Here is a 123,132-nt window from a genome sequence, read left to right as displayed (position 1 = left end):
TTATGCTAATATTTGGACATGTGTGCTTCTAATAATTGTAAAGTACCAAGTCTTACTCCTATCATATAGAATTAAAAAAAACTCCTTATATATTATTCATAAAAATTAGATATTTTCGGCAAAATAGTACTCACAAGTCAACAATTAAAAGTTTGGTCGATTTAGGTCGGTTATATATTATTTAAAATTAAAATCAAATTAATTTAATTGATTATTAAATTATTTAAAATTAAATTAAATTAAATAAATTTGAATTTGATTCGACTCAATTATTCGATTATTCACCATAATACATTTAGTCTCTCATTTTTCAAAAATATATGTAATTAATTTTTGATTGGGTTAGGTTATTTCTTTGAATTCTTTTTTAGATAAAATTAAAATCAAATAAAATATCATCAATTTTTATAAATGTAAAACCAAATTAAATAAAAATCGATTTGGTTTATCTTTGAATCGATTTTTTTACCAAATAATGAGCTCCCCTACTCACGAGTCACGACCAGGGGTTATCACTTATCACCCCATTTGAGTAAAAATAGATCCAAATCAAAAAAAATCAAATAGCATATGAACTGAAGGAATATTGATTGTATTGAAGTGTTAACCTAATAAGGGAATACATGGGAGATATATATAAGAGATATAGGAAGGAGTACTAATCCTAATAGGACTAGGATTAAGGAGTACTAATCCTAATAGGACTTGGATTAGTACACAGTAAATACTAATATTATTTAATACTATTTATTTAATACTATCTATTATTATCCTCCCTCAAGCTGAGCTGAGCGGAAGCGAACGGATGTTTGGAACTGAGGTAATCGTGCTGTCGGCTCGGGAGAGGCTTGGTGAGAATATCAGCCGGTTGTTCTTCAGTGGGTACATACTGCACAGTCATGGTGCCGGCCTGAACTTCATCGCGAACAAAGAGACAATCAGTATCAACATACTTCATTCTGGTGTAGGGCGGAATTCTTGGCCACACAGATGGTTGATTTGTTGTCACAATAGAGAGCAGGAACAGTGTGAGTGGCGCGGAGTTTGCAAAGAATATATGTGACCCACATGGTCTCAGCAGCAAGAAGAGCAAGGGCGCGGTATTCAGCTTAAGTCGAGGACCGAGAGACCTTGGATTGTTTTTTTGTACACCAGGAGATTAGGTTCGGCCCCAAAAAAATGAAAAACCCCGATGTAGATTTTTTGTCATTTTTATCATTCGCTCAATCTGAATCTGAGAAACCCCGAAGCTCCAAGTCCCCGGGTCGAATGAGTAAACCACGACCAAGAGTGCCAAAAATGTACCTGAGAATGCGTTTTAGACAATGGTAATCATGCTCACTTGGTTGATGCATGCGCTGAGCAACTCGGTTGACAGCAAACTGGATGTCAGGACGGGTAATGGCCAGATACTGTAGAGCCCCAATGAGGCTGCGAAAGTGGGTGATATCAGCAAAAGGGGTGTCGGCTCCATTCGTAGACGAAGAGACTGCCATCGTTGTTGGTTGACTGGTGCATTTTTTCAGTCCAGCTTTCTGCAACAGATCTCGAGCATATTTTGACTGATGAAGAAACAAGCCGCTGCCTGTCCGAGAAACCTCCATTCCCAGAAAATAATATAACGGGCCAAGGTCCTTTATTTTGAAGGTAGTATGCATAGCTCGAGTGACATCCTGAATGAGAGCTGCAGTAGAGCCTGTAATAATGATATCATCTACATAGACAAGAAGAATGACTGTACCGTGTGCTGAATGTCGAGTAAACAGACTCGTATCGTGTACATAACACGTGAAGCCGAGTCCCTGGAGGAACGTTTTCAAACGTGTGTACCAAGCACGGGGGGCTTGCTTAAGCCCATACAGAGACTTCTGGAGTTTGCAAACATGTTGAGGGAAGCGAGGATCAACATAGCCCGGTGGTTGCGTCATGTAGATAGTTTCATCAAACATGCCATGAAGAAAAGCATTGGAAACATCCAACTGATTGATGAGCCAATTGTTGGGCACGGCGAGTGACAGTACCAGGCGAATGGTTTCCTTCCGAATAACAGGACTGAATGTCTCGGAGTAATCAAGCTCATACTTCTGATTGTAGCCTTTAGCAACCAAACGAGCCTTGTACCTAGAAATACTGCCATCTGCATTGTGTTTAATTTTGTACACCCATTTACATTCCACTGGGTGCCGCCCATGGGGCTTAGGTACAACAACCCAAGTTTTCTGATCAGTCAAAGCCTTAAACTCGTCATCCATAGCATGACGCCAATAAGCATTTTTTGAGGCAACAGAGTAGGTTGTTGGTTCACTATCGAAAGGGGGTGTATTTGGTAGTATGGTAGCCTGAAAGGTTTTTGGGTTTAAAGATATCGGCTTTGCCATGGGTTAACATGAGATGAGTATTGGGGAGTGGCACGGGCGGTGGTGATTTGGGGGTGGCCGGGAAGGATCCAAAACGGATCAGGCTGGAGATGTTATGGGTATGGAGTGGTTCGGGTTGGTTGTGAGTGTGGGTGGTGGTTGCGGGTGTATTGTGGGTGACGGTCGAAGGGGTGATGAAGGGTGGTTGGGTAGTGGGTGGAAGTGTGGGGGATGGTGGTGAGGGACCCTGTGAGTATGTTGGAAAAAGAGGAAGGACGCCAATGAATGATGTATTTGTGGAGGAGGAAATAGACTCGTAGGGAAACTCATTTTCGACAAATTTGACATGACGAGATATGTAGACTTTATGAGTTTGTGGGTCAAGACAGCGATAACCTTTGGAGGTAGGATGATAGCCCAAAAAAATACAAGGACGGGATCGGGGTTGTAATTTGTGAGTAATATGAGGGCGTAGCCAAGGGTAGGCAAGACACTCAAAGACGCGGAGGTTGGTATAATTGGGAAGTTCTTGGTAAAGGAGTTGATAGGGTGATTTGTTGGAGAGGGTGTGACTGGGCATTCTGTTAATGAGGTAGTTTGCGGTGGCTAGAGCTTCTACCCAAAAGGAGACAGGGAGATGAGATTGATGTAGAAGAGTAACCACCGTTTCAATGAGATGGCTATGCTTACGCTCAGCCACCCCATTCTGTTCGGGAGTGTATGGACAGGAGGTTTGATGTATAATTCCCAGGAATTGCAGAAACTGGCCAAAGATGTTATTTACATATTCCTTTCCATTGTCACTTCGAAAAAGTTTAACATGAGAATTGAATTGTGTTTTGGCTATTTTTTCAAAAGTAAAGGTGGTGTATGCCTGTGATTTGTGTTTTAGTGGGTACAACCAAGTGTATTTTGTAAAATCATCCACAAAACAAATATAATAGCGAAAACCAGTAAATGAAGGAACAACAGTAGGACCCCATAGGTCAGAATGAATAAGTTGAAAAGGTGCAGTTGTACGCTTCTCAGATAAAGTAAAAGGTAATTTATGAGATTTAACAATTGAACAGGAGTCACAATTGTTTACATAAATGGAAGAAAAACCTAATTGAGACATTAAAGAATTTATTATTTGAGTAGACGGGTGACCCAGACGACTGTGCCACAACAGACTGTGGCCATCAGCCGAAAGAGCCACCGGAGCCACAGGAACGCTTTCTGAAACTGGGTGGACAGACGAACTTGTGCCAGGAAGAACGTACAGACCATGCTCACAGGGGCCCTGAGAAATCACCCTCTTGGTAGTATTGTCTAGGATCTGAAAATCATTAGAGGTGAACAAAAGTGAGCAATTATTGTCTTTTGTGAATTGGTGAACTGAAAGGAGATTGGTTTTAATAGAAGGGATGTGGGTAAGGTTACCTAGGTGAAAGATAGCGGTGGGGGTTTTAATGGTACCCGTGCCAGTGTGAGAAATATTAAGGGACTCACCGTTGCCAACAGTAATACCATTGGAGCCATGATATAGATTTGGAGCGTTAAGCTTGGATAGATCAGAAGTAACGTGCATGTTGGCCCCAGTATCCAACAGTCATTCAGAGGAAGGGCCGGCTTGAGATGCATAATTGGCACGGTTATCACTATTTCGGCTTTCCTCATACCGAAACCAGCAACGAACATTGGTGTGTCCTGTTTTCTGACAGATTTGACAAGTTGGACGATCCCGCTCGTAAGTGCCCTGCCCGCCGCTGGAAGATGACTGCCCGCCGCTGTCGAAGGAGTATAGGCTGTTGTTCCTGCCGTGCTGCTGACCGTCGTACGGCGGACGACTGCCCTGCCGACCGCCGCGTCCGCGGCCTCCGCTGTTTCTGCCGTAGCCGCCGCGGCTCCCCTGCCGGCCGCCACCACGCCCCTCGCGATAGTTCTGGCTTGCGGTGAGGGCGGTGGCCGGCTCCATAACAGCGGCTTCTCGGAGAAGAAGTTTGCTCTCCAGATCCACGTTGATTTCTTCTTAGCCATGAGGAGAGAGTAGCCAGGTCAACGGGCGTTAGACTGATGCGAACCGCCTGTTTAATGGAGGAGTAAGCTGATGGAAGCCCTCGAACGACGCACATGATGAGATCTTTTTCAGGAATGATTTCGTTCACGGTGTCGAGGGCTGTGATGATGGTGGAGACCTCGTCTAAATATTCCGCCATAATTTTTGTGCCTTTGGTAATTGTGTGGAGACGATCACGCAATTGAAAAATATGAGAGTGGAAAATTGATGTATAGCTTTGCGAGGGTCGTCCACAGGGCTGAAGCAGTTGTGTAGGATCGAACGTGTTTCTGAACCGTGGGAGAGATGACCACAATCAAACATGATCGGATCTGGCCATCCACGGCTTTCCAGGCGGCATGGGCCGGATTGGTTTTTTCTGATTTGTCCGTGGCGGTGATGACTGCCGGCGGCGGTTCTGTGCTTCCATCGACGTATTTGAGAAGGTAATTGGCCTCAAGGGCTGTAAGAACGGTGATTTTCCATGTAGGGTAATTTATATCTGATAATTTTTTGGGAATAAGGGCATGAAGATGCCTGAGAAGGAGTTTAACGCCAGAAGGAAGTAAATCGAGAGGATCCACCTCGGTTGTCATGGCTGCCGCCGCCCAAGAGAAGAGAGGGAACGATCGGTGCCCTAAAGAAAAAAAAACCTAGAGAAAAGAAGATCTAGGTTTTCTGGCTCTTGATACCATGAAGGAATATTGATTGTATTGAAGTGTTAACCTAATAAGGGAATACATGGGAGATATATATGGAGATATAAGAAGGAGTATTAATTCTAATAGGACTAGGATTAAGGAGTATTAATCCTAATAGGACTTGAATTAGTACACAGTAAATACTAATATTATTTAATACTATCTGTTATTATAAACAACAAATATCCAATTCAAACACTACAAAATGCAATTCAAATTCAATCAAAACTTCAATCTATACCCCAAACATCGAATATAAAATCAAAACATAAGTAGGTACCGACTCGATGAGTAAACGCGTGGGCCAAGAACAATTGAAGAAAAATTTCATTAGTTCCATTACCGTCACACATGTTGACTAATCAACGAATGACGTGTGGATATAATTTGAAGGAGAAAAAATATAGGTCAAGAAATTATAATATTTTTTTCATTCCCAACTTATAAATATAATTTAATTAATATCGAATTATCCTTATAAAATGCATATTCTTATAAATTTTCTGTCCAAATAAGTGAAAGTATTGACAGTGTCATTAAATATTAAAAAATATCATTTTTTTTAATCGATTAAAAAAAACCGTATTGCATAAATTTAAATAAAAAGTATATTATATAAAACATTTGAGCTGCAAGGTGTCACACGGTTTCATGAATTATCACACCCTTCAAAATGTTCTTTTAGCCGACATTCCACAAAAATTTATATTTTTATAATATACTTTTCTATGTCTCCTTGAAATTTCTTCCAATCTAATTTTTTTTATTGATAAATTTTTAAATTTATTATTTTTGAGTAGCAGCAAAATGATTGAAAGAACTTTTTAAATGTATAGTTCATATATTTAAACATTTGATTTTTTTTAAAAAAAATGACAGAAATTTCATATTTAAAATTTTTAATTACTATTATTTTTTATTAGTTTTATATACTTTTAAAATTTTTATTTTTGCGCATTAGATTAATGTACGCGTATCAAATTTCGCATTTATCAATGCTTATATTATTGTATTACTTTAAGAAATTTATGTAATTATAAACTTATAAAGGACAAATAATAATTTTACCGTAAGAATATGTGATTTTTTCCTTTTTACCATTTTTGTCTTGTTAGTAGTACATGATACTATTAAAAGATTTCAAACTTATATCAATATAAATATATGCGAAAAATGTTGTCTTGTCAAAAATATTTATAATTAAAAATTTTTAAGAACGAGCTAATTTCAATATAAACATACCAATTTCAGTAAGATAAAAAGAAGTCATCTCCTTAAATTTGATTATGTAGGGAAAAAAACAATAAAAATTAGAATAAAATAAAAAATTGATAATTAAAATTATAAGTTTGTAACGTAGTGATTTGGCTTATTATAAGTCCTATTAAAAAGTAAGAAAAGTCTAACCGTTGTATTGATTGATTAATTAGCAGCTTTTGATGTTAATGATAAGCTTAATTACTATTAATACAACGAATATAAAATTCCTTTATGGAGTTTACTATATTGTATACGGTGCATTTGTTGCAGTATGTAATGATTAATTATAGTTAAATAGTGACCTATATCATAATGCTGATCACAAGTCATAATAATTATTAATTAATAAAATTTTTAGTATATGGTGCTTTTAATGTCGTAGGTAGAATTAAAGTAAAATAAAGTAGTGGCACTTTATCATAGTGCTCGAAATTAAACACAAATACTAAAATATTTTACCCATTAATTGTAACAACTTCATCAGGTTAACGTTAGATAATAAACGTATATAATTGATCTTCGTTTATTGTAAATAATAGAAATATAAATGGTAATTAAACCATGTATAATTGTTTTTAATTATTCATTTTTCAACCTCTTCTTTTATTTTAATAGTAATCATGATGTAGTGTGTATTTGTCGTATAATACAATTTTTGATAAATATATTATTTGAATATGTTAGTATTATTTTTTATCGTTACGATGTGTACGTAATTTATGTTATACATTAACAATAACAATTTGAATAATAAATCTACAAAAATATAAAGTATTAGAGCTACTATAAAACGTAAAGTACAGAATAAGTAAGATTATTAAATAATAAGTAAGAAAAAAATATTAAGATAACAACGCGATCACACGAAATCAATAGTTACACTTAAAACTTTTTTCATCGCATAACAATGAATTTAAAAGATACGATACAGTATAATAAAATTTAAGTAACAGTCAAAATAAATATGATATTTAAATTAACAATAAAATATTATAGAACGGAGAAAAACCATCCAAACAATGTGTTAAACAATTGTGATTAATTAGTTATAATTCAGTTGATAACTTGCTAACGATAGCATATTATTAGTGGAACGTTTATAAGTAACTATATTAACCAAATAAAGCAACAAAAAAACGTCTTAACCATATCATTAATTCTATGCTTTGGTGATGTTTTTGTACGTTTGGAGTGGTAATGTTTAATAATCTAAATTTGATTTTTTTACCAAAAATGCTTTTAGATTTTATCTCAAAATGTCATTTTCCCTCCCAATAATTATTAGTATAATGCAACATTCGAAGAGTCTTTTTTCAATATTATTATAAATAGATGTTTACCCTTTTTATCTTTGATTCATTTGTATTTCGTAAACGCAAAATAGGGAATTAAAGAGATACTAGAATATATTTTTACCATTTAAAGGTTATAATCACTAAAAAGTATACGCAAGTGAGAAGAATTATTGCCTCAATATTTACCCTATGGAAATATATATAAAATATGATGAAACAGAAATTTTATGATAAATATTCGTGAGAACAATTTATTTTTTTTAATTTTTCTCACATAATATTTTTTCGTAATTCAAAGATCATTAGTAGCGTATAATACTTAAATATAATATGATATTTGATGAAGAGGCATATTTCGAAAGAGAACAGTGTGGTATTATGAAAAATAAATGTTATCAAGTTAAATTTAAAGAGTTATTTTCAAAAATTGTAACTTTACTATAGAGAAACGAATTCTTACTTTCCGAACATTTTGAGAAATATTTTTCAATATAGTTAGATTTTTAGATTTTTTTTTATCAAATATACTATAAATAATTGGATTAATTTATGAGTGCAAAACTAAAGTTCCTTAGTCAAATATGTATTATTGGTCATTATTTATGTGTGAAATCAAATAAGTGTTCACTTTTCGTGTATCCAACGATGTGTCATAAGTTCTATATTTCTTTATGTAGCCATAAATTGCTCCATAATTTAATTTTTAAAAAAAATGCAAACTTACTCATTCATTTTCCTTAATTTGGAGATCATATGAGTGATATAATTCATGTGATTTTCCATAATACGTTAACTAAATTTAAAATTTTAGTTATTATTAAAGTAATTTATTTTCTTAGCTTCTCCGTAAAGTATTTTAGTGCGAATCGGAGAAAAATGTGTACATTCAATCTTACTCTTGTTCAATGAACGAAAAACAAAAAGAAAGAGACACTACTAAAAGGTCATTATTTTCCTTTTCAATAGCTATTTTCATCGAGATTTTAATTAAATCTATTGGCGAAAGAAAAATTATACTCCTCATATGAAAATTTTCAACTATTTTAGAGAGATTTTATTTTTCATAAATAGAAAAATCACATTTCATAACATAAATTTATCTTTGATCACGCTAAAAATAATTTTTATTTCTAATAATGAAAATAAACTTGAAAGTGATATATAGTTAACTTTATAAATTTCTTCTCCCAGCTCCAAAAATAAAAAAGGAATAAATAAACAATAATAACAATAATGTTATTATGTAGCAATTTATTTCTCCCTCCGTAAGACGTTTACAAAATATAATCATTATATGTATTTCTCTACTAATTGAAACAGTACAAAAAAATTTAGAGGACAAAAATATAACACTAATAAATACTATCTTTTAATTTTTAAAACGTTACATAGTCTACATTATTTACCTGTACTTTAATAAATATTTTCTTGGAGAAATTTTTTTATTAACTTATTTATGAGGAAAAAAAAAGTCACATCATTTTCTAAAAGAGACCAATTTCAGAAATACCTTTTTGTGAGGATTTTAGCATTGAATAAAGTCCGTTAACCGTACTAGAAATGATCTTCACTCCAATTTATATTTGACATGATATATTTAAATTAAATATAATGATAAATTTTACTATTTCTGTGGATTATTGTAACTTATTTAAATACTGAAAAATTGCTACTTTTCACTTTTTACTATAAAATAATTATTTAGTAACTATTGTATTATAAGTTAGTTTAAATATAATATTTATTTTTACTATTATTAAAATTTATTGTATTGCATCGTACTGTTAGATATTACGTACCAACAAAAACTCTCATTTTATGTAATGATCAATTTGGTGTGATTGCATTGCTAACATAACTTTTTCTTCTTATTTTATCTTTACTTATTATTTAATAATTATATCTTACCCTTTATCACCTTTTATTTTTTTGAGTTTCTCATCCGGCGTTCGAAGTCTACATTAAAATCCCGACTAAATCCGTTATTGTATAATAATCATATCTTACCCTTTACCACCCTTTTTTTTTCCATCCGGTATTAGGAGCCCACATTGGAGCCTCAACTAAATCTAGATGGCGCGTTGCAGAGCCTACTCGAGGGTGGCGCTTCCAATAGAATTTTCTCCATACACCAGGCTTGAACCCGAGACCTCTGATTAAGGGTGAAACACTTCCACTGGTGTATCACATTGTTTTCATAACAACTCTACTTCATTTTCTACGTTAGTTTTTGTATAGGTTTATCCTTCAAAGTGTTTGATTTGTGACATTACTTGATGACAAAGAGTGATAAAATCTCTAAATACTGAATCCATTAAAATAATATAGTATGATATCATACGAGATATTATGAAATAATACATAATAACTAGGCATAATACATAAATGTGTCATTTAACTTAATTTCATTGTACATTTATGTCCTTCAACATTGGGTATGAACAAGTCGACACTGAAACTTGTATAACCTTGAACAGATAGACACATGAGTCCTACGTGACATAATACACGTAGGACGAAAAATATCATATACAACATGTGCGTTTATTCCTTCAATCGTATATAAAATTAAGTGTCTACTTGTACACACCAAAATTGAAGATCATAAATGTAATCTGAAGACAAGTTAAAGGACATATTTATATATTATGGCTAATAACTAGCCAAACAGTATCATGAATTGCTCTAAATGATGAATTTCAAAAATATGTCAATCAAACAATGTCATATAAATTGAGACAAATATAATAATGTACAAATTTGTTCTTTTAAAACTCTATATATATCAATGAAATAAGGGGGGAAAAATACTATATAGTAAAAGTGTCCATCCCAAAAGGAACCAACCCATAATCTTCCAATTCCAATTCCATTATATATATATACACACACACCAAAATAAACCAACGGTTCACAAATTAGAATTTCTTCTTTATTCTCTCTTTCATAATTTTCTCACAAAAAAATAAATTAATTTAAATTTTTTTTTGAGTTTCTTTCAATTCTCTCTGATTACAAGTCATACCATTTTCTCCGTGAAATGTCAACCGGTGGCACCACCGTCGCCGCCAACTCCGATAGTGTTATCCCCATACCCACCACCACGACCCACCACCGGCGCCGTGTCGCTGACTCCGCCACCATGACAACGACGGACTCTGAGAAATTATCAAACTCCGATTACAATTTCTCCTCCGACGAGGATAATAGCAATAACCCAGAAATTAGCAATTGCGATCTTCATCATTATCACCATCATCATCATCCGTTAATTAAATACTTATTGGTACGGAAAAGGGTACCGGAAAGTATTGTTTTTAGAGTAGAAGAATGGGTTTTAAACGTTTCAACAATTATTCACTATTTGAGATTAAAGAAGAATATGGGTCGTACAGTTTTTGGGTTTCTGATGATTTTATTGATGCTTTCTGTCTTCCTCAAGTTTTCTTTCATGATGATAAATACAAATGTTGAAGATTTAAATGCCAATTTTTTGAGAAGGGAAAATGGTATTTTTGTTCTTCCTACTTTCAGAAATGGTTTGGGTAATCCCCAAAGGATCATTTCTGAAACAGAGTCTTCGTCTTCGGGTTCGGTTTCGGCTTCTGGAGATTTTATCAGAAAACGTCAGATGAAGGAGATACCGGTAAGTGTGGATTTCCATTTTTTTACCTTTTTTTTTTTCAAAACTAATTTTAGAATTGTTGTGACTTGATATTGGAAAAAAAAGTTTAAAAGATTGAATTTTTAATTACCAAAAATTTAGTTTGCTGTTTATAGGTTGAAGAATGAAAAGATGGAAACTTTGTTAATGGAATTTTATGAAAAGATAGAATTTTGATAACTTTGGGAATTTACTTTTTACGTCTCTGTTTACTTTTACTTGTTACGTTTTCGTTAAGAAAACTTTGTAGGTAAATATGAGAGGATGGTGGAATCTCTATTCATTGTTTGACTTGGTAAAAACCAAAGTAGTGGAAGGCAACAGAAAACAGTGTTGAATATTGTGAACCATTTGCCAGTTGGCTATTGGCAAATATTGACTATGATGGTGGCTTTCCATTTATTAGTTTTTTTTTCATTCGGTGTCTAGTAGCCGCATAGAAGTCCGATTATATTTAGATTCACGTCGAAAAGTTTTAAACTTGGGGTAAAATGCCGTCTAATAAAGGAGATTCCGTGCATAGGGACTTGAATCGAGATCTCTCTAGTTAAGCCTTTCCAATTATTAGTTGTGACTATTATGGAGCCTTCTATGTTCTTTTTTCCTTTTTTTTCAAGAAAAAAATTACGGTGGTGTTCGAGTTAACTTATTTGATTTTTTTTACACATGTTTGTCACTTAATCTTAACTTTTAAGTTTCTGTTAAGTTAAATTGTTCGATTCGACGTATAGTTCTGGTCATAGTTTATTGTGCTCCATATGTTGTTCCCTAAATTTACCTGAATGCAGACTTATTGTTGTGTTTTTGTTGACTATGATTAGGCAAATGAACAAAATGAAATGAAAATAGAAGTATCTAACTTGTATATTTGAATTGCTTTGACAGGTACCAGAAATATGGATGAAACCAAATAGTGATAATCATTATCAATGCATTTCTCGGCCTAGGAATCGTATAAGTATGTCGAGATTTTATATTTCTGATTTTATATGGTTTTTATTCGGAAGGTCATTTGTAACGTGTTCTGATATCTGGAGTTCCTTTTCTCCAGGAACTGGTTCATCGACGAATGGCTATATCTTAGTTCATGCGAATGGAGGATTAAACCAAATGAGAACAGGGGTGAGCAAAACTCGTTTATGCCACACTCGTTAAGTTTATTGTATGGATGTGTTTTATTGAATGGCGAAGATGTTATGTTGTTGGTAATTATTTTTAGTGGATTATTTCAGATATGTGATATGGTTGCTATTGCTAAAATAATGAATGCCACTCTGGTGCTTCCTTCTCTTGACCATGAATCGTTTTGGACCGATACTAGGTACTGTGCTTTAGTTCTTGTGATCACTCGACAATGACCCCCATCTTAGCTCCTCTTCATTTCCGTTCTAATAATTTGTCTCTTCTTGCAGTGATTTTAAAGATCTTTTCGAGTGGAGACACTTCATTGAAGTTCTCAAGGATGATATTGAGATTGTTGAGTCGTTGCCACCGGAATATGCAGCTGTGAAACCCCTTCAAAAGGCACCCGTGTCATGGTCAAAGGTTTGTAAACAGAACTACTATGTGCTATAGCTCTAGTTTTTAGTTCTCGTGGCGGAAACTAAAAGTATGATGCTTAATTTGCAGGCTAGTTACTATAGAGGAGAGATACTTACTTTACTAAAGAAGCACAAGGTGATACAATTCACCCACACGGATTCAAGGCTTGCTAACAATGGCTTAGCATCGTCCATTCAAAAGCTTCGCTGTAGAGCTAATTATCAGGCTCTGCGTTATACGAATGAGATAGAGGAGTTTGGAAAGAAGTTGGTTGATAGACTTAGAGATATTGGTGAACCATTTATCGCTCTCCATTTAAGGTAATCTATCTAAACACTTTTGTGTTTCTTCTTCTATTCTTTAACCAATTGATCTATGAGTAACTTGGTATATTGCTCAATTGTACAGATACGAGAAAGACATGCTAGCGTTTACTGGCTGCAGCAACAATTTGACTATTGAAGAGGCTGAAGAACTTCGTACGATGAGGTATGAAGTGAAACATTGGAAGGAGAAAGAGATAGACAGCAAGGAAAAGCGACTCCAGGGAGGCTGCCCCATGTCCCCTAGGGAGGCTGCTTTATTTCTCAAAGCGATGGGATATCTGTCCACGACCAGAATATACATTGTTGCAGGGGAAATTTATGGCAACAACAGCATGGATGAATTCCGTTCTCATTACCCGAATGTGTACTCTCACTCAACCCTTGCAACAAATGAAGAACTTGAGGCTTTCAAGAATTATCAAAACCGTCTTGCTGCAGTAGACTACATGGTAGCCCTTGAAAGCGATGTTTTTGCTTACACTTACGATGGCAATATGGCGAAGGCCGTGCAAGGTCATAGACGATTTGAAGGATTTCGGAAGACCATTAACCCGGACAGGTATGTTTTTATCATCGTCAATGCTTTACATCTTCCCTTTTCATCACTTGAATCAAAACCAACAATAATACTGATACATTTTCTTCATTTTTTCAGGTTCAACTTTGTAAGATTGATCGACTCGTTAGATAAAGGTGAAATCTCTTGGGAAGAGTTTGCTTCAAAAGTTAAGGCCTTACAATCCAACAGATTAGGAGCACCTTACCTAAGACAAGCCGGTGAATCACCACGATTAGAGGAGAACTTTTACGCAAATCCTTTACCAGGTTGCTTGTGTAATCGATCACACGAAGAAGCCAGTAAACAACTCAACAAGAGACCAAGACTGAGGGTTGCTTCACAAAGATAGGTACTTTCAATGATCATAATGTGGTAGATTAGTTCAATATCAATATACATGTTCTACAAATGGCCTATAAGGGGTTGCCAGAAGTCGGGTTTTTCATCGCCCTTCACACTGCGCAGCGAGCAGAAAGAAAGAGAGATTGTTGTAAGAAGCAAAGCAGTACTTGGAAGCAGAGATATGATGGTTTATAAGATGGACAAAAGAAAGCATATACACAAACCAGAGAGATGTACTCAAAAATCATTCTTTAGGGTGGAATATAAAAATTCATTTATTTTTTTTATTTTTTTTTTCTGAGTTAGTTTTATGATTTAGGTTCAACAAGGATTGATCATATATGTATTACCAATTCATGAAAAAGATATACAGATCTTTACACAGATGCAGAATTACTCTTATTTGTCATCTTTTATTAGACAAAGGTTCGTGTTTGCCTTTCATTTTTAGCTTTAAAAACTATCGTAACGTGTGAATTAGACGCATGTCAAGTGTTCAAATCCTAGTATTTGAAGTAGAGAATGGTAACAAGACGAGTCTAGTATTCATCGAGTTTTTACGTGTGTAACTGATTCAATAGATTTCTCGATTATTAAAAAAAAGGTACTTTATAGCACTTTGTCATTCAGTTTGAATTGCTTTGTAATATACTAGGAAAAATGACCTGATATACTCTTTATATTTCTTGTTACAATAAAAATGATTCACATATACCTTTTTTGATTAACTAATTTGTAAATATTTATTTTTAATTATTTTAAAAACATGTCATATAGGAATATAATTTATGCTTCTTTAAAAAAAAAAGGTCTTGCAATACCTTAGTAACTGCTCCACTAGACCACTACCATTTTTTTTTATTTTTTTTCTAGACCACTACCATTAGCATTCAAAGAGAGGTGATAACTTGTATGTAAAAACTCTTTAATTAATGGGTGGTTATTATTATTTTTTTTATTGCACTCATTTTTTTTTTAAGAAAAATATATTATATGTGTATATTCTTCATGTCAAAGCTCTAGCTAAGAATCATGAATTGTGGTCCTACCTGTTTTTGCATAGTATAAGCTAAGCACCTTGACAATAAAGTTGTTACTACTTTATTCAATTCCAAGCTATCTAGGGCAAACTATTTAATAGGATTCACTAGGGGTGTTCGTGATTTAATTTAAATCGGTTATTAGTTAAAAGTAAAATCAAATCAATCTAATTAATTTTTAAAATTTTTAAAATCAAATCAAATCGAATAAAAGAAAAATAATTGTTGCTTTAGTTATTGTCGATTTGGTTCGATTTTGTTCAGTTTTTCTAATTTTTTCGATTTGAAAGTAATAAGTTTTTTTTGAGGACGTATGTATGTCCATAGACACAATTACCTAGTACATGAACAATGCACAGAAAAGTTACTGTAGGTCCAATTAAGCAATACTAAAGTTATCATTATATGAACGTGGCTCAATTAAGAGAATGTGATTATCTTATGTGACATAGGGTAGGTAAAGACTAAATCAGTGGATTTTGATGAACTTGGACTTAGAATTGTAAAATTGTAATAGTTTGACTAAAGTTAAGTATTGACTTGAGAAAATGGTAAAATTAAAGACTTAAGTTAATTAAAATTTAACAAAATATTTATGTTTTATTTATGAATAATATGTAAATAATCATAAAAATTATATATCTAATTTATTAATTCGGGTTGGTTGTTTTTGCAATTTTTTTTTTTGTACAATCAAAATGAAATCAAATAGTATCAATTTTCAAAATTTAAAACCAAACTTAATCAAATCAAATCAAATATCAATTTTTTAATTGATTTGATTTGAATTATGGTTAGATATGATTTTTAAACCATGACCATTAAAGACCCTTGGATTCACATTGGAGATGCAAAATTAGGAGGGGTCATACTTTCTTGGCCATTTATAACATAAATAGAGGAAAATAAAATTTTCACATCTTTTACACGTAGAAATGAATTTCTTTATAAACAAAACGTGAAATTAAAAGAAAGTGTAATTGATACAAAATTAATTCTCCATTAATCTATAGTGTATCGGCTTGATATAAAGATTCGATACGGATAAGTTTTTCCTATTATGAACTAAGTTGAGGAATTCAGATAATGTTTCTACTATGTAGAAACTAGTAACAAAGGATATTAATGATACGATTGTGTCGATTATTTATATCATTTTAATTTTTTAGTTATTTATTTTGTACGATTAAAATAAAAAAAAATCAAGTCACTCCATTATCTTAGTTTCTCTTCTATATTGGTGTGATTTAGTTAATTTGTGATATTATTTGGCAATGTCATGTCGAATTATGTTATACTTTGACAAAAACTCTCAAGATGTTTTTATGATTTAAATGAATTAGAGAACATTAATAGAAATTCGATTCATTCCCTAGTCCCTACTGTAAAAATTAAGCAAAAAAACAAATTTAAATCAATGAAATAAATTAATCAAGATGAAATTTAAGAATTAAGTCAACTAAGATTAAGTATTCAATAATTGAAATTTAAATTATATGAGAAGAAAGATATTTAATACCTTGTAGCTTGCTATTAAAGATAATTGAAATACTAAGCTTACCATTCAAGATACCATAAATAATTTAATTTCAATAGGAGCAGCATAATAGGTACAATTTGATTTATTTTTTTTTTATGAAATTCAATACCTATCTAATAATTCAGTATAATTATAAGTTCATATAAAAACTACCGGTTTTATTTTAGAAAACCTAATTATTGATTTGGTTCGATACAAATTGATTATTTAAATTGATCATTAACACCCTTAACTGGCATATCGCCCTACTTAGTTGAAGAGGCCTAACCTGTAACTATAAGTGATAATTTGAGACGGATTTAAAATTTTAAGTCGATCAATTATATTATCAAAAGTAGTATTGTCTCCATAATTTCCATGTGACAAATCATTGACAACTGAATTAGCGAACAATCTTTAATACGTACTAAATAAGAAGAGCAATAAATTGAAATGTCAAATGAAAATTGCTTCTAAAAATTGTATCTTCGTAAAAAAACTACTTTTTATAGAATAAATTTAGTTTGATCATTGATGGAAAATGTACCAGAAAAGCATGAACATAAATAGGAAGGCTAGATCTCGAGTTCGAGTTTAGGGTATTGAGAAAATCATATTAGAACCGTTAAAGAGATTGTGCGAAATTCAAATTTTGTCTGGCTTTAATGTAAGTTTCAAACACTCGTGACGGAGATGTGAAACTAAATAAAGGGTTTAAAATCTGAAAAAGTAAATAAACAAACTAATTAAATATATATATATAAAAATAATAATTTTAATTATATATAAATAGTAATAGGATTCGTTTTAGCAAGGCCAAGGATTAAGAAAGTTTACCTGAGAACATGTGAAACTATAAATATGGGCCATGTGAGATAATTTAATGCTGAGAGAAATATCACGCCACAATGAAATGTAATTAGGCAAAGATTTGTCCATATACCATCATATTTCCACTTTTGTGCTATAATCATCCATTACGGATTCAGAATTTTCATTAAAAGGGTTCGAAAAATAAAAATATAGTTCACGAGATTTGAAATATCAAGATGAATTTCGTATACCCTTAAATCACTGAATCAACAGGTGAGACTTAAAAGGGCAAAATGTACGCAGAGCTTACCTCTATCTCTTAGAAAGATAGAGATGTTGTTCCTGATGAATCTTTAGCTTAAAAAAACAGCGCATTGTACACAACATGCAAAAGAAAGAACAACAACTATGAAATAATGCAATAACCGAAAGCACAAAAAATTGCAGGTGATAACCAAAATAGAAGAACAAGAAAAACTACCAGCTGATTCAACAATCATTTGACATTTTTTGACAGCAAAAAATGATAATATGAGCTGAGGAGCCACAAAATGATATAATAGTGAAAAGTGAAAACTGCCTACTCATTACAACAGTGAAGAATCTATATAACATCCTTTAACCATGAGATGCACAATCAAATTAACTGATTTTGAGTTACAAATGGGACTGGTTTACAAAGATCATGCACTTACAAAAACACTATGGATCTTTCCTCAAGAACCTATAATTTGTCGGATTAATTACAACGAAATCTACGTTTAAGTAGTAACTTCTGCAGAAAACAAGGTCCTGAGAATTGGCATTATGGCACTACTACCACATCGATGGTACATAAACCTGCTCTTTGAGATTCTGTGTGGCGCTTTCAGTAGGAAAACCTCTAACAGCACCTATTGTCCACTGGGATATTATGCCTGCTGCAATAGCAAAGCGAAGCTGTCTCTCTAGAACATCTTGATCGTGGTACATCTCTGGTTGTGTTGTCAACTTTCTCATTATTCCAGCGACAACAGCATCACCAGAACCAGTTCTATCACAAGTAAACGGTGTTATGAGCACATCTTCTGTACCAACAACCACCCCATCAAAAGAAGGGGAATAGTAATGAATCCTAAGTGTCCCATCTGTAACAAACAGAAGTTTCAGTCCGTCGTGCCACAAGGGAGCAATTTCCTCAGGAGTATAGTGATAATAATTTCTTCTTTGTTTGGTTTGTTCGTAATTCTCCGCAAAGTATTGAGGTCTATAATTCCTTTTCCTCTCGTAATGCTCTTCGTCAAGAAGAAATTCAAGCTCTTGCCTCGAAACCTCAATGATGTTAGCTTGCTGCCAGGCTTCCTTGATCAAATCCCTTGTTTCGTCACGTGATCTCCACAGAGGCAATGGCAGATTTAAGTCAAAAAATACAAGACCACCAAACTTCTTTGACAATGTAATTGCTTTAAAAAGAGTTGAACGCATAGATGAAGATGTCAAGACTTCAGAATTAAAGTGGAACATCCTAGCCTGCAAAACAGAAAGCAAAAGCATCCACGAAATTTGTTAATAATAGTTTCCCATCATCACCCTGACACAATTATTGAAGCAAGTAAATTCCGGAAAGGATAAAACTGATAGAAGATATATTCTTCTCCATAGTGGAGGTTCAAGCACTGTATGAAAAATATCCATCATGAATTTAACATCTTACTTCTGGTTCATACCAATCGAAAAAAACAATTTCCCTACCAAACAAGAGAATGAGAACTGATGATATATTGAATCATTTTTCAGCTTTCACGGTTTAAGGATCAACCAGTCTCAAGCTAAAAGACCGACAGTTTCAGGAAGATGAGTAACTAGTCAAGCATGAAACGACAAAGCAATTTGCTGCTCCAAATGATAACTAGTTGTCAGGACACTAGATTTTTTTAATGATAGGTAACTACACTTCCACTACCTCGCAACTAAAAGGAGTATATACGATTAGCACAAGTCAAACTCAAATAAATAAATTGACGAGAACTATGCATCTTTCGTCAATTGGTTTTACGAAACAAATGTGTCATTGCAAAGAAATGTCATCAGAGTGAAGAGATCAAGCAAACTTCAGAGCTGGAGAGAGCAATAAAACTGTTAACGACAGCACAATAGTGTCTACTGATAAATAGTGAGCTTCTCCAGCAGTCTGACTTCAATATACCTACTAATAAGCATTTATGGGGAATATTAGTGTTACTCTCTACATTCCTATGTGCGATGATGGAGATGGTAAAATAAGACTAGAAACCAAAAACAAGACGAAATAGTAGGTATAAAGTAGAGTACTTGGAATCAGCGGAATTCCAAAACTAACAACTACGAAATGAACTGGTTTCACAACGGGAGAACAAGATAAGAGCAACGACCCCAGCGGGTCAGACGATATCTTAAGAAAAGCAGCCATGGGGTTCTTTCATAAGCCATTTTGCGCAACATAGTTTAATACCAATCACATAGCAAATTAGATTCATGCATCCTCTATTAACATTTAAAGCCAAACATCACTACACAAATAGAAACAACAACATGCTTAATCTATCCATAAATAAAAATATATCTTTACTTTTAATAACAACACTTCCACATACCTCTTTCAGAACATCAAGATTCAATTCGGAGCTAAGCAGTGAATCCTCAGCAGAGTCTTGAACTTTCTCCACCCTCATTTTCCCATCTTTAAACTTAATTTCCATATAACTACATCCAGTCCTCATACTATCACTAAATTTGACAGCCCTTGTTTGCACTTTCTCTTTATTCATTAACAAAACCATTTCTTGTCCTAACTCATCACTCCCAACTTTCCCCATAAATGCAGCTCTACCACCAAGCCTAACATGAGATATAGCAACATTAGATGGAGGTCCACCAGGAGCTCTAACAAACTCAGGTGGATTCCACTGCAACATTTTCCACTCTGAATACTTATCTTTATCCATTTGCTCGGGTGATACTCTCACTGTTGGCACAAACTCCTTCTGCGCTGCACCAAAACAACAGACCAAAGGTGGGTTTGGGTATGGAAAATCAACCCCATCATCATAATCATCAATTTCTTCCATTTGGGTGTTGGATTCTGCAATGTTGATATCAAAGTTTGAATCTTTTGGGGTTCTTGATTTTTTTGAAGTTGTGGGGGTGGATGATTTTTTACGGCCACGGCGAGAGGGGGTAGGGGGTTCTTGGGTAGTGGTGGGGTGGTCATTGGTGGTGGACTTGGGTGGATTTGTTCTGTAAGGAAATTTGGAGGAGGAGAAGAAAATGGTGGGGTTTAGTGAATTGTGAGAATGATGATGAGGAAGAGATTGAGGAAGAAAATGTATTGTTGCCATGGTGTTTTTGCTATGTGCTAGGGTTTATCCATATCTTTTTCATGCCATTGTTGAAGAGAATTTGAGGTTTTGACTTCCATTCGGGTTTGGATAACTTGACCCGGTTGTTTTGACTGGTAGTGACAGTCGGGTCGGGGTTCTTACATTTTATTTTGGGCCTACTTGAAGTATTAGAACAACTTTCATGTTTAGCAAATATTAAAAAGATTAATCACGGAAATTTCACCTTTTAATTTACTTATTATCATTATCCCCTATAAGTTTTACAAATTTCCAAAATCTTTTATATTTGCGCATCACCTTAATATATCTCGGGCATCAAATTAATGTATCTCGTGCATCACATTAGTGTATCTCGCGCATGACATTAGTGTATCATGTATAAAATGTACCTCGTGAATCAGATTAGTGTATTTCATGCATCAAAGTAGTGTATCATGTATAAAATGTACCTCATGCATTAAATTAGTGAATCTCACGCATCAAAGTAGTGTATCATATATAAAATGTACATCAGATTAGTGTATCATGTATAAAATATAATGTATCTTACTTAACGATTAATATATCTCAAGCATTAGATTAATGTATCAACACTTATATTATTTTATCCGTTCGGAGGAATTTTTATAATTATAAAATTTTAAGGGACATATTGATTGTAATTTTACCTTAAAAGTATGTGATTTCTATAATTTGCCAATATAAATTAAGTAAGCAGTTGGAGGAAATCAAGGCGTATCCACTTTGTCAATCATATTTGTGTAAAAATCAGATTTGTATAAAATTGTTAGCAACTTCTCATTTGTATACATCGTTGGCAGCCTCTCATTTGTATAAATCGATGACAACCTTTCCATTCAATTTTATGTGTTCGTATATCTACATAAAATTTGTATTTGTATACAAATGAATCGAAATAAAACATTTGTATATCAAATCTCTCTCTCTCTCTCTCTCTCTCTCTCTCTCTCTCTCTCTCACTTTATGCAAACACAAATTATACATTGTATTATGTATATTTGTGTTTTGCATAAAGAGAGAAAGAGAGAAAGGCAAAGAGGACCGAGCAGGGGGGAGATTTGTATCATATAATTATAAGTGTATAGGACAAAGATATACATATTTACATGTGTATATACAATTTTCTCTCGCTTTATACAAACCAATTTATACATTTGTGTTTGTATATATTGAGAGAGGCGACGGAGAGATTAGCGAGCGAGAGGGAGAGTGGCGAGCGAGAATTTAGGGTGAGAGGCGAATGATAACAGTTTGCTATGGGTTATAATTAAATCAAGCTATGGTTATGACATTTAATTTGAATTAATAGATTGCTATTATATATAATTTTCTCAATGTATTTTAAGAAATCACCTAAATACACAGTATATTTTATCGTATCCTCTAAAATTTCCAACCATTTGAAAAAACTACAGAAACTCCTACTTTGTGCAATTTGCGGATACATTACTTTACGTGATATATCGATCAGATATATCACTTTACGCGATGTATAGGTCAGATAAATCACTATGTCCGATATATCGAAACGTAATACATCACTTTACATTATGTGTAGATCGACTATATCACTTTACGCGATAAATCAATAGGATACAGCACTATATATATGTGATGTATCGTGACAATATAATTTACATGATACACACCACTCTACGTGATGTATCGAAACATATGAGATGTATCAGGATGACTCATGTTTGAAAAAGAAATGTTACTTAAATTGGACAAAAAATAATAATTTCTGACTGTATTGTAAAATAGGTTTCAATAAATAAATAATATTTTATTATGACGTCCAATGTCACCATCATTAACAAATTACAATAATTTTAATTATATAATTTAATGTATAATGTCCGGTCAAATTACTTCATATGAATTTTAAAAAAATGTATGTAGTTCTAAATTAAATCATGTAACACTCTTACAATTTAAGAACTAATAATGTGATGAATTTTGATTTATCTCAAATAAAGATATTTGAGAAAAGTCTTTGATATATAAAATCTAACAACCAATTTACCAGTCAAAGGTCAATTAATTTCGTATTAGGATCAAGATAATATAATTAATTGTAAATGTACAATATTTACTTAATAAGACCCCTCAAATTTATAGTTTTTTTAATTTATTCAATATATTTCAAATTTATGATTCATGACATGTTCAATTTTTTTCTTATATAAAGGCTTGTGATTTGCCTCTAATGTATCTCACCTCATTCTTCACAATTTCTTCCATACTTCTAATCTATAAGATTTTGTTTGTTTATTTTGATTTTTAATCAAATTCGTAAACTCTTAATTCACCTCCGATGCTTACATATAATTATTGTTTTTCAATTGGTAACTTGAAATCTTCTATGCTTGAGGATGTTACCAACAATAATGGCATGTCAATCACCAAAAGGACACCTTTTTCACTTAGGTATACAACTTAAATTTTAATTTTTTGTTATTTTGAAACATATATATATATATATATATATATATATTCAACTATCGCTAATATTTTCACTCTAACATATTTCATGGATTCTAGCGCAGAGAAGAAATCAAAGGGTTGGAAAGAATCTTTCGAGAAAAAGGATGGGATAGATGAGAAGAAAAGAAGGCCAAGAAAAACATCTAAGTCTATAAGATTATGAACGATTATTTGACTTAGAAATTGTCTAGACATGGTTAAAATCACATACTTTTGCGAGGAAAAGAAGATAAATGAATTATTTAACGAAGGATGCAGATGAAAAATCTAATTATTTTGAATCAATTTTATTTTTTTTCATTAGTAGTAGAGGTTTTCATTATGCATTGTATGAAATGGATATGTAATATGGTATGTTCACCATTTTAAAATTTTTAACTATTTGTTGTATGAAACTGAGGCATACAAAATGGTCTTTTTTAATACAAACTGATATGCATAGCATTTTTTTTGTACCAGTTATATACACAAGTGATGTACATGTTTCAAAGAAATCGATCTTGAATTTAATCCAATTTCAAAAGTTAGTTCAAGAGGTAAGAATTATCTAATCGCTAACTTTGAATTTAGTAATCCAACATGTTTATAATATTGATGCAATTTTGATCCACCCTACTGAACATAACATTCCATACACTAAATTGTGGATAAAACCATACAGTAGAAAGAAAAAAAAATTGACAAGGGAAACCCATAGCTCCGCTACCTTTTGGGTGCGGACAGGGTAAAACTCCACTCCTATGGAATAGCTCGTAAATCACATAAGAGAGGTAACATACACTAGGCAAGTCTGGTGCAACGAGATCGACTTAGAAGGCAAACCCCTTGCTTTCGCTGGCAAAGAGTTTTGAACTTGAAATCTCTGGAAGTCCTAAACTCAAACAACTGGACCACTCCAAAGGGTAAAATACAGTAGAAATTTGATAACATCAAAATCAATAGACCTTGAAAATATTATGAACTACCAACACTTGTGTCTACCAATCTGAAGCTGTATTTTAATGACCATACTGAGCAATTAGTACACTTTGAATAGTAAATCATTAAATTACAGCTACACAACATAACAAGAACAAAAAGCACAAAACTTAACAAAGATGATTTTTACATAACCAACAAAACTAAATTCCCACTTCAATCAAGTTTTACCTAATTCTTAACCTTACCATCTTCCATAGCTTTATCTACAACTACTATGAACTTTTTATACTCGTCGAATTCCTTCTTATGAAGTTCCATTACTGCAGGATGATCCTCTGGTGCCACTGGCCTTCTACTCCCTAACACAGTCCACACAATCACAACAACTAATGCCCCTAATGCTCCACATCCCGTACCGAAAAGCAATGCACCAAGAATCCTCAAAGCACAATCACTTCTGCTATGAACTTTCATCTCTTCTTTTTTCTCAACAAATGCTTGTGGATCTAATGGTTCTGAGTGCATCCAATGAGGTGCAGTCCTTGTGTTAAAGCTCAATGAATAGATATTGCATTTCTGAGTGGAATTCCCACTTGAAGAACTTAACCCCACAAACAATTCATCCTCTTTCCACATTTGTGACATATCAATAGGGCAAGAAAGTAATGTATCAACTGGCTTTATGTCACCTAATTTGCTCAACCTGATTTCTAATCTCTTTGAACTTGCTTCATAATCAATCCAAGATTGCATCTTTTCACCACTATTCATTAGCCCCAATTTAACAGAACTAACATTACTCACTTTCACAGATATAAAGCTGCTTAAATCAACACCAACATGGTTATCATTCACATCACCATATTTCTCATCCATAAATGTATCAAATTCTACAGCAAGAAACTTCATTTTTCTATTACCCAATAGCCCAAATGAGCCACCATCAAACACATCAAAAGGATATCCAATAGGTACCATCACAAAAGCAAATCCATCCCCATTTTCTCTTGACAATGAAAACACAAAATGCAATGAAAAAGACACCATTTTTCTTGGATTTCCATCAATTAGCTTAAAGGGTTTCTTGTTCAAGATTCTTCCAGCACTAAAACCCATTGAACCACTCATTTGTATACCACCATTAACAACCTTAGCATCACCATAAAGTGCAATCTGAGACTCAAAGTTTGAATCTTTACCAAAATCTCCAAAACCAAATGACATTTTCTCCTCAGATTGGATAGTTCTGAAGTAAAAACAGAAGATAAACAACACCATAAGATACCTGGAAGCTGACAAAGTACCCATTCTTGATCTTGGCTCAACTTTAGCTATAGAAAGCTGTAAACTTTGTACTCTTTTTTCAACTGGGACTTATCAAGATTTCTTCTTAAATGAACCCATGTATAGAATTTCAAGAAAGATTAAATTTTTATATGATTTTGAGGTATTTTATCTCAAAGAATTTCTAGGGTTTGTGATGAGTATTGAGAAAGGAGTAGAGGGGAATTGCTTGGGGAAATGGGTAACAGAGGTTGGTGAGTGATGGGGGGGGTGGGGGGTGATGGGGAGTGGTGGATTTGGCTTTGAAGGTTGTGAAAATTGAATAAGATTTTACTCTTTTCTGCAACTAGACTGATACACTTCTCTTCAATTGGTTGCTTATTTGAGGGAATATAAAATGAGATTCTTTATGATAATAGTCCTCCTTTTTTATCATATTGTCATATCTAGTCCTCCTATATTGTAAAATTTTACTTTATTAATCACTATACAATACAATAACAGAACATATTCGGTATAATCTCATAAGTAGATTTCAAAAAAAGTAAAATACACTATAAGAAAATTTGTCGTTAAAATGCTTCTAGTTAAATTATTTTTCTTATAATTCGTAGCTAAATGAAATTAGTACGAAAGTTATGTTGTTCAACTATGAAATTTCTTTCTTATTTTTCTAGTATTTTTTTCTTTTTACGATAAGATTATATATATTATAGCTAGGGAATTACATGGTTTTCTAGTAATTTTTCTCATTTATTTAGTAATTGTATATGCAAACCTAACCTTATTTATTTTTATATATCCAAAAATTCTTTTATTTAATAATGTGCAATTGTTTGCCCCTTATGTAATTAATGGAAGAATTGGATGAATTAGTTATTTAAGCGTTATCAATTGTTTGTTTGGATTTCATTCTGCAATTGGAAGATCAATTTAGGATATTACGGTGCGATCGAATATAGAGCACTCTGTTTTCATAAAATTTAATCAGTTATTTACGTAGAATTTTAGAAAATAATTAAGGCAAATTTTGATTTTAAGGATCGAAATAAGTGAATAAAAACTATATAGGACTTGAATTTAAAGTTAAAGTAAGATGGTAAAAAGAAAACATATCCAAATATATTATAATTTAAGAGAATTAGATGACCCACATAAACACTAATTGGATTTAAGTAAATCAATTTATAATTATTAGCTTTTGACACAAGCATCTATTTTGTCCATAATCTTTTTGCTTCTAAGCATTATTTTTTTTCTTTTTATAAAATATCATAAACACAATGATTGCATATAAAGATATATAAAGGGCATGTTAAGTAGTGCAAACAAAAAAACAGAAAAAAGAGGTAGTAAAATTACAAAAATACAAAGTAGAAGGGCTATTTGAGTAAACATGGAGAAAGTATGTAATTGCTAAAAAGACCCACATACTTTACAGCCATACAATTAGAAACATAGCTGGCACTGAAATACAAAGAGGTCACAAGTTTTGTGTTTTAAGTAATATTTGTTGTATAAAGATTATTTTAGGTGTAATTTAATTTGTGATAAGAAATTTATTTTAAAATTTATATATAATTATCTTATTGTACGTTCACTCAGTTTATCTGATACGCTTTTTTAAAAAGTTAATTATATGAAAATATCATGCTTCTATATTAAGAATAATTTAATTTAACCTCGAATACTAGTTTATGATGTGATAATTGATAAATTAAGATGGTATTTGACAAATATTTTTACATCCACTAATTTATAATATTTCTTTTGTTTCAAAGATGTTTTTGGTTTTTCATTTTTGTTTTAAAATAATTGATATTTTTACAAAATTAATAAAATATTTTTGTTCTTTCAATTACACCCTAATTTTAATAAATAAAATTTTACATAACTTAGAAATCATTAAAGAAATAATTTTCTAAAGACATTTGGCTCAGGATAAATTAGTAAAATTATTCTTTACTTTTTATGGATGAATAATTTTTTTTTAAATAACAACAATATAACATACTGATGAAATTTGAAGAAGATAAAATGTATACACATATTATTACTATTTTGTGAAAATATTGTTTAAAACTAAGAATATCACTAATTATGAAACAAAGAGATTAGAACTTTTTTTTTTTTTAATTAATGAGTTGAAGCTTTTCAAGTAAATAATTTATTTTTTGAGGGGAAAAAAAGGGTTTTTGGGTTTGCTAAAAAGCAAGAGATTCTTTTCATTTTAATGTTGGCCAAAAGTATGAGAAGGGTGTGTTACTGTATTGTGGACTGTGCCAACTTTATATTATAAACCTTTTTCTTTTCTGACCCAAAAAATAAATACTATAGTATATGTGAGCATGCCTTGTCTTCTCCTTCATCTATAATATACACAACGGTCTATTTTCTATAAATATATATATATATATATATATATATATATATATATATATATATATATATATATATCTTTGGACTATATACCATGCAACTATATAAGTATAGTTTTAATATATTTATCATATAAAAACTTATTTTTATAACATCAAATTTACATAACTATTATAGAAAATGTATATACTTGTTCAATATTATAAAGTGTAAGTGTCTATTTATACATATAAAATTGAAACACACAAATATTGATTGAGATTTTAAGTCAAAATATACATTTATGTATCATATTTAATTTAAATCATAGGGAAAAGGGTGTGAAATTTTTTTCAATTTTGGTCGAAATTGTTATTACGATATCAAATTTTATTAAGAACTTTTTACTCCTGCACTATTTAATAGTGTATTTTAAAGGTATATATGTGTCCTCTTGGACACGTTACTATTTATAATTATGCAATATTTATGATGTCCGCTTGGGCATATATATACCTTTAAAATACATTATTGAATAGTGCAGGGGATAAAAAGTCCTTTCCAAAATTTGGTATTATTACAACAATTTCGATTAAAGTTCGAATATATTTCAGATGTTTTTCCCAAAATCATATATTTACTACTTAGGGGTCGTTTGGTACAAAAATGAATAATGCATGGATTAGTAATGCAGAGATTAGTAATGCAGGGTTTAGTTTTATCAAGTTGTTTGGTTCATTGTTTTCAATCCCAACTTGTGTTTGAAATCAAATTCTTTAAAAATCTCCTTTCCAATTATATCCTTAAATTATTATGTAATGGGTCAAGATAGATAATTATTGAAAAATATTTTTTTATGACATTTTAACTAGCTATGAGAAGAATAATTTTGTTGTCATGATTTCAATTTTCTACTTGAATTATTTGAGGATAAATAATTTTCATCTTAATAAATTGATCACTAATAAAATATCAATTTTAAATTTAAAAAAAAAAAATCAACTACTTTTAAAATTATAAAGACGGTCAACAATTGTAAAATTGAATAAACCATGTACATTTACACATTAAAATTACAAGTGATAATTTTAATATGTATGTAATTTTTTAAAATTGTTCAAAATACGAATAATTAGTGATATATTTGTCTTTTAATTAGTAAATATTAAATAACTCACATTTTAAATCTGTATTGATTTGAATTAGATATATTTAGTTACAAATAAGTCTCTCTAAATAATTTGTAAACTAATTTATTTAAATAATTTAACTAGTATATATATAAAACATAAAATCAAGAAATAAAAATAAAAATTAAAAAGATTTGAAGGATATATTTGGTAATCCATGAATTAGTTATACATAGGTTCACATTCCTACTAAATATAGTATTATATTATATATAATACATGAATTATTTCTTTTAATGCTGCCAAATGCCCCCTTAATAAATGAGTGAGAATGTTTAAGTATCAAAGCATGTAGTAGGTCTAACATGTATGCTCAGGTACTTCAGGGGCATTTTGGTAAAAAAAAATTATTATTATTTTACTATGTTAATTTATTCGTGTTTTTTTATATATTTTTTATAAAAAAATATGGCATAAAAAATAATATAAATTACTATAATTAACAACTTAAATATCTAAAACACATGTCAAAAATTTGGTTTAGTCTTGAAATTCTATCGACATCACATAAAATAGAACAGGAAAAATAACATATATTATTTCGAAATGACATCAAAATACTAATTGCTATAATTAACAACTTATAATTATAATACTTTTAAAGTAAAAAAAATTGAATTTATTCTCAAAATTTTATTAGTATCACATAAATTGGAACAGAAAAAGTAACATATAGTAACATTTAATAATTAAACAAAAAATATTAATAATGACTATTAACATACCTATAAATCATATTAAAATTTGATCAATTCTTAAAAATTTTATTTGTATCACATAAATTAATATAAAAATTTAATATATATCGAATCTGTGGCACGGTGACAGTGAGAGTAGACAGCTAAGCAAAGTGGACCTCTGCCGTGAAAGAGACGATTGACTTCGATTTGGCTTGAGCTCATTTTTGTGATTTTCGTCTTGTAACAACTCCTTGTCATTGTGGAAATTTTTAAATTTATTTATAATTTCTATCATTGTGAATATTTTATTTCATTTTTGGAAATGATGAAATTAAATTAAAAGAAGTTGTTCCTTAATGACTCGAATATAAGGAATATTGATTATTGTTCGAGCAATCTCGTTTTATCTAGGCATAAATATTACAAGTGTGAGTTGGATAAACTATATTGTTTTTCTAAACGCACAAGTACCCTCTCAACCTATGTCTGAAATCTCAGAAACACACTTATACTATACTAAGGTTCTATCACCTCTTGAACTTATTTTATAAGAAATTTTCTACCCCTTTTCGGCCTTCATAACACTAGTTTGAAGGAAAAAAAACAGTTGTGGGCCCACAAGATAGTGTCACGTAGGTCAAAAAAAGGTAAAAAATTATTAATAAAATAAATTTAAGGGTTAATAGGACCTTAGCATAGTATAAATTAAAGGATACTTATGCATTATTCCTTGAATATATATATATATATATATACATATATATATATTTCAAAACATATTAATTAATCGAAATAATTACTATACTCAATTTGTAGTAGGTTGACAAGTTTTTTTGTAGTACAATATAATTAATTACTTTTGTACGTACCATAATAAATTAGATTCTTTGTAATTATATAAGACTTACATTGTTCATGTGACATTATTTATTGACAAAACCATGAGAGACAATATCTAGTTATTTTGATGTGATAACTCAACCACCCAAACGATCAACTCTATTGCACCAAATTACACTATGCATTTAAAGTGCCTTACGTGTTACGATATGTAAATCCTACAATCCCTTTGACTAGGGGTGGATGTATATTGTATAGTATAAGTTTATAACGAACAAGTTTAATTTGAATTAATAGTTTTGATTTTGATTCTGTATATATGTAATAGCTATAATGGATAAGTATAACAAGATGTTTGGAATCAAAAGTATGAAATGTGTTATATGAGTTTAGGAACATTTAATATCATAAATTTAAATCTTAGGGTGTGTTTGGTATGGAGGAAAATGTTTTCCATGAAAAATATTTTCCTAAAAAATGTTTTCCTGGAAAACAAATAGATTTTGGATTTATTTTCTCATGTTTGGTTAGTGAGCAGAAAATATTTTTCAGAAATGATTTTTAGTGTTTGATTTATTAATGAAAAATGTTTTTGAGAGACACCTTTTATTTTTACTTAAGTAAAAAAATAATTTATGACATTGAAAATATTTTTTAAAATCAAAATTATTATTATTTTGGAGTGGGGTCGGGGGTAGTGGGTGGGGGGGGGGGGGGAGGAGGGGAGGGGGTAGGAGCGAAAAAATAAAAATTTAAAGTTGATAGTATTTTTAAAAAACAAAATTAATTTTTTTGCGGTTTGGGGTGGGTGGGGGCTGGTAGGGGGGCTGGCCGGGAGGGGGGGAGGGGAGGGGAGGGTAGGAGTTTAAAAATAAAAATTTGAAGTTGAAAATATTTTTAAAAAGTAAAATTAATTTTTTGGGGAGGGGATGGGGTTGGGGGGGGGGGGGGTTGGCCGGTGGGGGGAAGATCAAGGATCATGTGTAAAAATAAAAATTTTGAAATTGAAAATATTTTTTTAAATTGATGTTTTTCCAAAAAAAAAATGTAATTTGAAATTGGAGGAGAGCTATGGAAAATGTTTTTCTTGATTTTTGAAGGGAAGTCCTTTTCCTTAATTTTGAGGAAAATGAGTTGATTTGAAAAAAAATTTCCAAAACTTTTGTCCCAACCAAACATGGGAAAATTGGAAAACATTTTCCAAAAAATGTTTTCCTTCATACCAAACACACTCTTAATTATGACTTTGTTGTTAATATTTATTCCATGTGGTCCATTTGTATATGAGTTTTTTTTAAAGCTTGAGAATTGAAACAAAAGAAATATCCATATAATATGGTAATTTACAGAAATCAGGTACTTTTAAGGTAAAATTATAATTTATCTTTTACTTTCTTCGTCCGAAAATATTTGTCATGTTGTGCTTATCGAAAGTCAATTTGACTGATTTTCAAAGGTAAATTACATCACATTAATTCGATATTTTAAACAAATAAATTAGATATTCTAAAATTATATGAAAAGTAGTATAAATTACAATTTTTTACATATTAATATGATGAAAAAATGCATCTTAAAATGTTAGTCAAAGTTTTTATAATTTGACTTTAAAAATAGAAATCACGACAAACAATACCGGACGCAGGGAGTAAAAGTTTATAATTATAGAAAACCCTTAAACGAATACATTAATGGAGGATTCAGATACATTAATGGTCAAAAAATCAAAGCACTGATACATTAAAAAAAATAGGATCGGGTATATGCGATGATACATTAAAAAGAGGATCGTATACATTAATGGAAGGTTCGGATGCATTAATAGCAAAAAAATCAAAGCACTGATACATTAAAAAAATAGGATCGGGTATATGCGATGATACATTAAAAAGAGGATCGTATACATTAATGGAAGGTTCGGATGCATTAATAGCCAAAAAATCAAAGCACTGATACATTAAAAAGATGATTGAATACATGCGTTGCTATATTAAAAAGAGGGTTGGATACATTAATGATATTTTTGACTTAAGAGAAAAATGAAGGATTTTGAAAATTTGTGAAACTTATAAGGAATAATGATAATAAGTAAACTAAAAGGTGATTAAATTTGACAAATGAGAAAATCAAACTTATCCAAATAAATGTAAATTTGGATGAAAAACTAATACCTTCTTAATCATAGAAAATAATTATTTTTTTGAACTAAATATAATAGCTAAATCATCATCGTCATCATATATATATATATATCTATATATATATATATATATATCATATAATAAGCTAAACTTACCATTACTTTTTTAAAAAATAAATAAATTGTTGGTCGTATAATATTTAAATAACAATTTTTCAATAGCTAAAACTCATAACTAATGGACATTCTATTGATTAGATCATATGTTAAATATAAGAGCACATTTTTTTTTCATTTTTTAACATACACATCAAAATTCTTTAGTTATGATATTTTTACAATACTTCATCCACTCTAAATATTAGTGTAATCGTTTTGGGCGTTTTGACAAATTATGAATATTTTTTTAAAAAAAATTATGTTTTAGAAGAAAATAGAGTAATTTGATTAAATGCTCATAGCTTTAATAGAATTATATATATATATATATATACACCTCTTATTACAAATATTTATTCTATATATACTTGAAAAAGATAATTATAATATTATTTTTTTCAAAAATCTCAAATCAATTAATCAAATATTAATTAATACGTAATCGACTTATCAAGGTAGAAGAAAGTCAGAACCTACACTACAAATGTTTGGTAGGAAACGTTAAACGACAATTACAATTATTTTGTCTTCTTTTGGGTGCATGTAATAACACGTTAGTTAGATAGAAGAGGGGTCGCAAAATTTTTTATATTCATAACACAAATAGAAAGAAATTTTTTATAATTTTTCTTAAATTTTTTGCTCTGTCATTAATCATTTTCTCTCTCCTTATCTATTTGATTTTCGATGTAATAGGTAGTTTTTAAGAATGAGTTTAAAAATAAGCGATCTTAAATAATTTTTTATCCCATTTGTGTTATGGAAGTTCAAATTTAACAAATTTTATTTCGTAGACTACATTAACTTTTAATCTAAAAAATTAATCCATAAGACAAACAAAATCAAAGTTCAAATCATCATAACAAGAAGAAATATAGTAAAATCTGTAATATCTCACTAGAAAATATATATGGTGTGAACGCATCGATTTTAACCAATTAGTGTTTAACATTTATATATATATTACTTAGATTAATTTAAATTTACGTCTAATCCACTTGTTAAAGAGAGTAAAACTAAAAAACTTCCTCATGGAACCTTCTTTATTTTCAAGACTACGTGTTCATTTCACCTTGAATAATTTTTATTTTTTCTCAAAAAGAATATTTGAACATTAAATAGTTATTATTTTTTGATTGAATTTCGAAATTTTATAGTCAAACGTCTGCTCGGACACGTAGACAGTACTAGTTGTATTTACTTTCACTTTTAGCAATATATTTAACTTAAATTTTTTCTCTTTTTACAGAAAGCATCCAAAAATAAATTCCTTTTGTTGTCCAGTTGTCCTAATAACTTCCCATTGAAATTACATGAAAACATTATCTTAGGTTCACATGATTCACTATGTAATGTCACTTTCTTTATTTATGTCTACTGTTGTTGCCATTGCCCATATTATAATTATTGGAGGAAAAAAAAAAAACTTGGCTTATGGTTTTTTTCAACTCATAAGTTTTAACTTAGATATTGTTTTTTTGACTTCTCCAATATGGCCAATTCTTAATCATTTGTATATCATTGTGAATCAAATGTAAAAAATAAATAAATAAAAAGTCTTCAGACGAGATGGTTCACGCAATTCATAATAGCAGAGCAGACAGAGGTTCAAAATTTGAGTTTTGCGACTGCTAGTTAATAGTGGAGGTAGGAAGAGCAAGTTAAAATATCGTGTTGTTCAACTCTTCGAGGTTCTAGTTTACCAAGATTAGAGATTATATGAACACACTCATCGAATTAAAAAAAATGCATATCGTATTTCACGATCATGTGATGTGAATATCGAGTGTGATTGAATTTTCTCCATCCTTAGCTTTCTATAAACGGAATAAAAATCTATTGATTATGTATTTCAAGGTAAAAATTTATTGCACGATTTGAACCTTTTGACTAATCGTAATATTTCTTCCAAAAAGCTATTAGTAAAAAATACATAATGTATACTCCTATTTAAGATTTTAGTTCCAACCATTTTCCATTTTTCAAACACATTTAAATTCAGGATTGAAGTTTAAGATTTCTTACAGAGACCTCGGAAGCTAACAATTAGGTTCATCATCAAATATTTATAAAATTGAAGCAAAAACTAATGAATTCACGTGAACCACGAGCAAAAATATACAACTATAGCTTGGCATTAATTATGTCATAGCATAGAAAACTATAGTACTTTGTGCTTTTATTAATTTACCAAAACAAAATAAACAAAAGTGGGGATGGAAAAAGAAAGAATAAATTGTATGTATCAAATGGGATAACCTACTTTTTAGGCTAGCAGTGTGATTAGTTAAAACACATGAGCTAGCACTAGATAAATTGTCTCTTTCTCTTGCTAATCTTATAAAATACACTATTATAAACATGGAATTACCAACTAAATTTGTAGCTAATTCGTCGTTAAATAGATCTCAAACCAATTGTATTTTCTTATAATACATCGCTATCTATAGCTAAATGGATTTACATGAGATTTTTATTGTTTAGCTACTAAATTTTATCTGTCGCTAATACCTTATTTTCTAGTAGCGATACAACTACTTCTAGTACTACTACTATGTATTTGTTCTCTCTTTTTCTAATGACTAATTAACTATATAATGGATGAAAAATTAAAAAAGAATATTGAAAAGCAAAAACTTTTCTGTGAACTTTGAAATTTCATGATATGGACAAATCATAGGTGGCCTAATAATTGTTTTTTAAACAGATGGAGAGTGGACCAGCAGTAGCCTTTTTTGGTTATACTTCAATATAGGAAAAATTATCCAAATAAATAACTAATTTACTATATTTTTTATTAAAAAAAATATATTATTTAAAAAATATTATAAAAATTTATGTTTTCTCATGTTCTGGGATACATTACTTTACTCAATGTATAGATCAGATACATTAGTTAACGCGATATATCTAGACGTTAAGTGATGTATTCAGATTTAAGGAGAAGTATATCAAGACGTTAAGGCATATATTCGGAACCAAAATATAATGCATCAAAACTTTTTGAGATGTATTCGAATTTCACATAAAATTTTTTATAGTTTTCAAAAAATTAGAAATAAAATATAATAAACTCCAAACGCTATAGAATTTATGTAAAATTCTCAAGTAAAATACTACACTTCCCTAAAATTATAAAGTGGTGCCACTTCTTATCCATTCTTTTGCTTTTCCCATTGTTTTGGCCAATCACACAACTCCACTAACAAGGCAATGACACTAGCTTTGAGATGAAAAAGTGAATTACTTTTTACAAAACTTCAATCCAGTTTTACGATAACAATAATATACTCAATATAATTTCATAGGTAAAATCTTAGGAGGATAGTGGTGCATATACAATTTTGCCGCCATCTTATGAAGATAAAGATACTGTTTTCTATAGATCCTTTAGCTCAAGTGAAACATATAAGAAAAAAAAAAGACAATATATAATACACCAACTCAATAAATATAGCTAAACATAGCTAATTGATTCTTATTCTAACTTCAGTTTCATTGCTAACCATGGTAAAAAGAAAAGATATTACGATATAAACATCAAATGCGGATAAGTTATTCTGATTCAAAGTAAGTCAAATATTAGTTATCTGAAGTTTGATATTGTTCCTTTGTTCTTTATTGGAACTTAATTAAGCCAGAATTGACTGTGATATACCTTGAACATATATAAACTGAGATGAATTCCCCTACAATGATCAATCAGTAACCAAGAACATCTTCAGAGAGGTATGATTAAACCAACTTTTCCAGATTTTTATTGAATCTTGGAACACAATTACAATTGTGTCACACTTGAGATCAAAACAAACCTTGCTATATAAATCCTGCATAATAACTCCTTACTTCCAACTGGAGATCAGAACATACCTTGCAATTAGGAGCACTACACAACCGTAGACGGTTCTGATACCAATTGATATGAACTGAAGGATATATTGAGCTACGAGGGAAAAAGCTGTATAAACACGGTTCAAGTAGTCCAATACTTAGGATGATAGATTAAACTCCAAGAACTTGCAACTAATTTCATAACAGATTGACAGGCTTCGAATACAGCCTACAAAGAGAAAAAAACACGAGTATGTTCATCCACAAGGAAAAATAATACAAGACAACTTCCATTTATGAGAGCTGCATCCTCTTTTATTTGACACATTCATGCATATAACTTCAAGTAGCTTTACAGACATTTGATCTGCACCCGAATGTTCATTCTTCAGCAACAGTATACTCCATCAAAATTGCAGCAGTTCGATACCCAAGTTAACTGTGGAATAAAATCCCCTAGGCAAATTAGCTTAAAACATGCCTTAGCTTTAATCACTTGCAGACCTTTGCCCTAATATCCTGCTGCCTACTGTTGACTCATCATAAGATTTTGCTTGTCCCTGGAGTCAAATCCAAATGTCGCAATGCAATAGAAATCATCATGAAACAACAAAACATATATGATGGAAGATAAGTAAATATACTGCATCAAAGAACATCGATAGAGGAAATTGGGGTTGAGAAAGAAATATAGGCCCTTTGTATATGTTTTATGGCAAGATGGAGAAATCTTCAAAAGTTAGAGAGCTCTAAAGCAACATCTGAGGACTATTATAGTCTTATAAGTAGTTTTTTGGTAGGTATACTATATATTTTACCATTTGGAAGTTCAACCAGCTTGTACTGTCATTTTTCTATAGAGATTCATCTCTTTTTCTAAGAAAAACTGGTAAGTTGTACTTCTCAACATACAGATCTCCAAAAAGTTATCAACAGAGAGCTATGAACCAAGGGCTAATTATAGAGTCTAGAAGATTGTATCCTCTACACTTGCTTCTTTACACCAAAAATAAAAATTTACAATACAATTCCACTTAATTTTCTGCAAAGTATTAAATCTATCCTCAAAACACCTCCCATTTCTTTCATTCCACACTGTCCACCAAATACATGATGGAACTACTCTACACCATCTCTTCGGGGACATGCTACTTCCTCTCCTGATCCAGCAGCTTAGAAGATCTGATGTGCGTTCTGACATCGTCCAACTGTTACCGGCGAGGCTGAAGAAAAGGGACCATTTACAGTGCAGAAATAAATGACTGCTGGTCTCTGCAGCCTCATAACAGTGAAGCAGGCTCTTCTGTCACTAACCAAGTGAAGCACTTGATTTTGGATGGCACTAGACTTTTTTATACCTTTGTCCACGGACCTGTTCTGTCTCCTGGTTGCCCCAAAACTTCCAATTTATACACTCTGTTAAATAGAGAACCTCCCGTCATTGGTATGTTTCTACTTGATTGCATTTGGGGCTGGGAAGTGTCTCTCAACATATCAACTTCCTACAAAAGATCAACCACCCTATCAATTTTCCAGTCATTTAGGTTCCTTTTGAAGCATATATATATTAAACCCTTGAGGAGTCCAAGAGTCTGACACAGTGGCGAAGCGCTTCAGGGTTGCTGCATATGGAAAATAAAGCCGGGAAAATAGTCATCAAAGGCACTTGCCCGTTCCGGGATTCCTTTCTGAACATAGTTTTTGTGCCATCACCCACCTTATGACAACATGTTTGTTAAGACTATAAGTGTTGACCACTTCATCGGTGCATCATTCACTTGTCTGTCCATATTTCTTCATGATTACCTCCTTCCATAAATACTTCATCAATAGACAACTATTGTGTAATTTCAGATTTCTGATACCAAGACCCCCTGATTCTTATCAAGTCGAAATCATCCCATTTCACAAAATGAAAACCCTTATCCTCCTCATTTCCATTCCATAGAAAGTCCCTTCTGAGCTTGTCAAGTTTATCTACCAGCCCAACTGGAATAGGAAACATAGACATCACACAAGTATGTAAGGAATCTAATACTGCATTCATCAAAAACAATCTAATTCCTACTTCCACTTTGAGAATTCCATGTCTGTCTTCTCGATAATCTCATCTTAGATAACTAACTCGTAGTGCTTGTTGGCCAGAGGCATGCCTAAGTAGGTTGTGGGAAGCTATTCAATCTTCCACCCCAAAATCCCAGCCAGCTCCTCCATTTGGACCACTTCTTTAATAGGGAAAATATAAATCCTCCTCCAATTGACGCTTAACCCCAAAATAACTTCAAAAATGAGTAAGACCATCCTTATAAAGCTGACTTGTCCTGCTTCTGGATAACATAACATCAGTGTCATCATATGTGTGCTTAAGCCCTGAAGTGAGGCTCAAAACATGTTGAGCGATTTACCTCACTCAATGTGCGGTTTCAGTGTCGTCATCAAGTTTAATACATATTTTTCCTTGCCAATGAACCTAGACGACACTAAACAATTGATATTTCACTTTATCATAATTAGTTTTCTATTTTTCTTTGTTCATATATTTGACAGTCATGTTAATAAATTATTAGTCTTGGGCTTAACATATAATCTCCATCACGCATTTGCATTCTCTGGCCCAAAAAGACTGCCAGCCAATCTTTGTGCTACATGGCTATATTATCAAATGAGGAAGGATGCCACACATACGAAACATTAAAGCATACAGTGTAAAATATATCAGCATGGGGCCAAAAGAATGTTTGGAGAAGAATTAGAAAAGACGAAATCACGCGAACATTTGGATAACAACTACTTATTTTAAACTAGCCTGGTATTCCCTAGGTACACCATTATCCTGGTAAGACATCACATCTTATTTCAGTGAGCAGATGCATCTTCTACATACATACAATGTGAACCTTGAGTGAGGACACCAATATTTTTTAGAATAGTGATCACTCAGTGCAAGACTTACCATCTCAGACAAAAAAGTATCCACAGCCTAAACAGGTCAGCCAACCTCTGCTACAATTTCTTTGACATCTATATCAGCTAGAGTCTCCTTGCCAAACAGAGAAAATCCAACAGTTGCCTGCAAGAAAAATTCCACATTAAATGTCAAGAACAAACTTTGATTTTTCAGTTGGCTTGGGTGAAGTAACAGAAGAACAGTCTCATACAGAAAATGGAAGATACTGTGTAGCGAGAGCAATTAGCACCAATAAGCTTTCAAACTGTACAGGATAAAGGAGATAACCAAAGTATTATCTTTTTTGCATTGCAAGGGGGGAAGAGGCCCAAGAGGGCGGGGGAGCGTGATGTTAGGAAAAATTGAAGACATAAGCTGTTAATAACTCAAATTTTTCTCTTTTTTTGGCTGAGCTCCAGGACTTTTATAACTATGCTTTCCCTTGCCCACTCTCCCCTACCCCGAAATAACACAAGGATAGTGTTCTAGGCATACCAATCCTGCCTTGCTATCAACCTTCTTGAGAATCCCTGAAAATCCAGCAAAGGCTCCGGACACAACTTCAATAGTTGACCCTGGTATTAAAGATTTATCATCTGATCCTCTCAACGCATCAACTGCAAGCAGGTCTGAAGCTTTTTTAGATTGCCTTCCTCGTTTTTTGGGCACAGCTTTGTCGTCAAGGGTAGCTATACTAGAGTTTTTTGTCAGCTTGGAATCTAAACCTCCTTCTCCTTGTTCCTCTTCTTCAAAAGCTTGATCAGCTTTCTCTTGCTCTTCCTTCGCTTGTTTGAATATGGCCTCCAGGTCATCCTCATCAACAGGTCTGGGTTTGTTGATCTGCCGTTTTCTGCAAATGTTCTACACTTTTAGCAACTGAGAAAAATCAAAAATGACCTCAGGTATGTTGTAAGTTATCCCTTTAAATAATAAAATGGGTACGTAGACACAAGTAACAGAAAAGTCATATCAAGAGAGATCAAATGGTAGATATCAACTAAAGGCAGCTAGTAATTAGATATCCTTGCAAAATTCACTTGACCTATTAGCATAAATTTGATAAGTATTCTGAAATTTTGTCAAGCAGAAATAGCATTCATCACTAATCTCGCAGAAAGACCTTATAGTAGCTGACTGAATGAACATATTTACAAGCTACACATAATTAGATAGGGAGTGAATATTAAGTAAAAAAATTCGGAACTTAGGCCAACACATTTTATAAGCTATACACAATTAGAGTGCAAGTGATTTTAAAATGAAAAATTCCAATCTTAGGCCAAGTTAGCTTAGGATATTCCACTCATTTTATGTTAATATATTAATTGACATATGTTCCATCGGGTCAGACACATACACCATGGGTCTTTGTTCGTTTAAAAGACAGAGTTCCCAGAGGTCAAAGAAAATTGCATTGACATATCAAACAAATCAAAGACCTCCTCTTTCTTGACTGAGTAAAACTTGTAAACTTTCTTTATAACCATGTTATCCGAGCCAACTTGCACACACATCGACTATTTCCAAGGGTACCTGCTACCTCCTACCAACACATGTATTGGGTAACTCTGTCCACCACAGATGATAAGAAGTAATCTTCGTAAACTTGTTATTTGTGATAGGGACAACAATGAATGCTTACGTATTTCCAACCTTGGATCCAACAAAGCCTCCAATTCCAGTACATTCTCGAATGAAATCATGTATTTCCTTGTTCAGTACACATCTCAGAAACACACATCCTGGGAAAAGGGGTTTTGGCTTAATTGAAAGTGTTCCATTTTTTAATTTCCTTTTGACTTGTACGGATGGAATGTATACCTGCAGAAACTTTTACAGTGAGTCAAAACTCAAAAAATATTGAAAAATCAATTCCTAAATTAGTTAAATACTTTTCATACCCTTGCATTTCGAGGTAATCCAACCTCCAACTGTCCTAAAATTAACTAATAGGGAAGCCCACATTGGTTGGAGCAGAATCAATCATGATTGCAAGCAAACTGAACACTCCCCCTACCACCACAAACACAGACACACACAAACAATACAAAGACTATGATTTCAAGCAAAGGAAATCAATAGTGAAAACTGAGACGAGTATTGGAGGAAAAATTTTCTCTAAAGAAAATTTTTACAGCAATACAAAAACTGATAGACGGCTGTTTATACTTTATAATATGGTTATCTTCAGGTCCACGACTTCCATTCTGATACAACAGAAATGATCTGGAAGTTCCATGGTAACTGGAAATTATGCAAGCTCTGCAACTATATATATACTGCTATGAGGGCTTCACGAACTTCTCTTATGCTCTCGTCTACTTGTAAAAATGAATACTGTAATGGGGGGGAAATGGTAGGTCATACCAGTATCTGTGTTGGTTGGAAGTTATAGGTAATGGTGGGTGGCTTAACTGAGGTGCTTACAAGCTGGCTCGGGCACCAAAATTATCCAAAGAAAAAATGAATACTGTTTCTAAGGCCTATAGTTCACTCGCCTTGCTAGTTCCTACTCTCTTCCTCCAAACTATATTTTTCCACAACTATCCTCTAAACGCACCGTATAATGAAGCATGAGTTAAAGCTTAAATGGAGAAACATGTTCAGTGAGCAATCATATGCGGAGCCAACTTGTTTGGGACAGAGGCGTAGTTGTTGTATACTCTAAACGCATTCTTGCTGGATTACTATGACATCCCTATTTTCATGAACATCCATAACTCATCATACTTGAACATTTTACATTCTTCATATTCATGTTAATGGAATGAATGTTTTTCATGATTGAACTAAGCTAGTTTGCTAGTTGGAGCTAAATTATGTGCAAACTAAATTCTAATGGTCCCTATCAAATGGTGGAAACTAAATAGACAGCTTGACCTTTTCGATATTGACATCAAACTCGAATGCATTCAGGAGTTGATTTTCTAATTTCAGGAGTAATGCACAAGAGTAATTACAAAACCACCAAATTAAGAACTTCACCATCAAACCAAACAATAAAGCACAAATCTTTATTACCTGAAAATCAATATCAGGAAAGTTCCTAGCAAGAGCACGAGCCATCCGTTCAGCAGTTTCATGACCATTAACTCTAGAAACTCTAACAACCCACCATTGAGGACCCAATTTAGCAAGGTTATCAAGATTAAGCTCTTCAGTCCAGGACTTGTATTGCTTCTTAGGTTTCTTAATAAGCTTTTCCTCTACTTCTTCTCTCCAATTGTAACCTGTTTTACTCTCTCTTCTCTCATTTCTCATTTGCCTTCTCTCTTTAGCTGTTAGCAAATTCTCTTCAGGTGACTCCACAGTTGCATAAACCCTTAAAAGGGTTTTTTGGGTTTTGGGTAAAATGGAGATTGGTGATAATTTGGGAAGAAATGGAGGACAATGACTCCATGAGAGTACAGCTTGCTTCATCTTCTTCAAGAAAAAGTAAGAAAATTTTCTTGTGGTGGTTATATGGTAACATATCCAGTTTTATTTCATGGGCCGGGTTAATGGGCTAAAAGGATGACAGCCCAATTCCCACTATTGAATCCTAAAAGGAAAATTGTATGAAATAACAAAATTAAATGTTATAATTATAGTTTATTTTAATTAAAATTTGCAACAAATATTTTATTTTTTTTGTTATTTGATTCGATATATAATTAGTCATTTTCGATATACAATTTACTATTCTATACATTTCGGTATAAAATGTATAAAATACGTTTATGTTTATATAAAACGAGAGAAAAGTGAATATACAAATACATACACATATATTATTGTCCTATACACTTATAACTATACAAATACGTATCTCATTATACAAATTACAATGTATAAATAAATTTATACAAAACTGAACAGTTTGTATAAAAATGGATGTTCCTTGCGAATTATACAAATCATAAGCTCTATATCAAATAGAAAATTTGTTATGGAGCGCAATTATGTAAACTATAGTTGTATCATACAAATTTAATTTTTAATTAATTCAAATATTGATAGCATACATAATGATTTGAATACAGATTGAGAAAAAAATATCAAATTCTAAAAAAGAACTACAAATGCAAAACAAACTAATAGAAAATTGTTCTTTTCAACTTGGTCTTCAATAAGTTTTTGAAATCTTCTACACCCAATTTTTCTTTCTTTTATTAATAGTGATACAAAAATATGCAAACACCAACTCTTTGATCGTCTTTCTATAGTTATTTTAGCAGTGGATCCTACATTATCCGTTATTTCTTGAGTAATATATAAATAGGATGAAAAATCGCTAGAAAATTGTTGATTAAGTTGCATACCTCTTGTAATCCTCTTAGATTCGATCATTAGAGAGTGATTTTATGATTTTCAAACCCTAAATGAAAGTTGATCGATTTAATACTCAACTACAAATAATTTTTTTGATTTTTTTTTAAATAGTAAGCAAATCTAAAAATCAGATGAAGATGCATACATTAATCAAAAGGATTGTTGTGAATGTCTTTAGACATATATTTCTCAATTTTTGAAGAAAAAAATCGAAAAGAACGGAAAAGAGTAGTGAAGTTGAAAGATGAAGAAGAATTGGAAAAGAGAAATCAGTGAGAGAGAAAATGAGTTGGAAAATGTATAATTAAGGTGAGATAAAATAGGTATAAATTATGATACACAATATTTTCTAAAATATTGACATTTTGACATTTTTACTAAAACTTTTAAAATATGGATATTTTAATTATGTTAAAATTTTTGACTAGTTAACTAATTTATCCATTCCTAGAATTTGGGAGATTTGCACTAATAGGATTATATAAGGTTGAATGTAGAGCCGTAAAACGGACTTAGCCCATGGCGCCTGCCCAACTCAATTTGTTATTGGGGTAGGATTGAAATAAGATTTTTTCAAATAAATTTAAAACTAGAGCTTATAAATCCGGTCCATATAAGTCCATGGCCCTTGAGGCTCGAACGGGGTCGGTCCATGGATCAAAACTTTTATTTAACAGTTACTTATAATAATCTTACCAGTATATAATCTACGGAAAAGAGCCTAAAATATCCTTGAAGTATTGAAAATGGTACAAAATTACCCTTCATCCACTTAGTGGCTCCAAAATGTTTTTGTCATCCACCTATTGGCTCCAAAATACCCTTGTCATCCACTTTTGGGTTCAAAATTGACCACTTATTTAATTGTTCTAATATTAAACTCCTTAAATATTTTTAAAATACTTGGAGTTCAACTATTGATTATAATTTAATTTATTAATATAATTTATAAACTAACCCACTACCCACTCATTACTAACTATAACCCATCAAATTAATAATCCAATTATAATATCAAAATCGCCATAAACACTACTAAAACACGATGAAATTATAGATTCCTGAAAATGACATCCAAAATTATTTGAGTCCGAATCGAAATTCCAATTAGATTTAGGTTGAACCGCTTATTTAGGAGGAGACTTTCAGTAGGATTCTCTTAGAAGATTAAAATAGAAATTTATGATTAAAGGTAAAGAAGTAATATATCCCGAATTAATTCATGCACTTTTTAAAATATAATCTTATAAATATTTATGATTTGTTTTAAAACCTTTAATATATTATTTTGAAAAAAAATTACCTATGAAGTAACATCACATAATTGAGACATAAGAATAATTAAGATGAACGTAGTCAGACTATTAAGTTTATCGGTAATTTTTATTTAGACACTTGAATGTATGATAATTTACTTCTATAGATATTTTCGCATCAAATTTTTAAAAAAGCTCAATTGGCAGTAGTTTTTCTGTTGTTGTATTAATAATGTGACGGGTTTATTAATTTGAAGGAGTGTAATCAGTAATGGGTGGGTAGTGGATTGATTTATAAATTATACTAAAAAGTTAAATTATAACAAATAGTTAAGCGCCACGTATTTAAAAAAATATTTAAATAGTTTAAATATAAAACCGTTAAATAAGTGGTTAATTTTGAACCAACAGGTGGATGACAGGGGTATTTTGGACCCAATAGGTGGGTGGGAAGGGTATTTTGGAGCCAATAGGTGGATGGAGGGTAATTTTGTACCATTTTCAATACTATGAGGGTATTTTAGGTCCTTTTTCGTATAATCTAATTACTTAAATACATGCTACTTTATAATATTATGAATCTTAATAGATTTTGGTATGTCCAGATACATGTATATCATAATATAGAAACTCAAAATTAAGTTAATTCATTTTAGATACACTTTTTCCAAGTAGATTCACGTGTATCTAGGATACATAGACAAATTTCGCGCCCTCGCTTCCCTTCCATCTTGCTTGTCACTCTCTTATCTCGCGTATTTGGTATGCGAGATATGTGTTAATCACACTAGATTTTTTGCTAGCAATATTGAAACAACACCATTGTTTACCATAGTAATTTTTTAAAAAAAATCATATTCTTGATGTTATAGAATTATAAGTTTGAAAAAGAATTTTAAAAAATAAAAAGAATAGCCCGTCAAATTCTTTGACCCAGAAGGCTTGAATCGAATGAGACTGAACCAGACCTTTTTGACAACTTTAGTTGAATGGTTGATGTTTATTGTTTATCCTAGTTTTTTTGGGGTAGGATAATGTTGTGAAACATAACTTATTTAAATTTCATGTTAGGAGGGAGAATGAAAAATTATGTTTTCATAAGTTATATAGGTCGGATCGTAATTTTGGTTATTTTTTTTACACATTTATGTCAAATCCGTAAAATTTATGCTTTTATTTTATAAATTATGCCATGTGAAAATATGGGGAAAGTTTGATACTTTTAAAATGTGTAAATTACATAAATTTCATAGTTTTAATATGAAATTACAATCCATCCCTAATAAGTTTCCATTACATTAATTTAAAAAAAAACAAATAAAGAAAAAAAAAAGATATCACATTAATTTCTTAAAAATTTAAAAAATTCGATATAATAATTGAAGCTCAGGTTCATTAATATGTAGCTCGGATAAATTAAATACGATTTCGAATACATAAATATGTAGCTCCGATACATTAAAACATAATATGCGTTGTAAACTTTTACGAAAAGTACCTTCTTCACAAACATTTACCGGATTCACCAAAGCTTTTACTTCACCATGAACTCTTGTAGGAAATTTTCATAACTAAAGGCGTGTCGAAAGACACTATCCTTAAGGATATTTCACCCGATATAAATGTACCCCATGATTCAAAAAATTCTTTTAATATAAAATTAGGACAAAAAACTAACAAAAATTCAATTAAAAGAAAACCCTGCATAATAATATATCAACAAAATAATTATTTTCTTGTCTTCCCTCTTACTCACCATTAGTAAGAATTGGATTTATATATGAAATAGTGACCTCTCAAATATGTGAATGGTTGAAATAGTCAAAAGCCATAAAAAGGCATTGAACACAATTAACGAATTGAAGTCAATTCATTTCAGCAAAAGAAACATTTTGTAACAGCCATATTACGATAGAAAATAATGGTTAATTAAAGGATAATAATAACGACAATAGAATATTATTTATGGAGATAAATATTTAGGACATAATATTCTCTTTCAAATATAATAGGAAATAAAATAACTTCTGAGATATTAAAATTATTTTTTCAACAATATGTAGCTCACATACATTAAATACTGGTTTAGATATATGTAGTACGGATAAATAATAGGAAAAATTATATATAATAGCAAACTAATAACATAAAATAAATGGAGTAGCTAGGATTTGATTTAATTGTGCTCCATAACAAAGTTTGCAAAAAATTGTCAGGCGCCTCTCTCCCAAATATCTCGCTCGCCACTCTCCTCCAATTTCTCGCTCGCTTCCTCACTTTTTATACAAACACAAGTGTATAAAAATTGTTTCTAATTGTATAAAGCAGAGAAAATAGTATAAGTACATATATTTTTGTTCCCCTCTCTCCCCTCTTCTAGATTTCGCTCGCCACTCTTCCAAATCTCGCTCGCCATCCTCGCCTTTCTCACTCTTATTCAAACATAAGCGAAATGTATAAAATGCGTTTCTGTTAGTATAAAGCGTGAGAAAATTGTATATACACATGCAGGTATATATATTTTCGCCCTATACACTTATAATTATACAATAAAAATACTTGTCTTTCTCTCTTTCTCGTTTTATACAATTTTCAAATTGTATCTAATTTTTCTATTTCTCATTTTATACAATCCGATTCAATTATATATTCTTGTCAAGTCTTTTTTGTCTTTCTCTCTTTCTCATTTTATACAATTTTCAAATTGTATCTAATTTCTCTCTTTCTCGTTTTATACAATTCCATTCAATTATATATTCTTGTCAAGTCTCTTTTGTCTTTCTCTCTTTCTCATTTTATACAAATTCAAATTGTATATAATTGTTCTATACACTTATAATAATACAATTCGTTTTATACAGTTCTCTGCCCCAAGTGTCTTTCTCTTTTTTGTTTTATACACTTCATTTTATATAATTTGTTTTAACTGTATATGTATAGCAAATTATACAGTTTCTATGTTTGTTATGGAGCGCAATTATGCAAACTTTGATATAACATACAAATAGAAATTTTTTATTTGCTATATGTGAAAGTTGCCCTAAATAATATATAGCACGAATCTATTAAATATTGATTCAGATACATTAATATGCAATTCGAATACAATAAATAATAAAGAGATTTTAAAGATTTGTTAAAAATAACATGGGATAATAAAAATAAGTGAAACAAAAAAATATGTATTTATCTAATTTGTCTTTAAATTAATACAAACAAATCACCTTTTATATACTTCATACACATATTATATATATATATAATATTATATATTGAGTTACATTTCATAATATTTTTATGTTGGACGTTATATATTTATTTTTTTCCTCCTAAAATTTTCGAATACTCCCGCGCATTTTCTCATTTTACAAATTGTCTCATGTTCCCTCTTTTATTTTTTAACCTTTCCCTCCATATTTCTCACTTCTTACAAATATCAAATGCTTTTCTTCCCTCCAAAATCTTCTTACATTTTCCCTCTGTTTTCTTCTTTCAGATGCAGAAACCGAAAATGGGGAGACAAAGCAAATCTCGAAAAACCGAAAACATCGGTAAAGGAAAGGTTACTCCGATGCAGATTGCGTTCATCGTCGATCGATACCTCTCTGACAATAATTTCACTGAAACTCGTACAACTTTTCGATCGGAAGCTTCGCATCTTCTAGCTAAGTCTCCTGTTAATGAGGTATATATATAGGTTAAAATTATGTTGATTTTGTTTTTGTTTAGGATTTCAATTTGTGTATATGAATGTTGTGATGAATTAGGATTGGGTTAGTATGATGTATCGGTAATGAATTGATATTATGTTAGTAGGTATGATTTATGAATGTATTTTATATGTTTTTTTTTTTGGATAAATTATGAGTGTTTTTAGTGTTTCTAATTGATTCGAGTTAGAATCTAGGGTTTATGTTCATTGAGTGCATCATATAATATGTATGTATTTATTCAAGAAAATTAATAAATTTAAAGGGGCGTTCTTTCAGAATAGAACATGATTGATCATAAAATTTGTGAAAATTTTGGAATTCAACTGCTTTCTGTTCTTTTTACAAAATAACTAAATTTTGCAATTGGTATTCATTGTCAAACATGACTTAAATCTTTGAATACCATTTTCACTTTATAAAAAAACTACTTTTTTTGAATACTTGCAATTTTCATGGCCAAATGCCTCCTTGATTCCTTGTTTCTTGGATTAATCCTTGTTTTTTTTGGGTGTGTGATAATGAATAGGCGCCAAGGAGTTTATTGAGTTTAGGAGATATGTTGGATGAGTACATAAGTTTGAAAGAGCAGAAAGTGTTCATGGATCAAGAGAAGTGTAGATTGGATCATGAAAAAACACGGGTTCAGAACTTACTAAACGGAATGCAACATGTTATGAATGCTTACAATGCTACCACGAATCTGACCCTGCCTTCCTCAGTTGGTGCTTCTTCTTCTATACCCAAAACAGGTGCTTTGCCAAGTACTGTTAATGGGTCTTCCCCAGTAACCTCAGGTATGCATTCTACTTTTGTTTAGCTTTTTTTTTCTGAATTATTTTCTTAGTTTATATCAATGCTTTTCAGTATAAGTTGCTTAATATGTCGTTGTATGTGATACTATCCTGTTTGATACATGGAAGGTTCAAACAAGTTAGATTATTACTATTTACTTCCAAGATTTTATCGCCAACCCTGCTTGTATGTTTAAATGAGTTAGATGTATTATTTTAATTTTATTGTCAACCCTGCTTGTATTTTCTCCTGGATGAAATTATTATCTGCTTTATATGCGTTGTCCTTGCATGATACACTGGAGTAGCTGCTATCTGAAGGACAGTCTTTCTATCACTTTAAGGAGCAATAGCCAGTTCAATAGCAGATAACAGACTCTTTGAATAAACCAATAAGCCATATTAACTAAGACACCACTGAAACTATGCTCATGTATTTTGCTCTGCTGAGCTCGTCGACACTGTATTCTGTTTCTTGGACTTCCATGAAATGAGTGAGACTTCATTCACAGCAAATCCTGTCACTTTTATCTTTGTCAATATACATTCTACTTATTCATCTTCCCAATGAGATTGTTTTGGCTCATGTAACAGGATTGACATCCAACTGAAACAACTACCTATCAAACTTCTTAGTACTCATAGGTTGATTTAGGATCTTATAATAGCTGATCTGGAGTGCTATTACACACATTACTATATATGATAGTAGGTTCTGAGTGATAGTTCAAAAAAAAAAGAAAATAAGAAGATATATAGAAATGCATATAACTCCCCAGGAATTTCAATTGCGCTCATATTCATTACTAGCAATGTATCTGCAGAAGCCATTCCTAGATACTAGAGTGAGATTTGATCCTTGCACATTCTCTAATATGTGGAAGCAACAGAGGATCTTGGATCCTAATTCTCTTTCAATAAACCATAACAGGCAAAGAACTTAATATTTTTACATATTCCTCCTGAATTATTCTTGCATTCGTGTGACCACCATTACTTGTATGCAATGGGATGTATAATGTCTGTTTTTCTAGACTGCATCTAGTTCCCAACTGAAGACATGCAGCAAATAGTTTTGGCCTTAAAGCAGAACTATCTTCATCCCTAAAAGGTAAAGCCTCCAAAAGAAAGATTGGATCGTGGAGCTGTCACTGATTGCTCATGATCACATTCAAGAAATAGTACATCATTTGTTTATAGAAAGATAGTGCTGTGTTTTGTGTTGGATGTCCTTGTTAACTAGTCTACTGATTTGTGCCAGATTTTGGACATCTACTTTACTATTTACTTGAAGATTTATACTATACTACTTTTATCAGGTTATTATTCTGCACACACAAGTGGAGCTCTGATGTCAGCATCAATGCCTTCAAACACTGCTCTAGATACCATGAAATTTTCTAGTCCAAATTCCATTCCATCAACCTCAAAAAGAAAAGGCCTCAAAGATGTTTCTGCAGCTCCCATAACTGCCAAGAGATCTCGTAAACACTTGATAACTAACCAGCTGCCACTTAAAGGTAAATTCATTTGAAGTTGGTCTTTTGTCACTTCATGTCAAATGTCCTTAATATTTAACATCATATTATCGTACTTTCCTGCAGATCCTAGTACAGATGTACAACCAACTAGCTCTTTTAAACAAAACAACATTGTGAATAATTCTGCAGTTCAATTATCAGATCCTGCTACTGCATCTGACAGGACACCTGTCCAAGGATCTAATGTTGTCAAGTCTTTGTTCAGCCAGCAAATTCAGTCCCCTCCAACTAATTCTTCTGGCCCAAAAACACCGCCAAGAGCATCTTCATCCCAGACTGACAAATCTATCTCTCCAGTGGAAGTTTGTTCAACTGCTACTTCCACCAAAAATATTACACCGTCTCTTGTAACTGCCACGAATCGCACAATCATCTCGTCAGAAACAATTCGAGTGAGCCCTTCCAAACAAATATTTTACTCCATAGAAAGAAATCATTGCATTTCAACAACTTCTCCAGTAAAGAACAACATGAAGAGGTCTATTAGGCGAGATCAAGTGAAAAGTAGGCTGGATTTTGGTGCCTCAGATAACATCCCATGTAATTCAGAAATGGCAGCTGGCCCAGACATGACTTCGACGTCTGAGTCTGAGAAAGAAGGCGATATTTTTGATATGGATTTGTCTAGTTTAGATGCTTTAGGGGTGGGTTTTAATCTTTCTGAACTACTATATGATTTTGACCTTGATGGAGATGGGATTGATCATTCTTGCCAGCCAACATTGCATTCTTCCCCAGATTCTTTTTCAGGGTACAGTTACTTGCCTCGTCCAGATTTATTTTTAGTTTCCTTGATCTAATGCAAGATTAGGCATGGTTTCTGAGTCCCCATTTGATGTTTAATGCACAGGTCACCTGATGATTCAGGAAATGTCAATACTGATGCAAACCAGATGACTTCTCATATTTCTTCGACAGTTACTGAAGTCTTTTCAGAGCAAGGCACGAATGTACTAGGTAAAAGGAGATTCTTGACTATGAATTAGACTGGATTGGTTTCATTGAAGTCATTGAAAGAGTTTTGATTTTTTCACTTTGATCATTCAGGTTCAGATTCACTGACCACTACAAAATCAGTTACCAAATGCATCCAAATTTTAAGCCCAGGTAACTTTTCAACCGTCTATTTTCTCCTTTTCAATTTGCAAAAAGCACAAACTGAAGATACAATTCCATGCCTTCATTTTTGCAGTTAAAAATATCAGAAGCTTGAAGGATTAGAAGATCTTTGTGCAAGAAATCGATGAATACTTACACCGATGACTATGACAGTTGACTGAATTCATCAAATTTAGTTTTACATAGTAACTGTCCATTCATTAGCAAAAAAGTGCAAGTGCACTGGATTAGGATTTATTTCCATAGGATTAACAGCTGCAGGCCTAGCCAGTATATTGATTATATATAGCTTATGTCTAAGCATATTAGGGGAATTTGATAAATATATTTGACATGACCAAGCTTATAGCAAATTTGATTATGAGAAATATCTGATTATTGTTATGGTCTGTTATCGAATCATTATTTGACATCCACCTTTGTGTACTTTTTCTATGTTGAAGGATGGATTATTTGAACTTGAATGACACATGACATGATAACAAAAAATTCAACAGAGAGGATAATTGTTAGTAGTATGATGAATTTTGTCATGGTTTTACTTGTTAAAATGGGCTTCAATATGTCATTTATGAAAAAGAGAAGTTTGGCATGCTTAGTTACTACAGATTTTTGGTCTAAGCTCCTCATAATTCACCCCTTCTTTGTTAGTTTTATAGTATAAAGTTAGTACCCTACATAAGTTTCTGGTACTCTCTGTTGGTCTATGTATCCTTTTATACCTCAACAGAAATAACAAAAAACAAACATTTCAAGAAAGAGGATGACAGATTTTAGATATGGAAAAACCTTTACATTGTTTTATGAATTGAATCACCGCAAAGCTTTGAACCATAATGACTTTAGCAATTGGTTCCTAGACTTCTTGTGAAAAGAATTTCTTTCGAGTATTACAAATTCACAGTCTCGTCTTGATTTTGGAATTAAGACAAGTACTTCTCCAATTTTTCAACTTCTTCTGTGCTTCCAATGTACAATGGAACTCGTTGATGTATCTGCAAAGTTAGAAACAAAAGAAACACCAAAATCAATTGACTGATATATATACTCACTTGTTGGTTACAGATTTAACTTAGCTATTGGGGTTTTTACCTCAGTTGGTTGGATATCGAGAACTCTTTGGTGACCATCGGATCCTTTGCCACCAGCTTGTTCCACAATGAAGCTCATGGGAGCACATTCGTACAAAAGCCTCAACTTTCCATTCTTGCTCTTTCTGTCTCTAGGATAACCATAAATGCCACCATATAGAAGAGTTCTATGGAAGTCACCTACCAAACTACCAATGTACCTTGCAGAGTAAGGCTTGCCACTAGGACCAGGGTCTTTCAAGTCATCGATATATTTTTTCAACTTGTCATCCCAGAGCTGGTAGTTTCCTTCATTGAATGAATAGATCTTTCCAGACTTTGGTATTTGGACATTTTCTTGAGTCAGAACAAATTCTCCATACATTGGATCCAAGTTAAAGGAAAAAACGCCATTTCCCAAGGTGAGTACGAAAATCACAGAGCTTGAGTACATGCAGTATCCTGCTGCAAGAAGGTTTGTCCCTGGTTGACATACATTCACGATGCACTTTTGCTCTATATTGTCAAGCTGCAATATTCAACAGACATTTGGTGAAACGGTCGTTAAACTATTTACATATAATGAACGGATTTTGGCTTATGCCAAAACTCACAACCACACTGGAAAAGTTACATTCATGCAGCAGAGGTCCAATTGACTATTGAAAGCATCAAACCGATATAAGAAGCATAGCAGTGAATGATCCTACTTCTCGGTGCATTATGTATCAAAGATAACACATTGTCACAAGTCAGAACACTACATTAGCTATTAAGAGTTCTCTTTTAGAGGCAAAGGAAGGTTATCTTGTCTGGTAATTACCGTGGAATCATCTCCAAGATCAGCTAGGCACTCATCATTCGGGCTGTATATTCCAAAGATAGAACCGGTAGATACAGCAGCATCAATGTTTGATGATCCATCAAGAGGATCAAACACCACAATGTAGTTGCCTGAGTAACTCTCTTCCACTGCCACAGGTACATCCTCTTCTTCTGATGCTATAATCCCAGTCCTTCCACTTGATCTTAGACAATTCGAGAAAACCTGTTCAATCCATCAAACATCAACCTTCAGAAACCAAGATCATTTGTGTATTAATGTTCTACGAATGTCTACATTATGCACATTGACATTCCATAGATATTTTACACAAGCAGATTAAACTAACTCTTCACAGTAAGCCTGATATGGTAACCTTAAAAAAAAGGAAAAAGAATAAGGACCTTCCATAACAGGTAGTGTAAAAATTCTTCACACCATCAATGTATGTAACTTAAATCCAATCGGAGTTAACTTATATACACTGACAGTGAACACAATTCGTCATTTGATAGGATGTATTAGAGAAAATAACACATGTATTAACTTTAGTGTTATTTAATCCTTTGCTTGGTAGGTTTTTCAACTTATGTATGAGTAACCTATTCAGTATTATAGGGTGTATAACTAATACATAGTAAACCACGATATTAGCAATACAAGAGCTATTAATACATGTATAAGTATGGCTCTAGACAAAACTACCCTTAATACACCAAACCAAACAGTGGATAAAAAAAATAACTATTACCAGCATTACTAATACACCTTATTCAATACTATTCTTATACATTCTACCAAACGACCTATATGAGTATATTTTCAGATTACTAGTTATATTTTAAGTGCTCGGATCGTCAGTATATAGAAGTTAAACTCATCTAAATAACTTCACATGATAAGGGACAGAGTACTAATGTTTCTATTGAGCTATTTATAAGAAGAATTGTAACAAACAAACCTCATTAGAGACAACATCAAGTTTCTTCTGATCTTCTCCTTGAATATTGACAGCACCTTGAACTCCAGTAAGGTTAGAAATTCCAGCTCTTTGGACCAAAGAAGCAATCTGTTTACAAGCCATTGAAATACTTGAAATTACTATGGTAAGTTCAGCATCAATAACTCCAGCTTGTTCTTGTCTCAATAGCCAACTTGTTAAAGTTTGTAACTCATAGCCACTCTTTTTCTTGGTTTGTGTAACACCTGAAGCTGTCTCTATTGCCATGCACTTAACTCCTCCATTAAATGACCTTCTCTTTGTGCTGTTTTTTGGGCATAAAAATGGAGTCTTTTTGTCCAAGGCAAATAAAAATGGAGTCTTTTTGTCTAGAGCACTTAAATATGAAGTTGTTGCTGTTGCTGCCATTGTGATTTTCTTAGGATTCTTGAAATCACTAAAATTTCTCAGTTTACAAGTTCATTGTGTTATATTTGTTTGCAAAGATTTGTTTTTTGAGGCTCATTGGTAGTTTTCTTTGGGGTAGGGGGTGGGGGGGTGGGGGCTTAGAAAGTGTAAGGCTGGTAGAAGATTTGTGTTGAGTGGGTCCCACTTATCCTTCTCCATGGAAATCTTTTCCTTAAATTTGTGGTTAAGCTTTGAAAAATCTACAAATGACATAATCCTGGCTCTCAGAATTTTTGAGTATATTCTGAAGTTTCAACAACTTGAGAGGTGTTGGCCCATTAAAAAGGATTATTGTGACATATTAGTTTGGGCTTGCAACTTTATCTTATTCTTATTATTTGCACACACATGCTTGATTTTGGTGTCACTATATAAGTAAGTTATGTCATAAATTTGTAATTTATTTTTAGAATTAATGATAAAAAACATATTAGAATTATTATTTTCACATTTCAACTATTAAGTGTTCTCGTTTCCTACTTTAATTATCACAATTTATGTATAATTAAATTGGACCAACTACCAGCTGCAAAGTTATGTTTTTAGAGCACTACGTAAAAAAAAAATTAGTTTTAGCGACAATTAATTAGCAATTGCCGCTAAATATATACTTTTAGCGGCAATTAGTACTCTTTGTATGTGTCACTAAAGGCTTTAGCGACATTCGATCTAATGACACTTAACTAATGCTGATAAAGACATTAACACTTTATTACTGTGTCTCTTTATTACCGCTAAAAATTATTTTTGTTGTACTGGAGGAATTTTCAGAGACGACTATAATTTGGGTCTAATTAGAAATTTTGTAGCTATAGTGTAGGTATTGACAGTTCATAACAAAAGGAGAGAAACATTAAAATTGAGAAAGAGAGGAGAGAGGTGATCGAGATTTGGAAGAGAGATGTTAAATACAGATTGTATTTGACGAATACAAATTGTACTAATGATTAAAATTTGATACAAAAAGTTGAATCACTTGTATTCATTCGCAATACAGAAATACAACATGATACATATTGTGTTACTTGTATTTATTTTCGGTACAAAAATACAGAAAAACATGATGTACTCAATAAATACATGCGATCCTGTATTACTTTTATTCATTCATAATACATAAATACATGCTAGTACAGATAGTATTCAATACAACACACTAATACATACATGTTGATACATATTGTATTACTTGTATTATTTGCATATACCCGAAATATATAAAGGGATAATTGCATAGAATGATAAACTAATAATATAAAATAAATATATTAGCTATCCTTTGATTTATTTGTGTTCCATAGTAAACTGTTGTCAGTCCCTCTCTCCCTCATATTCTCTCTCTCTACTCTCCCTCTCTTGCTCACTAACTGTCGCTTGCCTCTCTCACTTTATACATTAGAATTGTATAAATTGTGTTTTCTAATTGCATAAAGCGAGAGAAAATTGTATAAACGCATGCAGATACATATATCTTCGTCTATACACTTATAATTATAAAATACAAATATTTTCCTACCCAAGTCTCTTTTGCCTTTCTCGTTTTATACAAATTCAAATTGTATATAATTTTTCTCTTTCTCGTTTTATACAATTCGATTCAATTGTATCTTCCCTACACAAGTCTCTTTTTGTCCTTCTCTCTTTCTCGTTTTATACAGATTCAAATTGTATATAATTTTTCTCTTTCTTATTTTATACAATTCAAATTGTATATAATTTATCTCTTTCTCGTTTTATACAGTTCGTTTTATACAATTCGCTTCAATTGTATATGTATAGCGAATCATATAAAAGTATTCTATAGAGCACAATGATGCAAACTTTGCTATAACATACAATTATGAATTTTATGTTTGTTATATGTGAAAGTTGTCCATATATAAATACATGCTATATTTGATACATACCAATTGGTACGTATTTGATACATACCAATTGATACAATCTTTAAAGTGATACAAATATTGTAATTCATTCTTAAATATGCTAAAAAAAAGTATTTAATTTCTCAAAAGTCAAAATGTGAGTTCAAAGTTTGGTATAAAAAAATTGGAAACAAACCATCAAATATTTAAATAATCCCCACCACAGAAATTAAAAAGAAAAGGGAACTAATTAAGCGGATGCCCAAACAATTATGTGATTTCTAAGTCATAAATTACATCTTAAATTATGCATCTCTCTTCCTAAACTCCCTTATATAAACTCAAGAAAATCATTTATTCAAACTCACCTCACAAACCCAAGAAAACATTTCCTCCTCCATTTTTTTCCCAACACAAAAAAAAAGAAGAAAAATTTAAAAATTTACAACAAAATAAAAGAGAAAACAAATGGCCTCATCAATGAAATCATCTTTGATCCTTTTCTTGACATGTTCCCTTTTCCTTCAGGTCACTTATGCTGTGTATAAGAGTAAGTTATTGATTTTCTTAATTAATCTTTATCAAAATAATGTGTTCAGTCGAATTCATGTGCATTAATCTTAATGTACATAAATAAATAAAGAATTAAAAGAATAATGATTTCCTTAATTAATCATCGTAACAATAATGTATTTATTTAAATTTCGTATTTGTTCATGCACATTTAATATGCATGAACATAGAATTCAGAATTATTGATTTCTTAATAATAAAAATATGTCAATCAATCTCCTTTCATGCACCATTCATATAAAACTTTCTTTTTAATTAGTCTTAAAAAAATATGTCATATTTTTATAATTAAAAATGATTTATCTTCAACGTTTCATTTTTAACCTTACTGAAATGGTTTATAGTCACACAGATTTCCTCAAATCTTTATATGTTCAATTAAATTGTAGTGCCACATAAATTGAAACAGAATGAACGAGTATATCTAATTCTTCTCTTTCTAATTTTTGTAGCTGAGGTGAAATGTGAGAGTTTGCCAAATGGTGATTGTGCATTTGCAATTTCATCAACAGGAAAAAGGTGTGTATTAGAAAAAGCAAAAACACCAAAAGATGACTTAATTAGTAGTGAATATGAATGCAAGACATCAGAAGTTATGGTTCAAAACATGAAGGAACACATTGAAACAGATGAATGTATTGAATCTTGTGGTCTTAATAGAAATTTCTTTGGAATTTCATCTGATGATTTGCTTGAGCCTCAATTTGTCTCCAAATTATGTGCCCCTGCTTGTTATCAACAATGCCCCAATATTGTTGACCTCTACTTCAACTTGGCTGTTGCTGAAGGTAAATCTAACAATTTTACGATTCAGTTCAGATATATCACTCATTAAAAAAACATGATGCATATATATACTTCTGTTGTCTAATAAATGACGCATATTACAAAATATGCATAATTTGTTAGACTGAAAATATATATGCATCACTTTTTTTTTAATCTATATAACCGTCTTAATTATTTCGACATTTTTGCATTTATTTATGTGTAGGAGCATACTTGCCAGACCTATGCAACAAGAACAATAAGTTGAAGAGTAGTGGTGCTGCTGAAGATGGTGTTGATGCTCCTGCTCCATCTCCTTCTTCATTCTAAATATTTTTGCACCTTTTTAAATAAAAATATATATAAATGATTGTTTTTTTACAAACAATTTTAGTGTTGTTTGTGAAGATATTGCACTTAATGTTTTAATTCTTTGGGTTTGCTGAAATTTTTCCTTGTACTAATTCTTTTGTCACTGAGAATTTAATAAAGATTCTTCTTCTTTTACATGGAATTTGTTGTTTAATTGTTATTGTTTGATTTTTTTTAATTGTTGAATGAGTGAATAGAGATTTTATGGAAATAATATAATTGACTTAACAAGTTTCAAATTTTAAATCTTAAACATTATTACACAACCAAAAAAAAAAAGCCATAAGTAATTATGTACATGGCTAGACTTCTTACAACAATATGAAAGATAGAAAGAAGGCATAATATATATATATATATATATATATATATATATATATATATATATATATATATATATATATATATTAAATTCTAAACTTGATTTTAAATTTCAACTTTACCCTTCAACTTTCATAATGCACGAACATGCATTTTAACTATCCAACTTTTAAATAAATAAACACATGAGTCCTACATGACACAATACCCATAGGACACCATGTAGGATAAAAAATGACATGTAGGACACGTGTGTCTATTTGTTCAACTTCATAAAAATTTAACTATCTACTTGTGGACACTCAAAGTTGAAGATCCTACATGTAATTCGAAACCAAGTTAAAGGACATATTTATGTATTACGCCTAGAAAGAATAACAAATTAACAATTAATTATGATGATTGAGAGAGCCACAATACACATTAGATTCTTTTAAGGTATAAGGCATATGAGTTTTCTCATTTATATATATACTAGATAAATAATGCCCGTGCTGCGCACAGGCCTAACAATTTTAATAGATTATTTAAACTGTATAATCTTTTGTTATGATCTCATAAATACATAAATAATTTCAACTTCGATAATACTATCAAATAAAACGAAGAATTTCATTTTGTATTCGATATATTCAAAAAAAATTCATTTTGTATTTGATATATCCAACGGATGCTCATGCCTCTCAATGACGACCATGTATATATCCATTCAACATGAATTCAGTAGCGCACCTTATGTTGTGTAGAATTTAGTGGCACACACTTGTGTATGTTATATCTAACAGAGTTATATCTTCTAATGAGCTTACAATAATTTAACACAACCAAGATAACTTCAGCAAAATCTTGTGTTTCAATAGTTACTACTTGAAAAAAGAAAAGAAAAAAAAATAGTTACTACATAAAAAGAGATGAAAACTCCTACGAAATACGACTCTTTTTTTTTATTATATATAATTACTTTGCAAAATAATTAGATTTATATCATTTTAAATGACATTCATATCGGTATAAATTAATAAAGGACTGATTGATGAAACTTCGTGGCTACTCAAAATTCAAAGTCTTATTAAAGCTCAAATTTAGAACAAAATTGTAGGAACCGTAATATCAAATTGGATTAAGAAACACAATTTTCACACTGCTGATGAGTGAGCAGCGAGTCAGATAAAAATTCTGGAGAAATAATAAGATAAATTTTTGTCCTAATTCAAATTCTTCTCAAATTTTGATCAAAATAGAAATCAAATTTTCATTAAAAAAAGAAAAAAATAGATTTGAAAGATGCATAAAGAGGATTTGAAAATTTTGATAAAGGCCCAAAAGAATGACCAAAAAATTAATTCAGTGAATGAGTATCAATTTAATCTATGATCAAAAGAGAAAGAAGAATGGAGAAATTTGTAGAGATACAAAAACACCACAAAAAATGATGCATTTGCTTCTAAGTATTTAGGATAATGACAGTTAACAATTTTGTCTGACCTATAAAGTTTAAAATGCCCCTAAACAAATATAATTTGCACTTAAACAGACAAATTGATCCCACTTTTTAAGTGATACTTCTAATATAGTAGAATATGTTGAAATTGTGAGATAATTATTAAAACTATGCGAGAGCTTTATTACTCAACATAATTTACTTTTTTTTTTATAATATAATTACTCCCTCCAGATTATATTTTTTTAATTTAATCTTGACATGCCATCATAGCCCTTGGACAACACACACAGTTGGACGACGTCGGGGGTGACATGTCATCATGGCCCTTGGACAACACACGGTCGGACGACGTCGAACGTGGCGTGTCTATCATGGCCCGTGGGCAGCACACACGGACGGATGATGTTGGGAGTGGCGTGCCATCATCACCCTTGGACAACATAAACGATCGGACGACATCGGGCGTAGCATTGCATAAGGCTGGGCAACGAAACGGGATATACCGGTACCATTTCGGTACCGTTCCGGTTCGGTTGCCTACGGGACGGAACAAGACATTCTGAACCGAAACACAGAACGGAACGAAACCGAGGTTTGGTACGGTGAACCGGTACCGGTTCATTTTGATTCTGGTACGGTCCGAATCTGGTCCGACTGATTTTTATTAATTAATTTATATTATATATTTATTAATTATAATTTATATTTTATACTAAATAATAAATACTACCCAAGTAACCCAACTACTTCTTGTTAGTATTACATTCGAGACTTAGTTGAAACAGGTTCCTTCCTAGAAGGTGGTTGCGTAAACTATGCACTCTACTAGTAGTTGTAAATTGAAATTGTAATTTATAATACAACTTTAAATAAATTAAATTGATATTTTTTTTATTTTGTGTAATTGTTTTATCCTTATTTTTATTTAATTTTTTAAAATTATAAATTTAATTTATTTAAATTACAGGTTATAAATATTACTTATAAATTATAACATATTAATAAATAATAAGATAACTTATAAACTTCAAAAGATTTAAATCTTGAAAACTTAATTAGACTTAACTTGCAAATTAATAAGTAAAATTTTTATAAAAAAATATCTTTAAAATAATTTAAGTAAAAAATTACATTATAAATTTAAAAAATATTAATTTAAACTTAGATAAATAAAAAAAATTCATATTTTCGTAATTCAAAATATCATTTTTTGAAATAACTAGATGTGTCATCCCGCTTATCCCATCTCATTTCATTTCGGTCCGTTCAAGTTCCATCCGGTATATAGTGGGACGAAACGGAACCGAGTATCCATCCCGGTAATTCCAGTCCGATTCATCCTGGTACCGATCAACGAACCGGTCAACTTGTCCCGTTTCGGTCTGATACCGGTTCGTTCCGATGCGGTGGTCCCATTCCGGTCTGTTTTCAGTCTTAGCATTGCATTATCGCCCTTGGACAACACATACAGTTGAACGATGTCGGTCGTGGTATGCCCACATGGCCCTTGGATAGCACACACGGTCGAACGATGTCGGGTGTAGCATGCCATCATAGACCTTGGATAATACACACGGTCGGATGATGTTGGACGTAACATGCCATTATAGCCCTTGGACAGCATACGCAGTCAGACGACGTTGGGCGTGATATGCCATCATTGCTCTTGAACAACACACACGATCGGACGACATCGGCTTGACAATGTCATCATATCCCTTGGACAGCAAATACGGTCGGACGACGTCGGGCATGACATGCCATCATCGCGCTTGGACAATACACACGGTCAGACGATGTCAGGCGTGACATGCCATCATAGCCCTTGGACAACACGCATTGTCGGACGACGTTAGACGTGGCATGCCATCATAGCCCTTGGACAGCACACACGGTCGGACGATGTCAAGCATGTCATGCCATCATAGCCCTTGGACAACACACACGGTTGACCGTCGTTGGACATGCTGCACACAACGGTCGGTCGTGGCCTGCTCGCATCGGCCATGACTTGCGCGCCATTGGCCAAGCTCTAGTTGAAACATTCAGATGTCCATGCCATACATAAATCAAAGGAGTTTGAAACACCTTTCATGCATAACAAACATATTCATCTATTTTCCATTATCTATTCTCAATGCTTCCGCCTCACGTGGCTTGTCTTTATCATTCTTCATTTCTTTTACGGTTCGTACAATATTGAAACATCTTTATTTGTACAAAATATGTAGTCTATCAATACTTTCACATGTTTAGAAGTGTTTTTGAGCATTTTTGTATTTTTTTGACTTTTAATCATTATTTTATAATTTATTCTTACGGTTTATTATTTTTACGTCTCGTTTTAAAAAATTAAAATGCACTAAATTTTTTATCAAGGTTATTATATTTATTTGTGAATTTTTGGTTTTGATTTTATATTTTTTTCGATATTTTTCCTATTTATTATTAATTTATTACTAATTTTTTGGAAATTTCAAAAAAAAATTAAAAATTTTTAAAAAAATTTAAAAATATTTTTTATGTATATATTAAAGTGATTTGTGAAAGCTAATGTGTGTTTGTACCTTAGAACGTGCATATTTGGGTTGTACATTTGATTCTCTAGAAAAATAATATCTACTCCTCTCACATGGGTAAAACTTTCTTAAGCATATATAAGAGGAGTAGAGGTGTTGGAGACCGACTGAGGCGCAGGCAGGCGAATGTCATGGGCGTCCTATGGGCTTAGTAGGCGTGTTGCGTGGGTGCTTGATGACATTCATGACTTGTCCGTGCTACGCCGTTGGACGTTTATAAAAACATGCCGGCGACGTCTGCGGGGAAATTGAGGCGAGGCAGGCAGACGTGATGGGCGTCCTGTGGGATTAATAGGCATGTTGCATGGGCGCTTGATGGCATGCATGGCTTGTCCATGCTACGCCGTTGGGCGTCTACAAAAATATGCTAGCGATGTTTGCGGGGCGACTGAGGCAAAGGTAGGGTTAAGGGCGTCCTGTAAGCATAGTAAGCGTGTTGTGTGGGCGCTTGATGACATGCATGGCTTGTCCATGCTACGCCGTTAGGCGTTTACAAAAACATGCTAGCGACATTTGTTGGGCATTTGAGGCGAAGGCGTGCTACGTGGGCGCTTGATGGAATGCATGGCTTGTCCGTGCTACGCCGTTGGGCGTCTACGGAGACATACTAGCGACGTTTGCGGGGCGACTGAGGCAAAAGAAAGCGGACGTCAAAGGCGTCCTGTGGGCTTAGTAGGCGTGCTGCGTGGGCGCTTGATGACATGCATGACTTTTCCGTGCTACGTCGTTGGGCGTTCACAAAAACATGTCAGCGACGTCTGCGAGGCGAATGAGACGTAACAAGGAGAACGTCATAGGCGTTTTATGGGCTTAGTAGATGTGTTGCATGGGCGCTTGATGTCATGCATGGATTGTTCGTGCTACGCCATTGGGCGCTTACAAAAACATGCTAGCAACGTCTACGGGGCGACAGTGCGCTGCCGAGGGAACTTCTCATGACCGATCTATATAAGCGTTTGGAGTAGAAACGCCAGTGCTTTCGAGCAAGTGGTGAGTTCTAGAGCTCCTGTTACAGCTAACTCTAGGTGTCGCACGCACGGGGCACGTAAGACATGTACGGCCAGATGCTATGATGGATCGGGCATGAGAGGTTCCCCTGGGTGAACGTTAGTCTTGCTCTAACATCTCTGCAGTGATTAAATTCTCAACCCCCTTCGGCGAGCGCGCAACGGTGGGTGTAGCATTGGCCTTGCAAAGAAGGCATCGACGTCGTCGCACGACATCTCATGTCGGGCATCCCGGCGGATGTCGGGCGTGCATCAACGGAGCTATTCACGTATGACGCATGAGTGGTATTGGGCATGTGTGGTTAGGTTGGATCCATGCTTTGAGTAGCGACGTCCTAACTCGCATGCCATCTCACTGGCGGATCAAGAGCAATCTAGGCTTGTCGGATATCGGAATCTTGTGCTGCATACCCAATGCCTAAGCATTATGTAATTGCAATCGGTCGCCTTCGTCGTGCAATGGCGTGGTCGACGAGCGGCGTCTCAAATTCTCATATACGGTAGACGTAGTGGGCATGGGTCCTTCACCGGCTCCTATCTGCCCAAAACGAATGCTCCTTGGGAATGACTGTCGCGCTTGCCTTGGACCAATCGTGCCCGAACAGGCGCGACACGGGACGTCATTGAGGAATGCTACCTGGTTGATCTTTCCAGTAATCGTATGATTGTCTCAAAGATTAAGTCATGCATGTGTAAGTATGAACAAATTCAGACTGTGAAACTGCGAATGACTCATTAAATTAATTATAGTTTGTTTGATGGTATCTACTACTCGGATAACCATAGTAATTCTAGAGCTAATACATGCAACAAAACCCGACTTCCGGAAGGAATGCATTTATTAGATAAAAAGGTCGACGCTGGCTCTACCCGTTGCTGCGATGATTCATGATAACTCATCGATTGCACGACCATCGTGCCGACGACGCATCATTCAAATTTCTTCCCTTTCAAATTTTGATAATAGGATAGTGGCCTACCATGGTAGTGACAGGTGACAGAGAATTAGGGTTTGATTCCGGAGAAGGATCCTGAGAAACGGCTACCACATCCAAGGAAGGCAGTAGGCGTGCAAATTACCTAATCTTGACAGGGGGAGGTAATGACAATTAATAAAAATACCCGGCTCTATGAGTCTGATAATTGGAATGAGTACAATCTAAATCCCTTAACGAGGATCCATTGGAGGGCAAGTCTAGTGCTAGCAGCCGCGGTAATTCCAGCTCCAATAGCGTATATTTAAGTTGTTGAAGTTAAAAAGCTCGTAGTTAGACTTTGGGATGGTCCGGCTGGTCCGCCCTAGGTATGCACCGGTCGTCTCGTCCCTTATGTCGGCGATGCGCTCCTGTCCTAAATGGTCGGGCCGTGCCTTCGGCGCTGATACTTTGAAGAAATTAGAGTGCTCAAAAGCAAGCCTACGCTCTGTATACATTCTCACATTTCTTTAAGAATTAAAAAGAGTTTGTTTGATTTCTGAATCGAATTATATCAATTTCATAAAGAATATCTTAATATTCAATAAAGGAAGCTTGCAAACTGAGAAAGTAACAAAATTGTAGATTAAAAGTCTAATGTCTTATCTTTCTTACCTTTTCATTTCTCCATCCCCACAATTTTACTCCACCCCTTCTTCTAATCTTCCTAATCTTTTCATTCTTCCTACTTCTTATACTCTCTCCATTGAAGTAAAAAATGTTGGCATGACTTTTGATTGTTTACAATCTTGTCATAGTTCGAAGTTGATTTTGAATTTTACCCAATTGGAATTTTGGTGGTGATCGGTTGCCTAAAGATAATGGCGGTCTGATTGTTTTTAGTTGTTCACAATCTCGCTGGAGCTTGGGGTTGGCGGCTTTAGGATAGTTGAGACTTATTGGTTAAGTTGATTTGGTTTTTTTTTTGTTGTTGGTTCTCACTTATAGTTGCTGATTGAAGCTTGTTGGAGGTGGTGAGAATGAAGGCGTTTTGGTTGGAGAAGGTGAAGAGGACGAGAGGAAGGTAATAAATTTATGTTTGGTTGGATCTGAAACAAAGGTCATTTAAGTGGTGGATGACTTGAAATAAAGGTCAATCTCAAAACGAGTGATGTGTCTTCACATATAGATGATCAGTGCAAGAGTGCACTTAACTATGCAATACATCATCAGACAATTCACTACAAGAAAACTGTGAATTAAATGAGAATTTTCCTGGGAATTAGTGTGAAAATTTGTAGGAAAATAAGCTTCCTGCGAATTTTCATACTTATATCCAAGAAAATCCCCATGTAATTCTCACTGCTTTTGTAGTGATGCTAGGCACGAAAATCATTGCAATCTTGACAATTAAGTTTCAGGGTGATAAAATTCTAGGTAGTTCAAGAAGGCAATGTGATCTTGCATAGTTTAGGGGTCTTAGTAATACAAAAATATCAAGTTTAAGAGATAATATGATTTTCGCATAATTTAAGTGTGTAACTGACAAATTCGTTATAATTAAGGATTTCTGATATCTTATCCCTTCTTTTTATCATTTTCACTAATTGAGTTTAGGCCAAATTTTTTTTTTAGATAATGATCTAAAATTTTTAGGCTAGGCCAATTTCTGATGGAATGTGAGTGAGGCGAGGTCTAGAATAAACCGGGAGTAAAACGAAGGGAGTAAGTCTGTAGATAAATCAACATGCCATACAATTTACATTACATATCAATAACTAAGCAAAGTTTAACTCAATATAAATCGTGTTTTTATATTAATAAGATTTTAGTACTTCTTTTCTATTTGTCACATGTCTCTAAAAGAATAAGCACACTTTTTAAACCACTTAGGTACCAAATGATATGTTAAATGATGCTAAAAAAAAATTAATTTAGCATGTGAGTTTAAATTTTGACCTTATAAAAATTCATCAAATATTTAAAATAATCCTCACCAAAGAAAGATTAAAACAGAAAAGTAACTAATTAAGCTATTGATCAAACATTTGTATGATTTCTATTGGTCATTATACACAAAACAACTCCCTATATAAACCTAAGAAAACCCTTCATTCAAACTCATCTAAAACAAAAAAAAGTTCTTTCTCCATTTTCTTTTTTCCAACAACAAAAAAAAAATATACAAAAAAATAATCAAATTCCCAACTAAACAAAAGAGAAAAACAAGAAAAATAAATGGGTTCATCAATGAAATCATCTTTGATCCTTTTTTTTACATGTTCCCTTTTCCTCCAAGTCGCTTATGCGGTATATAAAAGTGAGTTAGTTGATTTCTTTACTAATCGTGAAAATAATATATTTAGTTGAATCTCATCAATTTTTCTTAATCAATATTATGAAAAAACAATTTGTTGAATTGAATCTCGTCTTTATTCATGCATGAACATATAATTTGGATTTATTGATTTGTTAATAATAATTCTGAAAACACTGAACTCAGTTGAATCACTCTTGATCAATCTCTCTTAATGCACATTATTCTTGTACTCCACTCTCCATCAATCTTCACACTTTTCTTAAGTCTGTCTCTAAAAAGAATATTACATTTTTTTAATCATAAATAACTTTAACTTTAAAATATTAATTTATTATCTTTACCGAATGATTCATAGCCACACATATTCTAAGATTTATTTTAGACAACAAATTGATTTATTTTTCTTTAACTTTATATGTACTTTAGTTAAACTGTGTCGCATAAATTGAAACAGAACGAACAACTACCTAACCATTCTCTTTCTTTTTTGTAGCTGAGGTAAAATGTGAGAGTTTACCAAATAGTGATTGTGCATTTGCAATTTCATCAACTGGAAAAAGGTGTGTATTAGAAAAAGCAAAAAAACCAAAAGATGACTTAATTAGTAGTGAATATGAATGCAAGACATCAGAAGTTATGGTTCAAAACATGAAGGAACACATTGAAACAGATGAATGTATTGAATCTTGTGGTCTTAATAGAAATTTCTTTGGAATTTCATCTGATGATTTGCTTGAGCCTCGATTTGTTTCCAAATTATGTGCCCCTGCTTGTTATCAACAATGCCCCAATATTGTTGACCTTTACTTCAACTTGGCTGCTGGTGAAGGTAAATCTAACGACTTTACGATTCAGTGCTGATGTATTACTCGTTAAAAAATATAAAACATAGGTATACTTTTGTTGTCTAATAAATGACGCATAGTACAAAATATGTATAATTTGTTAGACAATAAAAATATATATATGCATTATTTTTTTATTATTATAATCGTCTTAATTATTTCGAGATTTTGTATTTATTTATGTGTAGGAGCATACTTGCCAGACATATGCAACAAGAACAAGAAGTTGAAGAGTAGTGGTGCTGCTGAAGATGGTGTTGATGCTCCTGCTCCATCTCCTTCATTTTTATAAAATTATTTTTACACCTTATTATAAAATAATATATATGAATAATTTCTTTTTACAAGAAGATATTAGAATTTTTTTCCATGTGACGTTTTAATTTTTTGTACCAATTATTTTTTCAGTGAAAATTTAATAAAGACTCTCCTTTTTTTTTACGTGAGATTTATTGTTTAATTGTGTATTTAAACAAGAATTTAAAGAAAATTGTTAGTGAACTTTGAAAAATGAAAAGAAAGAAAATTATGCCTAATTATTAAATTAATTAAAATTGGTTATACGAATTCTCGTTAGATTATATGTAAATTTAAGCTTAGCTAATAAAACACTATACTAATTAATGGGTGGATTGTAACTTACAATTTTTTTAAAAGTATGACGTATTATGTTTTTGCACCATCTCCTTTAGTACTAATTTAAACCTAGTTTAGAGTGAAAATATTTTTAAATTTTTTGTTTATTATAGTTGGGCATTATTTTATATGCATATAGATTTTGATAGTAGATCATGAAACTTTTTTTGAAAATTCCAATAACAAATATAATTTCAATTAAAATTAAAAATTTAAAAATATTTGAATATCAATTTAAAATGTATGATAAAACAGAACTTTTCATCATTTTATATACTCATGATAATGGTAAATATAACTAAACAAATAAAGATACGTGGAAGACTCTAAAAAGAATATCAAAATTGAATGAAATGGTCCACAAGACCAAATTTTTTATAAATAGGCTAAAAAAACATAAAATGTTAATTTTATCCTTCGAACAATAAATACACATATTAACAGAGTGTTGCTTCTTATTCACTTTTATTAGATAGTAAAATGAAAAATACTCTGCATATCAAGCATTTTTCCATATTAATAAAAATAATTTCAAGTAATTTGATGTAAATAATAAAAATTAAAATTTTGCTTTATCTGAATTGAGTTTAGATTAATCAAAGTAAAAAAAAATAATATTTCTTTTAGTTTTTCATTTGATATTCAGAGTCTAAATTAGAGCTCTAATTAAATTTAAATCTCGTATTACATGATCAATCTGAGGGTAACGTTCTCAAAATAATTTTCTCCATATCAAAAGTCAAATATGAGACTGGCCTATAATTAATTAAGGACGGAATATTCTCAATATCACACTATAACTCAAGTTGCTAAAAAAGCTTTTTTGAATGTATTGTATGTGTCAAACATAGTTCCTTTTTTTAAAAAATTATGGACGATATTTTCTAAGAGTTGGAGCAATTTTTTTTAAAAAAATATGGACGATATTTTCAAAGAGTTTGAACAACAACGTAGGTTACAAGGGTAAAAATGGAAAAACAAACAAATTTCGAAGTAACTAGCTGTCTTCACTCTCTCTATATACCTACCTTCGTCTATTTTGCAGTTGTACTTAGGCGGGTACCCAAAACAACATAAAATCAAAATTTTAAAACACAAAAAATGGAAAACGATACACCGGAAGTTCAAGAAGTGACCGTCGCCGTTGATGGTTCTCACGGCGGAGGAATTGGGGATGCCTCCATGGGAGGCGGCGGCGGCGGCGGCGGTGTTGATGGCGGTGATGAAGAGGAAGTGTTGATGCTAGAGGACGGAAGTGGAAGCAGTGACCAAGTGAGAAAGAAAACAGCAGACCGTGTAAAAGGACCATGGTCACCTGAAGAAGACGCTATACTTAGTCGTTTGGTAAGCAATTTTGGGGCGAGGAATTGGAGTTTGATCGCTCGTGGAATTCCCGGCAGATCGGGAAAATCGTGCCGGTTGCGATGGTGTAATCAGCTTGACCCTGCTGTTAAACGCAAACCCTTTACCGGTAACTTTCGAAAACCATATGTTTATTTTTGTTCTGCCATTTGGTTAAAAGGGGTTTTATGAAAATTCAGTTTCTTCTTGTGATATGATCCTGCATTGATGTTTTACTTTTTAGTAATGTTTGGATTTTGGATTTTGAATTTTGAATTTTGAATTTGGGGTTGATAAGATCTTGATAGTAAGTATTGACCATAGTTGAATATCTGTTGAAAATATAATTTCTACTTGTGATTTTGTAGTTTGTATTGTTTAGCTCAGGTAAAGTTTGGATGTTGAACTTGGTGTCAAGAAAATCTTGGCAGTTAAGGTATTGACCAAAGTTGAATATTTCTGGTGAAATGTAGTTTCTACTTGTGTGTCAAGAGAATCCTGGCAGTAAGGTATTGACTAAAGTTGAATGTTCCCGGTGAAATGTAGTTTCTACTTGTGAATTTGTAGTGCGTTCATGTTTAACTTTAGCTAAGTTTGGATTACCTGTGTTCAAGATTAAAGTCTGGATTTTACCAATCAAAAAAATGATTAATGTTTGGAGTTTCAACCAAAGCAGAAGGTATTTGATCATAGCTCTGTATTTAGGTGAAATGTAGTTTCCACTTGGGATATTGAAGTTCATTGATGTTTAGATCCAGCAAAGTCTGTATTTTTAAACTGTCAAAATTTGATTTTGAATTTTCAACTTGAGGTCAACAGGATTCTGAACGGAAGCTATTGACCCACATGAGAGTTCTGATGATCTTAAGGTTTGGAAAATTACGTAGTGATAAAGATTGGATCAGGGCTTGCTAAAGGTCACAGATGTACAAATGCATTCAGGTTTAAGTCATGGATCATTCAAGTGAATAGGTGATCTCACGTGTGCATTTTTTACATGTAAAAGAGACTGTTACTTCCATTATTTGGGACTTGCACTTGTATTTTCATTTGAGCTGAAAATACATCTAGGGGTTTTAGCAGATCTGACTATGCTCGAGCTATGTTGCTCATACTCTTCCAAAAATCCTAAAGCCACTGGGTGCATGTCAGATCCATCAAAGTAGTGCATTTTTGGAGGATTTGACACGGTGCGGCTGCATTTTGGAGAGTCCTAGCAACATAGCATTCAAGTCCAAATCTTTACCACTGTTCACTGGCCAAGCGACCATGTCACCCCCGTTCTCGAGAAGTAGCGAACTGATCGTCAAGAGTAGCTCACCTTTAGATTGCTTGTTATACCATGAGAGGAAGAGTTCAAGTTTTTACTAGTATACAATAGTAGGTCCTTGCACTAGTCTTGAAACTCAAAGTTAGTGAATGATGGAACGGTCTAGGTCTTATAAAAGTTGAAGTGTAAATACATGACAGTATGGTATAACTCTTGAGTAGAGACAAAAAATAACTCAGCTTTGAGAACGTGGCCATGAATTAAGCCAGTGGCTTTAAAGGTGAAAATTCCAACTGCAGGAGAAGAAGGCTCCGCACACAGTAGAAGGGAAATAAGAGTGCGTTTTCTAAAAAAGAGAAACAATACTAGAGAGACCAATCTAGAAAAGAAGGGAATTGTAACAGAAGAAGTCAATGAAGAGAACTGAGAAGACTAAAGTAAATCTGAAGAGAAATCCTAGTACTGAGATTGCAGCCCTTGTTTTCAAATAAACCTACCGATTCTTTTTGTATCTATTTGCGCTTTACTTTATGAAGTGTACGCTTCTTCGGAATTGCTTTGCTTCATCCATGCAAGCAAGGACATCCTCACTTCATATCTCTTTATCGCTCTAAGCGCCCAAAACCATACATGTAATAATACAGACTATTTACTGACTAATGATAGGTTGCTGCAGATTAATGAACTAGGTTATGCATACTAGTGTTGAGCCTTTGATGGCTCTTCTAAGATTCTAATTTAACTGAACTATTCAAATTTTAACTTTTGTGACTATGGTTTTCAGCAAACTAAATCAACAATCATTTTAATGTTTTCTACCTCCGTCCCAGCAAAATGGGACGAAAGTAGTATTTTTTTTATTTTTTTTCTCTCTTTAACTATAAAGCATAATCTGTGAAACACCAGATTATTTTGCAGTTTAGAAGATTATATGTGGGGTTAATGAAAAGCTAATAATACCCACCAAGTACCAACCGAGATGCTGGTTATGACCACTTTTCCTAGGCTAGGTTGGGTTGGGAAGTAAAAAGGGAGTGCACAGGCTACTTTCCTATTTGTTCGAGAATTAAAGGAGGGGAAGCGAAAGTGTTGAGGTTGTATCTTCTCAACGGTGGGGACTTAGGACCTTCCCCTTGATTAACAATTAAACCTCTTTGCAATTTGCATCTAAAAAGGATGGTACTATTGCTGATTTTCTCTCTACCTCTGGTTGGCAGCTAAAGATTCAGTAGTAATTTGAATGATTGAGGGATAGAAGAATTTTGCCAGTTGCTTAAACAATTTTGCAGTTTCTTAAACAATTTAAATTGATCTAGTAAGATGGATACCATGATTTGGCTGGTAAGTAAAGACAAGAAATTTTCGGTCAAGAATTTGAGGTACTTCTGATAAAGCAGTTAGGTCAATGGGATACTTATTGGCATTGGAGGGTGATATGGAAGATAAAAGCTCCTGCCAAGTGGCATGTTTTTTTTTTTTTTGGGAGGGGGAGGGGGGGATGTTGGGAGTTATTCGTAGACATATGGCTGGAGAGGAACAAGGCTTGCTTTGACGGGCAGGGAACTCACTTTTCTAGAATTAAGAAAAGATGTTTACAAACTCTGTACTGACGGTGTAAAAGTGACTCGCTTGATAGTTTGAACCAGTAAATGGATTTACTGGACATGTTAGGAAGAAGAGTGTAGTAGGCTTCTTCTTTTTTTTTTCTTCTACCATCTTGGTACCATTCAATAAAATCTATACTTGTAGCCAAAAGATAAAATAAAGCATCTACTATACATGCAGTGAAATGTGTTTTTCTCCTACATATTTGAAGATTTGGTGTTGTCCAGTTTCAAAAAAAGATTTGGGGCTGTTCTACATCAAACTAGAGATATTTCTTAGTTTCCAGCGGAGTCACCCCTAGTTTCTGATATTAGGAAACAATTATTGCTATTCATGCTTATATTAACGCCCCACTTTGTGGGATTTCACGGGTATGTTGTTGTATGCTTATATAAGTAGCTGTTGAATGAAACTAATAATTCCGCCACTCTTGACAGATGAAGAAGATCGGATTATCCTTCAGGCTCATGCCATTCATGGGAACAAATGGGCATCAATTGCAAGGCTTTTGCCAGGTAGAACAGATAATGCCATTAAAAATCATTGGAATTCAACCTTGAGGCGCCGTTGTGCTGAACATGGTAAGTTAAGAAGTGACTCCAGCAACATCCTGGAGGATGCTAGTGCTGGGAAATCAAAAGCATCATCTGAGGAAACCCAATCATGTGGTGATGTGAATTCTTTGAAAGCAATTGAAGCAAAAGACGTTAGCTCTCAAGAAAACCAAGAAGGTAATCACTACGAGGATAGGAGTCAAGAAGTAGTTCAACGGAGTGATGTAGCAAATGATCCTCGTACTCTCTTCCGTCCTGTGGCTCGGATAAGTGCTTTTAGCGTATATGGTTCTTTGAATGTCCCAGAATCCCAACTGCAAACTCCAAGGCTAATTCCTACCCAAGCCCCTGATCTTGGGATCACCAAGTTGCTTGAAGGAGCTTTCACCGACAGATTAGTGCCTCACCAATGTGGCCATGGCTGTTGTGGCAATGTCAATCAAGAAATTAACGGAAGCTCACTATTGGGGCCTGAGTTTGTTGACTACGCTGAGCCTCCTTCCTTCTCAAGCCATGAGTTGGCCGCATTAGCCACAGAGATAAGTAACGTTGCTTGGTATAAAAGTGGGTTGGAAAACAGCAGCATTGAGGCTACCTTCAATCCAACAACCAGGGCAGCCTGTGGTACCTCTCATTTGCCAAGCAGACCATTCTAATCTTTCAAATTAGTAAACTTGGAATTGATAATGGATGCAGTGTCAACCTCAACTACCATAATATAAAAGATTTTGAGGCTGAGTTGATTTACCCAACTTAATTGGAATATACACAGTACAGGATTAAGAGAAGGTGGATGGGATACCTGATTTAGTGTCCAAACTCTGGTTGAAAAGAGTGTAAATGCATTATTTTTCCTAGGTCTTCATTCATTCATGATGAGGAATTTTTAGAAATTTTCTTAAATTAGATGAGTCCAGTAAAATGGTAGTATGATCTGAAGCTTGATATGTTATAATTCAACAAGATGATGGATTTCTTTTTTATTCAAAGAGTGTGCTTCCTCCTTACTCAGTTGGGATGATGCAAAGGAAAAAGAAAGATGGTACATTCTTGTAATTCAACAGTTCCTGGTAAAATTGTAACATGCCTTGTGCATGGTTTATTTTGTAGAGGGACTTTCAATGAACATCATATCATTTATATTCATTTCATATTCATATTTTGTAGAGTGACTTTGAATGAGGAAGGCATAAGTTGATCGAATTTATGTACAACTTTTACAAAATACTAACGACAACTTCTTAATGTGACGTATTAAATAAAAATTATAATGAGTTGAATACTCGATGCATATTTAAAGTTGTTGGAACAATTTATTTTCTGAAATTCAATTGATAGCAATGTATAGGATGTACCTTGTAATTAATAATTTAGGTTGAATAGACTCATCATTCATTAATTTGAGCTAACGTAATTCATCACATATACTATTAAAAGTAGAAAGCTTTAAAATGCGATTCTTATTATTAAATTACGTTACATGATCAAAATTTAACTGAATCATACCGAATTTGAATGTAACGATTTTGAGAAGTCCAATTTTTGTTATACATTATAGAGGAACTTATATCATTGATATTCTAGTTAAAAATATCTCGTAAAATTAATCAAGATACACATAAATTAACTCGATAAAAGACTTAAAATGCATTGGAAGAATCTGGTGTACTGGCTCCTGTTTAACCACCAGAAATTAAAGATCCAGTGGTACCATGAAAACAAAAGAAATCAGTGCTCTATTATTCTTTCTTTAAATCCCAAACTTTTGGTGTCATATTTAGATATATGAAAGTGATGGAAAACAGACATGTGCTGAGTACCATGCTAAGTTTTCAGAATAAGTGATACATTATTTTTGACTTTATGGACCATACTATATAAATGAAAAATTAAAATAAAATCTTATAGCAATGTAGTAGGAGTTACTAGTTAAACAAGTAGGGCTTGAGTAAAATGTTTGTAGCAATAACATATAATTTTGTTGGTAAAGAGCGCTTCTCTCGAATAAAACTCTATTCAATATAAATTTAAATTAATCGAACTCTAATATAAATATCGAGGAACCAAACAAAGGGCAAGGAGGAATGGGTTTGAACTTTTCCTACTTGTCACGCAAAGTGTGCCTTACACATACAAACAAACATCACTGGGCCCTCTGCTACTCTCTTATTTCACTGTAAAGTTCTGTGCTGCTGCCTGCTAGGGTGGAGAAAGAGTGTCGATTGAAGTCTCGGAAGTAGATTTTATTATTAATTCGTGAAGGTAGAAAGATTATGTTGTTTTTAAAAGATTTATGTTTGTATTATAATTCGCTATCTACATATCTTCTTGTTTAGGATTATGTTCTTGCTTATCGATTAGCTGAAGTTATGTCGTCGTGTCTTGTTTAATCACCTTTTTTAATACTTTTTCCTTTATCTCCACTTTGTATGTCTAAATTATCTTAGTCTCGCTTCCCTTATATTATCTACAACACAGGCTACATTTTTGCTTGGATATATTTCTTATTTTTTATTATCTTATCACTCATAGTATACTCATTCATAATATACACATTTTTGCAATTTGCACCTTATGAACATGAAAGTTCTTGATCGGCTAGCACTTCGTTTTATCAACAAATAAAATTGATCTAATCATCACGAACTATTATTATTATTATTATTAGTATTATTATTATTATAACTATTTCTTTGATTATCTCAAAATTAAATTAAAGCTAATGGCCGAGTAATAAACATGTAATTTCTACTGAGAACTCCACGGTGGATTTTTAGTATTTTGTTATGTTAAAACTCAAAAGTAGAACTCCTTTTAGTTTTTACTGAATAAAATTTTACTAAAGAATTGTTGAATCGCTCAACACTATGTAAGAGTACAGTAGCATGGCAACTATTATAATATGATACAAACAATAATATTATAAAAATTATATAGTTAACTAGACAATGATCTAAAACCTCATCCCTTTATTAAGGTGGGAAATAAATAAATTTAGCGATATAATCAGTATTCTGATATGTATACTGTATATATTTATCTAATTACACGATATAATTTTTCGATAAAAAATATATCATATTTGCTAAGCTATACTAGGAATAGAAGGAGAATATTATTTTTTATTAGTATGCATATATATGGTTTAGTTACAATAGCATAAACTTGTTGTATTAGTTGGAAAATCAGTCGAAATATCATTTCTTTTCCTTCTTTAGATCAGACTTTGACGTAAATTTATTTATTTGATTTCAGAATATTTTACAAGTCTAACATAATTTATGAATGATTATAATTTATTTTATTAAGCAAAAATAAAAATTATAATTAAAAAAAATATGTATCACGTAAAATAAAAAAGCATACGAATGAATTAAGAGTTATTTAGTTTTCTTCTATTTTATAGTAAAAGTAAATGACAAGCCAATAATACATGCTAAACGTAATAATAATAATAATAATAATAATAATAATAATAATAATAATAATTTATAGAATAGTACAAAAGATATACGATCCATATAATACCATATTGTCAGAATGAAGGACATGGAGACTAGTCTAAATTATTTATTTATTTATTTTAACCTTTTTTTTTTTTGTAAAGAATATGAAATCAAGGTTGCCAATAAGACAATATAACACCTGAAAAAGGTAAACTAAGATATATATTCAATAAAAATTGTAAAAAGGAAAGGAAGGTATACTCAAACTTGCAATTAGCTCTTTTGGATAAAATAATATAAATGTATATGGGGATCCATGATTTCACAATAATAATATCAATAATAATAATAATAATAATAATAATAATAATTTATAATAGAGTCTCAAAATTATAAACATAAATTTTATTTTTAATACAAGTAAAAATTCAAAAAACTCTCAATTTAAGTAAAACAGAACAAAATTGTAAGGAATTTAAGTAAAAATGTCTATAACTTATTTTCCAAATAATACATAATCGATTAGCTTATGCAACAATATCTTTTATGACTAGATCGGTATACTCAAGATCTAGATTTAATCGATTTCAAAGTAAATTTGTTTGAATTTTTTCATATGCATTTATGATTTTTGTCTTATATATAGTTAAATTTCAACTTGTTTAAAATTTACATGAGCGGTATTTTATATATATATATATATATATATATATATATATATATGTGGATTAAGAAATAATAATAATTATAACTTGAATCCACAAAATTCAATTTTAATTTCATTTTCTTGTTACTATTACTAATTAGTTGGTTTATTTTGAATTCATTTATGAATATAACACAATTTGCTATTAACAAGGAATTTGAATGCCATTTCTACTTTTTTTATAACAAAACAATGCTACATTCAAATAAGATGCTCTTCAAATTTTTGTTTATATAAGTCAAAATATTCTTAGTCGTTATAACCTAATTTTGCAAGATTTAGCTTTAGAAAATTCTGCTTTATCCATCATATGCTTTATAAGAATTAAACTTATTTGATATAAGTTCTATAACATTTAATTCACTCTTCATAAGTTTTACGAATTTTTATCTTATAAATTATACTGAACTTATGTCTCTTACAGTATAAATATCGTAAAATTAAATAACATAACTTATTATGCTTATAAAGTTGCGACCTATATGTCATTAATCACGCACAATTAGTGTACCATAATGAACTTTGGCTAATTCATTTAAGATTCACTTGAAACCATTCAAATATCATCGTATTATGAAAAACATGTTTTAATCAAACTGTCATTTGCATCTAGTCGTAATGTAGGTAGAATTTTAATCTAAAAAGTTTAAAAAAAAATAAGTAATATTTTAAATAAGTAAATTAGGTCAAATATCAAACTAAATCCTCAAACTCATAAAAATCTCACAAACTAAACAACTTTTACAAATTCATGAACTCATATAATTTTCCCCCTAAATGAAGTAATACATTGAAACTATACTTGCACAAACTCTTGTATCTATACTAGTAAAAATAAAATAATTCATTATTTGCATTCACCAACTCCAAAGAGATAGGGAAAAAAAATAACTTTTTTTAAAAAAGTGGGAGGAACCACTACTCGAATGCTTATTATTATTATTATTATTATTATTATTATCTTACACTAAAAACGATCATAATTTACACCAACCACAATCATTTTCACCACGAACACAAAATACATATTGAAACTAGAAAAATCTAAAAAAAAAAAAAGATATTGTAAAAAGAAAGAATTCATCATAGATTTTTATTTCACTTTTTACATTTTCTACCAAATAAAAGGAAAATTATATAGATCTTGAACTGACAATTCAGATCGTTTGATGGAAGTACTGTTTGAAATTGCAAGATACTATTATTGGTTTAATTTTTTTATTTTATTAACTCGATAAAAATAAAATTTTTTAAATTTCAATTTCTTAAATTAAAAATAAATAAAATTAAAAACACGTCAGGTAACAAGTTAAAGTTAATAAATTATAATTTTTTTTTAAAAAACATTCTAAAAAAGAAAGTAAAACAAACAAATTAAAACAAAGTTAGTTGTTACTTCTTTTATTACATTTTATTTGTGATGTTTGACTTAACACGAAATTTAAAAAAATAAATTAAAAATAATTTATAATAAAATCTTAAATCAAAGGTTTATAGCTCCTATCAAAATAATATTTAATGTTGTGCTATTAATTAAACAAACAAAATAAAATAAATAGTCATTTATTAGATTCTATTTATGTAAGATTTCATTCCTTTTCTTCATCTGATTTTAAAAGGTACTAATACTCTAATTTTTTCTTTTAGTCATAAAAATTTCATGACTTGATTTAAATATAATTAGAAAAAAAATATTTATTTATTTTTTGAAAAAAAAAAAAAAAACTCAAGAGAGATTACTTCACCAACTAGAGTAGAATAATTATGATATCTTAAAGGTGGGCCATTTCTTCCTAAAGACTGTCACACAGCTACTCTAACAGAACCATGAGCTCTCTCTCTCTTTTACATTCTTGTTTTTTTCCTCCTTAAGCACTCTCATCACTTTCTATAAACACTTGAAACAATACATTTATACTCTCTCTCTCTTCTTGTTTTTTTTTTTTCTGTTAAATTTTAGAAAATGGGGTGTTAATGGTTTACCTAATCCATCACCTTACTAATAGACCAAGAAATGAGGTAATGGGGCCTTAAATCATGCAGTACTATAAATGGTAACAAAAAAAAATTGAATCTTGGGAGTTGTAATACTTCAAAGATTTGATTTTTATGGTTTTAATGCTATTCTTGGTTGTGGGGTTGTTGAGAATTGAATCTTGAGAGTTGTAATACATCAAAGTTTTGATTTTTATGGTTTTAATGCTATTCTTGGTTGTGGGGTTGTTGAGAAGTTCAAATCTTGATTTTGGGGTTGATGGAAATGGCAAGTGTAGATGTGTCTAATGTGGATTTAGAAGCTGGCGCCGGAGCCGGTGGACATAGTCGCCGGTGCTCAGGTAGTGGTAGTAGTGTTTGTTTTTCTGATGCTGATGAGGGTTCTTGTTATTCTCAGTTTTATTCAACTGCTGATGGGTCAAATTATGATGATTATAGTTTTGCTTGTGCTACTGAGTCTGAAATAGGGGAAGTTATGGAGGTGTCAAGGAGAGTTTCATCTGTGGCTGAGTCTGATAGATCAGTGGATTTGGAAAATGGAATTGGTGAAACTAAGTTGCATGTTGGGAAAATTGAAAGAGATTGTAGGATTTGTCATTTGAGTTTGGTGAGTTCTGGTCCTGAATCTAGTTTTGCTATTGAATTGGGATGTTCTTGTAAAGATGATTTGGCTGTTGCACATAGGCATTGTGCTGAGGCATGGTTCAAAATCAAAGGAAATAAGTAAGTATAGCAAAGCCTTAGTTTACGTTTCAAATTTCTGACTTACATTTTAGTTTGTTGTTTCTGAATTTTGATATATTAGATTTGTCTAATGTGATCAATCTAGATGCTTAAGTGGTAATGTTACCATCTGGAAACAAATTGTTGTTTAGTTTTATGGTGTCTAACTGTGGTATCCGGGCAAGGGCAAGCTTATGCATACTTTGACTAATTCCATGGGATACGTGTCCCTACCAAGCAATAGTTACAAGATAACTCTGTCCTAAGCTTGCCCTCCACTAATTCCACGGGATACTGCCACCACAACAAGTAGAAGAACTCACCTAGTGTTTTCTGTCTCTGCGGTGATTTGAACTAGGATCTCAACAATGAAGTGTATTTGCACTTGATAGTTGGTTGCAATGACAATGATTTGTTGAATCTTCTGTTGGAAGTGATTGATTTCTTTATTCATATTGGCAGTACATGATCTGTCAGAATAACTTTTTTTTTGTAGGGTAACGTAAAAGTTTGGTCTATGATGTCTGTTCTCTTGGGAAAGAGATAACATGATGTATTTTATGGTAGAAAAAGGAAAAGTTAACTAAAGAATCTTAATGGAATAAAATAAAATGAAAAATGAGACTAAATCAATTGTAACTTGACAAGTACCATTAGGAATTTTAATGACTTTTTGGAAAGAATTAGGATGTATTCTAACTACACCGACAATTCTTCATACTCTGCCCTTAAATGTTCTTTAGTTTCTAAACTTTTCCTGATATTTGATACTACGCACTTTTCTTTTATCAAAGTGAAGATTTGACCTTAGTGGATTAAGTAATAACTTTTATTTTCCCCCTCAATATGAAGTAATATTTTGCTGTCCTCCACTTTGCATATTCTATTACTTAGATGCTAAGATCTTTACTATGATTATCAATTCTGTGACAATGACCTCTGATGTGTGCACAGTCAAGATTCTAGTGTCATTTTCAGATAAATGTCCGAACATTGTTTTGGACATCTTGGATGTATCATTGTGGTTAAGAAGATCGAAATTTAATTGCTGGAATATACAAAACTGAATTTTTGATTTGTTAGACTTCCTGAAGAATCAAACATATGTTATATATAACAGAAAATCATGAGGTGGTATTAAGAGTTAGATCTCTGTGTGCACACGCGCATCTGTGCACTTGGTGGTGCAACCTCGCAGGGGAGAGGTGGAGGATCGGAACAACTGAATTGTGCATAATTAACTGCTTGTTTGTTTTTCCCTTTAAAGATGCTTCTTTTGAAGATAATGATGATGATCAAATTCTCCTTCAGTCCTAGTTTAATGGCAAAGGAGTAAAAAGTAAAGGATCTCACTATGATCTGTTCTGTTTCTTTAGATGTTCATCTTCAAATTGTTTTATGTTTGTGGGTATTATTCAACTGCGAAGCCTATGAACCAAATGTTCGCTATTCCAACACACTAAGGTTGTAAAAGCAATCCCCAAAACCAAAGTGTAAAATGTGTCTTACATTCAATTGGCTGTAACAGTTTAGTGAGAGATTTATGTTAGCTTGATTATACCAAAATATGAAACTTTTGAAGTGTCCATAAGTGCATAATCGTCATCCTTTATCAATATCTGCCTACACACACATGTGATGAGTATTCCGACTTCTTGACTGGTATGCTTTACTTAGCAACTTCCTCCTCCAACTAAAATCTATGAAGGTCTGTCCAATTCCATATGCCAGAACTATTTCCATCTCTTATGACCCGATACTCACTGACTCATTGACGTCGTAAGGGTTTGTTTGTTATATTTTACTAGTGTTGTTCCTTGTCATTCCTCCTCATATTGTTGTAAATTAATAATTAGATTTTCATCATCAAACTCTTTGTTGTAGTTTTTCTTTCTGATGGAAAAGCTGAACTGTCTGATAAATGCATTTCGGTGATCTTTCTTATCAACTTTGTGACTAATTCTTGTGTAACCAAAAATTCTCATCTTTCAGTAATCAAAACAACTTGTTAGACAAGGACCTTGATAGGTTATGAACATACGTCATAGTAGAATTCGTGAAAGTATTAAAGACCACAAACTTAGACAGGACACCATTATCTTATCGCGGTCCTAATTTTTTGAAATTGGTTCTTTTGTGTTCCAAGGAATAAGTTTTTTCTGTGTCAAACTTTGGAATTCTTTTCAGTCTTGTTCTGTTACATATTCCACTTGGTTTCATGTTTTCCCGACATGGTAAAATTACGCAGAAACTCCCACCCTCTCCTATACAAGCTCTTTTATAAAATTGTTATACTGCTAGATATCTTGTGACCCTTGTTAACATTTGAAGTTCTTTTTCCAGGACTTGTGAAATCTGCAATTCTCTCGCACGCAACGTCATTGGTCCAAATGATGTCGAATCAGCACAGCAAACAAATGAATCGAGTGCAGTGGCTACAAGTGCAGCATCTGCACCAATATCAGCAGCTTCAGAAGCTCGAACTTGTTTGAATGGCCATCGATTCTTGAATTTCCTCTTAGCTTGTATGGTATTCGCGTTTGTCATCTCTTGGCTCTTCCACTTTAACATTCCATCATAGAAGGTAGCGTTGGAGAGAGTTCATGTGCCATGAAATTCGAAGGTGATTGAAGGCTTTAAAAAAAATGGTAACACGTATTTACGACTAGCTGTGGGAATATATCTATCTACAGAGCAATGTTTCATCTGTCTACTACACCTTAGATATAGAGATCAATTTGTTAGTTGTGTATGGTCTATTTATAAACTAATACTGCCCTTTGATCTCATGAAAATGCCAGCAGTTGTTTTAGTAAATCCTTTCATATTTGAGTCAATTTCAGTTACACATCTATTACTTTGTTTTTTCAAGTAAACATTTTGATATGATGTGCTTCAAATATAGTCTTAAAACAAATTGAAAAGTGGATATATTGCAATGCGTACAATTTGAATTCATACTATACAATATTAAAATATCTAGCATGTTGGGGACAACAAATATTCATAAATATAATTACCTTCCATAGATATCATTGCGAAGTACATGAATTACATAACATCATTGAAACAAAATAATTATTTATTGTTTTGTTTCAATAATGATATGTATTTCTTGTACTTCGCAGTGATATCTATTGACCAAAATGATATGATCAATGATTTAATATAAGAGAAAAGCTTCCATAGATATCATTGCGAAGTACATGAATTTCATAACATCATTGAAACAAAATAATTATTTATTGTTTTGTTTCAATAATGATATGTATTTCTTGTACTTCGCAGTGATATCTATTGACCAAAATGATATGATCAATGATTTAATATAAGAGAAAAGCTTCCATAGATATCATTGCGAAGTACATGAATTTCATAACATCATTGAAACAAAATAATTATTTATTGTTTTGTTTCAATAATGATATGTATTTCTTGTACTTCGCAGTGATATCTATTGACCAAAATGATATGATCAATGATTTAATATAAAAGAAAAGATTGTCAGTGAAAAGATACGCGTATCTTGTCAGACTAAATGAATAAGACCAGCGAAATCAATTGGTGGGAATCATAGATTGATTCAATATAGATGATATAATGAAGTTTGAAGCATGGCTAAATTCTGGTGAATTCACCGAAAGTTAACCAAACTTCAAACTTTGTTTGAAGCATGGCTAAATTCTGGTGAATTCACCGGAAGTTAACCAAACTTCAAACTTTGTTTGAAGCATGGCTAAATTCTGGTGAATTCACCGGAAGTTAACCAAACTTCAAACTTCATTATATCATTTGTACCGAACCGGTCTGTGGACTCTCACCAATTCATATTTCTAGCCTTATTCATTTGGTCTGAAAAATATATTTTTTATTGACAATCTTTTCTCTTGTATCAAATTCATTAATCATATGATTATATTGGTTGATTTTGTTACGTCTGCAGCAACAAGTTGTTCACATGCACTTATTTTGTTATAGAATTTATAAAATGTTTGATGTCTACATTAATGGTTTGAGGAATAAAGGAATACGATATACTTGTTCGTGAAGAAATAACAATTTCAAGACCGACATCACATTCTCCCACAAGTTCGCTAGCTTTTTTTTATATAAGCCAGAACTTAGTTTAGAGAAGGAGGAGTATCGAGTATCTTCATTATCTATTTTTGCCGATGGGATTTTTTGCAGTCCTGCTGATTTCTTCTGCTCCATGCTAGAATATAATAAAATATACTGAACAATTATTTTCAAAGATATGTGCAAAGGGAATGAAATATCATGACTATTTATATACACAAATTTCAGCTCAATCATTAATTTACTAGCCAAATATACCAATAAGAGTAATCTTTTTTTCATACTGAAAGTTATAATAGGAAATTTATATTTAATTTTACATTCCAATTTTGATTTTATGAATAGGTAAGTTGACTAATATACTAGATGAAATTTATCAGGTCTAACATATTGAAAGTTATAATAGGAAATTTATATTTAATTTTACATTCCAATTTTGATTTTATGAAATAGGTAAGTTGACTAATATACTAGATGAAATTTATCAGGTTTAACTAATTAATTATTGTGAATTGTCACTAGAGTTGTCAAAATGGGCTGATCCAATCAAAATCAACTCATTCTAAGAGGAAAAAGAGTTGAATGAGCTAGTATAGGCTGACCATTTTAATTAATGGGCCTACAAAATAGCAGTCGAACCCAACCCTAAGCAGGCCATGAGTTTGGACGAGTCAAACCTTCAATCAAAAAATGAATAACATTGGTGTCTTAGAAAGAGTATCTAAGAGTATTGAACTTTGATTTCTGATGAACATGACATCAATACATACAAAAATTCATTAATGAATTACACACTTCAGTGAATACTAGCAAAAATACATAACAACCAAGATACAACATTGTAAGATTCATTCGAGCAAAAAATATTACATGATTACTTTTTTTTATGAACAAGACAACAAAGGAGAAATGAAAAACTAGACATAAAAACAAAAAATAGACTTGATTTTAGTGAGCTAATGACCATAAAATGTAAAAGATCTGCAAATGAGTTAGACTTGATTTTATATTTTTTTTTTAATATTTATTGACAAAATCTTCACAAATAAAACATACTAAGATACATACAATAAATATTTTTAACTTCATAGCCCACAGATTATCCTATAAGGCTCACGGATTGGGACTACGAGGTTAGCTAACTAAAAGAGTCTGGACTAAAAAGCTTCATTTCTAAATGGGCCAAAGAAATTAGGCCCAACACCACTTAATTCAAGGGTTAGGTTTAGCAACTTAACGAGTCGATCCCATTTTGACAGCTCCAATTGTCACGCTTTGAAACTACTTTTTAGACGCAACACGATTTTTAGAGCAATATGTGAGCCCAAGCTAACTTCATGACATGACATTGATTAACATAAATCAATAGAGAATTTGGATTATAAATGCGGAAGCTAAATTTGAAATATATGTACAAATTAAATAATACTAAGATAGACTAGTATCTAAAAAAAATAACTTGAGTGAAATCTATATCTAACTAAACTATGTGAAAGCCTTTATTTATATGAGTTGTTTGGACAAAACCCCTAGCTAACTCCAACTATCTGAAAATCGAAAGAAATGACTGAAAAGAAAGATAAGAGTTGTCCTCAAACTGATACAGTTGCTTGCTGATCAGAAATAATACTAACTGCGAACTAGACATTGAGCGTCAAAACATATATTAACAAACAATATAGGCAAAAAGTATGTTGTTAGTACTTTAAACAAGTATGTAAGATAATACATGACAAATGTAACGTAACATGATGAATTTATAAAACATATTGATGCATGACCACATAAAATAACATGAAACTGAGGTTATACATTGAAATACACAAGTACAAGATCACACAATAACAGAAAGTCTAATTATTGAAGATACTAACACCAACATAAATTATGTGAGCTATTACATGAAGTTCAATGCACTTCTCCATACCTAAAATAGGATGTCCAATACTTCCCAAGATAAGGGAGCTTATGTGAATTCACTAAGCTAAAATCTATAAAGACTATTTCAATTATGACACGTAATTTTGGAATTTTGAATATTTTTACTAAAGGTCCATGGACGTTGATCAAAATTTTTCATCCCTAAAACTGTTTAAGTGTTAAGTATAACTCTCATGAAACATGCATATAAACTAGAAGTAGTGATTCTGATCATATCGATAAATATTAAGTAACTTATAGATCTTAATAACTGAAAATAATTTGAGAGATACTTTATTTGAAAGCATCGAAATCATTGAATACACATTTGAAACAACATAATTCTAAATCATGAAAATACTTATATGCTACGGGTTTATGAAAATATCATTGAAAGCATGAAATTATATTTAAGTCGTACAATTGGATATTAATTATGAAGAAGAATTAAAATTCATCAAGATTTCATAAAGTGCATAAACATCTCAGGTTTATACAAATCATAAATATAAAAATTGAGATTTTTTTAAAAAATTTAATGGGTGAAGGAGTATCCATTGATAAAATCTCTCATACTAAGAGTAGAAACCCTAAATTGAATCTTGAAAATGAGGCTTGAAGCTAAGATCCCTTGTTTTTGCCTTGAGAGAAAAGAAATTGCTTTAAGGAAGTTATTAGTGCAAGTGAGAGTTTAAACTGATAAGAATACTTTAATCTCATTCAGAATAGGTCAAAACGACTGGTATAGAAATTAAAAGAGTATTGAGAGGCTAAAACGACCCTCATTAAAAATTGTCGGAGGTCATCCACAAGAGTATATACCAACCGTAATTCCTTCTGCGAGTTGTACATCTCACGCGTAAAAGACATGATGAAATACTGAGTTTATGATCTTCCAAACAACGAATCCAAATCATGACTCGTAGTTCATATATAATTCATATAGGAACATACTGAAGTGCATAGTCTCTGGGTTTGGCCTACAAAACCCTTTTCAAGGACCGTAGTTTCAAATATGACTCTTACATAGGCTTATAACAGTGAGTGATATGATTAAGCTCTGAAGATTTAAGACTTTGATTTACGAGACCTTTCACGACTCAAATCATCTACGATCCGTAAAACGTTTTAGTCCTAATCAAGTTACTTTTTCAAGTTTCTAAAGTTATTCTACCACTTGTGTTCACGACTCATAAAAGGGTTTACTAGATATAAACTCATCTCATAAATCTCAAACTTAAATTCTTGTTTTTATAGTCTCACCTACGAAATTCATCTACAACTTGTGACTTCATTTACGATCCATAGAAGATTTTCACAAAATTAAAAGAATTATGTATATTTGTACTTTTGGAATTGTACAACCTTTAATCTAAACAAGGAACTTGTGGGGTGTCACAATATCTCTCCATTGAAAACATTTGTCCCAAATAGAGTCTAACTAGGTTGAAAATAGTAAAGAAAAATTTGCAATCTAATACCGAAAGCTAAACCCTGAAAACTTAAGGAATAACTAACTCCGAACTAAAAAATGAACATTAAGTTGATTTTGTAAACATGTATGCATACTACGACATGAAAATAAGTGAAAGACAAAAATATGAAAGGAAATACCACAAATGAACTATTACCTCACATTGGAATTGAATAGGAAGGATTGAAAATAGGGATACTTAGTCATCTTATATGTTTTGACTTCCCAAGTAACATCCTTAACTAATTCATTCCTCCAAAGAACTTTCACTGAATTGTCTTTTTTATTTCTCAACTTATAAACTCGACAGACAAGAATATGAACTCGACCTCTTCGTAAGAGAGATTTTTCGTCACATTAATACTCTTTAAAGGCGTAACTAAAGTCGGATCACCAATACATTTCTTCAAGAAGAGAAAATAAAACACTGGATGTACTGATGCTAAATCTGAAGACAATCCAACTATTAAGACACATTATCAATATGCCTCATAATTTGGTAATGACCTACGTTAAGGAGACTAAACTTTCCCTTCTTTTCAAACTTAATAATCCCTTTTATAGGTGAATTCTTTAGACAAATCTACACACTTATTTCATATTCAAGCTCTTTTTTCCTTACATCAACATAAGATCTACTCTGGATTGTTTCATCCTGTCTCTAATAGGTCAAATTTTCTCGATGGCCTCATGTACTTACTCAAGGCCATATCAAAGCTACTTCACCAACTTAAACTCAACCTATAGGAGATCTACACCTCCTATTTGTGAAATTATTTTTCCTTTAATAATCTATATTACCACCTCATTAATTAAGTTAAGAATTTAATTTATATAAACAATAAACTTCAAATGAGATATAAAACAATTATTAAAACTATAACTATATAATAGTAATTAGGAAAATTATAGCTAGAGAGACTTATTATGTTTCAACTGTTACCTATTATAAAATTTCTCCTAAAGAAAATAAGTAGATTATTAAAAAATTAAAAAAACATTTTTAAAAAAAAATACACATGCACACATACTATAATTTATAGTATGATTTTACACGTGTATCCTTATTTTCAACAGCACTTAGTGTTTTTTTTTACAAAATTAATATCGAATAATTAAATAATATGTAGAAAATTCCAACACAAGATTTTTGTTTTTCTAAACTTGTCAATATAAAGTATTTCATCTAAATTAATTTATTTTTCTTACTTTTTTTTAAAGTTCATTTAAATAATAGTGTCTCTTTCTTTAAAAGAAATTTTTAATTTTAAAATCCCATATTAATTGTCCACGTTATAAAAAATAATGTCTCAAATTATTATATCAATTTACAAAATCAAAATATTAACATATTAATTACATTCCCATTTACATCTGACTATTAATTCTTTTTAAAAGTATACTCAAGTTTCTACAGTTTTCAAAATAAAATAAATTATTAAGGTGTAAATTAGTAAAACTATATCTCTTATTATAATTTATTACTCATTTAAAATCATATATACAATAAAATATTTTGACATAAAATCAAAGAAATGAATTAAAAGTAAAGAAATATTTATTATTATTTGGAGAGACAAGTACACATTAGTTTAACCTCAAAACTCAAAACTCAAAACCCTCACAAGTCCTCTTTCTCTTCTTTGCGCCTCTCATTCTTGGATTCACTTTCTGGGGTTTCACCTAATTTTCCATTCTTGAAAAGGGTATGTAAAGTTCAAATCTTTTTTGGGTTTTCAGTTTATATATGTATGTATCTAATCTCTCTTTACTCTTACAGTTATAATGGCTGGTGTTCCTTCTAACCTTGAAAGAGAACAGGTTTTTTTTTTTTATTAACTATATGCTATTTATTGCTTCTGTCTTAATGGGGTTTGTTTTTGATCTATTTGTGTTTTCTTGAAACTAAAGTCTTGATTTTTATTTGGGTGAGAGCAGATATTCTCTATGGCAGAGAAAGAGATGGAGTATAGAGTGGAGATGTTTAACAAGTAGGTATCTTTTAGCTTTCTTGAATGTTTGGAAGTATACTCATTTGCTTGATTTTGCTCTAGCTAATTGTGTAAAGGATGATTTGTCTATGTGTGGTATTGGTATATTGAAATAAGTAATACCTGGTGTAATCTCACAAATTGGGTCGAGGAAGTAGGAAGGTTGGTGTGTACGCAGCCTTACCCGACCTTGAGAAGGTAGAAAGGTTGTTTTCGACAGACCTTAGTTCAAGTAAAACTTATAAAAATCAAGTATGTAAATAGAATACTGTTGTGAAGTAGTGAAGAATCCATGATTAAAACAATGAGAAGGCAGTGGTAGGAACAACAAATAATATGATAACCTAAGCCAAATGAGATAATAAAGTCAAAGAAAAAGATAGGAGAGTAATTAAAAAAACACTAATAAGGAAACTGGAAACTACACAATGCTCGATTACCTAGTAACCTTCTATCATAATACTCTACCTCCAAATCTTCCTATCTAGGTCCGAGTCCTCCGTATGTTGTAGGTGTGTCATGTCTTATCTCATCATTTCACCTCACTACTTAAATAAGTAAGTACCTGAAAATTATATGCTAATTCTTTGGTGTACACAACTTTTTACTACTAATATGTGTGTTGGGAACTGGGATTTATGATGCCTGTCGTTTTGAACATCAAATGTTCCAGATATAAAGTTAATGAGGAAGACCTGCTGTGAATTGTGTAAACCTTCTTATATAGTTAGAGAGGGGAAAACTTTGCTTATTAATTTGTAAATATTATATACAGTTTTCACATGTGAGTTGTGACCTAATTCTTTTTCTTGGGACAAGTACACAAACATACTTTGTTGACGGATGGTGAGAGCTATGCTGTTTCCACAGTACCTGTTGAGGGAATTGAGTGGGGAATGTTTATACATCTAAAGGCCTAAATTAATCAAAGAGAAGTTCATTCATGAGGCGGTTTACATAATTTGACATTGTAATCAAGTCGCTCAAAAGGTGCCGAAGGAACATTAGAAATGCTAGTTTATAATATATGGTACAAAATTCTTAACATAATGTTTGGAAGTAATTTTTGTCACTGCATAAAGGTAGTGTTATCTGTTTTCTAGTTTTTGTCTTGATTTGCTGGGCTTTAGTTCATATTTCGCATCCTGTCTACTTCTCTGATTTCTTACCAGCTCTTTTTTCCTTTTAAAACTATAATTCAGGCTTACGCATACATGCTTCAAAAAATGCGTCGAGAACAAGTATGTTACTCATTCTTCTTATTCTTCTGGCCTAATATATGTTTTGTGCATCATTTTCTCAAGATTTAGTTTCTTGGCTGACAATGCATTTGTAAATGGCTTTACAGGTACAAGGACTCGGAGTTGAACATGGGTGAAAATAGTTGTATTGACCGATGCGTTTCAAAGTACTGGCAGGTAAGCCATGGCTGTGCGTTCCCACTTCACTAAATCTTGGAGTTAACCTGGTACATGTAAATGTAATAAATACACATATATTTACTTTCAAGTGGTAAAATTATGTTGGTTGCATTAGCCATATCATCTTACTTTGTCTAATGGAAATGGGTTAACCTTTTCTGAACAAATTAAGTAGTTATACTAACTTTGAAGAGACGAGTAATCTTTTCTACTGACAAAATTCTGTGACCTTTGGTAGTTCTCTGGTTTAATCATAATTGTTTTTCCTCTATTCTTCATTTCACATATTATGTTGATGCGTGAAAGATATATTTTAACCAAATTACTTTAATAGAATAGATGACTCACTGCTTAAAGTGGATTAATAGCCTGGGTGGCCAAGCATTTGGGACTTGGGAGACCAGAAGTGCCTGTTTTTAGAAAGTGAAGTGTTTAGCAAGCTTTTAGGAGAAAATCAGTTCTTTTGATGAGTAGCATTAGCTGCTTTTCAGAAGATAAACAATTTAGGAACCTAGTTCATGAAGGTGAAGTGAGGGGTTTCAATGCTTATATAACTTACTACCATGGCTGAATGGAAAGTAGTTGGCAGGTGGTACACTTGGTCAAATGGCCTGGCTTTATAGTAGGATCGATAGGGACCTGTGTATCCAAGTTTACTCATAACTTCTGCCCAAAATGAAGTAGTGGTGATGGACCCAGGGTCCTCTGACCACACACCATTAATTATCACCTTTGACTAAGATAAGACATGACCCTAAACCATTTAGGTTTTTCAATTGCTTTGCTAAGCTCAAAGACTTCCTGCTACTGTCAAAGATGTTTAAGATACTCCAACCAGGTTTGATTATAAGGGGGCTGGCTATGGTAGAAACTGAAGCTGGTGAAACAAGGTCTAAAACACCTTAATCGGAAGGAATTTAATTATGTGGATATCAGAGTCCCTAACAATGCATACAAAGACTAGCTGATGCACAAGCACAAACAAGGGACCATAACCATTCATCTGAACTGTTTAATGAAGAAAATTCACTCAAATTGAGTTTGAGAAGTATAGTATAGTGGAGGAAAGAAAGCATATTAAAACAGAAGTCTAGGACTAAATGGCTGCAACTTGGTGAAGATAACACTGCATATTTCTATGCCACCTTTAAATGCGGATAAGTCCAGAATAGAATTAAATGCCTTGTATATTAGCCAAAGTCAGATCCTGCAACATCCAAATGAATTTGAAGGCGAGATAATGAGAATCTACAAAGATCCAAACATCATGTAAAATGGATTGCAAATCTTGAGAGCAACAATCGGATTTGATTGCCCCTGTCCCAAGGAAGAGGTGTATGCCCTGATGAGTATTGATCATCAGAAGGCCTCTGGTTGTGATGGTTTTAGTGCCCACTTCTTCAAAAGAGCATTGGGGAGGAGGTTAATCGGCAGTAGTAAGTTTCTTTGATCATGGTGACATGCAAAGACCTATACTACATTATTTTTTCAAAAAAATTAAGAAAAAGAGATTGAGACAGATTCACTGACCCAATATATGCCAAAAGGTGCTCTGTTACTGTTCCCATCAGTCAAGTCTACAGTAGATGCATAATATTTCTTTGCCGTTTGAAATTTTTATTATACCAACACCTGTTAAAGTCATGATGTGAGTGATTATTTTATGTCTAGTATTAGAAAAATGCATGCAATGGGGCATTGCTATCGGCGAAGCAAGTTCTGCATAAAATCAGAAAATTAACATGCAATCCAAAACACCCTTATTCTTAAGCATCAGCCAGATGGTCCAGGAGATCACCAAAGTAATATGACTCTTAATCCAAAATATTGAAGCAGATATCAGAAATCCTTTCCATTTTTCATGTGTAAGAAACTTCTTGAAGGTATTTGCAAGCAAAATTACTTCCTAGGTTAACCATTTACCCAGTATCAGCATTTTCATCCTCTTTTTATTTGAGGAAGAGAGTTTTTTTTTTTAGAAAGAAAAAGTAAATAGAATCATTGCCTGACCCATTTATCAGTTGGCTCACTTTGCTTCGCACCACAGCTGCCACCATCCAAGCTCCCTTAATCAGCCCCTCCTCTCCCTTACCGTCCGACATCACTCCATCCTCATCCCACCCAGCCAGTACCAGGCCTTTCTCTTCTGTCCCAACTTGCCTCCAACTTCACCCTCTCCCGTTCTCCATTCAAACAGCCACCCCTTCACAGCAAGTCACTCCCATATCCCACCCCACCAACGCTTCCCTAGAGTCCCATCAAACCTCTCTTGCACTTCATCCAGGCTCCAGCACCCATTCATTCTCCACCTCACTTCCCTCTATTCTTCCTCCTCTGCTTGGTCCCCTCTTTCTGTTACCAATCCTCCCTCAGGACCCTAAAAGTTCCTACTGTTACCATCCTTCCTACTTCCTCTTTTCCTTTTTTTTGTGAGGGTGGGGTGAGGATTGATTTCTTTTCTTCTCCTTTAGATTATTATCTTTTCTTGACAAGGTAAATAGTTTTATCAGTAATCGAGGGAAACCCTATATCCAAGTCATATGCCATAAGGATAACTTTAGGTTTCTCTGAAGCATTCGTGGATCCAATCCACATTTTTTTGCTATCATATCAAAAGACTTTTCGAGTTAGCTTCAAAAATTGACTCCCTCAACTTCTGTAATCAAAGAGGCAGTGGTCTTACACATTTCTCTAACTAGAAGAAAGATACATTTTGTTCAATAACTAGGTCCAAGTAACTGTTCCAAAAAACCCACTTGTTCTTGATATTTTTGTGCCTAAGCAAGTTTGGGTCCCAAGAAGTTGGAATATGAAGCTTATATTTGAGGTTGAAATTAAAGTGAAGAACATATCCACTCTGCGAGCCCCAAGTCTGCATAACGAGAAAATATCTAGAGAATCAGATTGAAGTCCAAAAAATTCTCCTCTCATCATCTCCCTATTTCTGCACATTGATGGCTTTTTTAAAACATCCAGCTATCACGTCAATGTTAATTTCTAGTTAACTTCTGAGTAAGCATAATAATGTGCTCTGACAACTTCCCTTGTATATACTGCTGTTTTTAAGTGTCTCCCTCCCTGCTTCACCAAAATTTTCACTCGAGATTTTAGTGAATGAGGTGATGATAATCTTCTTGAGCCGAGGGTCTAGCAGAAACCACCCCTCTACCCACAAAGGTAGAGGGGTAAGCTCTATGTACACCCTACCTCTCCAGACCACACTTATGGGATTATACTGGGTATTGTTAGTGTTGTTGAGGTGGTGATAATCTTGATATTCATTAAATTTCTGCGCATCTTATTACTGCTAAATGAATTTAGGTAGTTACGGCAGTGTGGTAGTTGCAGTAATATTGGTTTGGTATCTATGCTCCTTTAACTTCAAGATATTTAGTTGAGGTTGTTGTACTTCTTTTTCTTCAAGATCCAACAATAACTAAGCACGCCATTTCAATATTTTCTGCAGGTGACTAACCTTGTGGGGACGCTTCTTGGGAACACTCGACCCATGTAACATTTTCCCATTGTCTACTTCGTGGTGTTCGAATAATCTATCAGGGAGAACATTAAAGAAGAGATTGATAATCCTTCTCGTTCTAGTTCCATATTTGTTGTTCTCGATACATAGTATACATGTCTTTGACAACTGTTTGTGATGGTATTATCAAATTTGATGGAGGACTTGATGTTAAGAGTTGTGAGCATGTCTCTATAATAAGCTATGTACCCAAATCAAATCATATTTGGTCTCTGTGCAAGTTAAATCCACAACAAAGTTCATACTTATCATCTCTCACTAACATTTTCCATGTATTAGATATGGTAGAAAATGCAAAGGGAGAACAGAAAGATAGATACACTCTGCCTTTGATATGAGTTCTTGCCATAGTCACATTGATATATAATGATGAAAGCTGAATTCCATTACTTTCAAATGAACAATAATGAATAGAATGTTCAACTAAGGATGAGAGAATTTTTCACCAAATGTCAGAAACTACTTCCAAAATGGGAAGAACAAAACTTGAATATTAACATTCAACAACCAATTGTGTTCATAAACCCTTTAGGTGTTGCTTTTGTAGATAAATACAAGAAACTCAATTCAATAAAAATCGAAGAAATTCAAATCTATACAGTTTCAGTTTTTGTTCCTTTTTGCTTCCAACTTTGTAGCTTCTTTAAGAGCTTCTTGGGCATCATTCTCAATCCCAAGCACAAAGAGTCCAGCAGCCTGTAGGTAAAAGGCAGTTGGCCATTCAGGGAAAACCACCTGAGCTTGCATTGCATCCCCTAGAGCTTCTTGTGGCAAGTCGCTCATCAGATAACACAAACAACGCCTGGCATACACGGTTGGTGATACCATGGTTCCTCCATCAATGAACTATATATTAAACAGAAAAACATGTAAGTCTGCCTTGTCTTGTTCAAATAGCTGAATACTTTTAAGAGACATTTTTCATTTTGAGCTTTTACTGAGGAATTTAATCAAGTCTTGCTGCAATTGTTTTACGACTATGATAAAAGCATCCGCATTTTAGCCATTAACATAAACAAACATATTTGCTATGGTCAAACCTGTGTGTAGCAGTCAATAGCAGTAATGAAATCCTTGGCTCGGAAAGCAGCATCACCATGCTTCTTAGAATTCAAGGTTTCCTGCATCTGATTTGTCCACATTTGGAACGAAAGCTGTAATGGAATCGCAAAATAACAAAATCAAGATCAAGTCATACCAATAAAAATAAGACATGATTTAGTTGTGGGGCAATTGAGATATGAAGATGAAAACACATATAACAAACAAACAGTATAATACTGAACTTGTAAATTATCACAAAATGTTAAGATATCTTATATTGGTTTATTGTAATCCTTTTGTTTGACAATCAACAGACAGAAGATCTAAGACTTTTACTGAAAGGATACCACATGGGCTTAGATGATGACACCAGGTAGGCCCTTTGCTAATTGATGGAAAAAGAAACAGAGTAAGTAAATTTTAAAAGGCAAAACATAGTGGACTCTCTTTTTGGTAATAATTAGAGGAACAAAAGCATGATATTAAAGTTGGATCATTAACATCTTACTTACCTCTCTCAATGAGGTATTATTATCTTAGATCTTCTTTTGGGCAGGAGGTAAATCTTCTGCATCTAAAATTAACCTTTTAAAAGTGGTTCCTTATCAAGAATACCATGATAAGAAACTATTATGGAAATTCTCCCTCCGTTTCAATTTGTTTGACAGGTTTTGACTTGGAACGGAGTTTAAGAGAACAAAAAAGACTTTTGAAACTTGTGGTCTTAACCAAACATGGGCAGAACGTACCAAAAATGTCCTTTAATCGTGTGGTCTTAAACATATCACACGGAAAGTTGAAATTAAAGTGTTCACAGAAATGGAAAAAAATCAAATCTTTTTTAAACCGACTAAAAAGGAGAGGGAGTAGAAACATGTCATTCATCCAAGGTGCTAAAGAGAGGGTTAATTGTATTAGGTTGTGAAAAGAATATCTAAGCCAGAAAACATCTTCTTTTATATATTTTTAAGAAACAAAGCTGCTAATGAAATAGTTAAATTGAGTAAAGAAAAGGAAGACCTCATTGGCAATTCCTTCATCATCCTTGTACCCACTCTTTTCCAATATTTCATGAAGGGCAGTAAGATCCTTTCTCAAGCATGCTTCACCCATTGGAGTCAATAATAATGGCTGAGGTGGGGTTTCAGTTCCATGTGGAATACCCAACAAAACATGTGATGGCACCTGGATTATATCAATGGCAAACATGGGCTCCAAGCATTATATAAAACAAAATTAAGGAGAAACCAAGGTGATTCATCTGAAGAATACATAGCAATTAAAATATAATATGTTCCCTTGAAGGTTTCAGTTTCCGTTGTTAACTAAATAGAAAATATGAGATAGCAAAAGACATGGGATATATCCACACTATAGTAACATAATCAACCTTACTATAGTGTGTTCCTAGACAACCAAATAACACAATGTAAAAAGAAGGTGTTTATCTGTTTGGCATTGATCAATTTTTGATCTCACAAATGAAAGAAGGTTAGAAGCAGTTCTTTAAATGTTTTTGTGATCTGTATGTAAGTCAAGGGGCATAGGCATACCTCTGTTTCTTTCTGAAGAGACATAAGTGAAGTGACGAGAGATTTTGCATTTGGCCTCTCACGTGCCTCATATTGTAAACAACGAGTGGCTAGCCGAACAAGCTCACTTCCATCATCATTTGAAAAATGACCCTCCAAACAAGAATCCATAAGCATCAAAAAATTCTTCCCTCGAATTAGATCAAGTGCCTACGAGAAGGTAGAAGAAACCGTGCTCTTCAAGTTCAGGAACTCAAGTAATAGAGTCGATAAACAAAGTTCAATTTATACAGGATTTCATATAGTGCACATCCTTAGGTCCAAAATCTTTTGCAACTTACATGGCTTGGAGGAATATGCTTTCCACTCAAAAGATCTAGCAACATTGTTCCAAAGCTGTAAACTACACTTTCAGGGGTCACTCTTCCTGCCAATCATTAACACATTTCAACTTCACTTATGCTGAATTAAGGAAAAGACAGTAGCATAATACTTAAAGAAATGCCTGAACTTATTGGTAAATTATTTAAGCAGATCTTTCTTGATACTAAAGCTTTGCGGTGAACAACAAAATTCCATCTCACAACACTTTGGATTGACAAAAAAATCATATTTGACCTGTTTTCAAGTACTCTGGGGGAGTGAAAGCCAAGTTTGTACTATAACTCTTCCCGTCTCTACTGTTCTTCATCAAGCCAAAGCAAGAGAGTCTAGGATTACCATCCTGCGAAAAAGCTAACCAATGTAAGGCGCACTACACCTAACACAACCTAGTTATAACAAAAATTGCAGTAGAATCAATATTTACCTGATCGAATAAGATTCTATAAGCATTAAGATCGTGGTATAATGCCCGACCTTTGCTACTGCAGTAGTCCAAAGCTTGCGCTAGATAAAAAGCAACCCTCAACCTCATCGCCCATTTCATAGGTTGATTCTCCCCTAGTTCCATTTCAAAGCATTTCAAATATCAGCATCAAACACAGACTCATAAATAAATTCCATTGGAGTTGATAAAAGCAAACACAATTGACACACAATAACAGTCGATCTGCCTTCAACAACAAACAATTTATGCTCATATCACTTCTCCCTGACTTCGAAATCACGGACTTAACTATGATCTAGATCACAACAAATCCCATCACAACATAAAGTTCCTACAATTCTCATTTCTGAGTTACAAAATTCTGGCGATGGGGATTGGACTCACAGTGAAACAAATGCTTAGCAAGGGTCTCATTAGGCATGAACTCAGCCACCAGCAATTTTTCCTCCCCTTCACAGCAACATCCTATTAGATTCGCCAATCGTTCGCTCCTCAGATTCCCTACAGCTCTAGCCTCATCCTTTACAACACATAAACATCGTCCAAAATTATAAACAAAACCAATTCATTCATACACAAGAAAAGGTTACAAATTGGGTACAATTGAGCAACAGAGTTATAACAAAACTAACCAAGAATTGACGAGAATCAGGCCAAGCAGACCTATTAAAGCGTTTAACAGCAACCCAACGACCATTCTCAAGCAACCCTTTATAAACTACATTTGGAGCTTTCTCTCCATGCTCAGACACAATGTTTTCAGATGAAAATCCATTGGTAGCCATCTTCAACTCATCAAGACTAAACTCAGTGAAAACTGGAAAAGCATTTTTCTCATTTTTACCACCATTCTCTGCCAACACAAAACAAAGTAAAAAAATCTCATCTTGACATTCAAAGAACTACATAAAACACACACACACACACAAAAAGTCAATAGAAATATAACAAGCAAGAAAATAAATACCCAGATCAGATGAATCAAGAAGGGATGGTTTGAGATGAGAATGCCACCAACAAAAAGAGAATTTTGAACAACGAGCACCCATTTGACAGTAAAAATGAAAACAGCAAAAAACAACAAGATTTCTTGAAAAAGGAGCAACCTTTATGGCTTTACTGTTTTTTTCAAGAAACAAACAGAGACCCAATTTATAGAAATTCAAAGAAAAGATGATTCTTTTCTTATTAAGCTTTTTCACTTCTCTTTATGGTGTGCAAGCAAACATGACAGAAGAGAAGAAGAAGGCAAATGGGAAGAAAGAAAAAGGAGGGATTTTTATAGCTACTGTGTTTTTTCTCTTGAGGGAACAAACAGTGACCCCAATTGTTGTTGGAATCCAAAGAAAGGATCTTTTTGCAGAAATTTACAGTACCCTTTTGATGATTCTGTTAGTGTTGTAATTTGAAGCCTTTTTAAGAGCATGCAGAAAAGAAGAAAAAGGAAATATGTATAGTATTATAGCTGTACCAACATGGTTTGTGGTATATTGATGGGAGTATTTTATTCTTATTTAGAAATATCGTTTTAATCTTGGATATAGAGAACATTCTATTGAGACTGTCACCTCCAAATACGCCAATATACAATTTGAATTTATTCGAAACTTTAATGTGGACTTCAGATTTCGAGTTAAAAAATTAAAAAAAAAAAGAAGCTAATACTGTGTGATTTATTGGATGAAAATAATTACAAGAGAAGAGCAAACAGCCAAGCCAACACATAGTGTGTAGCTTTTTTTTCACTTTCATGTCTCTCTTTAGAGAGGAAGCCATGTGTGGTTGCTGCTAAAGAGAATTGACCTTTTTTTTTCTTTATAAAATACTTCCTCCTAAAAAATTTGTTTGTTCGATTTTAACTTAGTATAAATTTTAAAAAATTATAATTTTTTTTAATAAAATTATGATTTAAATTAAAAATAAATTTTATATATTAAAATATTATTTAATTTTATAAATATCAGTTGAAATAAAAAAAGTTACTTTTAAACAAAAGGAAGATTATTTTTAAACAGAAACGAAACTAGGACAATTCCTTTCCTTTTTAATGATGATTTTTCTTTTTAATACAATTTAATTTCTATCTTTTCGATATGAAACATTTAAAATTACAAGATTAGAAATTATATTGATACATTGTTTCACTTGAATCGAGAAACTTTTAAAAATAGTTTCTTTCAATCTACGAGATAAGTATAAAATTTATATATATTTTAATCTCTTCAGATATCACTTATAAATATGTTTTGTTATTGTTATTATTAGATTAAAATTAAATAAATAAATTAAAACGAAAGAGTATATAAATCTTCTCTATTTCTTTTGTTTTTGTAATTTTTCTGATTTAAAGTTTGAATTTACTCATCATTCCTCTTTTGTGAATCCCACTGTCACTACTAATGGCCCCCACGACTCCCTTTTTGTACATAAATAGAGAAGATCTATGTACTACTCCTCCACCTAACCATATTGTATCACCCTGTAATATGAAATTATGATTAAAATTAAATATGAAACTATATTGATATAAAATTAAAGTTTTATTTATGATATGATTTAAATTTTATAAGTTTGTTTTTTAGAAATTAAGATTTTTAAAAAAAATTTAAACAGTTTTATCGAGTGAGTAAATTGTAATTCATAAACAAGGTATTAGAATATCATAAGGTGTATGCATATTTGCAATTACAAAATTTTTAAGGATACATAATTTTATAAAATTCACTATCTAGCAATAGTAATAAATAGCTATTTCATAATATAATTTTTTTCGTATAGTACGAACAATTAATGATATTAAGTCTTTGCTCAAAAAATCTCAATGATTAAGACCTGCTTGGATCACACAACAACATATCATTGTAATTTCACTTGAGTAGGGTATGTGAATGGTAGAGTATGGACATACCTTACTCCTGCCTTGAAAAGTAGATAGATTATTTTCAATAAAGTTTCGATTCATGAAAAATAATTAAAAGCAGATTAAGGCCTCATTCGTTTGTAATTAATGGAAGTCTGAATCTTAATCTTAATCATTCAGATTCAGCTTGTCAAGTATGTTTGGTTTTTAGGTCTAAATCTAAACCATTCAGATTGAGCGCATTAAGTTCATTTGTTTTATTTTTTAAAAAGCCTCTTAATAGGTCTGAATGAATCAAATATGTAGGAGACTCTTAACAACATTCAGACTCATTTAATAAGTTATCAAATAATAAATCACCGCTTCTCTGCTTTAAGCGTGCCTTTTTATCTCATAATAAAAACTTTATTTCTCTCTTTTCTCAATCAAACACCAGTTTTCCCTCTTGAACTGGTAAGTTTTCATAAATTCTTTTAAAAAAAATTTTATATTATATTTGACTTGTCAAGAACACAGTTGGTGTATTGACATTTATTAAGGTTTTTGAATGAAAAAAATTGTACTTCCAAACCATGATTATTAAAACTTTTAGAACTTTTTTTTTATCAAAAGCGATATATTTTGTTGAAATGAAACTTTTATGATATTTTATTAATTCAATGTTAATTTCACAAGCACATTGAGATATTGAAAACAAACAGTATTAATTATTTAGTGTTTAGATTTAAAGACAACATCTTAATATTTAGATGTGTATTCATATCAAAACACCTGAATCTTAATGCAAATCTTAACATTCAGATATGTATTAAGATTTAGACCTCTTAATCTTAATAGAAACAAATGAGGCCTAAATTGGGGATAAAAAAGTGGAGAAGCCATGAAAAAAATACTACAGAGAGCATGCCAAAGCAGTGTAGATACTATAACATACTACTACGATAATTGAAATACAAGAAACAACATATAGTAACAAAGATTGAAGGATAAGAAACTACAAGAGTAATACTACGACTAACAATATATAATATAAGGGAAAATAGGAAATTGCTTAAGTACCCCCCAACCTATGCCCGAAATCCTAGAGATACACTTGCACTTTACTAAGTTCCTATTACCTCCTCGAACTTATTTTATAAATAGTTTTCTACCCCTTTTCGGCCTACGTGGCACTATAATTGAAAAAATTATCAACACGCATTGGGCCCACAAGATAGTGCCACATAGTCGAAAAGGGGTAGAAAATTATTTATAAAATTAGTTCTGGAGAGTAATAGGACCTTAGTATAGTATAAGTGTGTCTCTCCGATTTTGGATATAGTTCAGGGGGTACTTATGCATTTTTTCAAAAAAATAGAACAACGCTCAACTATTTACTAATATTCTATCATAATTTGTTTCTTTCATAATATCCTATCTAAGGTCATATCCTCGGTAAGTTGAAACTATGTCATGTACGGTCTGATCAGCTCTCCTCAATACTTATTAGCCCATATCTAGCCCTCCTGAAGTTATCTATATTCATCCTTTCACACCTTCTCACTAGGACTTCACTCTTCTTATCTTCACATATCCGAACCATTTCACACTTTCTTTTTGTATCATATACTCCACTAGAGACACTCCCACCTTAGCTTGTCCCAAATATCTTCACTTGTGATATTATATTTTCTAGTATATCCACACATCTATTTCATAATCCTCGTTTCTGAAATTTTCATCTTCAGGACGTGAGAATTCTTGACTAATCAAAATTTCGCCTTATACAATATAGTTGGCGTAACCATCACTATGTAAAACTTACCTTTTAGTTTTGGTGACACCTTCTTATCACATAAGATTCTTGAAGTTGGCCTTCATTTTATTCACCATGATCAATTTGATGTGTGACATCATCGTTAATCTCCCTTTTTTATTGGATAATAGATCCAAGATGCTTGAAACTCACATCCTATTGGATGGCTTGGATATTGCCTTACTTCGACACCAACCTAATGTTTTACATTACTGTACTTACACTTCAAGTATTATGTCTTGGTCCTTCTCAACTTAAAGACATACTGGATAAACATGACCCTTAACTTGGCTTCAACTGATAACTATGACTCTTAACTTTGAGTGTGCACAAGTAGACACTTAAAGTTGTATAAATTTGAACAAATAGACACATTTGTCCTACTTGACCATACATGGAAATTTTGTGTCCTACGTTGCGTCTGACATGTATTATATTGTAGGACACGTGTGTCTATTTATTCAATTTTATACAAGTTTATGTGCCTACTTGTGTACACTCAAAGTTGGAGGGCGCCGACATAGTTATCCGCTGAAGCCAAGTTAAAGGTTGTATTTATGTATTATTCCCAACTTAAACCCTTTAAACTTAAGAGTTTCTCTCTAAACCTCTACCTTCACATTAACTCCACAGTGAGCCTCGTCTATCAATATTATTTCATCAACAAATAATACACACCATGACACTTCATCTTGGAGTTGTTTCGTCAATTAATCCATCACTAAAGCAAAAAAAAATGACTAAGAGTTGATCCATAGTGTAGAGTCTTCTCTCGTTGTCATTACCCTAATTTTGATCATCATACATGTCCTTGATCGCCTTGTTATACGCCATATGTGCACCTTTTGGCTCTAGCTTCATATCACTCCATAAAAACATCCTTTGAAATTTAAACATGTATATTTTCTCAGTTCAATGTAAATATTATGTGTAAATCTCTCTTCCTCTCCCTATACGGCTTTACCAGTCTCCTAAATTTAGATTAAATAAGTTCTTAAATTTTAATACCAATAAACATACTAATAACCTAATATCTAAATAATTCAAATTCAGACATGCATTAAGTAAGAAATGAGACCTAAAAATACTTAATATAAATTTAAAAATAAAATTAATTATTTTTATCTCATGTTACCCTTTTAATATTATATATTCATGCAAGTAACCTATAGTATTAATTTATATAGTTTATAAATTATTAATTTGAAAAAAAATCAAATAAGCTATAATTGATTAATATCATAATTGTTCAAATATTAATAAAATTAGTTTAGCCTTTCTCTCAAATAAACTTGCTTATACTAAAGAGGGATAAGCAATTAGTCATATTTGTTTAAAACTACTTTAAATGTGCCTAACTATAATCCAATAAGTCATTTTAATTTCCTCCTTATGTTGAAAAATTTAAAGTGGAAATTGGCCTAAATCAAACCTTGCTGACTTTCTCTTTTTATTTTCATAAAAAAAATATTTAACTTTTTATCAAGATGGCCCAACTACACGGCAAAACAAGAATAAACCAATTTAAGTATGGGGAATGAAATTTCTTTTCAAAGGTCAAAGTCAAGAAAAGAAAAAAAATTGATTTGACATAAAATTATATTATTCATCAAGCTTAGGTGTAGTTTCATTATTTAAGACCATAATTACTGTTAATTTGATTTAAAATCCTGTCTAGTCATTTTCACTTTATTCTATCTTAGACCTAGTACTAGTATTAATCACAATATATTTTGATTAAATAAAACATCATGGAGTGGCATCATCTTCTTTTGGAATTATGTAAATTTCATCTTGAGTTTGTGTGTTTTATGACCTATAAGTTAAAGGATTTGAATCGTGAAAATAATTTCTCGTATTTAATATTAATATTATAGTAGATTGTCAATATCATACCATTTGAGGTACGATTTTTTTTAAAGCTTGATAATGCATGATGTTTTATACATTAAATTACCTTTTTCCCGCTTCTTCCTCCTCGATTAATTTATTCATTTTTCTATTCAGTAATTATTATTTTTATGAAATGAATTATAGTACAAAGTTTCTTATATTGAATCCACAAGGAACAAAAGCCAACGAAGCCATAAAACCAGAAATATGTAGATTAATTGATAACTTGAGTTTCATATTTTGTGTAAGAATAGACAATTAGACATGGAACACTTAACAATATTTCAGAAAATTTGTGAATAATAGAACAAACACGTGTAAGAATTTTCATCTGCCAAAATTTAACAATAAAAATGATACGAAATTGTAGTCACCCCCATTTGATAAAACTTCTAAACAATTTAACAAGATAGATTAAACGAAGATAATATCAATATCTGGCCTTCATGCAGAACTTATGAATAATAGGACAACACATGCAAGATTTCCATATCAAGTTGATAGTCAAAGATCTCGAATTTGAATCTAAAAAGAAAATTCGATTTTAAAAAGGGGAAGTAGTCACTAAATTTTGGAGGAAAAACATGAGCAAATAAATAAGTAGGCCAATTATGTGTGTGACTTTGTAATAATGTGTAGCACCACAAAGGTGTCAAAGAAGCATGCAAAAAAGTAAAGTTTTTATACTCACAAACACTAATCATGAAATTGAACATAATTATTTACTCATATATCAGACACCACAATGTCTAGTTGTCTATACACTAGTAAGAATTTAGGTTCTTTTTTAGCTGACTTTTACAGCTTAAATTGAGCTCTCTTTTTTTTTAATTCTATATCAATTTTATTATAATATGTTGTTATTAATATCACAAAATATTATTATAAAAACATACGACATACCTTTGATTTTGATTCCACGTAGAATATGATTACTCTAGAAAAATATTATTATAAAGAATAATTATTACAAAGAGTCATGATGAGTCTAAATTAATCTTATACTAATACTAAATAAATTTTATGATAATCTAAAAGTTTAAAAAAAGCTCCAAACCAAGATATTAAGAAACTAAAATATCAAATAAAGTTGATGACCAGTGTACTTTTTTTATTTTTTTTAATATGTATGAATATTAATGTAAAAAACATAAAACACAAATTGTGCCAACATAGGAGCTTTCTTCTTCCATCCATTTTATTTTATGTATTGGTCCATATTGTATTTCTGTTTTTAGTTTCGATTAATTCATATATGTAATGTAATACTCATTTAAAGGAGAAAATACTCTTCATTGAAATATTTTCATATCATAGTTTAAAATTGAAATATCTGATTAAAGATAAAGAAAAGATCGTTCTAATATGTAATCATCCCTCCATATATAATCTCTGTTGTTGGTTCAGATTGTATGATAGTATATACTACATGAATTATATACTAAAATCTTAAAGTGGTTTAAAGCTTTGAAACGTAATATTAAGAAATCAAAATACTATTTTAAATTAGTTGATGGTTATTTATGCCCTTTCAAAAAGAAGTACTTCTGCCTCAATATTAATTTTTGAATGTATAAATCACAAAATTCTATTGAAATATATTTTGTTAAAATATAACCAAGCGTAAGTGATATGCTATTAGAAATAATTAAATTCACAATAAACTGTTATTGATTAGCAAAAATATAAGCATTACCAGTTTAATTGATATCTATGCGTATTGAAGTATATACATTATTAATTTAAATTAGAACAAATTACATTTAATTTTGATCCCATAAATTTAAACATACTAGATATATGTGCTGGAAGTTCAGAATCTAATAAGATTATAAATTAGTTCTTATCTAATTAATTAGCTCCTTAAAGTCGTGAGATTTAGGTAAATTAACAACAAAAAAACTATTATAAAGTAATATGAAATGATAGGGGGAAAAAATGGGACCAAGTTAGTTGTCAAGTGTAGCAACAAAGATTACACCACATGACAACGAAGACTTTTACTAATGTAACCAATCGAAAACTTCCTTCTTCTGTTTGAGGTGACTGAGTTAGTCCAACATCAAACATGTGGTATTTTACCACAAGGAGCTACCTTAGGCCCTTGGCAATGTTTGCTTAATTGAGCTCATTGTGTAAAGATGTCACCTTCTATGTCCTTCGGTAGCAATTGTGGGTTTCGATTGTTCCATCATTGGAATGAAATGTTAGTCCATGTTCAGTTCAAAAGTTTCTTTATAAATTGTAGGTTCAAACAGAAACAGATAATGTTATTTATTAGCTTTTCGCTCTTCATACATAAATATGCTTCACAATTAAAAGTATTTGAGTTCACTTGAAACTGATCCTTTATACATATACACATGCATAGTGAGAATAAAAGCTATCGAGTTTACATGATTCTTAACGGTTTTGGAGATATGAATTTCAAAAGCAATGAGAGAGAGCCATTATAACGTGCCAACGACCAAATTATTGTTGTCATTATAAAGGACAACTAGGCAACGTGCTGTGCTGCACTTTCCTTTAAAATAAATGTTACCAAACATGAGCAAAGGGAATGTGTGGACATAAAGTGTTGAGTTGGATCTATCTAACACACCAGCTCATGCCCATGCTACTTGCCTCATAAAGGAATAACACATTCCAGAAAAATAATTTGCATTAACCAAAAAATAAAATGAATTTCATGATACATTTGCTGATCAAACATTAAATTTAACCACATAGGGACGGCGTGGAGACGACATCCATAACCTTCATTTCGTATCCTACACTAAAACCAAAACTATTCAACTTGGAAGAACACAACTTGTAATGATCGCATTGTTACCAGTGTATGTACCAGGGGGGCCTCAGTGAAGGCATTCCATGAAAAGTTTATCGCCTAAACACCATTAATCACTGCTTCATGTAATGTTTTGCCATCTTCCACAATCTTCCCATTGATTTGGGTTCGGGGCCTCTATAGAAAATGCAAAGAAAAGAGTGTCAAAGCTAATCTCATTAGTGACAGAAATGCTATATTCCCTAATGCATAAATCTCTATACCCATTCTGCAGGATCTCCCGAATTTCCATTCAGCAATTTGTGATTCTCTTCTTTAGACTTGCTATCCTTGGTCACCGGAAGCAACAAGGCACTAGTGCGATCAGGCAGTTCTGCAAGAAAGACACCTCAGAGCTTAACATTCCTCTTGTGTAATAAACCAAATTTGGGAGGTGAGACTGGAGGACGAAAACTAGATAATTTAGAATTGATAACTAACCTGGTAATGTTTTATCAATGAAGAAGATTACAAGGTTAACAGTGTACCTGTACCAAATTAACGTGGCTCAATCAAGTGTTCACAATAACAAGAATGTGCTGAGGAGTGCATCAAGCAAAGGAACACCACTCACCATGCTACAACAACGTCAACAGTGTAATGCTTGCGGGATGCAATAATCAAAAAACTTTGTGCAATAACAGCTAACCAAGCACACTGTTTTATAAACCTGCAAAATAAAATCAAGCAATCAGTGACAAAGACAAGTTGTGCCAAGACACTTGAGAAAATATAGATATGCAACCTAAGCGAAGGAAGCAAAAAGATCTAGTCACTCAGCTGACACATAAGATATATGTACCCTACAAAGCAGCTTTTTGTCGTTGTACCATGAAAATATGAAAAAGTTCAAAAGAAACCCTTCCCTCCGAGAACTCATAGAACCCAAGGAAGACATATTTTCCAGGCAATGATTGAAATGAAAAGGAGAAAATGAAGCAAAATGAAGGAGGAAAGCATTGGTGTGCCATCATACTTAATTAGGCTAAGTACTTTCAGTACGATCCACACTGAACTCCCCTCCCCACCAAGTAATGCATGATTTGCATAGTTCTATTACCATCAGAGCAAGATTCAAATGATTATGAGATATCAAAAGTCATTCAAATCATTATCTACTGTAGTACCTTCGTGTTCCATATTTCTGGTATGTCCGCACAAAGACTAGGGAGAATATCATGTGAGATGAAAATATTAGATCACCACAACCATAAAGTACACCACGAGGAACTGCACAGTCATAAAACTCGCATAAGTGTCTAAATTAAAGAATGTGATGCTTTAGATGCCAGGAGGAGCGATCAGTAAAGGAAAATGCTACTTACCAATCAATAGTGCTTGCAAAATGTTGTCAGGCGGAGGAAGCGTGGCAAGCTTTGAACCCTGGTAATTTGCAGGGGAAAAAGTTCGTTCAGGTTTTGCCAAAAAAGATGATTAAGTAAGCTGAGGCACAGGTAACAGACGGCAGAACAAAAAAGTTAAATAAAAAACCGTTAAATGAAAATAGCTTTTACCTCGCGACAGTGATAGTTTGGACCAGGAAGCTGTGTAGAATAGAACGTTATGATCCGAAGGAATTGGCAACCCTGTTACAAACATTTTTAACCAACTTAGAAAATATAGAAGATCTCAAGATCTCCATTATCGGTAGCCTTGTAGACAAGAACGAATAGTAAGGGAAGGAGTACAAGAGAGTAAATCTGGCAAAGAAAAGGGGCACTTACAACTAAAAATGCCAGGACCCTGCACCATATCAGAACTGTATAGATCTTTTTGGTCTTGAAAATAAAAGGATGGAACGTCCACTGCAGCAAAGCATGAGAAAAGCGTTAGAATAGAAGACACAAAATTAACTCAACCAAAAAGTAAAGATTAAGACTACCACATCCCCAAAATCCATTCGAGAGAGAAGGAAAATCTGGTTGACCACCATATAAACATAATTTAAACTAATATTCAGGGTTTCCCTGTTTCTAAAGCCTGAAGCAGCTTGGCATCATGGTTTGCCTAAAACAAATGCAAGAGTGCTTTTTATAAACTTAAAATTCCAAAGGCATAAAGCAGTAATGACAAACAGAATCCAATCACTTATAATCTTGCCAAAAAAAAGATGATATAGAGAAACAACTAACCATGACGAAAGATAGAAAGATGGTGGTGAATACAGTTTCACTTATGTAAGCTCTATCTTGTCCAAGCTCCTGGAATTTTAACCCCATAAGAAAAGGTCAGTGTGCAACTCCCATAACAGTCGCGGGGGGGGACAAAAACAAAAACAAGTAAACCAACCGGAAGAAGATAGAAGCCGACGTCCTGAAGAATTGGTCCAGGCCGATGAAAGTAATGCACCCCTCTAGCAGCAAGTCCATGGATGTACTAAAGAAAGGAAATTGGAAGTTTCACAACTCAGGAATCCAAAATGCAATAAGATCAGGAATAAAAATGACTATAAAGCAAAGAAACATAAAATCATCACATTATTTGCCAAAAATAATATACAACAACTACACAAAATGTGCACAAGTTTTATTATTCAGTAAGAGATCAGCAGGAAATTATCCAGCTCCCAACCTCCCATGACTCCGGACAGACTCTGCCCTGCCTAGACCGCAGAAAAAGAAAATATTGCTAAAGGAAACATCGTACAAATCAAAAGCAAATGACTACAAATGGAAGATTTTGTAGCAACACACGGTAGATTGTAGAATCAAAAGCAGTTGAATTTCAACCTAGCTTATAGTACTGGCTACTCCATGCAAGTCCAAAGCAGAAAAAACTATACTTTCTGCAAGAAATGAAGGAGAATAAAAATCTAGCTGTCCAAATTTTAACAACTAATTGACTACACTGTAGAATCATAGAGACCCCCCTTCCTTCCCAGGTCTCCCCCACTATAAAAAATCTTCTCTTAATCAATCATCAACTGATGAAGTAAGAATTGACTACACATGTACACCATTAAAATTCAAAACTTCTAGAGCTCTCAGCAAAGTAAAACTACAATCATTTGTAGCAAAAATGCTATGCTTGTAGATGGCATCACTGAAACCTGATAGAACTTTTTAAATTCCTAATGACATAAAGTACCAAAGGTCCATATAATCAAGCAACCCCAAATAAACACAAAACCAAAAGAAAAAAAACAATTGATCAAAAGAAAGAAGATATAGATAGATAGATACCTGACAAATCAAACCACCAAGAAGATATTTCCAATTTTCAGCAAGAAGATTGATCTCTGTTGTTACCTCCGCACAAAATCTCTTCCATAACTGCTCTCCATAACAACAAACCATCACAATCAGGGAAAACGGATCTCCAGAAAAAAAAAACAAAATTAAACAAATTCCACAAGCAAAAGTTTTGAAAAAACAAACCTTTGAAGCCTCGCGACCAATGTAAAACGACATGTCTTTATCTGTACCAACCAGAGCCATATTACATCACAAACCAACCATGGCGGTCAATATCGTTCAACCTAAACCCTCCTTTCACTTCAAATACCAATTTCAATCCCTTTTTTTTTCCTTTTTCTTTTTTCCTAGTATCACCAAATTCAATTCAAACAATTAAGAAAAAATAAAACTTGAACCCGATCGGTAAACTGAATCGGAACCCCCAAAAAACCTTAACTCTAACCGATCTCAAAAACCTAAAAATTACCAAATCGCAACGGAATCAAAAAAATCAATTCAGAATGAGTGTACAAATAACGGAAAACTTCAGTGGGAAAAAGTAATTTATACAGTCGCCGGAAAATCGAATAATCCGGTATACTTTTTTTCTCTCTCTCTAGAAACTGCCTGCTGGCGTGGTGTTTGATTTTCTCTCTCTAGAAACTACTTTCTCTCTCTCTTTTTAGCCTTCTGCTTTGTCTGCTAAAAACGCGAGTTGAACACGGAGAACAGTTGAGAAGAGAGAAGAAGAGATTTGAGACAAATATATATATATAAAAAATATTTGCTCCTAAAAAAAAAAGTGAATATGATAATATTCCATGTTGAAAAATATTCCAAACTTTATTTATTTTTGTTGGTATTACTTTTTAAATGATTTTTATATATATTTACTAATAAAAGATTTACTCGCATCACATGTTTAGATCAAGTCAATATGATTATCATTATTATGTGATTTAATGAAAGTAAAAATATATGTTAATTAATTATAATTAAATAAAATAAGTTATAAATTTAAACAGATAATATACATATTGATTTGGTATAAAAGATAAGTTTTATATAATTTAGGAATACGAGGGTACGTTAAAATGTGTGATATGCTTGTACGATTACCGTAAATATCGAATCTAAGTCAAAATTTTACCATGAAGAATTACTTTTAATAAACTTTTAACATTTAATTATAATATAATAATTTATATTTTCACTTTATTAAATTATTTGACTTTAACTATTTGAAATTTTGAATAAATATTTTTTTTATTTTATTATATCATAATTATTTATATAATTATATTGTGGTTTTTAAATTTACTATACATACTCATTTTTAAGACTCGTAATAATATAATTAAACTTTAAAATAAAATGCAAAGTTCGATTTCAAAAAGGCTAACACATTAAACATAAAGATTAAATTAGTAATCAATGAACTTACCACGAGTTAATGGTGATGCATTTATTTTTTTGGGTGCTAGTTAACTGCGTATTATATTAAATTAAATTAAATCATAAACTTCATGTGAGCAAAGTATTTTTAATTTTTTATTATTATTTTTTTTTTTATATTACGGAGAGAAAAGATCAATGCCGCTTAGCCTTATTATCTTTAGTGATATTTTAGTGCTATGTTTTATGAGAATTCGACGATTTCATTTGTTTAAGTGCCTAGCTAAAAAATTTCTTCTTAATGAAATAATTGGTAACGATAAATTAGTCGCGATGTTAATAATAATAATAATAATAATCTTGATTATGATTAGAGTTTAAATTAGTAATGATCAACTTACCACAAGTTAATAATGATGCATTTAGTTCTTTACATGCTAGTTAACTAATAAAATAAATTAATTTTAGTACGAACATGATCTCCTCAAATCTTTGGAAAACTAAAAACAATAACATAGAACCTCTTTATAATCTTTGAATATTTGCACATGGAATTGATGATTGATAATTAATAAGAAAGATCCTTTTTCTCTTAATCAGAGGTTTTGATTTTTAAGTATATTACGTTTGAAAAAATTATATTAATTTTTCATACATAATACAAATTTAAATCAGTATAATTTTAATATTAATATCCAAACACTACCAAATAAAAACACATAAAAAAGCGATAATTGGACAATTTGTTTGTTTTCCTTCAAATAATATAAAAATAGAACGTTATAATTGAGGAAATGAAAATTGATTAAAGTAGGAAAGTTTTTCCCAACATAAACAAAAATAATGCATCTTTGTAGTTATTACATTGCATTTTAAAAAAAAAATAAATTAGACTATATTAATTTAATATTTTAAAATTAAAAATTTAAATATTAAAAAGTTATAGAAAAGATACTATAAATTGTATATTTTCATAAATATGATAAACATACATTATAAAAGATAATTAAAAGTTTTTATTATTAAAATAGAAAAAAAATTATAACGATTAAAAAAGAGACGGAAAAATAATAAATTGTTTGAAATGTTTTTGGCGGAATCCGAAGTCACGAGGCTCTCACGGCTCGACGACCAAGAAGAAAGACTCAAATTTTGTCGTCGTTTCTTTCTTGAATTATTTTTCTATTTTTTATAATATTAAGTTAGAAATTATAATAACTAAACAAATAAAAAGATAGGAAATCATAATATTTGGAATACTTGAATTATTATACTGTATATACCTAATTTTTAATGTAAATTTCATCATAAATTTACACAATCAAAAATATATTTTAGTTAAAAGTTTAATCTAAATTTAGTAAACAATAAGAACATCACTAATTTGTTTCGCAAACACAAGAGTAGCGCTCTAATATAAGCAAAAAATATTAGAAAAAATACAAATATACCTTTGAACTATCGTAAATAATATATAAATATCATTCGTTATATTTTTAGAATATTGGTGCTTCTGCCATTCAAAAAATAGAACATATGTCCTTCACTCTAACGAAAGACTAAATAGGGACGCGTGACACAATCTTATCCGTCGATAAATATCAGATCATGGATAAGATTATGACACGTGTATGTTAATTCAGTATAAAGAGTATATATGCTCTAGTTTTTTTATGTCAGGGCCCAAAAGTATGATAAATGGTATTTACATACCTTATACAATAGTAAGGGTATATTTGTTCTTTGTCCCAAAAATATTTGTATTTCAATATTATTTTTTCTTATCTATTATGAATTAACTATGGTACAAATTAAAATAGTTTAAGTTTGATTGTATTTATAAATCTTTAATTTTTTTGATATTATAATTTATTTATTTATAAACTATATAAAAACTACTCCCTCTGTCTCTATTTAATTGTCCATATTTCTTCACTCAATTGTCCTTATTTACTTTCCATTTCGATAAATCAAGAGAGGAAATTTTTTTTTCCTATTATATCTTCATTTAAACTTCTTAAAAATTTCTAAGTTTTAATTCATAATTTTTGAAATCATAATTAATAAAGGTAAAATTACAACTTTACTATGCTAATTATTGCTATTTTAATATGTGTATCATTTCTAAAGTGGACAACTAAATAGGAACAGAAGCGTTAAATATAATATATTTGAATCTCAAAATTAAAAAAATATCACGTAAACGTAAATTGAGACGAAGGAAGTAACGAGGAAACAAAGAGGCTAGAAGCCAGGTAGGATACAACTAAGAAATGATGGGTCCACGTGGGTATCATTAACTTTAATTAACCGTTTTTAACCGATGTGATTTAAAGCCTTAATTATAGGGCCCCCATTATGCCCATAATCTTTTCACTTTTTGGCATGTTTGTCTCTGCATTTTATCCTAATATATTTTTTTACCATATACTTTTTTGGCCACAATTCATAGAAAACGTTGTGTCCCACTTCATAAAATTCCAAAAGTTCGTTTTATACTTTGTACCATTATAATTAATGTACATAAATTAATATTTTAGTATTTCAAAAATGAAATTCAGTCTATCTGCCAGAGCCAGCCAATGTGGAGGATTTTTCTTTTAAAATTTAAATTCAAATAAAGCCGGCCAAACACAATGATACTTGTTTTAAATTATTTTTTAGAATAGTGAAAACAAGATAAAATGTCGTATACTATATTTCGATAATCACATTAGTTGATTTAGTCGTTGCCTCTCTTTGATATATTATGTTTTTTTTTATTATTCTGTTGATTATTTTAACGTTCGTTGCTCGAACCGAAAGTATTTTGAAAATATATATTTTCTAATTTCTTGGAGGTAGTAATAAATTTTACATATAATCTAATATCCTCCATACTCATTACTTGATTTGTGTAACATACGGAAAATTATTTGTATTACACTTCTTGGAAATGCAATTTATTAAATTTTGTATAAATGCGAAATAATTGTGCTATCAAGTAATCCTTTCTATTTTATTTTATTTTTGCAAAAGAAACAAATATACAGATAGGATAAGGATTTTCATGACATTTTGAATTATTGTTAGCTATTAAATTTATTAAAGTATGGCACAATCAATTCGATACGTGGGTAAGTTGGATATCAATTAATTTATGGTAGGTATTCAAACCAAATAATAACAGAAATTTGGAATCAAAAGCACAAAGATTTTGAAAATATGTAATTCTCCATTTTTTGTTTTTGTGGTTTTCCACCAACTAGAAATAAGAAATAAAAAATATTCATAGGTTTGTGAGGAGAAAAGGCATTGACCTTTTTATTTATTGAAAATAAAAATTCACATTTTTTATTTTAAAAAGGGAAAAGACTCGAATATGCCATTTAACTTTCAGAAAAGATTCATTTTTGCCATCAGTTAAAAGTTTGGCTCATTTATGTCATTATCGTTAAATCACTGTTAAAAAGTAATGGCATGAATGAGCCTTTTCTTGAACAATAATGACATAGATGAGCCAAACTTGACAGATGACATAAATGAATTTTTTCTAAAAATTTAATAACATTTTTTCCTTTTAAAAATAACGACTTATTAAATGAAAAAATAAAGATCTCTTCTAAAGAGTATATAAAACTAACAAAAAAGAAGGTAAGTACCCTACAAAATTAATTATCTCAAAAATTACCAAATCCTAATAATCATATTCAAAAATTATCATCTCTATTTTATTTGTCAGGAGTTGAGAATATCATTTTATCAATCATATGCTTAAATTAAAGAGTACCAATTCAATTTGAAATGATTTGGGCTCGGAAGCAACCAAGTGACAATTTATAATTTTAGAGAAATTTGATTTTTTAACTCTTTAAAAAATTATTTTTACTTTTTAAAGTATTAAGTTTTTCAACTTATATTTCAGTTTTTTTTTTTTTTTGAAATTACACCAAGAGGGTAGCTAAACATATCTTTCGGAAGAAGAATTTCAAGTAGAATTAAAGTAATTTATTAATTTTTTTGGTGTAATATATCACTAAAGAATTATGATTATGGGGTAATTATTTAATTTTTTTCAACTATAATAAAACAGATTAAAAAATGTAATATGAAATGTCTGCGCGCTAAAATTCTTTGAATTGAATTGAAATTCTGAGGTCTAAATTGGGTTCCAATTGGTCAAAACTAGTGGTGGCGTCAACTCATACTTTTAGTTATTTATTTATCACAAGAACTCAATGATTTTTTTCTTTTGATTTAATCCTTAGACTCAATATTTAAAATTCATATTTTAAAATTTAATTAAATTTAAATTTGCATACAAAAATTCTACATTAAAAATTTATTTGATATATTTAACTATTTATAAACTTCATAATTGTAAGTCGGATCGATTCAAAACATAAAAAAGCGTCAATTATTTTTCTATATATATCACGTAAGTACCACGTAGCTATATAAGGTCTTAAGAGGCAAATATGCCTCCAAAAGTTAGATATTATAAATAAATATGACCATTTTTTTTATATATATGTCTAAAAACTAAAAAGTTATTTATCTATATAATATAATCTTTCGATCAAGGAATATCGTTTCACACCCTTGCCTGTAGTAAGGGTGCAGAGTTCCATCCTTGAATTATCATATTACCAAAAAGAAAATAGATCGTTATTGCGTGAAAATGACTTTATAAAGGGCATATCGTTATGAAAACAATTACTATTGTTATAAGTAAAAAAATAAGAAAATGAGAAAAAAAATAACTACTATTATAATAAGATATTATTATAAAGAGGTTTGACGGTATATATTATTTGCTTTGCTTATATAGAAAGTATTAAGCGTGATCTTATTTAAATTATTGGAAAGAAGAAAAAAAATCTAATTCAACGGTGAGGGATTTGCCTAGGGGAATAGTTTCATTTTCATGGGGTCAATATTTTAAAAAAGGAAAAATCCTATTATGTCATTACTTTTTTTATTATTAGTATTATTTTGTCAATATCTATTTTTTCTCCCTCTTGAAATTTCTTCAATCCAATAAAGACGTCAATTTCATATTCTAGATGGAGATTTGAACAAAAATGTATCCAAATGGCAACAAGATTCTCTAGCCAACAAAGGAAGCTTCCATTCTATATACTTCAATTAATGAACAAGACATTTCACATGTGAAATCAAAATTTCTTCCTAATCCATACGTAAATCATGACTAAAGAAATAATAACGAAATCGATAAATATAACTGAGTTAATATAGCAGGTGAGTCGAAATCAATATATATATATATAAATGAGGACAATAGAGGAGGTGATGTGGCACCTTTATATGACCTCCATTTGCAATTAACTTTTTCCATCTTTTTCTTTTAAATTTTTTTTTATTACATATCATAAATTTTTTTTTTTATTAATGGTGGGTCATTTATAACAAAAACTCTTTATATTTTATATTTATTTATCTCACTTATAATTAAAAAAGAAACATAATTTATCTATTTTTGACTTTTTTTAATTTAAATTAATTATTTTATTGTAAAAATATATTACTTCATTTATACAAATATACAAATAAATACTTTATTAATGTATGAACATTTATAATAAAAAAAACTCTCTATATTATTTTTCTATTTGTTTATCTCACTTCTAATCATGAAATCATAGTATTATTTTTTTTACGTTTTAAGTATTTTTATTTTTATTTTTGAATTTATTCACTAGGAGTTACTATCAATGACCTGCCCTCTTTAATTTTTACTTTTAATAATATTCATGACTCTCATAATTTTTATATTCATAACCTACAATTTAAATTTATAAGTTTATGTGTCTTATTGAATTCCTTTGTTTTGCCTATAAATTTATATTAGTTTCATGAAGATTCACATTCACCATTATTCTTTCTTTTTTCATCATATAAGTTTGACTTATAACAAAAAAAAATAATACATGAATTTAAGAAATATTTCATTGAAATTTTTATTTTTATTTCATCTATTTTTATCTATATAAATTCGTATTTGATTTGTGAAGGAAACTAACATGTAACCAAAAAAAAGTACATGAAGTTAATAAATATATCATTTCAAATCCTTATTTTTTCATTTCCTTTACATGCTTTCTTAATATATAATTTTATGTTTGTATTATAATTTATCAAGTAAGTATGATTAAAAAAATCTATTTAATTCTTAACAATGTTTTGTTCGTATGCAATTACTCTTCCTAATAGTTAGTTTTCCATATATAATATAGTTTGATTATAATATTTGTTAGATTTCAAGAAATAATTATTATTTAGTATTGTTATTACCATTGAAAATATAATATATAAATATATTAAATATGGTTTATATTTTGTTATTTCTTTTGACATAATTATTTATAATTCGTATATGTTTTTTTATTCAGTTGGCTGCATATATGGAGAGTTTGATATATGGATCAAAACATGATGGCGGATCTCTTTGCAAAAAGAGATGGTACAAGGAAAAAAATGAAGCATAATTAGAGATTATTTTTTCACTTTGAAATTTATTAGCAACTTAGTTACTTTTGCTAGAGTTTTTAAAATTTTGGTTTATGTAAATAATTTAGCTAAATGTATTATATTGTCAATGCTAATCATTTGATCCTTTAGTATTCTATTTTCTCTTTGTTATGAAAAAAATAAATATAATTATTTCATTTCAACAACAACAAAATTTATGATGAGTAGTTTCACTTTTATTATAAATTATAAAAAGTAATTGAAAAATATATTATTATTTTCATGATGTCATTTTTTGCGTATATAACAATCTGTCGTCGTTCTTTTTGCTTTGAAATGTATTTATAATTTTTATGTAGTCACCAATTATTATATTTTCTCTGGATAGAACATCATTACTCCTAGAAAAAATAGAGAAAATTAAAACATCTAAAATATTTTCAACCTAATACAATATATTGTTATTTCAACATATTATCCCTTTTTCCATTTACTTCACCACAGTGAATATTTTGCTCTAATATATATATATATATATATATATATATATATATATATATACAAAACAAACAAATATATTTTATATGTTTTAAAAAAGTCTATGATATCGTAGACGAGGAGAAATATAAATATTAGCTATATATTCGATACTAACCTAAATATTATATATTTCATATTATTATCTTATAAATATTTCATATAATCGCGCAAAGCACAAATAATTTCACTAGTTATATTATTATGAGTAAGAATAATTAAGTTGATATAACAGATGAGTTGAAACTTATTGCATCAGAGTTGTATTATTATGAGATGGAAAAGTATATATAGGTGAGTCAATATGAATCGTGAATTTACGTTGAAAATGTTAATAAGGTGATTTCTTTGGATCGATCATTGATGCGTTTGTTTTGTTTAAATTTCCGTCATTAGGCAATTGGATGACTCGATAAAGCTAATTGACACCTTCGATAATATTCTCTTTTTTACTTTTTTTGTAATCAATTATTTGATAGACGTTGTATTGATTATTTTCTTTAATTAATTAAATATCTGATTATTTCCTTTAATTTATTAAAAATATATTAACGGATTATATAATGCAACCCAATAAAAAACGTTGCTTACAACTTTAAAAGTTAATTCATAATGTATAATTGTCAGAAAAAGATTATAGTTCCTTTGTTCATTTTATTTGTAACTTTTGATGTATAAAGAAAAAAATAATCCCTTACATCAAAGAATTCAAAAGGACAATAAAGTTGATATTAAAAGTCTTTAAAATTAAATTCTTAATAGTTGAAATTTGAATTCACCTTTGTTCATGAACAAAGAATTGCTCTCTCAAGATCATTGAAAAACAAATTTATGACACTATTATAAATATAAAAAGAAACATAATTGTGCATTTTTTGATTGATGTAAAGTATTCTAACATCTCTTGAGATTATTGAAAATCAAATGTAATAATAATAACTATAGACTCGTTTTAACTTGTCCTTTAGAGCTCTTTTTCTTTTTCTTTTTTTTTGTAAAAATAAATAAATAGTTGGGGGATTTTTCATTAGTGAGATTATAGAGACACTACATGGCTGACTTTTTGTATAAACAAAAATCTTAGACCTCAAAATTAAAATAGATACACAATGATTATGCAACATGATGGCATGTTACACTAAGGTCACAAATATCGAAGACTATAAACAATTATCTTCTCTTCAGAGTCCCCCACCCCCTTTTTATTTGTTCTGTAATATTTTATCGAGAATTAATTTAATTAAATTTTTAAAGTTAAATAAATTATATTAATTTAATATTTTAATATAAAATATAAATTTTTGATGAGTCGTGTATCATTTATGTGGACCAATCCAATCTGATCTGATTCGTTTTATTTAATAGATAATATTAGATTCGAAAAGAGAAGGGGAAACAATTAGAAAGATGTTACTGTATCAACAACGAAAAAAAAAAGAAAAATCAGAGAAAATCAAAAGTTATTCTTTTGTCAATATTCAATCTACACAATCCCAACGTTTAATTTGAGAATGAGATTGATCTCTTGTTTCGTGGTGATTCCAAAAAGGATCTGGAGTTATTTCTCTCGATAATAAAATTATTTTCATAGTAAATTAAAAGATACACATTTTATTGTTATTTTTTTATTAATACTTCTTGATAAAATTTTACATACTCAAAAATTATATAAAAAGTACTGCAAATTATAATTTTTTAAAATTAATATAATAAAAAATAACACATTTTAAAATATTAAATCAAAAGTTTATATGATATGATTCTTTTTTAAAAAAAATTATAACAAAAGGGCAGCCGAGTTGATGGAGTCAATGGTCAAAATGAGACGTTAACCCACAAGCCGATCGAGTTGAAAAGTAGGACAGGAAGTGAAAATAAATAATAATAATAATAATTTTTAAAAAAAGAAATTCTTTTCATTTTTAAAATCCATTTTTATACAATTTATTTTTTTATTTTATTTTTAATATTAACCATTTATTACACTAACAAAAAAAAAGTCAATCAAATATACATTATACACCAATTAACATAAATATAACGATAAAATATGTAGTTTATTCTTTATCGATTATAGTAATTAATTAATAAGTAAAAATGAATCAAAACGATATAAAAATAATTTGTGTAAAAATCGAGAAAAAATTAGATTTTAGAATATGTTGAGACTGGTCAAGGCCTCCTAGTGCGGCTTATTCAACGTGACCACGACCTTTTTATACTTCTCTTTTTTGAAGATTATTTATATTATTTTTTCTCGTAATTTAAAATTATACGGTCAAAATAAATGAAATCATTATATCTTTTGAGTAAATAAGTTGGAGTATTAGAATTAAAAATGAAAATAAATGACAATTAATTCGTGGAAATGATCGTAATGCATCCTCATATATATGCTTAAACATGTTTACTTCTTAGAGATTAGAACTAATTAAACAAAAATGTGTTAATCAATATGAGTAGACATTAAAAAACAAAAATTGGTGTAACATATGATATGGACCAAAATCATAATTATTTATTAATTGTGATGGATAAACTAATAAAATTGCAGATTATGAAATCTATGAATGGGTCCTAGCTATATGTACATAATGTTTTGGATTGTGACTAAAGTCCTAGATAACGAATTTAGGTCAAATAAATTATTCTCGATCTCAATTTATGTGTTATAATTATAAATTTTTAATTAAAGATAAGTGAGAAATTATAATGTTGCGATTTTGAAGTGTCAAAAAGGAAAAGATTTTTGGAGTAGTTGAGAAGTCCCAATCCAAGTACGTAAGATTTACTTTAGTGCTTCTTCTTCTATACATCATAAAGAAGCTACTTTTTTTTATCTGTTTGTGAAGAGAGAATTATGGTAAACATTTTTAAATTCCGCGTAAAGTATTATGTACTATTTATAATTTTAAAAATATAAATTTATTTGATAAATTGAACTTAAATACATCTCAATCTTACGACATGAGTGAAAATATCCATGTATTATCGCTAAGTTTAGGAGTGTACATTTTATTAAGAGTCTCATGGTATTATAAGATTGAGATGACTTACTATGTCATGTGGCAGATCGGGAGAGTATGTAGGTTTAATTAGTCAAGTAGAAAAATATTTTTAAAGATGTCAATAGACGAAACAAGTGATTTGCGTTAAGTTCAAAGGTGTTTTTTGATACTTCTCTCGTTTGTAAACAGTAATTCTTCATTTTTAATTATAGAAGACTCGAATTTAAATTTTGAAGATAAAATCGTCTTTGTAGAGAATGCTTCATCCATCAAAGTGAATCTTTGGCAAATCTATAGTACAATTTACGCGTTTGTTATATTTTATGATTTCTAGTTCAAATTCTGTATGTATTGG

At 31.4% G+C, this 123,132-nt stretch overlaps 13 protein-coding genes and 1 long non-coding RNA gene across 15 annotated transcripts; 8 read left to right on the top strand and 6 right to left on the bottom strand.

The window, feature by feature from the left end:
• The first annotated feature begins 10,460 nt into the window (after positions 1–10,460).
• On the top strand, positions 10,461–14,468 carry LOC101259661 (O-fucosyltransferase 19-like). Its single transcript, XM_004246313.5, has 8 exons — positions 10,461–11,297; positions 12,201–12,273; positions 12,367–12,437; positions 12,548–12,636; positions 12,728–12,860; positions 12,945–13,177; positions 13,266–13,742; positions 13,839–14,468. The coding sequence occupies exons 1-8, from the start codon at positions 10,692–10,694 to the stop codon at positions 14,089–14,091; spliced, it is 1,935 nt and encodes a 644-aa protein (XP_004246361.1). The 5' UTR covers positions 10,461–10,691; the 3' UTR covers positions 14,092–14,468.
• Positions 14,469–18,013: 3,545 nt separating this feature from the next.
• Positions 18,014–20,870, bottom strand: LOC101259968 (fructokinase-like 1, chloroplastic). The gene is made up of 2 exons (XM_004246314.5): positions 20,069–20,870; positions 18,014–18,965 (listed from the first exon to the last, which is right to left on the bottom strand). The coding sequence occupies exons 1-2, from the start codon at positions 20,810–20,812 to the stop codon at positions 18,273–18,275; spliced, it is 1,437 nt and encodes a 478-aa protein (XP_004246362.1). The 5' UTR covers positions 20,813–20,870; the 3' UTR covers positions 18,014–18,272.
• A 2,179-nt stretch (positions 20,871–23,049) lies between these two features.
• On the top strand, positions 23,050–23,782 carry LOC138338102 (uncharacterized). Its single transcript, XR_011211418.1, has 2 exons — positions 23,050–23,266; positions 23,381–23,782. It is a non-coding gene; the product is annotated as an uncharacterized lncRNA (long non-coding RNA).
• Positions 23,783–24,294: 512 nt separating this feature from the next.
• Positions 24,295–25,950, bottom strand: LOC101260258 (lectin-like protein At3g16530). The gene has a single exon (XM_004246315.5). It carries the CDS (start codon positions 25,550–25,552, stop codon positions 24,473–24,475), a length of 1,080 nt encoding a protein of 359 aa, XP_004246363.1. The 5' UTR covers positions 25,553–25,950; the 3' UTR covers positions 24,295–24,472.
• A 10,923-nt stretch (positions 25,951–36,873) lies between these two features.
• Positions 36,874–43,124, bottom strand: LOC101260563 (uncharacterized). Of its 2 annotated transcripts, none has more exons than XM_004246316.5 (5): positions 42,695–43,124; positions 41,316–41,494; positions 40,169–40,523; positions 39,680–39,796; positions 36,874–37,286 (listed from the first exon to the last, which is right to left on the bottom strand). In XM_004246316.5, exons 1-4 carry the CDS (start codon positions 43,091–43,093, stop codon positions 39,716–39,718), a joined length of 1,014 nt encoding a protein of 337 aa, XP_004246364.1. In that variant the 5' UTR covers positions 43,094–43,124; the 3' UTR covers positions 36,874–37,286; positions 39,680–39,715. The 2 variants fall into 2 exon arrangements, with proteins under 2 accessions (XP_004246364.1, XP_069144800.1); XM_069288699.1 differs by having other exon boundaries at positions 41,316–41,503; positions 42,695–43,116.
• Positions 43,125–48,543: 5,419 nt separating this feature from the next.
• On the top strand, positions 48,544–52,788 carry LOC101248040 (probable GPI-anchored adhesin-like protein PGA55). Its single transcript, XM_004246806.4, has 7 exons — positions 48,544–48,925; positions 49,480–49,747; positions 51,064–51,264; positions 51,349–52,036; positions 52,136–52,242; positions 52,333–52,392; positions 52,478–52,788. Exons 1-7 carry the CDS (start codon positions 48,620–48,622, stop codon positions 52,504–52,506), a joined length of 1,659 nt encoding a protein of 552 aa, XP_004246854.3. The 5' UTR covers positions 48,544–48,619; the 3' UTR covers positions 52,507–52,788.
• A 365-nt stretch (positions 52,789–53,153) lies between these two features.
• LOC101260852 (fructose-1,6-bisphosphatase 1, chloroplastic) lies at positions 53,154–55,918 on the bottom strand. Its single transcript, XM_004246317.5, has 4 exons — positions 55,259–55,918; positions 54,298–54,522; positions 53,497–54,003; positions 53,154–53,399 (listed from the first exon to the last, which is right to left on the bottom strand). Exons 1-4 carry the CDS (start codon positions 55,664–55,666, stop codon positions 53,328–53,330), a joined length of 1,212 nt encoding a protein of 403 aa, XP_004246365.1. The 5' UTR covers positions 55,667–55,918; the 3' UTR covers positions 53,154–53,327.
• A 2,011-nt stretch (positions 55,919–57,929) lies between these two features.
• Positions 57,930–59,418, top strand: LOC101261147 (uncharacterized). Its single transcript, XM_004246318.5, has 3 exons — positions 57,930–58,120; positions 58,596–58,931; positions 59,138–59,418. Exons 1-3 carry the CDS (start codon positions 58,039–58,041, stop codon positions 59,239–59,241), a joined length of 522 nt encoding a protein of 173 aa, XP_004246366.3. The 5' UTR covers positions 57,930–58,038; the 3' UTR covers positions 59,242–59,418.
• Positions 59,419–67,673: 8,255 nt separating this feature from the next.
• LOC101261443 (uncharacterized) lies at positions 67,674–69,154 on the top strand. The gene is made up of 3 exons (XM_019215622.3): positions 67,674–67,868; positions 68,362–68,697; positions 68,902–69,154. The coding sequence occupies exons 1-3, from the start codon at positions 67,787–67,789 to the stop codon at positions 69,003–69,005; spliced, it is 522 nt and encodes a 173-aa protein (XP_019071167.1). The 5' UTR covers positions 67,674–67,786; the 3' UTR covers positions 69,006–69,154.
• A 1,229-nt stretch (positions 69,155–70,383) lies between these two features.
• On the top strand, positions 70,384–75,270 carry LOC101261736 (transcription factor MYB1). Its single transcript, XM_004246320.4, has 2 exons — positions 70,384–70,820; positions 74,003–75,270. Exons 1-2 carry the CDS (start codon positions 70,451–70,453, stop codon positions 74,773–74,775), a joined length of 1,143 nt encoding a protein of 380 aa, XP_004246368.2. The 5' UTR covers positions 70,384–70,450; the 3' UTR covers positions 74,776–75,270.
• Positions 75,271–79,879: 4,609 nt separating this feature from the next.
• Positions 79,880–83,806, top strand: LOC101262037 (uncharacterized). The gene is made up of 2 exons (XM_004246321.5): positions 79,880–80,989; positions 83,333–83,806. The coding sequence occupies exons 1-2, from the start codon at positions 80,526–80,528 to the stop codon at positions 83,568–83,570; spliced, it is 702 nt and encodes a 233-aa protein (XP_004246369.1). The 5' UTR covers positions 79,880–80,525; the 3' UTR covers positions 83,571–83,806.
• Positions 83,807–90,030: 6,224 nt separating this feature from the next.
• On the top strand, positions 90,031–95,658 carry TIM10 (small zinc finger-like protein). Its single transcript, NM_001247357.2, has 6 exons — positions 90,031–90,166; positions 90,241–90,281; positions 90,399–90,451; positions 91,654–91,692; positions 91,800–91,869; positions 95,339–95,658. The coding sequence occupies exons 2-6, from the start codon at positions 90,246–90,248 to the stop codon at positions 95,384–95,386; spliced, it is 246 nt and encodes an 81-aa protein (NP_001234286.1). The 5' UTR covers positions 90,031–90,166; positions 90,241–90,245; the 3' UTR covers positions 95,387–95,658.
• A 116-nt stretch (positions 95,659–95,774) lies between these two features.
• Positions 95,775–100,577, bottom strand: LOC101262339 (serine/threonine-protein kinase BSK5). The gene is made up of 10 exons (XM_004246322.5): positions 99,783–100,577; positions 99,448–99,668; positions 99,200–99,335; positions 98,795–98,928; positions 98,605–98,710; positions 98,328–98,413; positions 98,008–98,196; positions 97,475–97,639; positions 96,451–96,564; positions 95,775–96,256 (listed from the first exon to the last, which is right to left on the bottom strand). Exons 1-10 carry the CDS (start codon positions 99,862–99,864, stop codon positions 96,014–96,016), a joined length of 1,476 nt encoding a protein of 491 aa, XP_004246370.1. The 5' UTR covers positions 99,865–100,577; the 3' UTR covers positions 95,775–96,013.
• A 7,430-nt stretch (positions 100,578–108,007) lies between these two features.
• LOC101262647 (phosphatidylinositol:ceramide inositolphosphotransferase 2) lies at positions 108,008–113,471 on the bottom strand. The gene is made up of 12 exons (XM_004246323.5): positions 111,568–113,471; positions 111,373–111,462; positions 110,480–110,566; positions 110,323–110,391; positions 109,915–109,995; positions 109,705–109,776; positions 109,516–109,573; positions 109,318–109,420; positions 108,765–108,860; positions 108,632–108,678; positions 108,415–108,524; positions 108,008–108,328 (listed from the first exon to the last, which is right to left on the bottom strand). Exons 1-12 carry the CDS (start codon positions 111,625–111,627, stop codon positions 108,251–108,253), a joined length of 951 nt encoding a protein of 316 aa, XP_004246371.1. The 5' UTR covers positions 111,628–113,471; the 3' UTR covers positions 108,008–108,250.
• Positions 113,472–123,132: the final 9,661 nt, after the last annotated feature.

The sequence above is a fragment of the Solanum lycopersicum genome, chromosome 9 (genome assembly GCF_036512215.1).
Source record: "Solanum lycopersicum chromosome 9, SLM_r2.1".
Classification (NCBI taxonomy): Eukaryota; Viridiplantae; Streptophyta; class Magnoliopsida; order Solanales; family Solanaceae; genus Solanum; species Solanum lycopersicum.
This window is presented reverse-complemented; position numbering and strand designations above follow the sequence as displayed.

Coding starts and splice junctions, on each gene's coding strand:
- LOC101259968 (XM_004246314.5), bottom strand. CDS start 20,812: ATGGCAACAATACATTTTCTTCCTCAATCTCTTCCTCATCATCATTCT. Junction 18,966..20,068: donor ATCTTGATGTTCTGAAAGAG/GTATGTGGAAGT, acceptor TCTGTTTTGCAG/GCTAGGATGTTCCACTTTAA.
- LOC101262037 (XM_004246321.5), top strand. CDS start 80,526: ATGGAAATGGCAAGTGTAGATGTGTCTAATGTGGATTTAGAAGCTGGC. Junction 80,990..83,332: donor TTCAAAATCAAAGGAAATAA/GTAAGTATAGCA, acceptor TTCTTTTTCCAG/GACTTGTGAAATCTGCAATT.
- LOC101259661 (XM_004246313.5), top strand. CDS start 10,692: ATGTCAACCGGTGGCACCACCGTCGCCGCCAACTCCGATAGTGTTATC. Junction 11,298..12,200: donor GTCAGATGAAGGAGATACCG/GTAAGTGTGGAT, acceptor TTGCTTTGACAG/GTACCAGAAATATGGATGAA. Junction 12,438..12,547: donor TAAACCAAATGAGAACAGGG/GTGAGCAAAACT, acceptor GGATTATTTCAG/ATATGTGATATGGTTGCTAT.
- TIM10 (NM_001247357.2), top strand. CDS start 90,246: ATGGCTGGTGTTCCTTCTAACCTTGAAAGAGAACAG. Junction 90,282..90,398: donor CTAACCTTGAAAGAGAACAG/GTTTTTTTTTTT, acceptor GGGTGAGAGCAG/ATATTCTCTATGGCAGAGAA. Junction 91,693..91,799: donor AAAAAATGCGTCGAGAACAA/GTATGTTACTCA, acceptor ATGGCTTTACAG/GTACAAGGACTCGGAGTTGA.
- LOC101260852 (XM_004246317.5), bottom strand. CDS start 55,666: ATGGCAGCAACAGCAACAACTTCATATTTAAGTGCTCTAGACAAAAAG. Junction 54,523..55,258: donor TTGATGTTGTCTCTAATGAG/GTTTGTTTGTTA, acceptor TGGATTGAACAG/GTTTTCTCGAATTGTCTAAG. Junction 54,004..54,297: donor ATCTTGGAGATGATTCCACG/GTAATTACCAGA, acceptor TGAATATTGCAG/CTTGACAATATAGAGCAAAA.
- LOC101261147 (XM_004246318.5), top strand. CDS start 58,039: ATGGCCTCATCAATGAAATCATCTTTGATCCTTTTCTTGACATGTTCC. Junction 58,121..58,595: donor CACTTATGCTGTGTATAAGA/GTAAGTTATTGA, acceptor TAATTTTTGTAG/CTGAGGTGAAATGTGAGAGT. Junction 58,932..59,137: donor CAACTTGGCTGTTGCTGAAG/GTAAATCTAACA, acceptor ATTTATGTGTAG/GAGCATACTTGCCAGACCTA.
- LOC101260563 (XM_069288699.1), bottom strand. CDS start 43,093: ATGAAGCAAGCTGTACTCTCATGGAGTCATTGTCCTCCATTTCTTCCC. Junction 40,524..41,315: donor GGATCCAAGGTTGGAAATAC/GTAAGCATTCAT, acceptor GAACATTTGCAG/AAAACGGCAGATCAACAAAC. Junction 39,797..40,168: donor TTGATAGCAAGGCAGGATTG/GTATGCCTAGAA, acceptor TTTTTCTTGCAG/GCAACTGTTGGATTTTCTCT.
- LOC101261736 (XM_004246320.4), top strand. CDS start 70,451: ATGGAAAACGATACACCGGAAGTTCAAGAAGTGACCGTCGCCGTTGAT. Junction 70,821..74,002: donor TAAACGCAAACCCTTTACCG/GTAACTTTCGAA, acceptor CACTCTTGACAG/ATGAAGAAGATCGGATTATC.
- LOC101248040 (XM_004246806.4), top strand. CDS start 48,620: ATGTTCCCTCTTTTATTTTTTAACCTTTCCCTCCATATTTCTCACTTC. Junction 48,926..49,479: donor CTAAGTCTCCTGTTAATGAG/GTATATATATAG, acceptor GATAATGAATAG/GCGCCAAGGAGTTTATTGAG. Junction 49,748..51,063: donor GTCTTCCCCAGTAACCTCAG/GTATGCATTCTA, acceptor TACTTTTATCAG/GTTATTATTCTGCACACACA.
- LOC101262647 (XM_004246323.5), bottom strand. CDS start 111,627: ATGGCTCTGGTTGGTACAGATAAAGACATGTCGTTTTACATTGGTCGC. Junction 110,392..110,479: donor TCGGCTTCTATCTTCTTCCG/GTTGGTTTACTT, acceptor TTAAAATTCCAG/GAGCTTGGACAAGATAGAGC. Junction 109,777..109,914: donor GGGTCCTGGCATTTTTAGTT/GTAAGTGCCCCT, acceptor TGTTTGTAACAG/GGTTGCCAATTCCTTCGGAT.
- LOC101262339 (XM_004246322.5), bottom strand. CDS start 99,864: ATGGGTGCTCGTTGTTCAAAATTCTCTTTTTGTTGGTGGCATTCTCAT. Junction 98,711..98,794: donor ATAGAATCTTATTCGATCAG/GTAAATATTGAT, acceptor GCTTTTTCGCAG/GATGGTAATCCTAGACTCTC. Junction 96,257..96,450: donor CTATTGACTGCTACACACAG/GTTTGACCATAG, acceptor TTTAATATATAG/TTCATTGATGGAGGAACCAT.
- LOC101261443 (XM_019215622.3), top strand. CDS start 67,787: ATGGGTTCATCAATGAAATCATCTTTGATCCTTTTTTTTACATGTTCC. Junction 67,869..68,361: donor CGCTTATGCGGTATATAAAA/GTGAGTTAGTTG, acceptor TCTTTTTTGTAG/CTGAGGTAAAATGTGAGAGT. Junction 68,698..68,901: donor CAACTTGGCTGCTGGTGAAG/GTAAATCTAACG, acceptor ATTTATGTGTAG/GAGCATACTTGCCAGACATA.
- LOC101260258 (XM_004246315.5), bottom strand. CDS start 25,552: ATGGGTACTTTGTCAGCTTCCAGGTATCTTATGGTGTTGTTTATCTTC.